This window comes from Pimephales promelas, chromosome 8 (assembly GCF_988280905.1).
Source record: "Pimephales promelas chromosome 8, fPimPro1.hap1.1, whole genome shotgun sequence".
In the NCBI taxonomy this organism is placed as follows: Eukaryota; Metazoa; Chordata; class Actinopteri; order Cypriniformes; family Leuciscidae; genus Pimephales; species Pimephales promelas.
In genome coordinates this window covers 23960731-24082626 of record NC_142776.1, presented here as the reverse complement: position 1 = coordinate 24082626, position 121896 = coordinate 23960731, and the positions used below count along the sequence as shown (strand labels likewise).

The 121896-nt window shown below is 38.5% G+C and overlaps 2 protein-coding genes across 3 annotated transcripts in view; both read left to right on the top strand.

Moving 5' to 3' along the window:
• Window positions 1-559: 559 nt before the first annotated feature.
• On the top strand, window positions 560-78641 carry cachd1 (cache domain containing 1). Of its 2 annotated transcripts, XM_089134204.1 has the most exons (28): window positions 560-1024; window positions 32317-32379; window positions 40346-40494; window positions 48647-48753; window positions 52142-52268; window positions 53876-54020; window positions 54111-54327; window positions 56882-57031; window positions 57952-58185; window positions 58250-58306; window positions 58950-59099; window positions 60156-60279; window positions 60368-60485; window positions 60910-61078; window positions 61983-62125; window positions 62353-62534; window positions 62779-62889; window positions 63844-63966; window positions 65876-65975; window positions 66619-66735; window positions 67030-67190; window positions 68722-68808; window positions 69468-69584; window positions 70005-70156; window positions 70431-70592; window positions 72072-72149; window positions 74419-74520; window positions 77211-78641. In XM_089134204.1, the coding sequence occupies exons 1-28, from the start codon at window positions 674-676 to the stop codon at window positions 77456-77458; spliced, it is 4044 nt and encodes a 1347-aa protein (XP_088990330.1). In that variant the 5' UTR covers window positions 560-673; the 3' UTR covers window positions 77459-78641. The 2 variants fall into 2 exon arrangements, with proteins under 2 accessions (XP_088990330.1, XP_039547582.1); XM_039691648.2 differs by lacking the exon at window positions 58250-58306.
• Window positions 78642-86940: 8299 nt separating this feature from the next.
• The window catches only part of raver2 (ribonucleoprotein, PTB-binding 2), a 124838-nt gene continuing 89882 nt past the window's right edge, over window positions 86941-121896 (top strand). The window contains exons 1-2 of the mRNA XM_039691672.2: window positions 86941-87277; window positions 93848-93914. Of these exons, the coding sequence (XP_039547606.2) occupies window positions 87026-87277; window positions 93848-93914 (319 nt within the window). The 5' untranslated portion in view covers window positions 86941-87025. The remainder of the gene's footprint in view (window positions 87278-93847; window positions 93915-121896) is intronic.

Genomic DNA, 121896 nt, shown 5'->3' with positions numbered 1-121896 from the left:
AATATTATTTACAGCTACTTTTGTGTTCAATGATTTAAATTGAGAATGTATTTCAATTAGGCTAAATAATACAGAATTACTTAAGGCCTAAATAGATTGTGCTTTTCAGGAAAAAAAAAGTTTCTATTAATGCCCCTGAACAAAAAAAAAAAAAAAAAACCTAAAATAGGCTAATAAAATAATAAAACTAATAATAAACTAAACAAATACAAATATTATTACTTTTCTACATTCTTATTTTATGGCGTATCATAAAAATCCCCTTTCAAAGCGAATGTCTAGGCTACTTTGTGATAAAACAGGGTTAAAGTCTCAGATCTGTGCAATTAATTTTAACTTGGTGTAAGACAGGATTTGTAAAAGTTTGAAGGCTAAATGGGAGGTTTTGAATGCTGTAAATAGCCTACCACAATCTAACAAAACAGGAGCCCCTGGGACCCCAATCTCAATTTTACAGGATTAAATCCAAATCCAGCTGCTCTGCAGAATCCATGACGGTGTTTGGATGGCGCGCCTCCTGCTTTTCACTCCTATTGTGATGCTCCGGCTCACACACACACGCACGCACACACACTCACTCTCGGCTCTCACACTCTCTTTACCCAGTACGAACAACCAAAGAAACTAATGCTGCCCGCTTTACCAGCGTTTGAGTTTTTGAAACTATGCCTTGATGCAACTTAGTAACCCTTCTGGAGTTCGGAAAGTGGGAGAAGTGAAAAGGGAAAGTTGGGAAGTAATCGGTGAAGTTTTTCGCTATTCCCGTGCAGGAGCGCATCGAGGCATAATGGCGAGTCGTGCGCGGACAGGATCTCGATGCTCTCTCGCGGCGTGGAGCACACAACCCCGATCATACTGGAATAACCTGGAGCTTTCAAAGTGGAGCCTAGTCGCCCTGTGTGTGTTTGTTTGTGGTGGATTTTGTGGTGCGGATAGTGAGTTTTCGATCCTGGAAGAGGCTCAAGTTTTGGCAGTGCAGATGAAGAAGCTGTCTACTCAGGAGCTGGGTGTTCTCACCATGCAGGTAATAAACAGCCTTTTAAAACTTCAGCTTGTGTCTTTTAATGCACGTTTGTAACGTTACATGTATTTGTTATATTCAAACTGAGATTATGGCTTGGTCTAATTATCTTGAATTACTTTGAAAGTGAGATAAAGTGCACGTAATTTAGGATAGAATCCTGTACTGTCATAGCTTTACTATTGTGCATTTCTAAATAACTACATTGTTTGAATTGTTAATAAGATGTAAAGACGGTTCTTTTCAGAGTTATTTACATTTTAAAACACGCAGACAGTCCTCACAATCACATGGTTATTAATTGAATTTTCAGTCATGCTTGTGTGCATTCATTCATTTAAAGGCTTTATATGATATGAATGCAAAAACTAGATTTGAAAGATTCATTGTTTATTTTCTTCGAGTACATTTGTCCTCATTAGAAACATCTGCAGTTGCCCATTCTTACATTCAATGTATGACCATTATTTGCATTTTATAAATGACAATGTGTACATTTATTTCACTAGTCGTGTTGTTAGGTTTGAAAATCTTTTAAAAACTGGAGTGTAGTTTCCTTATAACTATTTTTTTTAAAATATGAATGTAGGGTGTTGTGTGTTTAGGTCATTTTATAAGCAAATATCCTTTATTTAAAAATAGATAAACGTCTGATTTTTGTAAAGACAGCTCAATATGCACTACTATTATTTGGCGACACCAAAACCAGGCAGATTACGTGTAGGCCTACATCGTAGTGTGCAAAATTCTTGCAAATTTCACGCCAATTATGCTCTAGTCTAGTCTTGTCCTCTAAAGTTTCAAACTCGACTTACAGATATTATAAAGCATAAACATATTCCTTTAGCAATTAATTACGAAAACAATTTAAAGTGTGTTTTCGCAACAAATGGCAAATTTGTTGTGGCGCAGTGTGTGATGTGTTGATGTAAACGCGCGCACTTCAGAGGGAGCGCGCACAGAGGTGGGCAGTAGGGGGTCAGAACCAAATGGCCTCTTTCATCTGTGGCATACTATACTGCTGTCCTAGCTCCTCCTTTTTCCTTTGTCACACTCAGATGTTTATAATCTCTCTTTCTCTCTCTGGACTGGTTGTAAATCAAATTAATGAATTTATACGTAGTCACATTTGTATTTAGTCATCTAGTATGTATTTAGTTATCTAGCCTATCTGCTTCCAAAATGTTCATTAAAAATGGATTTTTGTCTGTAGGCCTATTTATCTTACATGCTTCACAATTAATGACCACTGTTTCATGAAAATATTTTAGGTGTTAGGTGTTAAATAATCTTTTTTGTGTTTTCTGTAATAATTTTCTCATTGCTGCAAACATTCCTGTCGTTTCCTTATGTAAGATGGGTTGCTTACATAAATACTTGATACCACCTGTTAAGTGTACTACTGAGTGTTGTAAATTACATTTCAGCTTGTGTATATTTGCTTTTTTATTTGCACTATTTTCCGTCAGGCTTGTCTGAGCTCTCTGTCCTTTAGACTGGTTCCTGTGGTTTAAGTTGAGGCTATTTGAATTGAGGCCTCCTAATTGAATAATGATGGTAATGCTGAATCCGTGTGTGTAAAAAGTAATAGAGACGGCCAGACGGGTTCTCCGTCCTGTCTTCCTACATCAATGAACATCATCGGTACAAAAAACTAATAGCTTGATTGTCATTGAGAAAAGATTGTATAGTGAAAATTGTGCTGTGGTCATTGGAAAATCGAAAACATTTTGGTGCACCAGGAATTTAAAGAGATATTTCAACCCAAAATGTACTTTTAGTCATTTGCTCACCCATTCCAAACATGTATGACTTTCTTTCCTCTGTGGAACACACAAATAACATTTTGACATTTTTGTTCAAAAGTCAGTGTGATCCAAAACAATATTGGATCCCATTGATTTTCATTGTACGTACATTTTAATTTTTCCACAGGAGAAAGTCGATCAAATATGTTTGGAACAACATGAAAATTGCCATCGTTTCATCACCCTTGATTTAATGGATAAATAAGGACTGGCTAATTCATTCCTTGCATCTTCATACCACACAGTGATGTTTAGATCTCGATTTTTCCTCCACCGCCTGCATGGTCTAGGAAGTAATCAGTCTTTGTGCTGGATTCATCAATGGAAAACAGTCCTGGTTTGAAGGACATTTCATAGTCTCTGGGTGGGATGATCTCTGATGAAATAGCCCATTGAGACAGAGCCATTGCAAATGACCCATCCAGTTAACGACCATCCATCAGCTCACGGCCACCGGGGCCCCTTCAAAGAAGTCCAATCTCATGGGGGCAACCCCCTCCTCACTGCTGATTGCTGAACTGGTCACGCATCTACAAGTTCTTTAGCTAATGCAGTTACAGTGGACGAGTGTGTAACAGTAGGTTGTTCGTGAGGCGAAGGCTTTTTTTCGGTCATGCTTAATTAGCTCTGGGTTATTTTGTTGTGCTGACTGTCCACTACTCTGTGACTGACCTTTGGAACTGCTCTCTGCTTAAGTGAACACACTCGTCTGGGGGGAACAGCCACTGGTCTTGATCAGATTGTGTAGAATTACCTAGTTTTCTTTGACTTTGGTTGAGGATTTATTATGACGACTCAGTGTTGACCCTTGCAAAAAAGTACTGTGGCTTTACCATGGTACAGTGGATTCTCAGAAGGTATTACTCGGGTAATTTGACATGTCTTCAAACTAATACTAATATACTATGGTATTTTTTAGGGTACTTTAAAGAATACCATGGAATTATTGCATTATATGTCTGTTTTTAGTGATCACTTCCAAAAACAAATAGAAGAAAAAAAACACATGGCACTTTTTTGGTCATTTAGTTACAATGTTTCCTTATTGCTGACCATATGTGGACTTTGGGGTCATGGACAAATTTTGGGATCAACTGACGAAATAAACAACAAAAACAATTACCTGCTATGAAATTAGTCGAATGCTACCATTCAAAAGTTTGGGGTCGGTAAGACTTTCATGTTTTTGAAATAAGTCTCTTATGATCATCAATGCTGTGTTAAATTTATTCCAGAAAGACAGTAAAACATTAATTTTGTGAAATTTCATATACACGCGCTAGGGGTTTCATCAACTAGTCGACTAGTCAACTGTCACAACCACTAGTTGGCGCTGTTGGCCTTAATCGACTAGTCGGAAACAAAATGATGACATATATATATATATATATATATATATATATATATGAAGAGTTCAGATGCAAAAGCCTCTAAGTGCCATTTGAAATTTTCTTCTAAAATGATCATTTTTATCAAGCTTGTATATTTAAAGGAGCTAAATGCAAGTCTCTGAGTTTTTGCAGAACTACGCCCCCTCTGGCGACAAGCGAAACTGCAACCAGAGCTGTGCGCGTTCATGGAGGAACACACACACACATACGCACGTTTGCACGAGCTGTTCATAACTAAGGAGCATCAGCCGCACACTGTGCGGCACACATCTTTTGTTACAGTCATAATGAGGTAATACAGTAATAAATCTGCAAGTCATTTAAAATATATGAAAGGAAATGCATTCGAGTAAATTACACACTTGTGTAAGAGGGGGAAACGGGGGTAGTAGAAAACTTCGGTTTTTGTTTCCATCTATCTCCCTGTGCTTACTGTATCCACTTATGATTGAATTATTATGGAAACACGTTCAGTTATCACTTTGTATAGGCTATGACCCGTTTGAGCCCTAGAGACGACCGGAGATCTCTCCGTTTGTTGAAAGCTTCCCGATGTTGACTCTCGTCTTATTCCGACGCCTGGCACTGGACAGACAGAAGTTTTATTTTCTGTCTCACGTGGAGTTTGCGTTGGGGTTTGTAATGAGCTTCAAGCCGGTCTCTTTCCGCGCCATATACAGATTTAATGAAGTGCACGTCACCGAAAGCAACAGATATGAGCTGGATTTTATTAATCATCGGCTAATTTCAAAATCAGCAAAGACAGCAATAAGAGAGATCGGCAACAGAACTGGTAAGATCATTTCATTTCTTTACTTTTAATGAAGATGGTAGTGTTAAGCGTCTGCGACTTACTTTCACTTTGATTTGCGATAGATTGCGGCGCTTGATGAAGGGGCTCAGCTCAGCTGCTCAGGTGATGCGCGTCGTCATATATGACTAAAATATCATGACATATAGCTTGGTTTCAACAACCAGATGCATTTACACTTGTCCAGTTTCGTCTGGAATACGGCACAGACCACGTCCTCAAGTGGTTTGAGCGATCGAATTCAAATCCGTCTCGAATGCGTTTCGGAGGGCATTTACACCCTGGTCTTTTCACGATCGAATAGCTATCCGATCACAGAAGACACATGAAGTGACCAGGTGTAAACAGCCCCTTTGAATCCATCGTCTACTTTTGTGGAAAGCTGACTAGAGTTGTGTCGCTCGAGTTGTCTTCTCTGATACGGAGAACGGCGGCGAATAGCTACACGAACCTGCCAGACATAGCCAGGCGAGCGTGAACGCGCATGACGTCACGCCCAGTCTCAGATTCGAGCCCGAATCCCTCTTATATATTTCACTGTACAGGGTTATAGAGGCGATCGCAGTGATCAAAGAAGGGCTCATTCAGCCCATCAGGCGATTGTTTAAGCATGTATGGGTTAGAAAACGGCTATTTTTAACATGAAAAGTTGCGCAATGCACCTTTAAGTTCAGTAATTTCACTTAAATGGCAACTAAGATTACCTATTAATTGTCATTTAAGTGAAATTACTGAACTTAAATATACAATCTGGGTAAAAATGGTCATTTTAGAAGAAAATTTCAAATGGCATTTAGAGGCTTTTGCATCTGAACTCTTCATATATATATATATTTGTGAATTATCCCTTTAAGTACAAGCTGCAGTAATATTTACCGCATTTTCCGCACTATCGCACTACTTCCGCACTAAGGCGCACCTTCAATGAATGACCTATTTTAGAACATTTTTCATATAGGGCGCACCGGATTATAAGGTGCATAAAATACTGCTGTCAAACGTTTGACTGGGTTTGCGTTATGCATCCACTAGATGTGCTAAAGGGAATGTAGCGAGTGCGCGGCGCCGGAGGTGAGGCCTTTATTTAGTAAGCGTGAGCGCGCTGGGGCGTGCATGTAACTTACATTCGCAGCCTGACTCATGTGAGTATTCAATGTGCGGCGGCTCGCTGACAGCAACAGCTGGCTGTTTTGAATGAGGCGACCCGGTTACAGTGAATGGGGAGCGCTTTATGAACATTCTGTGACGCGCGTCTGTTAAGAGTGAGCGCTCGTAAGCGGGCACATAATTTACACACGTAACCTGATTTATACGAGGTTGAACTGGCCGTGTGACAAAGCGGGCATAAGATGGACCCGAGCGTGAGCAATTGATCCATATATAAGGCGCTCCGGATTATAAGGCGCACTGTCGTTTTTTGAGAAAATGAAAGGCTTTTAAGTGTGCCTTATAGTGCGGAAAATACGGGTACTACTGTCGCTTTTAGACCAGCACGCGACGTGTTTCATATAGACGCATATTACACCATATTTTCTCTCAAATGTTTGCTTTCACTTTAGACATAGCCAATTCTGTTTATGTAAACATTGTGTGTATTTAACAGTATTAGCATAATAAGACTCGAAAGATAACTTTAGTTCGGTATTCAGGCGCTGTTTGACAGGCTTCTAGTGCCTGTGACCGGCGGGGGTAGAACAGCGCGTGAATTAAATGTTTAACCGGCAAGGCTTATGCAAATAATGAACTTTTGTGAATTGCAGTGTCCCGTACCTATTCATTCACGTGTGATGTGTAGGCTACGTCGCGTTGTACAGTTGAGACAGAGGCGCCAGAACTGAACTGATAGAATGCACTGTAACACGATACTACGATATTTCTTCAAAAGCAGATCGTGGAGACATATACTATTTGTGATACCGCACACCCCTAGAATAAACCATTTAACGACTAGTCGACTAGCAAAAATCAGTTGTAAAACCCCTAACACGCGCACACACATAGATACATGCATATTTTTGTATTTTCATATATTTTAAAAATAAATTAAAATTTCAGCTGAATAGGTGCTCAAAAACATTTTTACACTATCAATGTTGAAAAAGTTGTGCAGCTTAATATTTTTGTGTAAATTGTGATATGGTTTTGAATAGAAAGTTCAAAAGAACAGCATTTATTTCAAATGTTAATCTTTTCTAACATTCATATCTTCTGTCACCTTCTGAATGTAATTCAATTTTGCTGAATAAAAGTATTGCTAAAAATATCTTGCTGACTAGGGCTGTGAAACGATTAATCGCATCCAAAATAAAAGTTTGTGTTTACATAATATATATGTGTGTGTGTAGTGTGTATAATCATTTTGGATATATAAATACATACACACATGCATGTATATACTTTAAATATATTTATACAAAATTAATATTATACATAAATATAAATATTTTATATATTAATAACACATTTTTCTTAAATATATACATGCGTATGTGTGTATTTATATATACAAAATAATTATACACACTACACACACATATATTATGTAAACACAAACTTTTATTGTGGATGCGATTAATCACGATTAATCGTTTCACAGCCCTATATTGGTGACCCCAACATTTTCAACGGTAGTGTATATAAATGACAGTCAGAATGAAAGGAAAATAAAAATAAAAAAAACTTTTTGCATTCATATTCATGTGATGTAAAAATAAATGTTTTATAAAATGTTCTACTGCTTTAATACATGCAAATGTACACATCAATTATTAATCATAAAATCTCATAAATATTCATAAATGTCATTCATTAAACTTCAGTCGCACCACATGACATTTTACAATCTTCTTTGATATCAGGACAGTGTATTGCTTGTGTGTTTAGGTCTTTGAGTTCACTGCTCACTCTCACACACAAAAATTCACAAGTCTAATGCCACTGTCTCCTGAGTCCTGAAGTGTTTTGCGTTTCTGTAGCACTAGCAGTCATTGAGTTAAAAGCGATTCCTGCCTTCCTCCTCCAGCTGTTTGATTCCAATTAATGCCGACTGCAGCAGCAGAAGAGTCGCTCTTTCGGTTTCTCTGTACACGTTGCCCTGTCCTCCCCCCCATATCTTTTCTGCTTTATATTTCACTCTATTGTCCCTGTCCTTTTGTCCCCTCACCGATTTTTCAGTATCCTGTTGAAACCACTCCCAGACTCAAGTTAACAATTTAAAGGGAGCATTCCTCGCAGTCCATCGCAGCAAAACTTTTGTATGCTTTAGTTGGGCTTTCGTGAGGGGGGGAAAAGGGCCACCCCAGCAGTGCTTTCGCCGGGTATCACCATGGTAAAGTAAACCTCGGTGAAGCCATTGTGCCGTATTTTTCATTCACTCGAAACTTCACCAAGAGGGCTTCTCGTTGCATGGTTAGGATGCGCTTGTTATTGAACGACCTAGTTAGAAAGTCTGCTGTGTGGAAGCTTTTGAGAGGAGGTCTTTCATTCACAATCTCCCAGAGGCACCCCCCCCCCCCCCCCTTTTTTTTTTCTCTTGGAGAAGAGCCCGCCTTCTGTAGTGCCTTTATTTACCAGGAGCTGTAATTAACCGGCCTTATTTAATCAGTTTGGGTTCTTTCTCTCACACACACGTAGCGAAGAATAGAAGCTTCATGGGAACTGGCCTTTGTGCAGCGCTCAAAAGGTTCTTTCAGCAAGTTCCTACAGGGTCGACCTGGGATGGGACATCGGGCCTTATCACAGAGTCTTCAATAGGGAGGTCTTCACACACCCTACCCTATCCCAAGGGGGATGGGGTTGGGAGACCATGGGCCCCACTGTGCTCTCAGAAGTGTGTCTGTGTTGGTGTTTGTTGGATGTCTATGCGGGGTGGATTGGTGCTTGTTCTCTGCAACCTTTGTTTTTTGGAACTGTGATCTCCTTCCCCCTCTCCTATGATACGGCCTCACATTCTCAGAGAGATGTGAAGGGCCCTTACTGCATTCACACCAGACTGGTTTTCATTTCTGCTTCTTTTCTTTTCAAACTGACGGCCCCCTCTCTCCAGGGTCCAGACTGTTCTGATGACCCTCTTGTTGTTGTTTGTCTTGAGCAAACGGAGTAAAAGAAACTTATAGGATTGAAGAGTTGGTTGTCAATCAGATCTGTAGTGATATTTAACATTTGATTATTCACTTACCCGAATGCTATATTGAAAGAACTAGATGAATTTTTTTTTTCATCTTTTGTATTTGTTTGTGCTATGCTTGTAATTTGCTTTGGTTCTTATTTGATTATTGAGTGTTCACTTTTATTTAATAATGTTTGAACTTTATATTAGGTTTGTATTTTTTACTATGGTATTAGAATTGGAGTCAAGAATTGTGAAATTTCACTGATATTTAAAAATTTTGTGTCATCAAAAATGCATTTATTACAATTAGGGTTGCAAAGGGGCTTAACATTTCCGGTAAATTTTCTAGAAACTTTTCCAAAAGTTTCAAAAAATTTCCCAAAAATTCTGAAATGTTTCTGTTACAATGGTCATCAACAAAAACAAGATGTTTTTGTGGGTGTGTGTGTGTGTGTGTGGCAGGGTGAATATATTTTGGGGGGGAATTAAGATATTTAATTTTATTGATATATTCTTTTATTGTGTATTTCATATTTGTATTTCCCATTCAGACATGAGCAAATCCAATTTTTTACTGGATTTCACAAAACAAAAAACAAAAAAACAAACAAACACAACAACAATATTTTGCTGTCCAAATTTCAACTTCAATTAAACCAATTTGAATCTGGCACAAAAAATTAGTTTCTTTGCCAGTCTGAACAAAGCCTGTTTTAGAGATGGGACAGTTTCGTCGTGAACCCATCAGGGTTGTAACCCCACTTGTTTAGTTTTCCCTACAGCTTTTATCTTCACTTTAAAAGCCGTTGATGTAATCTTGGAGTAGTTCTCTCTGGTCATTATTGATTGTTTACTAGGAATGTGCATATGGTTGTTTTTTCAGTGTTTCCAGAGACTCATGAATTATGTATTTAAGGAGCTATTTTGATAGGGTATTGAAGTGTCTGAGGCAGAATTGTTTCAGCGTGGGAGGAGTAGACGCGGTCTGAACAGCCCTGAAATGACAGGGTGAGGACACTCACTAACAAGCCAAACCTATTCACTGTGACTGAATGAACTCCACTTCAACAATCCTCAACACTTTGATCCCATTCAGACCTGCTGTTAGCATCCATCTCCATCTTTTTTCTCTAAGCTGTTCACAATATTAAAGTGCTCACCTAACAAACACTCTGGGCATCGATTATTTTACTTAAAATGCTTGCGTGAAGCGGCCCCATGCCAGAGCCTGTTTTATTAGTTCCAAAGAGCAACTATGAAAATGTTCTAGGCTATTTTGAGAAAATATGGCAAAACTTGTATTCTCCAACAGAGAGGAAGGAGCTCAGATAGAAGATGGATGTGTTTATAGATTAGGGGAGGGAGGATGAGAGCACCTACTGTGTTTGATCAGGGGTCACTCCCTGATTTAGAGATTAAAGTGGATCCATAAATACAGAGGTCAGTAGTTTGCATCCCATCCAGACCCCCTCATGATAACCTTTGAGATAAGAGGGTAGATGGGAATTCCTCTTTGTGGCACTTGGGCCACATTTCCTTTTTTCGTTCATGAGAGACATAAGACAGTTAGACCTGTGTCTCCATTAGTATTGTATGCTTTTGTAAAACTTGTGCTAATACTTAAAGGGATACTCCACTTTTTTGGAAATAGGCTCATTTTACCACTTAAACAGTGTTAAGTTTTACTGTTTTCGAATCCATTCAGCCGATTTTCTGATATAGATGAATATTAGTAACCAGACAGTTTCTGGTCTCATTGACTTCCATAGTAGGAAAAATATATACTATGGAAGTCAATGAGACCAGAAACTGTCTGGTTACAGAGATAAATATCAGAAAATTGGCCTAATGGATTCGAAAACGGTAAAGCTCAACTGTTTAACTCTGGGGGAATGCAGGTAAAATGAGCCTATTTCCAAAAAAAAAAAAAAATGGAGTATCCCTTTAAATATCACGCTAAGACACATGTTTTGTTTTATAAACATGTATTTTTATTTAATTATTTAATTATAATGATTGTTTTTGGTGTGTTTTTGTGCGTTCGACAAACTTTGCTGTCTGCTTGCACTCTTTTAAAGTTTATTTGAATATTTTAATTTAAATATGTTTCATATTTAAAATTTTCTCCCTAAATTCACTTAAAATGGGTTTTACATTTTTTTTCTATTTTAATATTTCATTATTTTAATTTCAATATTTACCATTTTTTTGGCCATAACGCTAAATTTAAATAATTATCAGAGCTTATCACAACTTTGTGCCTTTATTTTTTTACAATATTAAAATTCTAGTTGCTACAAATAAACTGATAAGTTCTGTATTCATCATCCAGCCATCAAAAAAGTTGAATAAAATCTAGATAAAATAGCAGACCTTACTAACCAGTCACTGATTGACTAGGAGTTGGTTGTCCTTTTTGGTACTTTTATTGTTAGTGTACAGGTAATTCTTCTCTCATTTATTTCATTTTGAAGATTGGCATCCTCTCTTGCCACCCAAGAGGAAGCAGGAAATGACCTAAGATAGTGTCTGAACTTTGAATCTCTCTCTTGCAGTGTGTACTTTGAAAGATAAAAAGAACCTTGACTCTGAGGCCACTAATTGGCCGACATAAAGGAGCGTTCTTACTTTGAATGTGCGATAGGAAAAGGAGGAAAGCTGCTAGAGCAACAAGCAGCAGCTGTGTTTTGCGATGACTGTCTCGAGCTGGGCTGCTGCTTGCCAAGGACAGATATTTTATCTACCCCAGACCGACTGGTAACGCAACACCTGCGTTAGCCCAGCAGATGAACTTGGGTGTTAGGCACAAGAGTACATTTCCCCTCAATGATATGTAAACATAAAAAGGAATCAAAAATAATTTTTATTGGCCACGATATCCAAGTTGCTGCTTAACATTTGTCTGTGTGTGGACTTTTTAAGAGTGTGCTTGCCTTGGACTATTTACGAGCATTTCAAAATAGCTAATTCTCTTCTGTTTATTGATTCGTGTTCCCTAGAGACTTCATAGAGATGTTGCAGTGTTGTCTCAGATAAACTGCCTTTGTCTTGTGATTGCTTTAACAGTGGGGACCAATTTACTGCTTGTTTTACTACCTGTGCCTGAGAGAAAGAAGAGGGCCAGCTTGTGGGAGAGAAAGAGAATATGTTTGTGCTCGATGTTTGCATGTGCACTTCTCAAATCGTGCCCGGTAGCGGTCCGCTTGGCACTCGTGATGGTGTGTGTGCGAACTGGTCCAGTGCCAGCGTCTCTTTTACAGGAGTCTTGGGGACAGCTCTTTGGGTCTCTGGTGTCTGCTGAAAGGAAGACTTGTGTAATGAACAGTTCGGAGCAAAGCATGGTGGGAATGCAGGTGTCTGATGGAGGCACTTATAGTAATGTGCAGTGGGCTCTACTTGCACGTTGACTCCGTTGAAAGGTTTTATATGGGGTTATTTAGAGTTTGTTATTTTCTGTTTGTAATACTGTGGTATGGTTGTAGTAGTGCAAGTGGTTGTCCACACATACACTCACTATAATTCGATGGATTGGGGTCAGTAATCTTTTTTTAAACTGGGTAAATAAATTAGAAATCAAGACTTTTAGACTTTCAAATAAATGATATTCTTTAAAACTGAGTTCTTCAAGAAATGTATTACATTTATAGCAAAAATATTAAGCAGCCCTTAAGAAACTGTTTTGATAACATTAATTGTAATGCGAATTAGATTTTTTTCTGAAGGATCATTGTGACATTGAAGACTGGAGTAAATACTGCTAAAAATTCAGCTTTACCATCACAGGAATAAATTACATTTTATTTAAAACAGAAACAGTATGTCAATTTATATTTAATATTTAATTTATCACTATCATCTGATATTAGATTTTTGTATTGTTTTTGCCTGTAATATTTAATTAATATTTATCGGTATAGCAATGGATAATGGTAGTAAGTTTAAAATGCACTTTTCATTCTTTACCAGTGTTAATATACTGAGAAATACTTTTTTTTTTACTTAATAATCATATGAAATGGGAATATAAAATAATATTAAGCCTGAGCAAAAGGAATTGTGAGGCCGTAACTTTGACGCTTCAAAAAGTTCATAAAGTCATTTTAAAGAAATTTGTCTTTATAATTCCTTGTGAAGCATCATAGTTTTGGTGGAATAGCGTTTCAATGGAGGAACAGAAATCTCTCAGTTTCATTAAACATATCTTCGTTTGGTGTTCCGAAGATGAATGGACGTCTTGGTACAACATGAGGGTGAGTAAATAATGACAGAAAATTAAGTTTTGGGTGGACGGTTCCTTTAAATTCATAACTGACTTTGAAGACCAGCCAAGCGGGTTCTTGAGTGTTAGGTCTGTTGGTTTTATTTGTAACTTGCTTTGCTAGTGCTGTGTTGTTTTGAGTTGAGTAACTAACTACTGTTGACATCTAGACCCAGATTGAAAATAGATGATTGGGTTTTGATTGGGTGATGATGTTATAGATGAATGATATCCTTGCTTTATAGCTGAAAGAGCCAAAGAAAATGGAAAAATGAGATACTTGTGTTAATCGCCTTTTTGACGTGATCGCATAGGCTTCATAAATCTGCAAACAGCATTTGATTCAGCGTGATATCTCCTATTCACTTTTGCTGCAAGACTGTAGATTTCAACCTGATAATGTCTCTATGGCTAAAATCTATTAATTTCAGTGTTATGTCTTGATATACTTCAATGAGTAAGTTTACTTTACCGCAAACCGGAATCAGACCTTCAACTGTTTTTGAGTAGGATTTGGCAAATCTTTCATCTGATTTTCAACTCTGTTTGGGTTCCTCAAAGAGGATTAGTTGAGTTTGTTTGTTTGCAATGTCTTCACTTCATAAACCATTATGGATGGTGCCAAAACCAAGCGCCGTATTCCTGTGTTTAGCTGGATTTGGGAAAAGGAGGTAAGGTTGATTTTTTTTTTTTTTTTTTTTTTTTTACTATTTGAATTAAACCTGGCACTGGCAGCTTTCTCGGTGGAAATGTCATCATTTAGAGAGCAGTTGCAAAGGAATGTAAGCAATGATTTGACAGCAAATATATCTTTAGTTGCCTTGGGTGTTTACCATCTTCACTGCAAGACTTTGTGGATCATGTTTTTCTATAGTTTAGTGTGAGTTTACCAGCTTGTGCACAAATGCATATTTGCGCATGGAAATATTTGTCCAAGAGTAACCAGAGCTTTGATCAGCCAAACTTTAGCCTTGCAATGGTGTCACGCTGTATAGTCTGACAGAAACCGCATCGATGACATTTCCAGACTGCTGATTCAAATGCATTTCTGTCTCGTTCTTAATGCTTGTTATTTTTCCTCTCCCATTTCCCATGAACATGTGCATGTAAAGTAAACCCGACTGAAACTAAGGTATTATACAAATAATTGACAGCAAATGAGGTACAGTTTTTCCTTCAAGTTGTTTTTCTAGTTATTATGTTTGTAGCCAAATGTTTCGCCATGTGGAGCTTAAAGTGTTTTCTATGGAAGCTTGTTTCTGCCACTGAATATAAAAATAAAATAAATAATTGTGACTTTGATTTTGAGAAATAAAGTCAGAATTGCGAGATAAAAAGTCAGAATTGCTTGATATAAAGTCGCAATTGCGTGTTATAAAGTTAGAATTGTGAGATACAAAGTCAGAAATGCATGATATAAAGTCAGAATTGCGTGATATAAAGTCAGAATTGCGTGATATAAAGTCAGAATTGGGTGATATAAAGTCAAAATTGGGTAATATAAAGTCAGAATTGCGTGATATAAAGTCAGAATTGCGTGATATAAAGTCGCAATTCTGAGAAAAAAAAGACCGAAGTGTGACTTTTTATCTAACAATTGTGACTTTTTTTCTTACAATTGCGAGTTTACATCTCGCAATTCTGACTTTATAACACATAATTGTGAGACCCATTATAGTTTATATGTCGAAATTCTGCCATCTTTTCTCAGAATTGTGATATAAACTCGCAAGAATAGTTTAAATCTCACAATTCTGACTTTATATCTCACAATTCTGACTTTATATCATGCAATTCTGACTTTATAACACGCAATTGCGACTTTAAAGAAGATAGTGAGGAGAACGGTCAGGAGGAAAGTGTTGACGACAGTTTGTAGGATAAGTGTACCGCGTAAAGTGTGAGTACCAAGCACATTTTTTTTTTAAATTTGTATATTTTTTTAATTTGCTCGCTGTTTTCTTATATTGTTGTGTAATTATTTTGATATTGAGAGGAAAGCGCAAAGTACATATTCATCTAAACGCTGCTCTCAACAGTGTGGTTGGTGGTAGCATGTTTGGTAACAGTATACCACTTCACACGTATTTCAAACTTCTTTTTACTTAAACGGTAGAACAAAAAAAAAAAAAAAAACAATTCCACAGCCAACATATCAGGGCCTTTGTATAGACAGGCCCGTTGGGTATCCAAGGCCCCTCTCCCTCACTGATGCTGTCTGTAACCAAGCCCCTGTGTCCATCTGAGCGTGTTCACCACGCACCATGAGTTCACATCCGGCAGACAGCCAACAGAGCCTTTGTCCACTGGACTGAAGCGAGCAGCAGGATCCTGCTCTGTCTTACTGATCCGAGAATAACCAGAGATAAGCAGTGATCCCAGACTGGAATGATTCTCCCTGATCGTTGGAATGTGCTTCCTCTTGTAGACCTTGTCTTGTGGTTTCTTTTAGGAGTTTTCTGGGTTCGGAATTAAAGATTTGTATGTTTTTTTTGTGTGCAAGGTCGTCTGTATGCTTGTGTAGTAGCTGTCACAATTACTGTTTAACAAATATACAGATTTAAGTTTTCTTTCAGGAAAACAGACCAAAACACTCACTCATGTTTTTTTTTCGACCTCAGTGATGAAGTACACAGCTGTATATCCATGTAATAGAGAGGTCCCCAGGGTTCTTTAGGACTTAGTTTACAACACAGACCACATGTGTACAATTCTAGGTAGTTTTGATCAGTGTTCCTGGGAAAGGTGCATTCTTAAGTGATAGCCTCTCAAAAGTCCCTCTTTGAGCCACTGCCGCCCTGTCTACTGGCCTTGTCACCACCATATGACAAGTGACTCTAGGTCATCAGGATAGAGGAAAGACAAATGTTTATTGTCAAACAGTATATGCCAGGGAAAAAGATCACAGTATAGCATTACGGAAATAGAATCTGTTTTTGAGTAAGTAAACTGAGAAAGAATAAGTTCCACAAACCTGGTGAACTTTGACAACCATAGTAACCATTGGACATAATTTTGTTTCCCAACAGACTGATTCAAATCCATGCACCCTGACTCTTTGACCATGGGTTGTAGTAGACCATCTAATTTGACTGCGATTTTCAGGAGTTCTTTCCAGTTTTGTGTGCAACTTAAATTTGGTCACTGAACAGGCTGGTGAATATGTTGACTGAGACTATAGCTGTTTTGATTTTTGTTTGTCATATCTTATGTATGTGCGTTGATGATATTAAAAGCCTATTCATCATAATAAGTGTTTGTGTCTTTTCAGAAGACTTGGATTAAACCGCTTGATTCATATGAAATCCCTTTACATTCTCTTTATAAACTTTATGAAGCTTTAATTTTTTGGTGGAATAAACTTTCAGTGGAGGGACCGAAATCTCTCATGTTTCACTGTAATAATTTGTATTAAGGTAAACTGGTTTGGAACAACATAAACATACTATTTTGTTACTGATGTTTAAAGGGGAGGACAAAATCCCAGCCAAAGTTAATTTACTATGTATAGGTTCACTATACTTATATACTGTATATATCTGTTTCTTGTATTATGACTAGCTTTGCTTCTTCCATGTCTTTCCACCGAAACTACTGTGCTTCAGGTGTTAAAGAAGGTGAATCAGAGAGGGAATTAAAAATGCTTTTCCAAGTATTTTAACACTAATGTCCTAAAACTAATATTTGTATGTATCCAACTTGAAAGTCTTCAAAGTCATTTTTGTCCAGAGGAACAAGCTCGAGAGCATGCAGTATGTAGATGTAGACATGACCTCACATTTTAATATAATGTAAAACCAGAGAGTGAGAGGACCACCCTTGATCTGCTGTGCATGTTCTCGTTCTGTTTGGCTCTCCCGAGTGATGTGGTTGAATTAATGCAATCAAAGCAATGAGAATTACGTTTTCTGAATAAAAAGCAGATCGCTGGTTTATAAGGAGAGGTCTGTTTGCATAAGCTTGACGGTGCTGAAATGTTGGCTTTCACAAGCCTGCAGACACCATTTGATTGCCTTGTTCCCGTAAACTCAAACTGACTCTATGGGATGTTTGATCTGGATTTTGTATTTTATGTGGAAAAAGAGATTTGTCCTTCAGTCCAGGCAGAAATCCTGTCTTCTACCATGCTGTTTGTCTAGTCAGTGTTTGCTCTCCAGTCCTCGAGGTTTTCTCACCTCACTTGCTTCATATTTAGCCGTTCATAGTTCAAAAGCTTCAGATGAAGAACATTACAAGGGTGTAATTATGACTACAGGTGCCAGATCTGTTGGTGTGTGGCTGACTGTGTTGGCAGTGTTAAATGAGAATGGGCACAGAGGGCAGCTAAGCCCGACGTTGCCCAGACCGTCTGTGGGTGTTGTGGGTTGTGGTGGTTGGAAAGTTAGAAAGTTACACCACCGTGAGTGCCAGGGTAGCCAGCACACGGTCCAGGACTTGCAACATAAGCCGCATGTTGCGTGATAATTGAAAACACTGCACAAAATTCCTTGTAGTTGCAATTTGATCGCACCTGAGTGTGATTTTCTTTTTTTTTTTTTTTTTAAGAAAACCGCTTGAGCCCAAGATGAAGAATGTGTATGGATTTGTATTAGGTGTGTATTCATTCGTGGATAAAATCTTCTGAAAGATTTCTTATAGGAGGTTTTGTTTTTTGGTTCAGGTTTGCTACCAAGAAACTCTCAACTAATCGTTTTGTACTTTGATGTATTACTTTGATCCACCAATAAAGCAGTTTTATAAGTTGTCGAATGGTATTTCTATTTAACAAGGCCCAGGTTTGAAGCCCATTGAAGTTTGAAATGTTGCATTGCACAAGCCAAATGTTTGGGCATACCATTTAAGGATTTTAGACGGGGAAAACAACGCTATTGCTGTTTATTATTAGCCTATATAATAATTAATCTGTTTTATGGTATGTGAATGATAGTGATGCATGTCTCAACTTTTACATGGTCTCGGTCTTGTCACAGCCTTGACGGTCTTTGGTCTTGTCTTGGTCTCGAACCTCTCAGTCTTGTCTAGGTCTTGCTGTCTCAGACTGACATAGTGGTCGGGGGATTTAGCGATACAATACTACAAAGTCCGAACAGCGCGGTGTGTGCGAGCCACACAAGCAAATACCATATCCATGCCACTGATCGCAGCGGCAACGAGCACTTGATTTAAAAAAACACATATCATGTACAGTTTTTGATGTATTAATATTTAGTAAAACACATATCAGTGACATGATGGGTTTTAACTTCATTCAGGAGATTTTGGGTAACTGCACAACTGGCAGATGACTGAGCACACCGCCAACGTGTTTGTGTAACCATAGCAACAAAACGACCAACTTTCGGATCCTGCTCTTAAGCTTATTTAGTTTTTAAGAATATAATTATGTATTTAAAAGTTGTAGAATGGATTCATTTAGAGACTTTGAAATCGTCAGAGATAGGCAGGCAATGCAAAACAAAATCTTACAAGTTATTGCTTAGCTTCAACAACACTCTTGGTCTTGATACTCTCTGGTATTGGTAGTGTCTTGACTACAAGTCTAGTAATGATGAACAGTCTGTAACGCTCAATCCTAAATATTATGTCTGGTTGGTAGATTTTAAACAATATCATGGTATTACTTCATGTGATAAATGAGAAAGTATTATTGATTAATTGTTTGCCTTTCTGTTACTTATAATATAAAAGCAAACAATTCACTTTTTTGCATACCCTTCACTTGCTGTCTTATAATAACTTATTCGATATGACTATTAAACAGAGTCCGTATGAAGACGGAGAATTTGAGCACTGTGTGATCAGGTGCTGGCGTTCTGAGCACCGCCTGTCAAATGTCTGGCATGCTGTCATAATAAAAGTCCCATTTCTAACAAATCGGCCAATCAGAAAAACTGATCGGCCCATGCCAATATATCAGCCTTGGCGATATTCAGTCAACCACTAGTATGTCGTTATGTTATGATGAATTTATTTATACTTTTTAAAGGGTTAGTTCCCCCAAAAATAAAAATTCTGTCATTAATTACTCACTCTCATGTCGTTCCAAACCCCTAATACTTTTGTTCATGTTTGGGACAAAAAGATCTTTTTGATGAACTTTCAAGCCCCAGGAAGGTAGTAAAGATATCATAAAAGTAATCCATGTGACTGCATTGGTTTGACTTTATTTTCAAAAGAGTGCTTTGTACACACACACACACACACACACAACAATTTACCACTTTATTTACGATTACAAATAAAGTAGCCTGTCAGTAGAGGGACATAAGTCTCTCTGATTTCATTTAAAAAAATCTTCATTTGTGTTCTGAAGATAAACGAAAGTCATGCGGGTTTATAAGGACACGAGGGTGAGTAATTAATGACAGAATTTAAATTTTTGGGTGAACTAACACTTCAATGGATTTGGAATGGAAACTCCATCTGATGAGAATGTGACTGATCTGGTTCTAGGTAGTGAGCAAGTGTAGCAGGAAATGAAGCGGCGTCTCCATCGTCCCTCATAGATGGATGAGCTCCAGGAATGTCAGACAGGGATGTGGACTCCAAGACCTCTTTCCCCCCCCAATCTTTTCTCCCTCTTCCTCCCCTTTTATGTTTTTTTCAGTGAGTTGTGAATTATGCTCAGCTTTTGAAGCTCAGTGAAGTCACTGACAAACAGACATCGCTCATCTCCTAAAATTTAACACCCCACTAGAGAAAAGATTACAGACTCTGAGTCTCTCTCATGTTTACCTTCACAGCTTTTAAAGGAAAAGGAAAATCTGCTGCCCTATTTTTTAGTTAGTCTTAAAATATTCCTCTTCTCTCTGCATGTTGCCATGGTGCTAATAAGATCATTAACTACATTTAAAACCTCAAAGTGATTAAAGAGACTTTCATATTTCTTTTCTACATGTGGCAAAGTCGATGAAATTTGTTGCTTCTTGAATAACTACTGAATGTTGCCCAACGCATAGTTCATTTGTTTTGATGTTTTTTAAACCAATTAAGACCTCAGTTAGTTTGATATGGCCTAAACTTAAAACCTACTTTTCATTAAAAATACTAAACATTAAGCATTTTTATGCTGTATTTTAAATGTATACTTTGCCTGCCAATATTTCAACTGATCCCATCACATAGTTTTCGATTTTTCATTAAATATTTTGTAAATCTTTCAATTTATAGGTTTTTAATAGGCAATAATAGCTGGATTTATACAGCTCTAATAATGGCTATAAATTCACAAATACATGATGAAAAAACATCTTCTTGTTCCCTCTTCTCTCTCTAGGGGAAAACGTCTTTTCCACGAAATATTGAAGCCAAAAATTATCCTTAATTTTGAATAGGGGATTATCACGCTTCCGGGTTTCATGGGCGGGATTTGTCAACTTTGGGCATGTCCACTTCCGACGCAGTTCAACAATGGCTGAGACGAAGGCCATATATGTCACTGCTCTGTTCCACTTTGTAAATCTAACCAACAACGCCAACCCTATGTAAGTTTTCATGGATTCCCCACTGAATTGAGTATAAAGGAAGAACTGGATTAAAACTTTAAAATAAAACAAGGTAGCACGTTTGTTTGCAGCCGGCACTTTAGTGAATCAGACTAATTTACCAGGGATGCCGTATAAATAAACCTAGTGTAGTCCGTCATCAGTTCGCCAGCGAGATCGGTGATTCAACGGAAGTGGCAGTGCACAAAGATCACTGAATCCGGAAGTCCTACGTATCAGCGACATAATTCCCTATTAGTGTAAAACGTGTTGAAGCAGCATGCAGACACAGGCAAGGCAGCTCACGTGCTTATTGGCTAACCTGCGGCAACTGCAGCAGCCTATCGAGAGGCCCTTAGTGACGTCAGATCCAATGGGGGCGGTTCACGTCCACTACGTCACTTCCCGCCAAAGCAGGCGTGGCCTGGGCCTATAAATATAGCTTGATGGGCTTATATAATAGGTTTTCTAATCACATCAGCAGTGTTCCACGCAGTCAGGGTGAAATTGTTCAGCCTGAACTGTGTAACGGTATGGTCTTACTTTTCCCCATGGAGTAATTTTGTCGATCAGCGAGCGGTGCTCAAGCTGTTGTAGTATTGTGAGCCGAGGCAACAGGGCAGACAATACTGATTTTATACCGAAAGTAGTTTAGCCTTTAAGGCTATAAAACCTTATAAATGTAGACGGGGAGGCCCAGCCTGCCACCATACAGATATCCTGCAAGGTAATCCTGCTAGACCAAGCCCACGACAAGGCCATGCCCCTTGAAGCAACTATACAGAACTAGAAGCAAGAGCCATAAGAAACACTGTCTTGAATGACAGATGTTTTATGTCTGACAAATAGATTGGCTCGAACAGGGCACCATTCATGGCTTACAAAACCGTAGAAAGGTCCCACATTGGGGATTGAAGAGGGTCTGGGAGGATTCAGCCTCTTAGCTCCTTTAAGGAAGCGGATGACCAGATCGTTTTCCCCAGCGACTGGCCACTCGTGGGTTTTGTAAAAGCTGTTATGGCCTCCACACAAACTTTGAGCGTGGATGGGGTTTTGCCCTTATCCTGTAGCTCTTGAAGGAAGGCGAGAACTTCCGTAACCCTGCAGTCTAGGGGTGAAAAGCCTTGGGCTTTGCACCAGGCAGAAAACACAGACCATTTTGAGGAATAGAGTCGTCTAGTAGACGGCGCTCTAGCCTGCGTGATCGTGTTTAACACTCAATCGGTATTGGCCATGGGCAGTGCTTGACAGCTGCATCAGAACTACCTGCGCTCTCCCCAATGTCTCCCACAGCAGTAGGACCGTCTGCGGGTGCAGAGACCATTCCCCTGCTAGAACATTGTTTCTGGACAGTCTGTCTGATCCAAAATTCAGGTGACCAGTCATGTGCTGCTCTCAATGAGTGCAGATTGATTGCTGAGCCTAGACCAGGAGGTGTTCCGTCAGCCTGTAAAGGTTTCAGGACCTGACGCCACCCTGGCAATTTATGTAGGCCACTACTGACATGTTGTCCGAGCGGACCAAGACGTGGTGACCTTTTATTCGGGGACAAAAGCGCCTCAGCGTGTTGTCGACTGCCATCATTTCTAGATAGTTTATGTGTAGCTTCTCCCTTTCTGACCACTGGCCAAAGAACAGTCTGCCCTTGAGCAGCGCTCCCCATCCCAAGGTGGAGGCATCCGTGGACACCACTTTCAGACTCAAGGAGGTCCCCAGGTTTACACCTGACTGGTACCAGTCGATTGCTCTCCAAGGTTTCAGAGCTGTGACGCATTTCTGATCGACCTTTAGGCGAAACAGACCAGAGGCTGGTACTTTCGCTTTTAGCCATAGCTGCAGCGGGCGCATGTGAAGCAGACCCAACTGGAGTACTGATGATGCCATGAGACCCACCATTTTCTGAAACCTTTTGAGCGGGACTATAGTGCCGCAGCGGAAGTATTTCGTGATGCGTTGAATGTTCAGTCTGCACTCTGGCGACAGTCGCGGTGTCATAGATAGCAAGTCCAGTTCTGTGCCCAGAAAACATATTATCTGACAGGGAGACAGTGAGCCTTTTCTGATCTAGCTAGAATCAGCCAATCGTCCAAGTAATGCCCCGAAGTTTTTAGTAGGATTGAATGGTAGGACTGTGTGTTGATATGCCTGGCCTTCGAAGTCAAATCTCAAGAATTGCCTGAGACGTGGGGCTATTTGTATTTGGAAATACGCGTCCTTCAGATCTAATGACATAAACCAGTCCCCTTGACAAATCTGTGCGAGGATTTTCCTGGTTTTGAGCATTCTGAACTCGCGTTTCACAAGCACTTTGTTCCGCTGTCTTAGGTCTAAGTCTTTTTTCGGTACCAGAAAATATCTGCTGTATTTTTACTGATGCTTCTTAGACTAATTATGTCACTTGCAATTTCCACAAAATCTCATCTGTTGGCCAGCTAAATTACCTAAGTTACTTTTCATTATATTTGACAACAGCAAATGTTTAGGTTTTGAAAGTCAGTAATGTTGTCAACAAATGTAAGACGTAGTGGCGACACAGCATTTTTTCTTCTTTTCTGTAATTTATGACTTAAAAATTTTATACTAAGCATACCTTATTTTGCTGTGCATATTGGCTCTTGTGAGCTTGCGGCAATGGCTGTATGCAGAAAGTCAAGGTAATAAAACACTCGGCCTCTCAACTGTTGTCATTGTTATTTGGGCCCCCTTCACATGTGGAAACCATTATATCCTGTCTGCTGGACTAAAAAAAAAAAAAACACAGGGTTGCCGCGAGTTGGAGATCTGCGAGAGAATCCGCTCCGTGACCTGGTCTCTCAACGGGCCCCTCAGTGTTTGCACAAAGAGGTTTTGTTATTGTAGGACCCCAGGCTCTGTTGGCCCCTCAACCAACACTCAGTCTCTCTCTCTTTGGAACACAAGTTCAACCCATAGCGGATCAAGAATATACAGGCGTAAGGGTGTGTTATCTCTGTAGGTGATTTATCTACACATTGTAAGTTGAGTGAAGCTTGTGTTGTATATGTATATTGAGGCTGTATGTGTTAAGCGTTTGTGTTGTATTAACACCACACTTTTTTCCCCTCAAGAAAGACATTGTCCTAGACAGTCATCAGACTTACTCAGCCTAGACTGCACTTGGGCCAAGACCTTGAAACTGTATCAGTGAAATGTTTTGTCTGTGCTAGTAATGTGTAACTCTGGAAACCAAAGTCATTTTTGCTCCAACCTTTGAGTTTCATTACTTCATTTTTGATGGTTAGATAAGTTTGAGATGTTTTGGTATTACAAACCCATTAAAACAACTTATGCTCCATTAACCTGATAACTATGTGAGATTATAAATGTAGTCCAGCCCTTATATGCTCACATGTGGAACTCATTTTACACTTCACGTCCACCCAACCCCCTCACAAACACACACACTTCAGTATATTCACTGCTAATGTGAAACATGTCAGCCGCACTTCAGTATCTGCAAGATTAGACTGAAAAAAATGTGTGCAAAAAAAAAAAAAAACACTAGAAATTACATTTTTGACATAATATTGTTCCTTTAAGATAGACTTGCTTTTTGTCCGTTTGTTATCCGAACTATATGTTGCTAATATACTGAAATGGAATTTGTTTTGGTCTTTCTTGCTCTAATGCATAATTTGAATAGGGATTGCAAAATAAGGGCACCTACATGTATATAGTGTGACGGAAAACACTGTGAAGCCATAGACCTCTGAAGCTCTGAGAGTGGTATTTCAGCTGATTGATCAGCTGATGCAAAAGTGACAAATATGTCCCTGCGAAAACTCCAGCAAAAAACAAACAAAAAAAACAGATTTTTAAATTGTGTTGTATTTTTTATTCTTTTTTATTAGAATATTGTATGACCTATGAATTTTTTTATTTTTTTCCCCCTCTCTTTTCAATTTTTATGGAATTATTTTAAAAGTTAAATGAAATTTTAGTTTCAGATTTTTTTCAAAAATCTTGGAGTTTAATATTCACAGACAAATTGCAATTTAATTAAGTCCTGTATGTTTGATTCATTCATCTAAAATCTGCCAGATTCGTTATACTGTAAATTGAATTTTATGATAAAAAAAATTCTCAATTATTTATTTGGTGAAAATCCAACAACAACAAGGGTTTGGCTGAAACTACATATTTCCTTTTATTGAAAATCTACATAACTAATACATAGCAACTACATAAATATTAGTAGAAATATCGAATATCTTTTGAATGTAATCTTGATATCTTTTAATAATGCACAAACCTAGATGTTACTAAATGATATACTTGATATACTAACCATGGTATTCTACAATAATACCATGGTACTTGTTCGTTAGTAATGAATAATATCTGAAATACTATACAGGTTTAATTTTTTCATTTGTTATTCAATGTCACTGGTTGTTCACCTCAGATTTGAATATACATATTTCATTTGAAGAAGACATGATGAAAAATTTGCCCATCCATGCAGAAACCGTGCTCCGTGTTATTACAAATTTTGATACAGCCATATTTTCCATGTGTCATCTCCAGCTCTGACTGCATCATTTGGAAAATGCAAACAACACTTTTGTTTACAGAGCAATCATACACGTATGTGTCTGAAGGACAACAATGTAAAGCTGAACTGGTAGAGGTGAACGAACATCCCTTAAATAGTATATTCTGATGATTAATAATGTGAGAAGAGCTCCCAAACTGATGGCGTAGACACTTTCCAGCCACGCATTACCTTAAAATAATGCATACCTTGCATTTCAAGACGTTGACTTAACTTTGCCTTTAAAACTTGAAGAACAAAATGGAAAAACAAAAAAAAAAAAAACATTTTCCTCTTACTAATATACATTATGGGTGCTGCTGTTGTTTTCATTGATCTTCAACCTGTATATCTGTTAACAATGTGTTTTAGGGATTCATCATGACCCTTCAATGTTATGTTCAGATTGCTTTAGGTTCATGCCAGCCTGTATACTAACTAAGCATTTCTGCATATTCTGGTGCAGGTGCAGAATGCTGTCTTGTCTCTGGCTCATCCTTAGAAACTGGGAGCGAGTGAGAGGTAGATAGAGAAAAATCACATCAGAGGGCAGGGATGGATGCCTCATTCTAGAGCAGAAGCCTTTGTAGTGCAATGAGCACATTGCTTCTGAGAGTTTGAGTCGGGGGAGGGGGGAGGTGGGGTGAGTGGGGTACCTGCGGCAGGAAATCGCAATAGCATCCCAGACTGGCTTCTGTTGTCTGGCCTTTCATCTTCTCTGTTTGTACCCTGGTTCCCTTGCCGCTGCCACAGCAACTAGATGGTGTCAGCTGCAGTAAGGAAATATGGGATTTCAAATCAGATTGTCAGGTACTCACAGAAAACACATTCACACATTTGAAAGCAGTTTTCAGTACCCAGCATAAATTTAAAACTGTCAAAGCGAATAATTGAAAATAAAATTACACGAGAGAAAAAAAGTTCGTAATGAATTGATTTGGACATTTGAGAATGGATTTGGAATTGGTTTGGTTTACCTGTTAAAAGCACCAGAGCTTCAAAGTGTATTCGTCATATGAGGTAAAACTGGATGGTTTGCTGTTGGATTGCTAATGACATTTAATCTTAGTGTCTAGCTGTTTTTTAGTGTGAACTTGTGTGCGTGGATTTGAATGTGCTTCATGTGACATTTATTTTTGATGGCAGGTAGCAGCAAGAGATATCTAAAAGTGATGGTTAACCCAAAGATGACAATTTTTATAATTTTCTCACCCTCAATGTTGTTCCAAACCATATACTACTATCCTTATTTTGTGGAAAACTTGAGATGTCAAATGTTTTTGTCTATACAATGAAAGTCAATGGGGTCTTTCTTTCTTTCGTTTTTTTTAACTAACTTTCATTAGACAAAAAATTATAATAATCACTGATGAAATCACCTTTTATCATCCAATAAGTTGAAGAAAAATCCTGGCCTATATTTTTGTCATTCATTATCTCTCTTATGGAAACAAAATGAGCTGCAAATGGCAATTCACATTGAGTTATGGTAAATAGAGCAAAAACATAAGCTAAACGCATAGCTGCTCTTTAACCTACATATTTACTGAAGTTGTGGAAGTGTTAAGGGAGGGTCAGTCCAATGATATAGACCTTGTAGACCTAAAGAGAGGATTAGGGCACCTTTTCTGCTCACTGCGTTGTGTGAGCACACCCTTTCACTCCCTTGTACAATCCCAAATTAATGAGGATTAGCTGGATGGGCTCTGGCCTTTGAAGATGGCTGAATTGCTAATAGGTTTATCCCCCTCCATCGCACCATTTTAATGGAAATGCTTGCGAGCATCAAGTCCGCGGCTCCAGTGTTATTCTGCTCCCACGCCGCATCAGCTGTTTCCCCAACCAATGTCTGGAAGCTTTATGGAAGAGCACGTGCAGTTAAAATCCAATAAGCTCATCTGTGCCCATTAGCTTTTCACAACTACTACGAGGTATGCTGAGAATGACGGAGCACTTTTCTGTTTGCGTATTGAAATATGGAAGTGACTTATGGGTTTTGCATTGTTTTGGTGGAGGCAGTAATTCTTAAGTGGCTGCTATTAGGGCAGAGGGAGATGACAATCTTGATATAATAAACCACCCTGCGGAGAGCTTGGTTTTAGTCAATTTCTCTTGCCCGTGCCTCTGTTAAAGGGAGTGCCGGAGCCTTGACAAGCCTGGATCAAAGACAGCATGAGGTTCAGTCATTCCAGACATCTATTCAACTGCAGTCAAGATTAACCCTGGGGTTGACAAGATTAATAACCGCCCTGGACACCAAATTCTGAGCCAAAGCAGCTGCACATAGGCTTCTTTGTCCCCACTCAGTTGAACGACAGTATGTTATTGCTTACAATACTATAGCTTGTCATTAATTTTAATGTCAACTTGTCTCCAAGGATTAGATGGTGTATAGTCTAAACTTGGAGAGGGCTTTAAGAGTCCTGTTGATTTGCAAAGTTCAAGCACTCTTTATTGCTGATAACATAGCTTCTTTCTGTTGTTGCAAGGCTAGAACGAGATTAAAATGGTCGCAGATGTGACGCGATGAACAATTGCAATAATTTAAGTGGCAACACTTTACAATAAGGTTTCATTTGTTAACATAGTTAACTACATTATTTAACATCAACTAACAACGATTAATAAGTGGTTTAGAAATATTTTTCATAGTTCATGGTAATTGAAACCTGTACTACATTATTAAAATGAAATGTTGTATTTAATGGATCTGAGCTTACAGGAACAAACAATGAACAGTTGTATTCTTATTTACTAGCATTGACAAAGATTAATAAGATGAATAAATATCGTAGCAAATGAATTACTTGTGCATTACTCATGTATTACTCATTCTTAGTTTTAACTACTATTAAACGGCTCTGTGGAATACTTGATTCTGATTGGTCAATTGTGCATCCAGCCAGTTGTTATCTCAGAATAAACCCCGACAGGGTGATGAGGACTCCGACTTCAGTAACCCGGATGAGCTTGTAATATCTGTTTTCCGCTGTTGTTATCTGGGAATGGGATTAACTACTGTTAACCATTTAAATTCTGCTCTGCTGTGCCATCTCACAGTCGTGTCGCGTCTAGTGTGGACAGACACACTTGCTGTCACTGGAATTTTATCGCGTCGCGTGTAGTTAGGACACGGTGTTAGAGATTTATGTGTACACAATGGCGTTTCACACCGCATGCGTGAGCGGCACATATTTTTTTCCGGCGTTTTAATCAAAGAGTGCATTCACACCGGGAGCAGAAGCATCGCGTGAGCAACAGTGAAGCGGGGGTTTCGGTGTCGAATCTGTTTCGCTGCACTGCTCACGCACAATTAAAGTGAAAGCACACTTTTGATGGACAAAATTAAATATAATTTCACACAAAAAGTGCCCAAAATGCACAGAATAAGCATGTCTAGTGAGTTTTAACAAGAACTCGAGTAGGCAAATAAAAGAAAATAAAGACTCAAGCGTATCCAGATCGTACCTGTTCACATGCCCTTGTTTGAGCTTGAAGATGCAAAACTCGACGCAGGTCCTCTTGTCAAAGAAGTGCTCCTTGCCCTGCACTTCGGCCACCCCGTCCTCGGCCTCTACTTCCGCTGACCCTAGTTGCACGGCCTCTTGGACGATTGCACCCCGATCTGTCCTCGAGCTGACGATACGGTAACATGACATCATGACTTTTGCGTAAACATACACGCCACTTTCAAGTCAAGTGGCGTGTTATCTATACGCATTTCGAGCTAACCGCGTATATGTGTGTGTGTACGCTGTTAAATGTCCGAGTGATTCCGCGTGTATGTACACGCCGTTAAATGTCCGAGCGAAACGAAGCAAAATGTAGATCTACATTTGTATTTTTTTTTCCTAGGATGGTAGGGGAAGACTCATAAATGCTTTTAACCCTACTGTCCTCATCAGAGTCAACAATGCTTTCATCATGGAAACTCTTACATGCCGAACACCATATATGTTATGAATCTTACACGAAATTCATCTTCATCACTGTGTAAATGATGGCAATGGAAAAACGTGTATCATGCAACCTGTTTTCAGCTTTGCCTTATAGATAACTAGCTCGTTAGCGAATCAATACATATATATTTTAAACTTTACCAATAGCTTGATAGTGAGTACTAAAATACATCTTATTTGTTTATCTTCATAATGATAAAGTTAGATTTTTTTTTATTACATGTGATTCTGACATGATGTCACCACATGCACTGCGCTCCTTCCTCTCCGCTGGTCTCAGGTAAATAATGCGTCTTCAGCTCAGAGGTCGGAGTCACACGTTCATGTGTTTTGGGGGCGTGGCTTTGGAAGGAGCCCAGAAGGGAGGGGGTGAAGTGAATGGAAATAATGAGCTGTCTCTAAAGCTGAGCTGTCTCTATGGGCAATTTATTTATAAATATATGTTTTTCTAATTATGTCAAGCTCTAAAATATTGTATTAGGTAGTGCTTGAGAGTAAAAATTATATATATTTAAAATCCACAAACAAGAAGGCTTTCACTGTTGTTGGGGACAATAGGGGCCTTGAACATAAAAAGGTTTGGAATGTTGTTGAATTTGCTTGTGAGGTAGCCATTTGGACGTCTTTATTGAATTTCATTAAACCGCAAATTAGATTTATTCAGGTATGTCAGATTCCAAATGAACTGGGAGCCGTTACTGTGATGTATACTTCCTTTTATTAGACTTATATTAGTGTGTTATTGACTGCTTGTGCTGTTGTGGCTGTGTAATTTACGTAAGATACATTTACAAAATATAGTCATTGTTTGGTTTGAATTGACTGCAAGGGATCTTTGTTTAGGTAAAATATTGAAACCATAATAATAGCCATGTGTTTTTTTTTTTTTTATCAGTTTTCTTACCTCAAAGACCTTCCGCTCAAGAGTTTCACGTTTGTTGAGAGGGTTCTCAAGTTACAAGCTGCGAAATTCCTCTTTGGCCTGGCCAAAGCTGTGAAAGCCATCGGGGCGGTTCGAAAAACAAACCCACCACACTGGGGAAAGACCTGTGCTGGTGCCCGGTGTGCTATTTGTGTTTGTGCCTGTGTTTATTTTACAAGAAGGGTCTGAAATGACAAGTTTCTTCTTTCACTTAGTTTTCCACAGCTTCTGTGTCTGGAGCTTTATTCACACAGGTGGGGCTCATCCATACATCACCCAAAGTTTGTTTTGCTTTTTATAAACATGCGCTCGTGATGAAATTCCAAGCTTTAGGTGAGTGCGGACATGTGCCGTTTCATCATCTTTAATGTGGGTGACCACCCTGACCTCAGACTACTCCTCAGACACATCACACAGTGACTAAAAGAGTTTCTTCTCTTCTTAAGTGTTAAACATCATCAGTCCTCCAGATGACAAGTGATTTTTTTGGATTGAGTGAGAATCAATCACGTTGTTATGACACATTCCGCAGCGGTATTCCGTGTCAGGATTACCATGGTAATGAGGCGCACAGAGCAAATATAGTCATTGTGAGGAACTTTTGAGCTTGTAGGCTATTTTTGATGGTTTACAAGGGTATTTAATCTTCCATGTCTCATTTAGCTGAATTACACAAGGTTTACACAAAACATCTGCGGTCCTATTTAAGAAATGTTTTCTGGGCTTTTGTGCAGTCTGTAATGTAATTGTTGGCTAAAGATGCTTATCTAATGTTTGTGCCCACGATCATCATCTTGGCAAAACATTCAATGCAACTGTACTTTAGGTCAAAGGTACTAACTTAAACTTGAAAAGCTATTACAAATCCATTATAAACTTGTGAGTTCTGTGAATCTCATTCTCTAGGAATTTTGACACCAAAGGAATGACCTGGTGTAATCTCAATTTTGAAAGAAAGACATAATTGGTATAATTTACTTTGAGCATAATGTGAGGGAGTTGACCAGAGTTTGGGCCTCCACCATAGACTGTAAAAAAATATGGACAAAGGGTCTGTGACGTCACCCATAGACTTTCTGAAGAACGGGTTTGAGGCTGTTTATGGGGGGTATGGGTGGCACTGGCGCCATACTGGAAAATCTTGGGAAATACAAAATACAAATGTTCAGAAAGGATACAGAGGTGGTATGATGTGTTGTCAGATCATGGCCGAGACGTCAAATTCCACTCGGCGCAGCCCGTTATCAGCTGTCAATCAAATTTAACCGCCCTAATTTGTCAAACATTTTATATCTAAATACGATCTAAACTAACGAGTTAGAAAAAAATTCACCCCCCTCACAGTTGTCAGGCACGCAGAACATTTTGAAGATTACAATAAAAGTCCATGGGACCAACCTGTAAAAACATAAATTTTTGCTGTGAAAACAGAGATTTTAACATGGGGTATATGGACATTTGCTCCCTTTTGGGACTGGCCTCTAGCGGATTTTCGATGTATTGCAGTTGTTGGCACTTCCGGGTAGGCTTCATGTTTCAGATTAGAATGTTGCCACTTGGCCTCCTCCCCACTATGCAGTTCCCTGAACGAATCAGTGAATTGTGTTTAATGATTCATTTAAATAAACTGATTCATTAGAACAAAACAGACCTTTTAAAGGGAATGTTTAAGTTCCGCTTACTTTGCTGTAAAGTTATGTTTGCTCTATAGGCTACTAAAACTGTTTTGTTGCGTGTTGGGAAAAAGTACTGAACTTGTTTATACGTAAAATATTTTGAAAATGTCTGAGCTACTGTCACAATGCTGAAAAATTGCAGTAGCATCACTATTCTGAGTTAGTTATTTACTCCTTAACATTGTTATGCATTACTTGGATAAAAACAGACTTTGGGTAAAATATTGATAAAGTGTATTTTTAAAGAATATTATGTTTCAGTCTATGTGCTCCTGACTTATTTGTCACCTTTCAGCAACTGTTCTCTCTTCTTATCCACACAGAGAATCTTCAACTCCTTTGTGTACACGGAGAAAACTTCAAATGGTGAAACAGAGGTGCAGCAGGTGAGTTAAACAACATCCATTGATATTGAGTGTGTGTGTGTGTGTTTGGTCTAGAGGGGCAAAGGACACCCATTAAAATTCTACAGTTGCTGTCTGGCTGTCTTTGAAGCCATCTTTGTGCTTTCGATTGCTGCAAAACTAATTCCAACCTCTATTGACTGCAGCGTGTCCCTCCCTAACAAGCTCTTGGAGACATGAGATGGTTGCTCATCCTTTAGCTCTTCCTAACATCAATGCATTTGGCTCATGATCAAAACTCTCAGATTAGAAACCATTTTTAAACTCGGCTGCAAAATGAAAGGGTTACATTTACAAAAATGTATCTGTCAATTTGGATAATATGGAACAGAAAAAAAACTATAAATATAGGGATGGGACAGTATGAAAATTGCATATCACGATTATAGTGTCCAAAATAATCGTGATTATCAATATTATCACGGTTTTGTTAAAAATTTATGAAAGTGCTCAAAAAGAACTGATGCTCACACTGAAAACATTTCAACAAGTTTTATAATTGAAAATCAACAAAAAACAAATAAAACAAGCCTCTCTATTCAGTATTTTAGGCAAGATTCTATTCTATGGCATTTGCTTCTTTATAATGCCCGTCGTCAATAGCAACACATTATTACACAGCGCGCATCCATAACATTCACAACGGACGCGCCCTCTTGTTTCATTCAAATACAACTTGGCGTCTTGCGTCTCCGGTTTTTGATTGTATTGCAAAAATGAAATCAGAGTTGATTTATTGTTTACAGAGTTTGATAATATTGGTGTGATATATCTTGTCTGGACGATTGTTTTACGAAATGAATTCATAAACAGGTAAGATTTAAAACATTAGCTTTCAATCAATTCAATGTCCCCGTAATTATGTGGTAAAAATAAAATCGGTTTAATACGTGATGCATCTATACTTTACTATCCCTTAAAATATCACTCTTAATAATGGTCTTGTTTGAAGTTGTTAGTCTTTGGCTCAAAGCCACTTGCTACGAACTTTTCTTCGCGGAAGCTTCACGTCTATTTCAAGTGAGTGACATAAAATGTTTCAACTCAAAACAACATTTCGTGCTCAATTGTTTCCCAGACGTAGTTTTGGTATTGAGGTCAAAGTTAACTTGCCTTGCGTTCGGGTGATGATCACACAAGACAAAACTCGGCAGATTTGAAGTGTTTCTATTGCAGTGACTTTTTGTTCGGCAGACAGGGTGACCATCCTCGATCAAGTTTCCCTCAGGACTTTTGTAAAACCCAAAATATGAACACACCTCAGATTTGGTCCTCTTAAAAGGTTGAAAAATCTCCTGAGCACGGTCACTGCCTTCCGCCATTCCTTCTCGAATAGTAATTTAAAAAAATATTGCGTGCTGCGCGCCTGCGTCAGACTGGCCGACAGGATTCAGTGAGTTATTAAAATCGCGATAATCAAACACGGTTTTAATGATAATTAAATTTTAAACGATAATACTAACCGTCAGTACATTTTATCACGGTTTATAGTGAAACCGGTTATCGTCCCATCCCTATATAAATATGTATTTGTCATGTAGTAATGTTGCCAAACATATAACATGCCAGAAATATAATCATCACTGCAATAATGATCCATTTCATAGACTCTTAAGCATTTGCATTTAATTTCAAAGAGTGCTTTTTTTAGACCGGGCAATGTATATTAATGAACAAAATGGTGGTTTATATTGGTTTATTATTTACAAAAGTTGGCTCGTTTTAAGATTTTTAGATTTGAATAATTGTGCGAGCTATCTTCGACCTTTGGATGTCCTTCAGAGATAATACCAGGGCTGCATTCAAATTAAGATCTAGAAACCTCACAAATAATTTATAGTTAATTTTTCCAAAAAACCCTGTTGGATCTGCTCTAAAAATGAAAGCATTTTGTTATGCAAGTTTACATGCCCCTTGCATAACCTCCAATGATCATTTTTAACAGGACAAAACAATAATATAATTTACATAATTTATCCTGTTCAAAAGTGTACATATCCTTGGACTTTATATGTTTCCTCCTTGAGCATCAATAACTTTTTAATTGTCAATTTATCCAGATATATTTAAAACCAGATATATAAGTGGAATGCACTTATAAATCTGGTTTTCAAACTATAAGCACTATTTGTATGTTGTCTTTTACTTCTTTTCTTCTTTTTTTCAAATTAAATAGTTTAAAATGTATAATTTGGTGAAGTATATGCACATTTATGAGCACAAGTGTGTGTGCAGCACATGTATCTTAATAACCTAAAAAAATAAATAAATAATTTAATTTGGGCCACAATAACTTTTCAGTCTTAAACTATGGGAATGCATTACTTTCCTCCGTCAGTTTTTAGACAGTTGGCCTGTCATGCACGAGTGTGATTTATTCTTGCCATGGGCTTCTCCCTCATGACTCCAGCTTCTGTTTTTGCTGTAAGGCATAAAGAGCTTTCAATGTTAATACCCTGTTCTGACCAGCCTCAAAACAAATCAGCATGAGTGGCAGCAACTGTGCGCACACCCTCCAAATGTGTTTCTCAGCGACACACACACACACGCCGTGAGCAAGAACGGACAGGTTGTTACTCTTCACTTGGGTTTCCGTGCCAAGAGAATCCCTTTTGTGAGAATTATTCCTGCACACTGTCTCTCTTTCTCTCACCTGCAGCTATTTACCGGCTGCTGGTGAGAGATTAAGCCGATCGCTGGCAGGTTTTTCTAGTGACACCTCGACAGCTAATTGCCAAACAGGGTTTTTGGGGGTAGACGCTGATAAACCGTTGTGCCTGCTGAGGCAATCGAGACCTGAAAGTGTTTGATTATGAAGTGACTCAGGCTTTGTCATGCTATAACGCTGTTTTCTTGTTTCTCATTAATTGGCACTGGGTGTACTCCTATAAAAAGAGAAGGAGATGTAGACGAAGAATTAAATTGATTACTCACTCGTTTCACTATTTTGGACTTTGTTAGGTGTTTCCGACTAAGACTAGGCTGAGTTGTTTCAGAAGTGTTATATGGCTTTAAGTACTATGTAATTACATTGAAGTTAATAATTTGATACAATGGACTTATTGTGTACATACATGTTTTTACATTGTACTTACATTTTAAAATTCCAGCATGTAATTACAGCTATAATTAATTTATGTAATTACATTTGTAATTACACAGTTGGCCCTCCCCTCACACCTTAACCTACCCTTAAACCGACCCATACCACCACACCTGTCCCTAACCTTACCCGTATCACACCTCAATAGCAGCAAAAGTGTTTTACAATACAACAGGAACACAATAATACATTGTACTTATTGTTCAATGTAAGTACATAGTACTTAAAGCCACTTAATATAAAGTGGGACCAACTACTCTAACTAATACTAGAGTTAGGTGACGTAGTTGCAAAGTTACTTATAGTTAGAATGTCTAAACCGGACCAAATCTTGAAAGTACATTTGCCAAAGAGAGACATACACGTTAATTCAAGCTTCGCCTTTCGCGTTTACATTTGAGTTAACACGCATGGACGAAGTCGAACTGGAAGCCATGTTAATCTTGGACTACATTGGCCACCGTAGGAGTTAAAAACGAAATCGGAATTGAGAGGAACAGAAACTAATATTCACTGGATGGTCATATACCTTTTCACCGCTAGATGGGGGTAAAAATCACACAGTGTAGCTTTAATAAAGCTCTTCGTTTGCTGTTCAGAATTAGTATTTTCGGGACTTGCGAATAATGAAGAATAATTGTTGTTGATTTTATTTCTGGAACACATATAACAGTCATACTTCAACCGTTTCAACCGTTGTGTGCTTACAATGGTTATCCACTTCAAGTGATTTTTAACCACATACCTTATTTTTACCCATAAATTTAAAAAACCTTCTTAACCCATAACAAATAGCTAACCCCATTGTTTCTTTTGTACTGCTTTGTATATTGTATTTTGCTCTATTTTTTTTTTATTTGAGATTCTAGTTCTAGTTTTATTATGCATTGTGAAGGTGATAAAATAACACCCTTTAGATCTGTAACTACAAATCTCGTTATTCTATTCGAGTTTTTCTATAAAATTTGACTTTCATCAGTTGCTCGTTTGGCAATCCTGTCAACATCTGCCAGTCTCTTGCACACGCAGTAATGAATGCCTGGCACTGCCGTTCTTGAAAAGTTGAAAAGGCACCCCAGAGGAAAACGGCACCAATTAGGATCATGTCCATGTCTTGTAGAAACACAAAGACAAAGCACGCCTGTCTTCTCTTAATGTCACCATTTTAATGAGATCGCACACAGACCTCGTCAAATATTCCAGACTAATTTTCACACGGCTTGTTGTGAAAGATATTTTTTGAATTAGGTAATTTTAGGCCTGCTCGATTTAGCAAAAATCATAATTACGATTATTTTAGAATAATATTCAAATTTTTCAGGAAGAAAAATAATGCTAAATGTTTTTGAATCAAAAAAAGCTTGTTGAATTGCACTACTTGAAAAAATATGCATTGCATTAACCCTGCCTGGATTTTAATGCATTCTATTTTTGGGGCTTGCATTTTTATAGGCTGAAAAACATGGTCGTATATTTAAGCTGTGAATATTTCGATTCAAAATTTCACACACGTTGCGATTATTAAAAAAACAATAATCCATATTCACAATACAGATTTCACTTCCAAAATATTAATTCTGTTTAAAAATACAACCTATTATATTTGACAGGCAATTTTCGGCCAATTTTATTTCGCTTTACAAATTCGCTTCCACAAATTCAGTGGTTCAAATTCGACAGAAAATTCAACATTGGACATCCGGGAACAACAGGAATATCCGTAGATTGCCAATTGATAATCTCCATAACAGTTTGTTGACCTCACCAGCAGGTGCAAGCGAGTGTTGATAAAGAAAACTATACAGTGACGGATGAGTCATTCATTCATAAAAAAGTATTTATAGAAATGGAGCAAGTGATAAGTATTTGTGATGAGGATCAGAGCCAGTATGTATATATATATATATATATATATATGGAAAAGCTGATAAAGACACAAAAGCTGTGTTTACATTGAAGTCTTACAGTTAGTTTTGCACATAAAAGCAGCTTTCTCTACCGAGAACGAGATTATAATGTTATTCCCCTATTGCTGATGTACAGATAAAACGTTAAATCTGAGGTTGTGGACATATTTATTCCCGGTTGTTTAGTTGTGGCACTGTGCTGCAGAACTGGGGATTCCTTCAATCCCTCAATACGTCATTTTCCAGGATTCTCCTGCGGTCAGGACACTTAACGCTTAATGGACTAATACAGCGATATAAAAGACCAAACTCCCACCTTATTAGGGATGTAGGCTATACTAGATATAGGAACAGACAAGTGGACTCAGAATATGAATGTAATGCGAGTTTGACGCTAAGCGATTCCCAGTAAAATACTGGCATAAAGTTGGCTTGACACTGACTGGATATTGGATATTCGCACATTTAGGGACTGTCTCTATTACATACGACCTTGGTACACGTCAACTTCAATAGCATTTGAAGAGAATTGTATCTTTATTTTATCGATTATCTTATTTTCATAATCGTTGGAAGCCAAAATCGATATCGAAAATCAATTACTATTAATCGCGAAGCCCTAGGTCATTTCTTTGATATTAACTGTAGCTTGTATGTTTCGTTTTTGTTTTTAAAAACAAACGTAGCTGATCTTTTACCAAAATTCAGTGTCTCCAGGAATGTGAGTGGAAAAAACTTAAATTATTTTCTAGCTCATTCAACACTTGAAAGCTTTTAGATATTAGATTCTATTAGAAGCTATTAGATTCTCTGAAATTATAAGTACAGCTGTTCTGGATAATGTTGTTATCGGTATAGAACCGGTTAATTTCCCTTGGATCATGAACTTAAATGAAAAACATTCAAGTTTAGCAGTAATGGCTGAAACAGGCATCTGATTGGTTGTTTGCGGCCAATGGGTCATAGTACATTACTTCGATCCAGGACTTGGAGGAGGAGATTTATCTTTCTTTCTTTTTTTTTCCAACATCTCATGAAAATTGTTGTTAATGCAAGAATGTTGTGTTGTGTTGGTTTACTAAAACATCTGGTGAGAAGAAAGCAGTTGAAAGAAGTCCTCTGTGGGGGAAACTCTAGGTGAGCTGTTGCTCTACTTAATAACTTTCTCCAGGGACCTCCAGGATGTATTGAGTAAACCAGAATTCACAGAAACATGGTTAATCAGCCGTAACTCCTTCACTCGAGTGCAGTATTAAAGTTAAAACAACATCCCAGTTTTCTGAAACCCCTTCTAGTTTATGAACTTAGTTTTCCAAAATGCACCAAACCATTTTCCCAATGCCTGTGGCACTGCAGCAGCTGACAATGCATGTCTAATGGTGATCGATTACTAGTCCCAAGGTTAGTTCAAGCTCTCTTTGATGTAGAGTGCAGGCCTAGATTTGGAAAGTGAATTAATCTCTACTTATTTCACAGGGCTAATGGAAAGAGACTTCTCGAACGAGAAGTGTGTGTATCAAAGTGATATTTGATCTTTAGGCTGTATTTATACAAAATGACAGTTTTACAATCCAGTGGTTAACTAAAGGAAAATTCCAAACATTTTAGTCTAGACTTCTGTTTATTGAATTTTATTTTATAAAAAGGTATAATAATGTATTTAAAACGTTAATGCCTGTTTTCTTTTTCTGCAAAGTAGTAAGTACAGCATATTACATTTTTTTGAAACAAAAATCTTCGGGTGGCAAAAATTTGAATCCCTAAATAGAAATATCAATTGAACAATTACGGTCAGCTTTAACCTACTGATCAGGAAGACATTATAGAAGTTTTACACGTAGAGCCCGACCGATAAAGGATTTTGAAAGCCGATACCGATACAAATATTTGTTGGTTTTAAAATCCGATATTCCGATATATCGGCCGATATTATTATTATTATTATTTTTTTTTTCAGAAACGCGCAACAAAATATTAACAGATTTCCCAAACATTAGTTATTTGTAGTTAATTATGAGTTTTAACTAAAATAATATGATAATGCATAACTGGTTTTCTCTGCCCGACTCAGCAGGTTACAGGATGTGTGGCACGTTATACGAGTGTTGCCAACAGGGTAGAGTGCCATCTGGTGAACAAACTATACAACTCCAACACACATGACATGGTTGAAGCGTGACTCGTCCGTTTTTATTTTATTTTTGAAATATTCATTTATCGGCCATTATAACTGCCGATACCGATATTTTAGAAAATGCCGAATATCGGCCGATAATATCGGCCTGCTGATATATCGGTCTGGCTCTATTTATATGCATAGTTATGAGTACAGGGAGCACCTGGAGATGCTGCTTGGTTCTACAAACTGTCGTCATCACTTTCCTCCTGAGTGCTCTCCTCACTATCTTCTTTTATCACAATGATGATGATTTTTTTTTATTATATTAACATTGACACCGAAAACAGCAGGTATATTCACCGCTGTCACATATCCGGTTTCTTTCTCCTCTGACATAACCAAGAGAATAATTGCAGAGACGTGCATTTTGTCATCTTTCCCGATTTTCGCCTCTTCTTCCACATTTATAATTGTTTGAATGTGTAAATTGGAAAGACAAAAGACGTCCGAATGATAAACTTTCACTCTATGGTGGTAAAGGTTAGCTGTTAATCCGCGAATCACATGCGTGCCGAACCTCGGGGCCTGGTCCGTACGGATTGCGGATCAACTGCGATCCATTCACCCCTTATAATCAGTGAACACGCTTATCATCATGATTGCTATCTTACCATGAGAGATGGAGAAAAATCCCACTCCAGTAAATAAACACGTCCCTCTCCCCAAAAATGCCCAAAATGTTGGTACTCGAAAGTGCTTGGTACTCGAAATCAGTTATGAGAGCACCCTTGTTAATATGTCTGTCTGTATTGTTTTCAGCTTGCGAAAAAGATCCGTGAGAAGTTTAACCGGTACCTGGATGTGGTGAACAGGAACAAGCAGGTGGTCGAAGCGTCTTACACGGCCCACCTCACGTCCCCTCTCACAGCCATCCAGGACTGCTGCACCATCCCTCCCTCCATGATGGAGTGAGTACTTGTTAATTACACCTTTAATTTCACTAATCTAAAAAAAATTCTCCACAGCACTTTCAAAGACAGGACATTTTAATTTGTGCACCTTTCAGTGCATTTAAAGCATGTTGAATCTCTGTGAGTGTGTTGCGTCGTCGTAGTCCGTATGTGTAACTGATGTGACTAAGCTCATGTCAGTGTGGGTGAGGAATGCATTTTAAGGCCACGGATATTGTTTATATCAGTGAAAGGCAATGATGAGTTGTCAGACTGCACTTTTTAACCTAATCTCTCGGTCCCAGTGTATTTGCAGAGTTGTTGCTGTGTCTTTTGTCTGGTTTGTGTCTTGACTGTCCCTCCCTGACTCTGTCTCACTCACACATCCAGTCTCATATCTTTTGGCTCTACTTTTCTGAATTTTCATCTTCTCTGCAAGCCTTTATCTCTGTTTGAAGGATTCTTCTCAGTCATCCATTGACCTTCTCAGCTATGTCTCTTTCATTCTATATCGTTACATATTTTTTCCTGTCTGAATTTCCTCACTATCATCTGACATTTTAAAGGTTATGCTGGTTATTTGGAGTAAATTAAGTCTGTTTCCTCTGTTTCTTCCATCCCCTCACACTCTTTGTTCAGTATTCCTCAGCTCTGCCAGAGATGTAATGCAATGTTTCCACATGCTTTGGTTCAAATTGAATTCAATAATAGATTAGATTAGAAAAGTGCTCGGGCAGTCTTGAAAAATGTGGATATATATATATATAAAAAAATGATTTTAGCCGGGTTTCCATTAGCCTGGTAATTTCTAACTCTGCTACTTTTCTTAGCTTTATAGACGAAATTTGCGCAATTTGAAGAGTAATGGAAACGTAGCTATTTTCAGACCTGACCTTTTTATTTAATTTTATTGAGCAAGGATGCATTAAATTGAGCGAAAGTTACCGTAAAGGCATGTATAGTGTTGCAAAAATGTCTTTTTCAAATAAATTAACTTTCTATTTTCAACATTGTTAATAAGAAAATGTATTTTAAAGTGTAATAAATTAGAAAACCGCTATGCAGTTAAAATAATATTTCACGGTATTACTGTTTTTAATCTATTTTGATGTTAAATGCAGCCTTGGTGAGCAATAAAGACTTTCAAAAACATAAAAATGCGTATTCATAATACAGTAAATCAGCTAGAAATTGCCTTAACTCTATCCCTCAAAAATAAGTTTGCTTTGTCAAAATGTGCGGTTCTCAAAAGACTGTTTTGGAAAATGCCTCTGTCCCCGAGGCAAAGAAACATCTTTTACGATGTGTTGTAAGGAAGAAAAATTATAGTAGGCATTTAGATGAGCAATGTGTTTTTCATTCAAGACTACAAATAGAAGCTCTTGGGGCTTACATCTTCACACACCTGCCCAATCTGCTCTTCGATCTATATCTAAACCTCCTCTTTAAGTTTTCTTAACAATGGAACGTGTTATACACCATCTTGAAATTATCATGTTACATCCTGTTTGTGGGTTTTTGAAAACCCTTCGGGAAACAATATGGTGTGCATTTTTAAAAACTGTAGAATTGAACAGTACTTTTTACAGATTATGTTTAAAATGGTGTACACTTACATAAGAATCCAGTCATATCAGTGATCTCTAAAAGAAGTTATTTTATTTTGGATAAGGGTGGTCTACCCTCATGGTGGCCACCCACAATGAGATCATGTGACCTGCCGTGTACTTTAAGGCACTTCAGTTCATGGCCATCTTGGTAATGCTATTCCAATGCAGATAGGAGACATACTAGCACAGCTCCTGTACTTGTTTGGGGAAAGACTGACATCACTAAAAATCTTTTGTGTGTGAAGATTTTATATATATTTTTAAATCAATCTGAGAACATTGGTTTCATAAACTTGCTTCTTTAGCTTAAATCACAGTATAAGTTTGTATTTTTTTGGCCAAGATCACTATTGTTTTGGACAGTGAAAGAAAAACAGAGTTCTAAATGAAAGGTGACATCACACTTTTGACCTCACAAAGGGTCACAAACAAAATGCCTGTGCTAAGATTAATGGAAAAATAGATTGAATAGATTTCATGTTCAGACAAGATTCATAGAGATTTAAAGCTTCCATATGACATCTGCTCTGGCATTGTGTCCTCTATGAGACCTCAGTTCAGCTGCGCTCATGAAGCCCAGTCATGGCCGTAAGATCAAATGTTTCACACCATATCGATGTCACATCCCCATCATATATCTCAGTGGTGTCTGTTCTCCCACGAGCGCTGACCTCTGGCACAGGAGAATGCTTTAATCAACACTCACCCTCACTGCCTCTTAACCAGCGATGAAACCATCTAGAAATAGCTCCTTACTAGAGATGCATGTGATCTCTCTCTCTCTCTGCTTAGGGGGATTTAAGTGTCGGTGGAGTGTTAAGCTACATTTATGCATTGCCCAAAGGATGGACTTGAAAGTAATGATGTTGAAGTGTGATGTGGAGTTTGCAGTCTTCACATGCACAATTGATAAGGCTACAGTCGTTATCAATAAAGGGATGAATTTCTTTCGACATGTACCATGGTTATACCATGGCATTCTTTGAAATTCTTTGGAGAACCATCTAAATATCATGTTTATCGATGTTTAGATGTATATACGATTCTGTATATAGGTTTTTTATGCTTTAAAAATACTTAATGATGGATACATTAAATTAAAAAGTGACAGTAAAGACTTTTTACACTATAATTTACAAATTCGTTTGGTTTTAAATAAATGCTGTTATTTTCCTTTGCCATAACTGGAAACTAGACTAATTTCCTGCAAAGTGAGAAATTTCAAGCCTTTATTTGTTATATTTTGATGATTATGGGTTGCAGCTATGAAAACCCCAAATTCAATTTTAGAATATTGTGAAAAGGTTTTCATAGTAAGCCATAATCATCAAAATTATAACCAAATAAAGGCTTGAAATATCTCACTTTGCATGTGATGAGTCTATATAATAAATATTAGTTTCACATTTTAATTTGAATTACTGAAATAAATGAACTTTTGCACGATATTCTAACTTATCTGTAATTTTGATTAAATAAATGCAGCCTTTTTGTTCTCCAAAGTACGGTAGTATATAGATGTTTACTTTATGTATCGTTTATCATCTATGTATGTGTGTGTGTGTGTGTGTGTGTGTTTTTTATATATATATATATATATATATATATATATATATACAGGGCTGTGAAATGATTAATCGCGATTAATCGCATCCAAATCAAAAGTTTGTGTTTACATCATATATGTGTGTAGTAGTGTGTATAATTATTTTGTATATATAAATACACATATGCATGTATATATTTAAGAAATATTTGCATGTATATACTTTATATATATTTATACAAAATCAATATTATACATAAAGATATGTTATTTACACATTTTTCTTAAATATATACATGCATATGTGTGTATTTATATATATACAAAATAATTATACACACTACACACACACATATATATGATGTAAACACAAACTTTTGTTTAGGATGCGATTAATCGCGATTAATCGTTTCACAGCCCTAATACACACATACACAGACAAAATACAGTACATGAAAAATTGTGATGTTTACTATTTTTCTTAAATTTTAACAGGCTTTTATATTATGAGAAAATCCTGATGTTTGTCAGGATTTTCTCATAAACAGTTTGGCAATTCCTTCAAATTTTCTTCTATGCGGTGGGAGAAAAACATTTCAGAAAAGTATTTTTTTTCATTATGGCAATGTATTCAGACTAGCATGTGTAAGTGCATAAATTGCATCACATTCCTTTTTTATTTTTTCACTTGGATCTTAGTTTTTCCAATGCTTGCATTTCTTCTTTTTTTAGGAATTCTACCCCCTCAAACAAACTCTCATTCTCTTGATCTCCTTTTCCTCCCTCATTCACTCTTTTTCTCATTCCCTGTTCACTGTTAATCCGGTCTGTATTTCCCAATCCTTTTGGAGCCAGACCGTTTGGACAGGCTCTGAGCCTGAGCTAATAAAGACAGCTTTACTGAAGAGAGAGCGAGAGAAAGAGAGAGAGGGATGCAGAAATGGAGCAAGAAGAGGGGCTTAAGTCACCATAAAGGGGTCTTAAACGCTGCTCTGCCGGACTGCATGCTTTCCTGAGTCCATGCAGGGTGAAATAGGGAAACCTTTTTACCCATAATCCCCCTTGAGCCTCCCTCTTAACTCACAGAGACTGCTGCGCTAATGAAGCCCTGCTCTGATAGACACAGTGAGTGTGTGTGTGTGTGTGTGTGTGTGTGTGTGTGTGACTGACAGAACTGTGATACCGCAGTGGTACATGCATCTTATCTCCGCCGCGTGGCGAGACGTCACCTATCAGCCAGCACTCTATTAGCCGTGGAATAGAATCACAGCGACTTGTTCTTGTCACTCTCAAAGTGAAGTGCCACTAAATGAGGAGGAGTTCATCTTAGTAGTACATAATGACGGCTATTAAGAGGCTAAAAACATTCACTCCACATAAACTATATTCATATAAAGATATTAGATATTAAACCTTTAAGTAGAATTACTTTGTTTAAATTCCTGATCCTACATTTAATTGTCATCTTTCTGACAGTATGCATTATAGATTACCCATTTTACTATCAGCACAAAATGCTATTTTGGATGTTTAAGAATAAAGGATTTATCTTTCTTCAATTGATAGATCAATATATTGCATAGTTGGATTAATTGACCAAAATTAATTGCCCATTTAATATACCTGCATGCTTGGGTCGATTAGCAGAAGTGTTCAACCCCCATTGTGTCAGTCATGAAATCTAATGGCAGCCTTCTCAAAGAAAAAGAAAAACTGTCTTTGACAGTCCTTTTTTTGTGTGTGATTTTAGTTTGATTTGAACTAGATGATATAAAATAGTTTTGTTGTATATTTTGACTGGTAATACACTTTTTTAAATAAGAATTTAAATGCATATTCTGAATGTAACTTAAATAATTATAATAATAACATTATTATCAACAAAATCAAATGAATTTGAATTGTCAGTGATCAGCAGTTAGCTTTAATTTTAATAACAATTTATAATGTGATTGAAATTGTATACTTCGAGATTGAAATATGCAATGAGAAGTGAACAGCAGATGTGGTTAAAAGTCGTAGTTATTTTAGGTCAGGTGCTGTTTTTCCCCAGCATGCAAAACTGAACACTACCCGAGGGCTTGTTTTTCCCATTTATTCCTATTTTCTTCCTGAATGTTTTTGCAGAGACCCTAATTTGCATTTTGAACCGAAATCAAAGATAGAGGAGGAATAAGTCTCAAGCTTTTATTCAATATATATTTACTCGCGCTCTTTATTTCCCCCCTTCCGTCTTTTTTCTGATGTAAAATTCAAAGCAGCTTGCAAATTTATTTTTATCTAGCACATTTGCTTTGCCACCACATGTAAAGTGTGTTGAAGGAGAATTCTAATGACTAAGGGCTGATGGGAATTAAATATCTGAAGTTCAAAGCGCTTTGCACATCACAGCAGCTGTCAATCAAACAGCAGCTCCAGCTCTGCGAGATGACGATAATAGGGGGAGAGAAATGAACTTGACAGTGAGAAAGAAACTAGTTAGTAATGGATGATGGACAAGAACATATGTAGTTCATGTGGCAAGGACGAATAGGGTGCATGTAGATAAGCGCAGTGCATTGTGGGTATTGTTTGAAGAATAGAAAGATGTATGCAGTATCTGCCATCAGAACACTGTCGGTTGGCAGATCATGAGAACGTGATGGCCCGAGCTGTAACAGAGATAGAGTGTGTGTGTGTGTGTGTGTGTGTGTGTGTGTGTGTGTGTGGCAGTGTGTATATAGAGGCAAAAGGGAGATGAAAGAGTGTGTGGCAGTGCAAGATCTCTGGAGACATTGCTTAGATTAGTGCAGGCAGAGACCTGAAACAGCAGCATAATGGGACGCCTACGAAATGTCATTCTATTGTGGCACATTCTGTGTAGATAAGAGTCGTGGTTGTTGATTACAAATTTAGTTGTGTTGTTCCTACACTTACTGCACTTGATCTATGCAGTCAACATCCACTAGCCATAAAAACAGAAGAGGATGCTTCCCATATCTTTTGTTGTTAATGTCACAAGCCATTCGCCCAATTAAACTCTGTTTTCTTTTTCCCTAGTGTAAATTCATCTGTATCTTGGTAAAAACAGCCAAATTAGACAGATGCCAAAATGGACTGGTAGAATGACATATCCTTATCCTTATAAAATGCATGAACAAAATTTTGCAAGATAATGGAAGCCAGACTGAATTATATACGCTTTTATTTGCAGTCAGGATAAACCACCATTATATTAACTAATTAATAATACATTTCAGTGTTTGTCAAGTCTTCTGTTTGACAATTTGATTAAAATGTATAGTCTTACCTACCTTTAATCTTGCCTTTAACCTATACCCTGAAGATTTGGAATATTAAGACATGCATATTTCTATTCTTAATTGTCAATTTTCTAAATCTTTTCTACTTTTATGTTATTTTATTTTTATATGTACACTGCCGTTTAGTTGTTTTTTTTTTTTATAAATGTTTTTGAATGTCCTTTGTGCTCACCAAGGTATTTATTTTTATCAAAAATACAGTAAAAATATGAATGCTGTGAAATATTATTATATTTAAAGGGGTGGTAAAGCATGATTTCACTTTTTAAACGTTAGTTAGTGTGTGAGCATAAACAGCATTATCAAAGTTACAACGCTCAAAGTTCAAAGCAAAGGAAGATATTTCCTTTTAAAGTAAAGGACTACAACCAACGGCTGGGACTATATGACATTCCTCCAGGGTTAGTGACATCACCAACCCTAAAATGCACATAAACCCGCCCTCGGGAACACACAGTCCATGTTGATAAGAGGAAGAGTGGTTGTAAGAGTACATTTGTGAGTCTAACATTCATCTTTTTACATGCAATAGAAAGTCACTCTGTCTGCATCTCACAACAGTTCCTATATGAACGATTTATAGAGTTACATTATAGAATATCCTAATTGAAGATAGTTAACTCCACATTAGCAACATAAATTCTAACCATTCAGAGACGTCCTGTTGTATTCTACATGTTGTCACTTCTTCTTGAGTCTCTCCATCTATGACTGACTCCATTTTAACATTAAAAGGAGAACAGTTTCAGTCATTTTAATGTCTAGGTAAGGAAATCACAGCTGCTAACACACACACACACACACACACAGAGCTCTTGAAACCCCGCCCTCTGCAGCAGCTCGTTTGTATTTAAAGGGCCAGGCACAAAACGGTGCGTTTTTGCAAACCCTCAAAAAGTGACAACTTTAACATGCTATATACAAATATATAAAATATAATATATTTTGTGCTAAAATATTTTGTGCTAAAACACACACACACACACACTGGGGAGCATCAGAGATTTAATTTGCATCTTGTGAAAATAGCATTTTATCACCCCTTTAAAATAACCATTTAAAATATATTAAATATTATGTTGAAAAGAGCCGTGCTGCTTAAAATTTCCGTGAACACCTTGATAAAAAAAATCAGGATTCTTTGATGAATAGATAGTTATAGTGAATCTTTTATAACATTATAACTGTCTTTACTGTTAATTTTGATCAATTGTAATGCATTCTTGCTGAATAAAAGTATTAATATATTGAAAAAAATAATAGTACGTTCCCCAAATGTATTAGCTGTATTTTTTGTGATTTCTGTTTATGTGATATTTATATTTTGTTTATAAATTTGTCTCTTCATGCCCTCATGCTCTTCTTGTCTAAAGTGTTGAATGAAGTGAATAAAATCTAAGGATTCTCCCATTTTCTCTCTTCCTCACCATTCTCTCCCCTCCGAATGAATCACTCCATTTTTCTCTTTCATCTTCAGCAGAAGAGCCGTGCAGCTTGTAGAAATAGATATTGATGCAGTCTTCCTCTGGGGGTTTTACCACAAAACTGTATAAGCTGTTATTAAAGCATGAGGAGCACTGCAGTTTCATTTTTCTTCATGACTGAGGTGTTGAACAAACACTCACTGATCAAGTGCTGAACTGTTTCCTTCAGTGTCACTTTCTAATTATCAAATGGCGTGTATTGATGTTTTGTCTTCTCTCTAATTTCAGATTTGACGGTAATTTTAACACCAATGTCTCCAAGACCATCAGCTGTGATCGCCTCTCTCCTACTGTCAATAGCAGAGCTTTCAACCCAGGACGAGACCTCAACTCTGGTGTGTAACACACACACACAGTGTCTAAGCTTCAAAAACCCAAAGCCAATTTTCACTTATCCAGCTGCTGCCATGGCAACCATTTGCAAAGAACAATATTGCTTTTGACGTCAAATCTTCAAAGATTTGTTGGCCTTTTGAGTGCGACGAAAATGAACAATGCTGTCGAATACGTGACCTTGCTCATTTGTGTGTGGAAATACTTTTTTTCACTCCTTTCATCTCTCTGTTTTATTCCCCCCTTTTTTACTGACCACAGCTTTGTACCTCTGTGCTCTTTTCCCCTTTATATCTGCTCTCTCACCAATCAGGAAGTGCATGTTTTTATCACTTTGTACACTGAGCCAGTGTCAATACTTCCTCTTTAACAGATAAAAATCAGTGTTTTTGCAATGGGTAAGCCCCCCAAACTTCTTATATTTGATTTAAAATACATGGATAAGAATACAATTTTTACTAATTAAAATGCTATTTATTACAACAGAATGTTTAAGACAACACACTGCACTGTCATGAAGATAGTCAATAAGTGAGTCAGTTCACTGTTATGGATTCAGCAAGTAGTGTGATTTCAACCAATAACTTGATTCCTTTTGATCAATTCTTTAAAAGAACTAGATCATAAGAGTGATTTGTTCATATATTTAATTAGGAAATATTAGGACTGCATCAAATTAAGTTTTTTTTTTTAAACTGTCCAAACAAACTAGGCCTAATTCTCTAAAAATGAGAGAAAGAGCAAACAGACTGAACTACTCGGACTACTAATTCAGTGATTGATTTAGCAAGAATTCCAACAGTTTATCAGATATTTATATCAGATATGGACTCCACTGAATTAGTGAATCATTGATTTTCAACTATCCTGATTCTCTAAATTTGAGAAAAAGGGCATTGTAGAATACAATAACAGTACAGCTCATGCTCAGGTTTAGCACTAAACATGGTCATTTTTTTCTTCTTCTTTCAGCCACCTCTACCTCTTTTTGGCCTCAAACACTCGCTCTTATACTCCAGAACAGATTATCCCAATTCATCTTTATACTGATGCTTGTTTTTGTAAGGCAGTCATCAGGAGTTCATGTTACTACCCTCCCTCCATTTGTCATTGAATACTGACCCCGCTAACCATGCAGGCAGTCATCAGTCACATCTGATCCCTGTTAGTCTAAACATTGATGAAAAGAGAAGGAGGGGGTAGAGAGAGGAAAGAGAAGAAACAATTAAGAGGGAAGAAAAACCTAGAGAATAGAGTGATAAAGCCGAGAGAGAGAGAGGAAGGTTGTGTTAGTGTGATGTGAAGTCTTTGATTTCGTTTTTAGGGTTGGTTCTTGCTTCCCAACATTCCCCATGTCAATGTCCTTTGGAAAATAAAAAGATGGAGATTTGAAGAGGAGGAAAAGGGGATACAGTTCTTTAAGAGTTCTCTTGAATGTTTCGAGGCTGTGTCATAACTGACATACTGTATTATTTAAGCATTGGTGCTAGAAAAGTACATTCTATTCGGGTCATATATATTTCTAAAGGAAATAATATGTTTTTATTCAGCAAAGATGCAATTAATTCATAAAAAATGGCAGTAAAGTTTTTTTTTTTCCATTACAAGTTTTTTTTCCATTCTATTTCAAATAAATCCTGTTCTTTTTTTTGTTAATCAAGAAGTCCTAAACAAATGTGTCATGGTTTCCATAAACATATTAAGCTGCACAACTGTTTTGAACATTTATAATGATAAAAAATGGCTTCGAATCAGCATAAGAATGATTAGTAATAGCTGCTGAAAATTCAGCTTCACCATCACAGGAACATTTTTTAATTACCATATTTTTTATCAAATAAATGAAGTGGAGGTGAGCATAAGACACTTCTTTGAATGTTAGTGTAGTCAGTATGCCAGTATTAGGATATGCTACCAGAAAATGTATTCGTTTTTTTTCCCAGTTAGCCTTCATTTGCCAAGCTAATCAGCTTAGCCTGTTAGCTTAGCATAGCGCTAACTGGTTAAGGTTTGCTAGAATGAGATATCGTTATTGATAACACTACTTTTTTGATCAGGCATTGAGGCTAAAAGTTTATGGGGGATAAGATTTTGCAGTGTACTATTGGGACACAAATTCTTGCATACTTTTATGCACCCAGACTGCTAGATACACCACAAGGTTAATCAGTGTTGCTGATGAGATACTCTTTTAGTAAAAATATGCAAATGCAAAGGTTTTTTTTTTTTTTTTATAAATAAACCAGGAAAGTGACAGCACTGTAGAGGGAGAAGAAATATAACCGTCGGTGGAGATTTAGGGGAATGAAGGGATAGAGGAAATGAAGGGGTGTCACATCATGACTGCTTCTCATCTACTCTAAACACTGGATGGGGGATTAAGCACTCTGGGGCGGCACATGTGTATGATTTTTAATGCTGTCAACATGCTGCAAAGTTCCTGTTTATACATTGGGTGCAGATTGATGGTTAATTTGTGGTTCGTGCTTTGCATCCATTTTTCTTACTCTGCAGGTTTCTACTGGAATTTAATTAACTGTTTATTTTGATCTGAATTGGGAAAGGCTGTTCCGTGTCTCTGTGGGACCTAATGCTATAGCATAGCATGTACTCTAATAAATATTCAATTCTGTTATATATGTACCATGCATTCTTTGACATGTTGAATCACTCAAACCACTTACAGATGTTTCTGCATGTTTAAGTGGAATTGATGAATCACAGTTCATTTTTTTTGACATGAGTAACCTGTCTTAGCACACATTCATCTTTATACGACTCAAATCTTTTTTTCTTTTTTTTTAACTTTGAGTTTAAAAGATCCAAGGAATCTTGCTTAAGGACATTCTGGAATACACATAAACAGATATATCTTGAACGCTTCCACTGCTTGTATTCCTTCTTTTCCTGCTTTTTCTTGTTCTTTCCCCCACTTTCCTTCACATCCCGGCTCCTGTTAAGTAAATAAACGCATGAATTGATGGCTGCAGAGTGGTGATCGCTGTGCTTCTCTAGTGTTTGGAAAGGATCAACTTGTCTGGGCTCCGGCCGTCACACAGCTGGGGTCTGTTCAACTGACACGAACTCTACAGCTGGCTCCTTAAAGTGCATACAGCATTCATGTAGATCCAAGTTGCATGGCGTATTAAATTAGTTATGGATGATTGTCTTCAGCAGTTTGTGATATGTAGCTACTAACATGTGGTAGAATGCTAATTTACACAATGATACATGACTTGACATGTAGTGTTTGAGATATTTAGTCAACAGGTTCTTATCCAAAATATTAACCCAGTATTTTTTTTTGTTTATATTACTTTTATTTTATTTCATTTCATTGTAAAACAGGCCAAAGACTGATAATTTTTCTTGTTTTCTCATTGACCGTAGTGCTTGCAGACAATCTCAAGTCCAATCCAGGGATCAAGTGGCAGTATTTCAGCTCAGAGGAGGGCATTTTCACTGTGTTTCCTGCTCATAAGTTCCACTGCAAGGGCACATATGAGCACAGGAGCAGGTACAAAGAGCTTTCTCTCTCTCTCTCTGTCTGTCTCACACAGACACACACACTCTCACACTCACACACACACACACACACAATCCTTTGATTTTCCACTCCAAACACTGATATACCCTACTACAGCAATGTATTGAAAACCTCTGTGCACTATGGTTATTTAGGGCATACTTGGAAATGTTTTTTTTTTTTTTAAATAAAATAGAAACACATTCATAAACTTCACACTTTTTGTCAGTTTTTGTTTTTGATGAGAAGTTTTTGTCAGCACAGGCTATTTAAAAAAAAAAAATTATCAAATATTTCTGTATAAATCTGCATTTTGTGTTAATAGGATTTAGTTGAATATGATATGTACAACTTTTTCCTGTCATATGTTAGTTCACTTAAGAAGCCTCTGCCAAAAATTCATAAAGGGATAGTTCGTCTTCATTTACTCACCCTCCTGTCGTTCCAAACACGTCATACTTCAAAAAGTGTGTAAAGAGATCGTAAAACTAATGCTTATGAATTGCGACATTTAGTCCAAATGTTCTGAAGAGACTTGACCCCTTTACATGATGAACAGATTTAATTTAGGTTTTTATTCACATTTAAACATTGTTCAGGGAACATAAACAGAAGCTCAACCGAACCGATCTTTGATGCGCAAGAGCGAACCTCATTGGTTTTTGCAGAAGCTCAAACATGCTGACTAACACGAGAATGAACCTCATTGGTTCTCGCGAACATGCTTGAGCTTCCGTTTACCACAACTGATGTGTGAGTTGATAAATGTTTATATGTGTACCCAAAAAGTGTAAATTCAGTCTGTTCATCATTTAGAGCGATTGTGTCTCCATAAAATTTTAACTAACCCCCTCCATTTATATGGGTCAGGTTTAAGATCTCTTAATGAACTTTTAAAGCGTCAAAGTATCAGTTGCGCAGCTGTCTATCTATTTTCAAAATTTGGGTGAACTAACCCTTTAAGTCCTCTTTTGAAAGAAAAGAAAAAGTAATTTTCTCCTTGAGAAATCCAGTCAAAAGTTTTTGTTCTTTATATTAATTTTTATATAAATATGATCAAAATAAGGATTTGTTTCTCTCCCCAACTCACGGTGTCATGGTCACCTCAGAATTTGCAGTCTTGTGTGGCAGGGGGTAAATTACATTCTAGGGAGGCCTTTTACATCTGTTTAACTTGGTTACAATAGCTCCCAGGCCCTTGACTGGAATGCAGGGTCGCCCCTAATAAACCCCACTGGAATCTGCCACCCAGTATTGTGGGCACTGTGTGCCTGTGCTGAAAGATGGGCTCATTTCTGCTGCCGTTCCCACAGCTTCTCTCATAATGCTGGAGATACGCAAGAAAATCTGCTTCTCACAGGTTTTCAACCACTTATAGGATGTATATGAGATTTAGGCAATATAGCTTTCATTGTAAATGCTGTACTTGAATTCTGACAGTTAGTGTTGTACAACACAATAGAGTGCAGGATCTCTTGCACAAACACTGTAGTGAAGAGAGCGGGAATAACGCCAGGACTTCACTTGGCTTCCTGCCGGGAAAAGTCGTTCTGCAGCGTTCTTGGTGACTGTAAATCTTTGTCTCTGTGTGTTGGCAGGCCTGTGTATGTTTCTGCCGTAAGGCCACAGTCGAAACATATTGTAGTGATCATAGACCATGGTGCCTCTGTCACTGAGACCCAACTCCAGATCGCCCGTGACGCTGCGCTAATCATCCTCAACTCCATCGATGAACATGATAAAGTAAGGAAGTGACATCATTGTCATCATCATTCACGTTCCACTGATTACATTTGTTCTTTTAGCACTCAACCTCCATTTTTCCCCCCTCAGATCTCAGTGTTGACGATAGCAGATACTGTTCGCTCCTGCTCTCTTGATCAGTGCTACAAAAGCTTCCTCTCACCTGCTACCAGTGAGACTAAGAGGAAGATGAGCACCTTCATCAGCAACATTAAAGCTTCTGAAAGCCCTACCCAGCATGCACAGGGCTTCCAGAAAGCCTTTCAGTTGTTGAGAAACACAAGCAATGTCTCCAGACAGCTGACTAGTAAGAGACCAAGTTTTTGTACAGGATCTTTTTATGCATTTTTTTAGTGTTATGTTTACCTTGCTTGCACATTCATTGAATAAATAGGAGGAAACGGGGCCAAATGGCTAAATATTTAGTAGTCTTTTAATGGTCTTAACCATTTTTATCAGAAATCACTGGCCAGGACATTTGCAATGATTGCACAAATACTAGATAAAGTAACTTAGTGTTTGCAATTTTGGCAGGAGCTTTGTCTTGTTGAAAAATAACATCTGATCATTCCTCTTTACACAACAAGGTTTCATTCGTGCAAAGCTAGCTATTCTGAAATATTCTCCTGTACTCCAAAGAATAAATGTACTTTTCACAGTGAAGTAGCTCACTAAAACCAGCAGCTAAAAAGACTCCCCTCACAATGGCAGCTCTTCCTCTATGCTTCTCTTTGGTAGAGATGCATTTATTATTATTATTTCTCACCAGATTTCTAAGACCCCGATCTGGAGCATTACCATGCAACTCGGGTTTCGTTTTGATTCATCACTCCACAAACGGCTTCCAATGTTCTGCCAAAAATTTTATTCTGTCTTTGATGTTTTTCTGAGACGGCAATTGCTTTTTAAGTAGTCCATTTGCTTAAATTGCGCTAATTTCCTGACCAAAAATGTTGTAGTTAAGACAATTAAAAGATTTTTCCATTTATAAATACTATATAATTAAGGGACATTTTAACAGAAAATATATAACTTATCACAAGCAAGTTGTCACATTGATTTTATTGGGGGGAATGTTTTAAATATTAAAAAAATTATAAAAATGTATCCAGTTTGTGATTGATTTAGATATTTTAATATTTACTGCCCAAGTCACATTTATCTAAAAGAAATAATAATAATAATAATAAACACTCACCTAAAGGATTATTAGGAACACCTGTTCAATTTTTCATTAATGCAATTATCTAATCAACCAATCACATGGCAGTTGCTTCAATGCATTTAGGGGTGTGGTCCTGGTCAAGACAATCTCCTGAACTCCAAACTGAATGTCAGAATGGGAAAGAAAGGTGATTTAAGCAATTTTGAGCGTGGCATTGTTGTTGGTGCCAGACGGGCTGGTCTGAGTATTTCACAATCTGCTCAGTTACTGGGATTTTCATGAACATACCATTTCTTGGGTTTACAAAGAATGGTATGAAAAGGGAAAAACATCCAGTATTCACCAGTCCTGTGGGATAAAATGCCTTGTGGATGCTAGAGGTCAGAGGAGAATGGGCCGACTGATTCAAGCTGATAGAAGAGCAACTTTGACTAAAATAACCACTTGTTACAACCGAAGTATGGAGCAAAGCATTTGTGAAGCCAAAACACACACAACCTTGAGGGGGATTTGCTATGACAGCAGAAGACCCCACTGGATACCACTCATCTTCACTACAAATAGGAAAAAGAGGATACAATTTGCAAGAGCTCACCAAAATTGGACAGTTGAAGACTGGAAAAATGTTTCCTGGTCTGATGAGTCTCGATTTCTGTTGAGACATTCAGATGGTAGAGTCAGAATTTGGTGTAAACAGAATGAGAATATGGATCCATCATGCCTTGTTACCACTGTGTAGGCTGGTGGTGGTGGTGTAATGGTGTGGGGGATGTTTTCTTGGCACACTTTAGGCCCCTTAGTGCCAATTGGGCATCGTTTAAATGCCACGGTCTACCTGAGCATTGTTTCTGACCATGTCCTTCCCGTTATGGCCACCATGTACCCATCCTATGATGACTTCTTCCAGCAGGATAATGCACCATGTCCCAAAGCTCGAATCATTTCAAATTGGTTTCTTGAACATGACAATAAGTTCACTGTACTAAAATGGCCCCCACAGTCACCAGATCTCAACCTAATAGAGCATCTTTGGGATGTGGTGGAACAGGAGCTTCGTGCCCTGGATATGCATCCCAGAAATCTCCATCAACTGCAAGATGCTATCCTATCAACATGAGCCAACATTTCTAAAGAATCCTTTCAATATCTTGTTGAATCAATGCCACGTAGAATTAAGGCAGTTCCGATGGCGAAAGAGGGTCAAACACAGTATTATTATGGTGTTCCTATTCATCCTTTAGGTGAGTGAGTGAGTGTGTGTGTGTATATATGAAGAGTTCATATGCCAAAGCCTCTAAATGCCATTTGAAATTTTCTTCTTTAATGATGATTTTTATCAAACTTGTATATTTAAGTTCAGTAATTTCACTTAAATAACAATTAATAGGTAATTATCATTGCCATTTAAGTGAAATCACTGAACTTAAATATACAAGCTTGATAAAAATGATCATTCTAGAAGAAAATTTCAAATGGCACTTAGAGGCTTTTGCATCTGAACTCTTCATATATATATATATATATACACAGTATATGATGTGCCTCAGAATTGATTCTGAGAACCGAGATATATTTACCGGATTAAAACATGTTATCCCAGGTCTCCTTTATTTAGGTGTGGTTGGTCTGAAGTTCTGCTTTGATGGCAGTTATTAAATTCAATATGATTGATTATTGATTTTCTTCCCCCTCACAGACACCGATATGGTGATAATCTACCTGTCATCAGGCATCACTTCCCGAGACAAATCTGAGGAAGAAAAGAGAGAAACCTTGAGTATGGTAAAAGATGAGAACCGCCACCTCAACAACTCTGTCATGATCCTCACCTACGCTCTCATTAACGGTGAGATATCGCCAAGGAGTGTGGCTTTTTTATTGGCTCTTTGTCTCGTAGCCAGCGTGGGGCTCATAGCGAACACCTGTGAGCATGTTTGTGCATTTTCAAAACATGCTCAGCTGTTTTTACCCCTTCATCTTTCTTCTGCTCTTTGTGTGTGCATTTGTGTCCACCGTAAGAAACCTCTCTCCATTATATTGCTCTCCTCAGCTGTTCCTCTCCCCGCATGTATTAGCCTTCCATTAGCATACATTACTTTGGCATCATGAAAATTAAAATCGAGATCATCGAAAAGAAGAAAGAGAAATGTGACAATACATCAAAGGGCCACTCAGTGACATGAAAGAGTGAGAAAGGCTTTTTTCATGCATTAGATGACTCAGACATATGATTCAGATTGATTAGCTTGGCAGTGCAGAAGAGGTTTATGCTACTTTGACTAGGTTTTTGTGAGGCTCTGAAGGACACACACACTGGGAATTACTTATATTTCCTTGTTTATTTGAAGTCTGGTTCGTTTATGACAAGTTTTATTATATTCACATATTAAAACCTGTCACAGTGTCAGATTAATAGACTACAGTGTTGAAATTCACGTCCAGTCCAATAACAGTTCAACAGAATTGAATGTTACTCCAAAAGTAAAGGACTGACTTCCATTTCTTCTGTTAGAGCTCCAAACCCACCATTTTGTGAATTTTTTTAGCTCTGTGGTTAAGTAATCCATGTGGGATATGAATGGCTTTCTATTCAGTCCAAATGGGCCGGAGAAGCAAAACCTATACATTATCTGTGATATCTGGACAAATTTGAATAGCAAGAGGTTGATATTAGCTTTGTTACAAAACCCAATGAGTACACAAGAGACACTTTCATTTTGAGTAAAATTTCTATTTTAATTGGAACTATTCTATCACCGTCCTCAGATGGGGTAACGGGACTCAAGGAGCTGGCCTTTTTACGAGACCTGGCCGAACAGAACTCCATGAAGTACGGCTTTCCAGATCGTTCCGCCCTGCCCGTCGTGAAGGGCAGTATGATGGTTCTGAATCAGCTCAGTAACCTGGAGACCACAGTGGGCCGCTTCTACATCAATCTCCCCAATCGAATGATCGACGTGGCCTCCTTCAGCTTGCCTTATGCAGACCAGATGGGAGACGGTAAGTTAAGATCGCGAACTTGGCATAAAGCTCATGTCTGGCACACTAACATTCCTTCTGACAGACCAAATGCACTCAGAAGACCTCCGCAGAAATGGCTCTGCAACACAAAGTTTCCATGGTAATATATACTCTAAGCTCAAACTATAAGTAAAGCCAAAAATCACAAATGCAGAATATGCTCTTATGGGACTGATAGACAGGAATGCAGTCTGATGAAATTATAGCTTGATTGGAAATGATGCATAATAAAGGTTTGCTCACTCAAAAGTGATATTTGCCTTGATTTTAGATTTAATTTTCTGCATTTTGATCAAACTTTATTAGGCTGTGATGGAAATGCACCACATAAGGAACAGTCCTAATTTTATTTTACATGTTAAAAGTAATGTTTTTATCAAAAATAGTTTGGATTTAAGACATTTTAAAATTGGTAAAATAAATGTTGTTGTCCTGGAACGTGTTAAAATGACCTTCATATAAAAAAGAAAGTAAAAAGAAAAAAAAGCTGAAATTTGTTTGTCTTTTTTTTATTTGTTTTGAAAATCAGCCTGTGACAATGTGCCCAAAGTTAAAAAATACACACCCGTATCTGCTTAAAACTTTGTTAGTTGTTACTTTTAAGTATCATTGATGTTTTGGCAATGGGGTGTACATCAGTTAATACTATTTCTTCATGAATTACTGTTTATATAGTTTGACTTCTCAGCATGTGGATAGACTGAAAGGAACTTTCTTTGTTGTTGTTTTTTTCCCATTCGTAGGTTTCATAATGACCGTCAGCCGGCCATGCTACTTTGCAAACTTGTTGTTGGGTGTAGTTGGAGTGGACGTGAATCTGGCATACATACTGGAGGATGTCACCTACTACCAGGACTCCTTGGCCTCATATACATTCCTCATAGACAATAAAGGTAGGGAGATGAAAGTGGTGATAATTGTTTTAAGTGGAGATCCATGTGGTTCCATGAGCCAAAATGCACCAATTACTGCTAATCTGTTTGCTTCGCTTCAGCTTGACTTTCTTACTTCATCCTGAATTGTGAGGTCTTCTTCTGTGACTCAAAAACACTGGACTCAAGGCTATTAACCTTTTAACAGTCCATTAGGTGAATCAGCTGTCCCATGTTAGGCGGTTCTGAGCCAACATGGCTGACATCACGCCAGATTTTTGGAGTAGGAACAGCAAAACTCTGTGGATTTGACCTTTCCATTGAGAACAGACTTGATGATGATCATTGATCATTATTTATTTTTTTTCTACCTGTTAATCCTTCCTACCAAAAATGAAATTACATATTGTTGGCTTTCATTTACTCATCATCCAGCTCTAAACAACGTCTTTTAGTTTTTCCATGACTTCACCCGGGAGGGATAAGTGTTTTTGAATTCACAAAGCTGTTAACCTCCATTTAATATATATTAAAACAATTAGGTAAGCCCACCAGAAATTGCTACTTTGCGCTAAAAGGGTGTGTTGTGTTACATAATGTAATAAAATCATGGTTATTATCTGTTCCTGAGAGTATACAGTCTGTCCTAATGACTGGGATAATGAAGTGGCACCTGCTGTCTCCAGCTGTTCAGTAAAGAGATGTGTTAGCACTGCCTCTAAGTGCTTTTTAAAATGTGAGCTTCATGCAATTTCGAGGGTATATGTAACCTAGTTGTTGATAATCTTGACTTTTATCTAAAAAGGTTGCAGATTCAATCCTCACAATGTTAGCACATTGTTCTTAACACCTACCACAATTAAAAAAAACATAGTATAGTCATAACAGATAGCATAGTAATAGCTTGCAAGTAAAAGTTATTCATTACATTTGCAACTTCAAAAGAAAGTTTATTTCTAATTTAATGTAATTATGCAATTGTATAATATACTGTAAATTCTAAGGGTCATAAAATGTTGTTTCTGTTGTTGTTTTTTGATGCACACCAATATTGAAATTTTTGGACTTATCTTCCAGGCTACACCCTCATGCACCCGTCACTCACCCGTCCATACCTGATGACTGAAGCTCCACTCCATACGGACATCATCCACTATGAGAACATCCCAGGGTTTGCTGCTGTACGTCAAAATATCCTCAGGTGAGTGTTCATGGGATTTCCAGTTATTGCTACAGTTTGCTGTGTTATTCGCATGATTGCTAAGCTCATGCTATTTGCTTCTTATTAGTCTTCCCCTGGGGAGCCAGGTCATTGCTGTGCCGGTCAACTCTTCTCTGTCTTGGCACATGAACCGCCTCCGTGATCCCAGTCGAGATGCCTACAATGTCAGCTACGCCTGGAAATTGGTACGCTATTCCTTTATAGGGCCACAAATGTTGGCTTACAACAGCCTGAGGGAGAACTAGACTGTAGAATTACTATACTACTATTGGTCAGTGTTAATTTGTCATTTTATTTATTCTTCTATGTTTTGTTTTTGTTGTTGTTTATTAGAGAAGAATCTTTAGGTCCAATTCTCAGTGTGAACCAATTTTGCCTCAATAAACTCATAGTTACTGCTCATTAATAGTTAGTACAGTAAGTTTAGGAATTGGTTGGATTAAGGGATGTACAATATAGTCATGCAGAATAAGGCATAATACTAATACTTAGGCATACTAAGGCATACTAATAAACAGTGAATAGTGAGAATTGGACCCTAAACGAAATTGTTACAGAATTCTTTTGTACACATCTTTCATTTCTCTTATCTTGATCTCTAATTTGCAGGTTCAGGACACTTCGTTTATTTTGTGCATAGTTTATGTTCAGCCAGAGATCCCGGTGAAGCAACTGAAAAATCTGAACACGGCACCCAGCAGCAAACTCCTGTACCACCGTCTGGATCTGCTGGGGCAACCCAGCTCCTGCCTCCACTTTAAACAGCTCGCTACAGTTGGTAAGCTCAGACTAAACATCAACTTAAGCTTTACATATTGTGTAAAAAAATCTTGGTATTTCTCTTAGCAGTCATGGCTAGAGTCAGACTGGTAACCCGGAGGTTGCAGGCTCGTTTCTCAATACAGAAAATGACTAAGGTGCCCTTGAGCAAGGCACCTAACCCCCAATTGCTCCCAGGGCACCACAGCAAAAATGACTGCCCACTGCTCTGGGTGTGTGTCCACGGTTTGCAGTGTGTTCTATGTTTGTGCACTAACTTGGATGGGTTAAATGCAGAGTACAAATTTCGAGTGTGGGTTATCATACTAGGCCTTCACTTTCTTAATTTACGGAAGAAAAAAAAACTAGTGTATGGTATTCTCATAGTTGTTTGGACATGTGCCATGCAGAGCTTGCATTTCTCATGTCTTATTTAAAGATAATTTATTTATAAATCATATCCAGATTGGACATTTTTTTGCACGCTTGCAACAAGTTAATTTTGTAACACTTTATTTTGATTCATCATTGTTACACATTACATGTAGTTACTGTAGTAATAAATACAAGTTATGCATAATTACACACAACTAATCCCAAACCAAACCCTATTCCTAACCATTAGCCTACAGGAAGTACATTTAGTTCATTAATTTTTAATTTAGTAATTTTTATTTCTTTTTACTCTAAGGCTGTTTTTTTTTTATTACAATGCATTTTTCTCTGTAACAATGTAAAAGCCTTTTATCTCTTGCTGATTAAAAGTGATCATTTCTTCCCCCCTCCATAAACTATAGTGTACTTTTTTTCCTTTACTTTAGTGACTATTATTAATAGGATATGTCCTGATTAATAATGGTTTGGTTAGGGGCTAATATAATTAAACTGCAGAACTGATTCATCACCTTTTTTTTTTTTCTCAGAGAGTCCCACGGTGATGTTGTCTGCTGGTAGTTTCTCCTCTCCATATGAGCACTTGAGTCAGCCGGAGACCAAGCGCATGGTGGAGCACTACACTGCTTACCTGAGTGACAACACCCGGCTCATAGCCAACCCGGGCCTTAAGGTACACACAAACACTCACTTACTGCCCATCTCAGCAATACATGTTTCGTAGCCAACCAGGGAATTACTCAATCATGGTTAGTTTCTCAGTCCTTATTGGCAGCTGTTAGTTGGCAGTGTTCCTCTCCTCTTTAATTCTGCTTTTCCATTATGGAAATGCAGTGCACCACCCTATGTGATTCTCAGAAAAGTAGAATTATTTAACACCCCCCTCTTTTGGTCTTCCAGTCTTCTGTGAGGAATGAGGTGATGGCCACCAGTCACGTGACAGATGAATGGATGAGTCTTATGGAGATGAGCAGCCTCAACTGCTACATTGTGAGGCGTTACATAGCAACGCCCAATGGGGTGCTGCGGATTTACCCCGGTTCGCTCATGGACAAAGCCTTCGATCCCACCAGGAGGCGATGGTAAGATTTGAGCCTCAGGATAGAGGTCTTCAAACTCCTAGTGGGACACTGGTGAACAGTTCTCAGTCTGTTGACTAAAGCTTAGCAAACTGTCAATGAGTTATTTTGAGTTCATGTGCTGCCGTCCACACACCTCAAATGATGGTATATTTTTCAGACCAAAGATTGTATGATCCTAAAATTTGATAAATTCGTAAATTTCTGTTTAAAATGTGGTTTAACCATTGACCTTGTTGGCTTTTAGGTACCTACATGCTGTAGCCAATCCTGGTCTCATCACTTTTACTGGACCCTACCTGGATGTTGGTGGGGCGGGTTATGTGGTCACCATTAGCCACACCATCCATGCCTCAAGGTCTGTTGTTTAAGGGTTAAATTTCATGTTTAGATCTAGTGGTTCTCAACTCTATGGGGGTGTGGGAACATGTGTTGAAGAGCCACTGGGTTAAACACATGATTTTATGTATTAAACTAGCAATTATTTATTGAATGAATGGACATTCATTTCTTTTTGCTCATTCAGACATTAGTATGTAATCAAACTTTATACCCGATAATACAAACATAGAGATTTAAATATGTAAATAGTTCAACCATAAAATTTAAATGTTATCGTCCTTTAATCATTCTCAAGATGTATGCTTTTCCCTACAGTGAAATGGCTGATGCTTTACACTGTCAAACTCTTAAAATGACTAAAATAGAGCACTATACTATCATAAAAGTAGTCCATGTCTTGTGCGCTTTGTAACAAGTCCTCTGAAGTCATACAATAACTTTATGTGAACACAGTCTTTTTTGTATTCCATATCAAATCTCATTTTACACACATTCAGACCTCACACGCCATGAGAGATGCAAAATGTTTTACATCTAAACTAGCATTCTTTGTCATAATATGATAATAAACTATAAGCAAATTAATTGTGCAATAAATTTTGTCACTTTTTCTTAAATATCACATTTTTTTACTGCCTAGTTGAAGATTGCATAGCATATATAGTACGTAAGAGTACCTGTTGCTATTGAAAAACAACTGTCAGCTTTTTGCTTGGTACAGTGTGTGTGTGTATAGTCATGTGTGTTTAGAGATATGATGAAGCTGTTTGAAACTGGCAGTGTTCCAGAATGTCTGGTGTAGATAAAGTTGGTTTTCCCTCCATGTTTCTCAATCAGTTCTCTCTTAAGAGGAGGAAATGTGACTATGGAGTGTGTGATCTGATATAAAGCTCCATTGCGGTGACCCATGATATTGTAGATCTCTTCATCCTTCGTATTGTTCAACACACTTATCTGCCTCCTTTTCCAGTTCCCAAATGGCCTCTGGTTACACTGTAGCGGTTATGGGCATTGACTTCACTCTGCGCTACTTCTACAAAGTTCTGCTTGATCTTCTGCCCATCTGCAACCAAGACAAGGGCAACAAAATCCGGTAAGGGCTTCCCACCGCCAACCCCCATCTCATTTCTGTTGGGTTCTTCTCAAACTCTCTAGTGCCTGCCAAGACCCCAGTGGTGTCCAGCGTAGTGCCTGAAGCTATCAATGCCCCACAGAGGCTCTTTAAAGCTCTTTCAAATGAAACTAATCAGATTTGCTTCTGTTGGAAAAGAGGCATTCACTTAGTCTTCTCTGCATGATTCTAAGCTCTCTCTTTTATGATAGAAGGGGATGGAATGAGAAAGATCTGAGATAGGGATCAAGAAACAGTGAGGGAAGGGTGAACATAGAGAGAGGGGAGATATAAGAAGGGAAAAATATAAAGACTGGAACAATGATACTTATTTTTTATTTATCTAATAGTATTGAGTGGTGCTTGCCCATGCAAACGTCGCAGCAACAATACTAAGATGTTGTGGTTGTTGTCATGGTGACGTTATTGCTAGGTGGTTGCTTATCATATCCTAGTTGCAGAAGAAATTAGTGCAAAGTTAAAAGGGATGCACTACTAAATATTTAAAAACAAATATATATATGAAAGCATCTGACCAGGAATAATAGCCGGGGAAAAATGGCAGACTGATTACATCAGTGAGCTCATCTCTTGTGCGACAGACCTTTATACTGTATTATGATGTTAACGGTTACACTACTTTACATTTTAAGAGAGAGAGAGAGAATGTTGTATGAATAGTGTTAATTAAAATATAAAATAAAAAATGTAACATTTCCAATATATTTTATTTATTGCCTGTCTAATTTTAGATGCAGTTTTTGAATATTTAATATTTGCATATTTAAATATATTATTTAGATCAGTGGTTCTCAACCCGGGGAACAAAGTTTAAGATGACTTTAATGTTTTTTTCTAAAAAAAACAAAAACAAAAAAAAAACCCAAACATCAAGATACTTCTAAATTAAATTCACCTGAATTTCTACAATTCTATAATTGAATTATTTTTTATGATTTTTTTAACTATAATGCAGTTTCTTATTTTAATCTATAGACGCTCCCTATTTTTGTCAATTAAAAAAGGGGGAGGGGGCTTTGAATATATCTCTATTATTGCTTTTAACTATAATTGATTTCATGAGTATATCATATTCAAAATGGAAATCTGATGTATGTATTCACTAAACCTCTACTGTGAACTTTGTCCAAGTTTCCAATGGCTGGTTCTACCATATATATATATGCCTTATAATGCAAGTCTAAGGGATTTTTTGCATGTTTTTTATTTTCCATGTCCAATCTCTTAAAAAAAAGGCACACCTCCTCAATAAGCCATACAATTTGCGGTAGCATTTATGTCTGCAGCACAATGTTTTAGCCTTAAGAATTATCAATAGTAATGCTTGCCTCTGCAAGCACGGACGATAAACCATACTGATGCAATATAAACATGCCATGGAAGAAACGGAGTACGATTTTCAGGACTGACTGAAAGACACAAAGGGAGATAAGCTGATTACGGGCTGCATTCCAGACACATCCTGTTATGTTAGGTGCCAGTGCCCCCTTCTTTTCTCTCTCTTTTACCCTTCCCTCTCATTCCTCTCTTCCCTCCCTTTTTCTTTCTTCTTAACTCCATTTCTACCAGTTCGTCTCTCTCTTTGTCCCTCTTCACGCTCTCTCTGTCTCTTTATCTGTCTGTGCCGTGGAGGCCTCAGTGTGCTATGGTCATTAAACCGGATTAGTGAAGTGGAATGCCTCAGTGTGCCACACAATAATGTTCTGAACTGCAGATGGTACTCTATGAACATACAGGAAGCCATCTACTGTTTCCTTCCACCTTTCCCCTCTAAATGTCATCTTGGATGTTTGTACAGGCTCTGGTTGCTTGATCCTGTTTGTCTTGGTCATATACTGTATATATATATGATTTGTGTGTATATGTGTAGGTGTTTTATCATGGAGGACCGAGGATATCTGGTGGCCCATCCAACCCTAATCGATCCGAAGGGCCACGCTCCTGCAGAACAGCAACATATTACTCATAAGGTTGGGAACTGTTGATCTCAATGGGATTAATATCCTGCCATGATTCAAATCTGAAAATTAAGTTCTGAAAGGTTGAAACTAAGTTTTTGTTTTGCAAGATCGAAAAATAAGATTAGCAAGCTTGCAAAATGTAAAAAATTAAATTAATTAAAAATAAAAAGATTTCCTTCTTCAGAACTGCAACTTTTTCAGAGTTTCGAATTTGTCACTGTTCTCCCAGTGTATAGTTTGTTTTCCAGATTTAAAACATTAAATGGTGATCTGAAAACTAGTGTGAAAAAGTTTTGAAAATTTTTGAAAACTGAGGTTCAAAAGGGCGAAACTTATTACAGTACTTATTATTGTATGGCTAGTTTCAACCTTTCAGAACTTTATTTTCAGTTTTGAATCATGGCAGGATATTAATCCCATAGATCCTAGAAAATAGAAAATAGGCCCAACTTTACCTCTCTTTAACAAGAAAATAGGCTTTTTGGAGGCTTTTTTTTTTTAGATTTTTTTTTTTTTTTTTTTTTGCCCTGAGAAAAGTAGTTTTTTTTTATTTATTTTTTTAGCCATATTATATTCAATAATTGGTAATGGAACTGAATAATAAAGCAAGCTTCTTGAGTTCATCTGCTTTTCCTGTTTTGCTTGACTTTAGGAGCCTCTAGTGGCCAATGACATTCTTAACCACCCCAACTTTGTGAAGAAGAACCTGTGTAACAGTTTCAGTGATCGTACCGTGCAGCGTTTCTACAAGTTCAACACCAGCATTGTGGTGAGTGGAGTTACATATAAATAATGTCATATAAAGCTGCTGTAAATCCTGTTTTAAGGGACAATCACGTCCTGTTTACAATACGTTTGTCTGTTTCTTATTTTAATGATGTTTGGCTGCCACCTAGTGGAGGTTATTTTAATAGCAGCTATAACAAATAAGCTTTATAGTATATTAATTAATTTCAAATGAACAAAGTTGTGCTATTTTATTCAGAAAAGGTATGCTTAGAGTGAGCAACTTATGAAATCAAATAATTCGTTGATGTTTTTCTGTGTGTTTGTGATTTTTAAGGGTGATCTGACAAACCTAGTGCATGGCAGTCATTGCTCAAAGTACCGGCTCACCCGTATCCCAGGAACCAATGCGTTTGCTGGCATTGTGAATGAGACCTGTGATTCACTGGCCTTCTGTGCTTGCAGTACTGTGGATCGGCTCTGTCTTAACTGCCACAGGTAATGTTTAACTTCTGCAGAACTCTTATTCATTTATGTAAATGTTAAGGCATAGCTTCATTTATTCATTTATACTACCGTTCAAAAGTTTGGGATCAGTAAGATTTTTTTAAATGTTGTTAAACGTCTGCATCAAGGCTGCATTTATTTGATAAAAAAAGGTAATATTGTGAAATAACGGTTAACTTTATTTGAATGCTTTGTAAAATATAATGTATCTGTGATGGAAATGCTACATTTTTAGCAGTCATTACTCCAGTCTTCAGTGTCACATGATCCTTCAGAAATCATTTTAATATGCTGATTTGGTGCTCAAGAAACATTATTATTATCAAGGTTAAAAAAAACAGTTGTTCTGCTTAATTTTTTGTGGAAATCCTGATGCAATTTTTTTTTTTCATTTCAGAGGAATTTATTTGAAATAGAAAACTTTTGCAACAACATAAAAAAAAGTTTAATCAATTAATTACATTGTTGCTAAAAAATAATAATTAAAAAAAAAAAGTACTGACCCAAAATATTTGAATGGTATTTATTTATTGTGTGTGTGTTATATAATGAAAATACAAGAAGTTTGTAATAGAAATGTTATAGCCAATTAAATTAAATACAAAAATATTTCATTACATCATTGTACCTGTCTATACTTATATTCCCCCATTCTCATATTTAAGGACCCACTGAAATGGTTTGAGTTTTCCATCCTGTGTTAGTGTATTTCCTAGAAACTGGAAGTTAAGGTTGGACACATTGAAAGGTTAATACGTTTTGGCAATTGCCAATAGGCTTTAGCTACAGTCAAGTGTGCTACTCAAGTCCTGCAAAGTGAAGTCAAAGCATTTTGATCGCCGCCTGGTGGCTGGCTGCAGTATAGGTCATAAACCCCGCCATGTAATCGAATGGGACCTGAGCCGAACTAAAAATATCCAATGTTTAGGAAATATGACATTTCAAAAAAAAAAAAAAAAAAAAAAAATTCTGTCTGTTCTGATTGTTTCTGTCATTTAAGGTAGTTCTTAACATGCAGATGTATGTTCAAGTGTTAATTTTGCCAATAAGTTTGGTTTTAGTTTGTTTTATGCTATAAAAACAGGGTGTTACATCATGATTGACAGCTGTGCTTGCTATTGAGTCTGGATGGGACCTTGATACCACCAGACTCGGGCTCCGAACAAAGTAATCGGCAACAACCATTACTGGGATTTTTTTGGCTTCATTTTTCTACAGTGAAAGAAAGCGGAAACGTGAGGTCCATCTGTTTTTTACAGTCTATGGTTACCGTCATGAACCATGAACATTTGATTGCACTTTTTTTGTTGTCAGACAGGTTATTGTCAGAAATACTGCTAAAAACATTTCCATCAACTTTTTAGGAGGTTGCTTCAAAGGTGATAGACTTAGACTAAAAGCCACACTACTCAAAAAATAAGCTTTTATGAGTTCTTTGTCGCCATAAATAATAGTCAAGTTGATAGTTCCAGGTTAAAAGGCCTTCAAACAGACTTCCTCAGTATATTCCTATCTTCCACAGAATGGAGCAAAATGAATGTGAGTGCCCCTGTGAATGCCCTCTAGAGGTGAACGAATGTACTGGCAACCTCACCAACGCTGAGAACAGGTAAACAACTGCTGCTCTTCAGGACACTCTTGCATTCTTTCTAGAAAGACATTAAGCCTGTTTTAAACCGTGTTACATGTACGCAATGTGTTTGGATGTAAAGGTTGCCCCTTAAGTGCTTAGAGAATAGACTGCATAGACATATGATCCATAAATTAATCACTGACTGGACCACATGAGATTCTCATCAGCATGCACTGGAATGAATCGCACTTAGTCACACACACACACACGCACGCACTTCTGCCTGTCAATTCACCAAGTTCTTGTTTGTCACGATGAATAGATATCCAGCCACCTGTGTCCTGAATTAGCCGTTCAGCTCAGAATTGTTCCTCAATAGACATTTAGACACGTTCAGGTTTGTCGCATTATTCCCAGCTGAGAGATCTCAAAGCATTTACCTTTCTATCACTGTGCCATCTGTTCATTTAGTGAAAATATGTTCAATTGAATACTAATAAATCTGTACTTTACCGAAGAAAGCTGGGTATTATTGTGCAACAATAAATATTGTTGTCTGTTGCAAGTCATTTATCTACAGAACAACATTGTTGCCAGACTGTTAGTAATTACAAATAGCTTTGAGTTTAATGAGTTCCACGTTGTATTTAGATCCTAACTGACTCAGCTTGCCTTACTACTCTGTGTGTGTGCAGAAACCCAAGCTGCGACGTGCACCAGGAGCCTTTGTCTTTGACTGTAATTGAGCCCAGTCTACAGGATACTCTGCCTCAGTGCATCAACACCAGATGCAGTCAGCGCTTCACCAGCAGGTACGCTATATACTGTATCAGTTAGGATCAGCCTGACCAGAAACATAGTAATACTGATTCTCATTTCACTTATTCGCAACCTTTGCTGACCAGAACAAAAAGCATGTGTTGCTCAAGATCAGTCAACATCTGCTAATATTAAAGATTGATGATGAGTTATGCGTTTTAATGATTTGCTTGCTTTGTTCATTGTAGACTCAAAAAAACAAAACTGTGTTTTGTGTGACTAGATGTTAAATATGCATATTCACAACTTATTGAAATAAAAAAAAATAGATGCATGTAATCTTAAAGGGTTAGTTCACCCAAAAATGAATACATACAAAATATATACATACATACATACATAAATAAATATATAATATAAATAAATTATAAATATATATATATTTATTTATTTGTCTATGTTCTGGGTTTCAGTGACTGTTTTGGGGTTCTGGACTGTGAGTGGTGTATGGTGGACAGCGATGGAAAGACCCACCTGGATAAGCCTTACTGTGCACTGCAGAAGGAATGTTTTGGAGGGATAGTGGGTGCCAAGAGTCCTTATGTGGATGGACTGGGCATTATAGGTAAGCTCCTACTGCTGAAGTCACACTTATTGGATTTTATTAATATATATTTTATGCTTATAATAGCATTTGTTGGTAAATAGCAGAGGGAACTAGTTCATTTCTTTCTTTTTATTATAGTTTTGCTTTTTTAGACAAATATGCACAGACGTTTGACGTACACTGACTTTATGAGTCACACATTGTACCTTGAGGATTTTTGCTGGCGTGTATGCTGTATTTGATTATTTCATTTCATTATATAATTATTTTTGTACTACTTGACTCTGTGCAGACGAGGAGTTGGCTTCGCTGAACATGATCAAGAGTGCGCCCGTGGGGCCAGTAGCAGGAGGGATTATGGGATGCATTATGGTGCTGGTGTTGGCTGTGTATGCCTACAGGCACCAGATCCACCGTCGCAGCCATCAGCACATGTCCCCGCTGGCCGCACAGGGTGAGTCTGGACACTTTAAGTTTTATTTTACTTCAATAGTTTGCACTGTAAAATCCAAGGAGTAGTTCACTTTTGAAAAAACTTTTGCTGACAATTTACAAAATTAACGTATCTTTTTCGTTTCGTTCGTTGAATGAACCAAATGACTCGGAAAAAGATGCGTTCATTTTGATTAACGAGTTCGAACAGGAGAGTCACAAACGTGCATCACAGAACAGAGCAAGGTGAGCATTTGAGCTTATAAAACTTAAACTTTGTTATTTATTTTTTAAATGAGCGATCGTTTCGCTTGATAAGACCCTTATTCATCGTCTGGAATCGTTTAAAGCCCTTTGAACAGTTTGCAGTTTGTACTGAAAGTGTCTTTTGGACCTTGAACCGTTTGGTTCCCACTGAAGTGCATTATACAGAGAAAAATGCTGGAATGTTTTCATCAAAACCCTTAATTTCTTTTCGACTGAAGAAAGAATGACATGGACATCTTGGATGACATGGGGGTGACTAAATTATCAGCAAAAGCTTTTTGATAAGTGAACTACTCCTTTAAGGTAATTCAAACCATTTTGGAAAACGATTGCTTATGCTTATTGCTTATTGCAATGTTTATGAGTCCACTTATTCCATTTGATTCCACATAATGTTAAATTAAACTATAATTCCACTTAAATACTTGTGTAGTTGAAACAATTACAATTAAGTTTAAGTAATATTTTAGTAAAATTCACTTTTTTTTCATTTAGCAAATTTGATTGTTAGGTTTTACAATAGCATTGGATAAGAAAAGAATGTTAATGATGACTTTGAATCAAAGTCAACATGACACAGCCCTTACAACCAATGTTACTTCCAAAATGCAACATATTCAGAGTGAAACAGGATATTCAGGGTTTAAAAATGTAGGCTTTTAAGTCGAGAATTGATTAGAAGGTGACAAGTGATCTCTTGACAAAGAGTCTAGTGATGTCAGTCTGAAAAGAAAAGTCGTTTTAGAGGCAGAGCAAGTAAAACTCACTTTAATGAGGGACAATCATTGAGTGCACTTACTTTTAATGTGTGCTACTCCCTGTGCAAATGAGATACTAAAGCTGACTGCTAAAAGGACCTTAGAAGGATATAAAAGTAATTTAAATAGTTTAATTCCCTCTTCCTTTGCAGTTTCTCCCTTATGCTCCCGATTCCACCTCTATATGTGCACGACTACTGTAGGATTCATAACTTTTGGTGTGATGCAATTTAAACCGGGTTTTTATTTGCAGTTACATGAACTGTCTGAGAGAGTCTACTTTATTGTAATTGAATAGACGAGAATGTTATATTCCCTTGAATTTGTTTCCTTGGCAAATTATTATTTAAAAAAAAAAAAAAACTGTGGACCAAAAGAGAAGACAAAGATATATTACATCAAATGTGTTCAAGATTGCTTCATCTGTCTTATTCTTCTTCTCTACCTGTCTGGTCTCCCTCTCTCTATTTCATCAGAGATGTCTGTGCGGATGTCCAACCTGGACAACGAGCGGGATGACCGTGATGAAGACAGTCACGAAGACAGAGGAATAAGTAAGATACCCGCCTGCCTGTGTGGCACAAACGCACACAAATGAGCACAGGCGACACATTCATGCCCATTTTTGCATTAATAATTACACTGAGGGTTTTTATGTACATCAAATCTGCAGTATTATACTTAGTACCATTAATGCTGTTTTTCACTGATTCAGTGCATCAGACACCAAATGAATGATAATCCTTGAATTCTTTGTGTATGGTGTGCTGATTTAGTCTCCTAGAGTAAAAAGCGAGCATTCATGCTCACAATGGTACTGTGTCATTGTTGTTTGATAATTGCCTCAAACAGCCATGTGGGTTAGTCTGATGTCGTAATTGGTCTCATCTTTAGTGACAATACGATAATGTGTTCGTGATCGTCTTTCTTGTTCTGTTGCACATTCTGTAATCAGAATCTTTTTCAATACCATCTGATTTACATCACAGAGTCGTTTTAATTCGATTTTGTGCTCTGCATGCGTAACTGTAAGAAACGTATATTATGAAATATTATGCATAACTGTAAGAAATCTAAATGAATGAGTAACTATTAGTATGGATATAATCCTGATTATCAGTGTAAATGAGGAAAAAATTGTACTAATGCTCATACTATCGACTCAGTTTGTGAAAACAGACAAAACATACACAGAAAGTTACTTCCGATGGAAGTCTATAGGACAACTAGTGTACGTGCATAATTGTTTGTGCATTTATTTTATTGGAGGTTTTTTTTTTTTTTTTACAAAGTGAGGTTTAGTTTGCTACCCATAAAATTATTATACACTTCAGTTAATGGTCCAATTGTCACTATTAAATTACTATTAACTATGGCTTTTGGCTCCACAAACTTCTATTTACTCCTTAGTAGCTGTTAGTAAGATAGTAGGTATTGTAAAATATGTAGAATATGGTCATGTAGAATAAGGCATTATTATGTGCTTTATAAGTACTAATAAACAGCCAATATCCTAGTAATATGCATCCTAATAAGCAACTAGTTAATAGTGAGAATTGGACCCTAAACTAAAGTGTTACCAAATTATGAATCAACATTATGCCAAAGAGGGTGTAGATTGAGTTTAACTTCGGGAATTAAATCCAAAATATTCCCTTAAAATCAAGGAAAGACCTAAAATTGTTTGGCAACAGTTTTCAGTTTTCTGAAAAAACTTTTGCTGATAATTTAGTCACCCCCATGTCATCCAAGTTGTTCATGTCATTCTTTCTTCTGTCGAAAAGAAATTAAGGTTAAGGAAACATGCCTGGATTTTTTTTCCATATAATGCACTTCAGTGGGAACCAAACGGTTCAAGGTCCAAAAGACGGTGCAAACTGTTCAAAGGGCTTTAAACGACACCAGACGATGAATAATGGTCTTATCAAGTGAAACAATCGCTCATTTAAAAAAAAAAAAAAAGCAAAGTTAGATTCGTTCAAAGATTCGTTCATTTTGATAAACGAGTTCGAACAGGAGAGTCACGAACGCACATCACAGAGCTTATAAAGCTTAAAATTTGTGGTTGTTGTTTTTTTAAGACCCTTATTCATCGTCTGGTGTCGTATAAAGCCCTTTGAACAGTTCGCACCGTCTTTTGGACCTTGAACCGTTTGGTTACCAATAAAGTGCATTACATGGAGAAAAATCATATTCTCAATATACTCAATTTCTTTTCGACTGAAGAAAGAAAGACATGGATATCTTGAAAGACATGGGGGTGAGTAAATTATCAGCAAAAGTTTTTTTTTTTTAAGTGAACTATTCCTTTAATAACCTTGAGCAGGTCATTTTAAAATATACCGTTGTTCACTGATCAATTATGTTTGTTTATTATACATTAATATTAATTAATAGAGCTTGAAATGTAATAGATTAATATGCAAAAATTGTTGGTTTTTTAGTGTTACCCAAACTATTTATAATGAAAACATTTTGTATTAAATACCAACCTGACCTGAATTAAAAATCCATGATGCATGAACCTCAACCAAAACCAGGCAGTTTGATTGGTACTTTAACACACTGTACTGTTTATGTAATGGAATTAACATACAGTGCACAAAATATGCACACAGTGGTGTGATATGGTGCTTTGAAAGTCTGAGTTAGACATATTTTTGGTTTTTCCTCATTGTTTACCTCAGTATAACCTTTTATATGAGAAATATCTTCAAGTGTGTTATTGCCTTTTAAATTTCCTGTACTCTTGCTGGTCAGCCTCAGACCCAAGTGTTTTATTCTTATATGACCGTTTGGCTCTTTCTCTCTCTCTCTCTCCAGTTAGTAACACTCGATTTATTGCTGCTGTTATTGAGAGGCACACGCACAGTCCAGAACGGCGGCGGAGATACTGGGGCCGGTCAGGGACAGAAAGTGACCACGGTAAGCGCACATGCTCGTGTGTGTGTCTGTGCACTCTTCCCTTAAACTCTAAAGGAAAAAGGGATATTAATAGGTTTGAAAAGATCCTTTTGAAACAAGGGTCATAGGAAAAATTCAAAAGCATCACCATCACATTTCTCACCTGAAAATATATTGTGAGTTTTATTATGATTGAAATAAAGCAAAGCCTACCCCAGGAGCTCAGCGTATATGCTTGTGTTCAGCATGCATTTCATTGGCGGCTCCAGGCTTGGGTTACACAGAGTCTACAGTGCAGGCTAAATCTGCCGCTCCTCAGGGATGAGGCTTTCTGGAGATCATTGTGTTACCAGCAAGAGGAGAAAGGGCAGCCCTATTCCACAAGGAGAAGTGCAGTGAGAAAACCGGAGGAAGAAAGACAGCAAAGTAGGTAGATTGAGAGATGCGAGAACAGTTAGAGGTGGCAAAGACCAAGTACAGAAGATTCTTCCCTGTATTTTTATTTGGCAGGGTTAAAGATCGCCTCCCACCGCCTGCTCAGTCATCCAGCTTAAGGGGTCGTTTTAAAGCAATATCGATTTGGCTTTTGAGTGTGTGTATGCGGGAAGCTTTTTCCTGTGCGCTCTGACTCATTACCGCTCCACCAACACAGAGTTTTCGCCAGGAGCAACGTAGATGTACGAGTTCTCGCTGAATTTCTCTAAACAGAGATGCGTTTACTGCCAGGAAGATGCTATTTAGTACTTGTTTGAGTGCTTGGCTTTTTGATATGTTTTGGGAAATATCCTGATCCAGAATCAGTCTCCCAGCTGTTTCATTCTCACTGCAGAGTTTTCGAAACTGATTCCAGATCCGCTCTGAGGCGGCTCATGCAAACATTGATCAAAGTGTCAGGATCATAAGGTTTTTGACCTTTCTATTCACCTCCGATCCTATTTCAAATGTCAAATGTGGCTGGACGTTTGGCCACTTGACAGCAGGACAAGTTTTTTTTGTGCTCTTTGTAGTACTATACCATCATTTCATTAATTACAAAAGTTTTAGTAGGCATTGCCAGATTCTTTCCCACCATACATTTAATCTCCAGAAAATGTCTAATCTGTTATTTGCTTCAGCATTTTATGTTCTTCATTGTATCGTTTGCATTGTTGTCTAAACAACATTTCATTTATGTAGTTGACAAATAACATTCAACATCATTATTTTAAGTTGATATTTCTCTCCATCAAGTTTTTAATCACATTTTATTTATTTTTGTAGAAATATTTTTTTAGATATTTAAAACTGCTTGTATAATAATAGGTGTAGTAGGAAGTAGGCATCAGGATATTGTTCCTCAATGCAAAACTGCCTCTTTGGACTACTGCCATTACTCTGCACAACAACTTCATAAATGTTATAATCGTTTCTGCTACTGTATCAATGCATTTATATCAGATAGGTTTTTTTTTATAAATATTATATTGTATTGCACTAGTTAAAACAATATTTGTATCCCCGATCCAATATATTTATTTTTCATAGTGTTTGTGTAGTTACTGTTATATACAATTAGTAGCCAAAACTAATGTCCAGAGGAGGAATGTGTCTTTAATGACCCTGCAAGTTTGATTAAACCATCAAAATATAAGGAAAATATTTTATATTTTTTAAATATGAGGGAAGAGCATTTATTTATCTGACAAATTTGTTTGTAAACTACAGCTAGAGGTTTTATTTTACTATGCATAAACAATGCATAGAAAAACAAAAGGCTCACAGGAAAAATCATACATTGACAAGAACATAATCAGTTATTATTTTGTTTGACTCACCTACCAAGCTCAACTATGAAATATGCTTACAAAATCTGTAATATCACAAAATATAACAAATGTCATCACTTTTGGCCACTACTATGTATGTATATATGTATGTGTATGTGTGTGTGTGTATATATATATATATATATATATATATATATGTGTGTGTGTGTGTGTATATGTGTATATATATATATATATATATATATATATATGTGTGTGTGTATATATATATATATGTATATATATATATATATATATATACTGTATATATATATATATATATATATATAGTTATGGGTCAGTAAGATAAAAAAAAAACCACATGAATGCTTTATTGGACAAGGATGCCAAAGATAAAACAAATTATTGATTGATAAAAAATTGTGTTCTTTTGAAATTCTTTTCAGCTTTATAAGATATTAATAAGAAATGTTTCTTGAGCTGCAAATCAGCGTAACAGAATGATTTCTGAAGGATCATGTGATACTGAAGACTGGGGTAATGATGCTGAAAATTCACCATTACCATCACAGAAATAAATTACATTTCAAAATGTGTTATTAAAAACAGTAACTGTAAATTGTAGTAATATTATACAACATTGCTGTTTTTAAAATATTACTCTGTCATGAGTCAGATTTTAATTACAGGTTTTTGTATAATTCTTATGGGAAAAAGAGATTATGTCGATTATGTTGGTTTTTCCATGCAAAGAGTATGAGATTAGAATGGATTATGATTCATTAAGATGATTAGTTTAACGAGGGACTTAAGTGCTCATGATTTCGATCAGGAGTTTCTACAAGAAGCTGTTTGCTATACTAGTAGAACATTTTAGATTCAAAGTTAATTTATACTGTAGCTTCAGAAAATATTGATTGTGATTCCATATGGATTTCTATGTAGGTTACAGCACCATGAGCCCTCAGGAGGACAGCGAGAACCCGCCAGGCAACAACGATCCTCTGTCAGCGGGCGTTGACGTGGGTAATCACGACGAGGACCTCGACCTAGACACTCCTCCACAGACAGCCGCTCTTCTCAGCCATAAGTTCCATCCCTATCGGCACCCCCACACACACCACCCCCTGCACTTGCACACGCACCATCTCCAGGCGGCAGTCACCGTGCACAGTGTAGACGCCGAGTGCTGATCCGGCCCACCCTTGACCCCAAACGACCCGCCTACCCTGCCTTAATGCCACTGATATCTTCATCCACCACCCCCAACATCAGCCAGCCCTCCAGTCAGGCTCTGTATCCTCCAAAACTAGGAGAGAACCTGAACTCCTAGCTCTCCCTGGGCATGGTGGATGGTGTGCTTAGTGACCATGTGGGTGAACGTTTGACCCTCCCTCATTAGGGAGTGGATTTGGCAGGTGCATACAATACAAAGCTCCTTGTTTTTGTTTTTTTTTTTCTTTTGTTTTTTCTTTCTATTTTTCCAAGAAACAATGAAGATGAAAGGATTATTTTTCTACTATTTATTTAACAGGAGTGGAGATGGAGATAAATGAATGGGGAGAAAAGAGAAATTGACTGACTGAATTTGTCAGCTTTCTACTTGGCCTGTGGAGCCCATTTTTGAACCCGGCTCTGGTTTTTCTGTCCTCGTTTTGACTGCGTAGCAGCCTTGAAGGATTCGATTCATGGCACATTTGAGTCTCACACATGCCATGAGAATTTCTTGTGGAGAGAGTAAACAAAGCATTTCAAGGAACAATAGACACGAATGCCTGTGCTGCACATCAAGGAGACGTGAAAAAGTGTTGTGTTCTGATGAGCTGTCACTCTCTGGTTTGTTTGTTTTTCTGACGGTATGACATGATGGTGAATTCCAAGACACTGTGCAATGTGACCAAGGTGTTCTGGGCCACAAACCCAGTGCAGGATATTTGCATTTTTTTAAAAGATGACTGGGAGAGAGATTATGCTCAGTCCTGCTACTTTGTGTGTGTGTGAGAAATTTCGTCGTGTTTCTGTCTGCCTGATTATTTTACATTTGGTGTACAAGAGAGAAAGAAACTGAGTGTGCATGTGTTGGTGCTTGTGTACGTTATTGTTTGTGAATGCGATGGATGTGTGATCGTCTCCATTAATGTTGTCGATTTTTTTAAAAAGTCATTAGTCAGTATTGATGGAATGCCATGTTATTTTTCAGATCCTTCTAGACCCATGTGCACTTTTACTCAACTGCCTGTCTACGGATATAGACATTGTGCTCCTATGGTTTTAGAGGGATTGTGTCTATTGTTTTCAGAATGAAATGATATACCATGTATATACATCTAAAATTTAACAAAGTAGCTATAAATGTGTCATACACTACAAATCTTTTATCCTCGTCAGAAGTGTTTTATTTTGTTCGGTGTTTATTGAGTTGGTTTCATGGGAGCTGTGGATTTTTTTCCTGCATATGATCTTACAGTAAATCGCATTGAGATTTGGGTGGGGGAAATGGATAATGAATCGTTTATGATTTTAATTTATCTGTGACGAGATAGCTTGGCCAAAATCATGAGTCAAGTGATCTTAAATGATCAAACCTCAACTTTTCTCACATGATGCAGAAGTCTGGTATTAGTTCTGTTCAGCCATGTCCCTGTGAAATTTCAAACTCAATCTGTTACAGTGACAGTTTTAAGCAAGTATACCTTAGAGACTGCTGAATCATATTAATGAATGTGCTTAAAGTTCAGTCCATGTGCAGCTATCATTTTTATTTGGTCATAAAACACTTTCAAAGATGATATTCAGATATATTGTAGGGTTAATGTGATAAACTGTTTTATTTTGAATATGGCTGCGATCAATCTGGTCATTATATGGTATACTGTGATTTCAAAATAAGTGATTACAGTGATGTTAATAAGTTTGGACACCCATGCTAAAGTTGCCTAAAAAGAGGAACAAAAAAAAATCATCTTTTGGATATTGATCTTAATGCCTTAATTAGAAAAATGAGGAAAACTCCAACCATAGGTCAGGACACCCCTCTGTTAAATTCCCATAGAGCCAGGCAGATTTTTATTTTTATTTTTAAAGCCAGTTATTTCATGAATCCAGGATAATATGCATCCTGATAAAGTTCCCTTGGCAATCTCTAGGCATGGTGAATGGTGTGTGATGATGTGGGGATATTTTAATTCCAAAGGCCAAGGGAACTTTATCAGGATGCATATTATCCTGGATCCATGAAATAACTGGCTTTTAAAAATGAAAATCTGCCTGACTCTATGGGAATTTAACATAGGGGTGTCCTGACTTATGCACCCTGTATTTTAAGGGGAAAAAAATATTTATTTATGATACATTATTCATTCACAAAGAAAATTTGTGTCCTTAAAGGTTGGAGTTTTCCTAATTTTTCTAATTAAGGCATTAAGATCAATATCCAAAAGATGATTTTTTATTCCTCTTTTTAGGCAACTTTAGCATGGGTTTCCAAACTTATTCACATCACTGTATAATGCAGAATTTGGCATTTGTGTTTATATCCAGTTCTGCATTTAGCGTCATATGAAAATATCCCATATTAGCTTTATTAAAATGTATTAGCAAGTAACTTCAATACTTGGTGGATGAAGATTTCAGTCAGCTCATAATTCAACCACCCTAGGAGGATTGTGGGCTAGTTGTCACTTTTTAATCTAGTGAATTGGGTGGGGTTACTGAATAAATCAATTTCTGTATAGGCACATGTCTTAAAGTCTTGGCTACAAACAAAACCTTTTAAATGTTATTTCCAAGAAAAAAAAGATTCAGTTGATTAAACACAATGATTTTTGCACTTTATATGGTGAAATCTTTTCTGATACGTTAAAATGAATGTTTTGAGCTAGTCTCAAACCAAATTTGTGTAACTGGACTTTTGACCTAGTTACTGGAAGTATCCCAAATGTTAGCTGCCCTGTTTGACATCTAGCCCCAAGTGTCCTCTAAATATTATTACTCCATTATCAACGTTACATTATGGAAAAACATTTACATTCAAGTGTATTTCTTTTCAGTATATCCATTATAACCCACAAACATAGTAAAAAAAAAGATTTTATATGAAAAGACATGACTGCATAGAGTGAATTGTCTGCTCCATTATTACGTCATCAGCCCATTTCTGACCTACATTTACAGTTTTGGGTGCACATGCACATTACGGGTAAATAAGGTCATGTGAAGTGCAGGGCATTCCCCGCGCGCTGCCGCTGCCTGGGATTTGCATACAAGGTCATAAAAGACACAGTGTTACAGCACTGTTGATACTTGGTGGATAATTTTAACCCAAACCTCAGTTGTGAGCACACAGTGAGGTTGGCATAAAAGTGGAGCACTTCTGTTAAATTGGGTCCAAGAGGGGGACAGCATCATGATGTTGAATCGGTTATTTGGAACAATGTGTTTCAAAGCACTTTCAAAGAAAACTATTCATAGCCTGAACATATCCTGGCATCTTTTGTTTTACTTGCGGATGCAAAGTCATCGTGTGGCTCTCGGCATGGTATATTTTTCTGCGTTCACGCCATGTTGTGATCTTTGGATTTTATAGCAAATGAATCCGTAGCGGTCGTGTTCAAGTCAGAGTTATCGGAGAATTTCAAGTTGTAATTGAGTTATACGAGGATGCGAGCGTTTTTTATAAGCTGTAATCTCATAATTATGAAAATTCCGACTAGTTTTGGGTGGTATGCATCACTAAGCATTTAATTACTGTAATTTAATTACTTTTCCCTTGAATAAGTAACGGATTACACTTAATTTTTCTGTAATTTAATTACAGTAACTTCTAATTTCATTATTGTATCAACCATTGTATAATATATAAAACAATAGTGGAGTTAAGATCAAAATTGAACATCTACTGATAAAATGTATGTTTTTTTAATGTAACCATATACTTTGGTCAGTTCAAGAATATTTTATGCAATTTTATATTATTTATTTGAAAGAATTAAAAGAGCAGTTTCATGTCTGTCCTTGTATTGTTCAACTGGTCGAGGTTGATATGGGATTTATAAAGTAATTAATAACAAGTAATGCAATAGCTTTTAGAGAGAGTATTTAGTAGGCTACAGTGTGCTAATCTTAAAGGGTTAGTTCACCCAAAAATGAAAATTCTATCAGTATTTACTCACCCTCATGTTGTTCCAACCCTGTAAGACCTTTGTTCATCTTCGGAACACAAATTAAGATATTTTTGATTACATCTGAGAGCTGGATCACTCCTGCATACTAGTCCATATAGGCGTCTTGAGGGACTGTTGCTGGCCTCGAAAAGTTTTTAAAGACATAGTTAAAATAGTCCAAGTGACTACAGTGGCTCAATCTTATGTTTATCAAACGACGAGAACACTTTTTGTGCACAAAAAAGCAACAAAAATAACTACTTTATTTCAACTATTCATTTACTTCTCTCTCTGCCGAGAGTCAGGTTACTAGTTTAACAGCGTATGATCTGTTGTTGTACGTCACACGCATCACACACATGACCAGTGTCGGCCAATAACATAGCTCTACTCTATCACACTACGTTAACTGACTAGAGGCCCATAGAGAAGGAAGTGAATAGTTGAAATAAAGTCGTTATTTTTGTTTGTTTTTGAGCACAAAAAGTGTTCTCATCGCTTGATAAAGTTAAGATTGAGCCACTTAAGTCACTAAGACTATTTTAACGATGTCTTTAATAACTTTTCGTGGCCAGCAAGTTTCAATTCCTCAAGAAGCCTATATGGAGTATACAGGAGTGATCCAGCTCTCAGATTTAATCAAAAATATGTTCCGAAGATGAACGAAGGTCTTACGGGGTTAGAACAACATGAGGGTGAGTAAATACTGACAGAATTTTCATTTTTGGGTGAACTAACCCTTTAATACACTGTTGATAATGTAATTAATAGATTATTACTCTTTTAGAGTAAGTTACCCAACATTGATTATGACATGGTGTGTGAATGTACCTTTGCATACCCACAAAATATGCCATATGTAAAAAAAAAAATTCCATTAGTTAATTTTATTTATTTATACTGCTTAAAAACAAACAAAAAGTATCTCGAGTAGCCTAATTTGCATAACTATTTACATAATTAGCCTACATTACGATGAACAGGTTTTACATGTTAAATACATAATGCTATTTAGCGTATTAAAACCAACCCCAAATCAAATCCTCAGTATAGGCCTCAATGTTTTACCATCATTCAGTCATAAAAAATAGTTGTTGGCTCATTGCGGATTCACTCGGACCGATTCGGTGCGATTCGTGAACTAAATGCTAGACCCAAGACTGCAAAATGTTTAAACCATAGACTGTAAAAGGTTTAGACCCATTTAATGAACCGTTTAAACTTGGGTTAAACCAAACCAAAGTCCTTTTAGGTCTTCGGTTAAACTGATTCATTGAAAAGAATCCATTCGAAGGATTCGAGTTAGTTCGAAGCTGCTCCAGCATCAAATGCTTCTCATTCTGTCATTACCGCGAGGCAAACATATCCTGTGAGATGTGCAAACTGTTCACTTTTATTACTTTTTGTTCTCAAATTGTATGCATCAGTTGTGAAATCAGACAGTCGCGCATAATGAATAAATCGCCCGTGGATTCGCGATGCTTGAGTCCCCACACGCACACACACACACACGCGGTTTCGGAGACCGCCGCCCACGCACACTAGCCTACGCAATAAACACAGCTCGCGGTGAGGAGTTGAAGGTTCCCATCACCCCTTTTCATAAACACACGCGCGTCCCAGATGCGCGATCTGCCCGCTCCAACACTCGCTCGAGTGCCCACGCACTACTTTTCTGAGCCATTGAAATATTCTGGTCTTCTCTCTCACTCCCACTCAGAGACGCGCTGAATCACTGCTTCAATTCATGCTCAGGTAATTCAGATGAACTCGTATTTGTTAGGGTCTTTCTGAAACTTCCCAGCCTTAGTGATGGTGGAAAATCATCCGTGTGCACTGTGCAATGATGGAATCTTTAATCCGCGTACTGTATTGATAATAATTGTAGGCCAATTTATCAAGCATTGCAGTGGTGGTTTATTTTGGAATAGGCTAGACTATATTTTACATTTCCGTGTGCTTAAACCCCAACGTCCTAAATTGCACAGGTTATTTCACAATAAAAAATAAAATGAACATTTTTTAATTTGTATTTTGAATAGCTCTCGTGTTGGAAAAAAAAACCCACCCAGGATTAGAGCAATGTGATAGCCTATCCTAATTCTTAAAGAGTCAAACACATGGGTCTGTAAATATTGTTGATGTGTAGATGCTGAAACTGAAAGCGTTCATTCTGGGACATTATAAGGAATCCTGTGATGGTGTCTGCCAGGAGATGGCATTTAGCACACCCACGAGAGATAGCACAAGTCATTCATTCCACACCAGACCCAGTGTATAACGAGTCAAAAGATCTGTCAGGCATGCATGATTTTCTGCAGGCTTGCCTTCAAATGTTTTTGCCATACATAAGCTCTCCGCTCATACAGACTAAATAATTTTTGAGCTATAAATGTCATCTTGTTCGGGTTATTTATTCTGTCATGCAACGGTTCAATAAACATAATAATGAATAACTTAATTTTTTAGAAATATTATTGGCAGTTACAGCCATCAGTGAAAAATAGTTCCAAATGAAAACGCATCTCTGAGAAACACAGCAGTGGTGTTTTATTCCTGAGTTATTCTGTATTTTTGAACAAACTTGGTTGACTGAATAATTGTGGATGATGATGCCACTTCTGGACAGAATTTTGGAAACATGGAAACAGTGAAGTGATACAAACACAAGTGAAAAGTTGACAGGCACTTTAGAAATGCAAAATGAAATGTTCTGCCAAAATAAGTTAGCATACTATATTATACTGAATAATATCAATAAAAGTGTGTTCACACATTGTTTGGCGAAATCCAGTTGTTTCAGTATGAACCCACACAATCAGGAGTCTCGCGTATGGGCAAAAAAGTTCCCCATGCAGATGTTATTCATTTTCAAGTTTTTCACATGGATTTGAAACACTGGCCGACAAAGCTTCTTGATTTGAGTGACTTGGTGTGAGCTTAACTTTAATCCAGCAAACAATAGCCATTTCACCGTCTAGGACTAGGTTAACAATAGTCTGGCTATGAGTAACCCACTTCTAGCCAAAAACCTTGAATTTGGTGACTTTTTTAGCAAAATAATTTGCGAGATGTATAATAAACCATCACGCAAACAAAGGCAGTTCCATTTCTTATGTTCATGCGTAGCTTGTCCGTCTATTCTTGGGCTATAGTTAGGCGTCTATTAACTTTTTACTGACAGCCCAAATTTTGCCTGGTTTTAGCCAACTGTAGACATCAGGGCCTTATTTGGATGGCTATTAGACGCAAAATTGCTTGCTGGGAATGTATAGTCACATTATTTTTTTTAGACAAGTCAATTGTCTATTTTCAATTGTGTATCGTTGTATGAAGCATAGCTCAAACCAAACAGCTTTCTGTTGGTCAATGCAACACTTTTTTTGTGACTTGAACCCGTTGAGATATCTGTTACCCCTTTTCCACCAAAAAAGAACTGGTTCGGAACTGGTGCTGGTTCAAAGTTGGTACGGAGTTGGTTCAACTTCCGAACCTTTTCAGAACCTGTTTGTTTTTCCACTGACTAGAGCGCCCAGGGAACTACGTCATTACGTCAGTGTGTACGTCGCCATACGTCTTAGCTAGAAACGCTTGCAAGTACAACATTACTTTGGGATTATCTCTAACTTCTCTAACTTTGGGATTATCTCTAACTCGAACCGGCTCTCAAAATGCTTTGGTGGAAAAGGGGCTTGTGTGGGGAAATCCTTAGCACTTATAGGCCTTAGATGGGAGCACAGGCTTAGATCGCCATCTCGCGGAGGGCGGGCAAAGGTGTGCTGCAACCGAGTCCTCGACGGGGGGGATGGATGAATAGCCTTTCTAGGCGGCTCCATGAGACCGGGTCCTGGCCGAAAGCGGCGCGTTCCACGACTTCGAGAGTTCAGTGCGGAGTTCCGGCAGGAAGGGTGCGGCCCAGTTAGTAGCGGGTGCTGCGCTCCGACGGTTCTGGAGAAAACAGCAATCGAGTCGATTGGGGGCCTGCTCAGGGGGCGGTGACCACTCGAGCCCAAGGCGGTCGACGGCCTGTGAGAGGAGGCGCATTAGTTCCTTTTCGACTCCGGCGCAGGTCCTGCTGGATTCCATGGCCGAGGAGGAGGCGTAAGAACCTAACCACTCCTCGCTGTCTGAAGCCAAAAGGAAAGAAACTTCCTTCTCATCCGCTTCGTCATCAGAGGCGGCAGCTGCATGTCCGGGGGGGCGGAGAGGGAGAAGGCGAGGCTCGAGGGAGAGGCTCCGGCGAGACAGCTGCTTCCATAGAAGGTTCCGGCGGCCTTTGGGAGAGGTGTTTCTTCTTACACGGCGAAGTGAAAGTTGGCGCGGCAGCTTCAGTCTTGAAAACTTTGCGTCGAGCCTGTAGAGGTCGACAACGAAAGCTCCTCACAGAGGTCGCATCCGCCTTCGGCGAGAGTGAACTCTGCGTGCTCCGGTCCCAGGCAGAAAGCGCATAAGGTGCCGGTCTCCGTCGCTGAGAGGGGTGTGGCAAGAACCACAGGTGTTGCGAGGCATCTTTAAAAAGACGCTCGCTCCTCTGTTTGTGAACTTCACCAAAAGAAGTAGTGCTCCAAAAGGATACGTCACCGGATGGCGTAGCCAGCTTACACAATACGAGAGAACCTCTCGTGAGAGAATGGACATTTTAACATGGGGTCTATGGATATTTCCCTTTTGGCACCTCCCTCTAGCGGTTTTCGATGTATTGCAGTTTTTCGCACTTCCGGGTAGGCTTCATTTTTCAGATTAGAATGTTGCCACTTGTGAAAAACACCTCATGAGAATGTCCTTGCAAGTAGTAGCCCAGATAGCAAACTGACATTGAATCAACGTGGAAACGACGTCTCTCATGACATTGAAACAACGTTGATTTGCTCATCGAATTAACGTTGAACCAACGTCAGACGCGGCATTCTTCAAAGCTAAATGAAATCGAAAATTGGTTTGCTTTCATAACGTTGAAACAACGCGTTGATTTCAAGTTGATTTTCCGTTAGTTTTGAAAGAATGACGCATCTGACGTTGGTTCAACGTTAATTCGATGAGCAAAACAATGTCATATCAACGTTGTTTCGATGTCATATTTCCACGTTGATTCAAAGTCAGTCTGCTATCTGGGAGAGGAAGGGGGCACATAGATTTTTGAAATAATGATTTACAAGGATAAATAATTTATAATAAATATTGCATTCCATAAAAAAAGAGTTAAAACTGCATGCTTTAAAAATGATTTACATAAATAAATAAATACTAGGTTTATTTAAATATTGATAATGTTTTTAATATTTGTTATGTGTATCTGCACAGTAGAACTAGCCTATATGACTTTACATCATTATTATCATAAACTGTTATTTTTACTTGTCGTATGACATTGCTCTTTTTAGAATAATAGTATAATATTTTTTTTTTTAAATACTGTCCTGGTAATGAGAGAAAAAGGACTGACAGTTAGAATGTGTTTAGTTTTTCATCGGTGGAGGTCGCCAGCTGTACTGTGTCGGGGCTCATCCTCACTTACTTTCTATCTAGAGTGGTTTGACTCAAAGCATAGACGCCCACCTATCCGCTCTCTCCGACTCACTTTCCACCGAGCGCTTCAAAATGGCGGCAGCTTCATCCATCCAGCCGCCGAGCGTGCACGGGATACAGCGGGAAAACTCACCTCATCCGGAGTCCGACAGCCCCGCGAGCCGACAGGAAGAGGACGCAGCATCCGAGGGGATCACCATCCTCAGAGATCTACCAGAACTTGATCCCGAGGAGATCGAGAAACGGCTGGAGAAAACTCGCAGAGAGCTGAGCAACAGGAGGAAGATCCTTATTAAGAACCTGCCACAGGATACAACTAACCAGGTAGAGAGATTTACATAGGCTACATCAGCCTGACAGGTGAAAGTTTCACTACTCACTAACGTTCATGAGAAAAAGAAACGCATTTCCATGGGCTCTTAGCGTGAAGTATGTTTGTCAAGATACATGTAACAGCTTTTATTATTTCATGTGATTACGTTAACTTAAGTTACATCTAACGTAAACAGTCAGTTTAGCACAGCACTATGGTGTAGCCTATATATTTTCAACCAAAATAAATAAAATGGCAAACACAATTGAAAGTTCAATTAAAACAATTGTTTGTTTGAAATACGGATATTTGGTATCAAAGTAACGGCTGAGTAAACGCAAAATTCCGTTTAAAAGTGACCTTGAAAGATGAATGAATAGAAAAGTGCTGAAACTTTACGTTATCATTGGAAAAGCTGTTAGTATAACTGTGAGCGCAACTCAAAACGTTATTTGTTTTAAAAATAACAAAATGTTTATTGTGAATCACCACTGAAGTGAAACGAAAACACAAAATCGTAAAATATGCAGTAAAATAACAGCCCGTCTCCGCTGTTAACGAGCTGCACACCGTCTCTGTCTGGTTCCGTTTTAAATAAATCTTTTTGTCTTATCATGTAGCCTACCCCTACAACGTACACATAAACACCCATTAACATTGAACTAATTCCGTGTAACTGTTAATACAGCCTAGGCTACTGTATTTCTTTCGAAATAAATTAAAGGTGAACACTCGGAGTTTCATTTTAATGAGCCATAATGTTTGGTTTTCTTTTGTTTGGTCAAATTAATCCGAATGATTTGCTGATATAGCTACTGATGTCGTTCCTTTTAAAACTGTTATGATATTTAAAATGACTTGTTTACTTATTAATGAAGGAAGCATGCATCAGCTTTTATTAATTTGCCTGGTTGTAGTTAGACGTTGTCTTGAGGCTTGTTTGCTCATGGAGACAGACAGACTGACTGAGATCCGGCTGAGGGCGTTCAGGCAGGGAGAAGAACAGTACAGCGGTGAGCTGAACTCCTGAGTGGGAGATTTTCATATTCAACGAGCTGAGGTAGCTGAGGTCGCTGCTGCCGATGGCATTTCCTACAGAGTTTTCCCCACATTATTAATGTCAGTAAACATGCCGGATACCTGGCTCCTTGAGGGAGGTGTAATATTTCCCCAGCTTCAGGGGGAGATGAATGCAGTTAATATCCAATCTCCTGAACATAAACCATCGCACTGTACATCTGCTCTTCAACAGTGATCAAAACATGCACTTTCCTATTAGGTTCAGGTTGTCATGAATATCTCATGCAAAAAGCTGGGGGGGAGTTTATAGGTGATTTCAGGATGATTTGGGACACTTTTTCCAAGTCATCTCAATGGCAAAAAGTGTCCCAATCATCCTGAGTTCACCCTATGATTGTTTTGATATTGTATATAATTTCACATACCACATACTGCATGTGGTACAAGCACCTTTAACTTGAGACAGCACGACAGTGAGTAACAGTTTGGAGAAGAGTGTCAGGTGCACACCACCACTGTGAGCGGGTCACAGAGTAGCTGCTTATCACTATAAGAACACATGTCAGGCAAAGCAGCTCTCTCTTTCGGTCTGTGTCCCTCATTCATACACAATCACTCCACTCCTTACACTGAATAATTTAGGAGCTGGTCGGTCACAGGTTGGGGCAGGATAAATGTCAGAAATCATGTTGATTGGCTCTTTGTCAGGTGACATCTAGGTGATCTCACCCCCTCCCCACAGATGAGCTCTGTCCACTTTTCCACAGGTTTGTTGTTGTGAATTAGTTTTTATATTTTCCTTTTTTTAATTTAGTTTTTAAAAAGATTACGTCTATATTTTTATTCAGTTACTGTAATTTAGTGCATCAAGTTAAACTAAATGAAAAACGAGAAGTGTTGCCTTTTTTCCAGTTAACATTTTTTAATGTAATTTTAATGTTTTTTTAATGATTTTAGTTAACTAAAGCCTATATTATATGTGAAACAAATTAATAATAATTTAGATAATAATTTACTGCCCCTAAGCTGTCTTCTGTCAGTTTTTTAACGTAATCCTTGAAACCAGTAGGCTTTTATCATCTACCCCTAAATAAAAAAAAAATCAAATCTGCCAAAATTTGAGGAAATATGTATTCTTATATGTTTAGAATTGCTAAGGGATCAGATTCAGCAGGGTTTTAACATAAAAACCTCAAAACATGGAAAAGACATACAGGTACCTGTTTTTTGTAGTTATAAGCCAAGTATGCCACTTGAAATCACGTGAAATTGACAGTCAACAGAGAGCTTACATATCACTTATTTAAAGCTTGATCGGTATCGGCAGATTGTGATGACAAGTATCGGCTGCAAAAATCCTGATCGAAGCATTCCTACTTTTTACCTAGTGATGCTCGCTGGAATAAATTGTTTCCTTTCCCCTTCCCTCTGAAGATTAGTTTTTGACTGCATGGTTTCAATTTCTCTCTGTTCTGTCCTGACCTCTCATCACCTTGGCTGTTGAATCGGGTCACCATAAGACAAAGCAAGCTCTGCACCTGATAAGAGTTTTCATGTCTCACCCCACTATCTGGCTTTCCTGTGTGCAAAAACCCTTACATTTCATCATGTATGTAGTAGGAGACCGCAGCCTGACCAAACTCAGACTAAAATACAAGTTGTTAATCTCATCTAAAATGCAATGAAACAGTGAAACAATAAAAATCACAGACAATTAAATCCAGTTGTTCTGTTATGAACAGTTTTTTTTAAAAAAACATTCAATTAAATAGAATAAATTAATTAAGGTCATAGACATAGTAGATAAAACAACTAAGAAATGTACAGTACCATAATGAGTATGTTGTAGAAAATGTTAAATGCTCCATGAAATGTATGACTAAATATAATTACTAGGAGACAGAATAAATCTACATGGAAACTAGATGTTTTTCATAATTAATTCCTGAGGTATTGCACACAATCCTGTTAGTTTTTTTCATCTATGTTTGACATTGCCAGGAACCGGGCTAATATAAAAGTGAAAGATTATCTAATTTAGTGAAAATAACAAATTTGTTCTGCACATTGTTGCATGAAAATGAACAACTAGCATATTTAAAAGTGTGTGTGTCGGATAGTTGGATAGCAGCTTTGATCAATGTCACAGACATACAGCACATTTAGAAAAAAATAAATAAAAAATAACCATCTCATCGTGGCCATGTCTTCTCGTTCAGTACAAAAATTATACAGAAGTGATCATATTTAAACTCTCACTGATAAATTCCTCTCTCTTTTAGTTTTAACTTCCCCTTTTTAGTTTTAAATCCTCTTGTTAATGCAGACCATCTTTCAGCATGAACTGTGCTTCATTGGTGAATTTGCGGAGAGGCATTAATCAAGGGCAGTAACCTCCATTCGTTCTGTTAGCTTTCAACCGTCTCAAATGTTTAGTTGAATCATAGCGTCCCGATGCTGGTCCTCCTGATCCATATCTAATGGTATCCGGATGCTTACTCAGGCTTTCTGGCCATTTATGGGCCATTACAAATGCATGTGTTAAGAGAAAGCCATAACTGAGGCAGACTTCATTGTGTAGAAAGTGCCTTGTTGACTCTGTGTAGAGGGAGAGGGAGGGAATGCCTTGCTATTTGAAATGGCAAAGAAAGTGAATTAAACTAAATGTTCTTCCGTTTACCTTACAGAATTTGAAGCTGAAAAAAAAAATGTAGTTTATACGTACTGTATAGTAGATTAAATGCAAGTCTGTGCTGTCTGCTCAATTTCAATTGGGTTTCAGACATCAAAAAAATAATTTTTACAAAAAATGTTTATAGAATGCTGCTGGGTGCTCCCTGCACTTTTTAAGTTATTATTATTAAATAATGTTAGTATTAACAGTTCTGGTTAGGTAGGTAGGTTTAAAATCATTTAAAGAAAGTATTAGTCAAAACCCTTTATTATTCTTAATTTTGACATTAACTTACATTTTTACACCAGACATAGACTGTATGTCGGTTCAAAATATCGGTGGTTTACTTGATCTGTAATAATCGGTATCGGCATCGGTCCTTAAAAAAATCCATATCGGTCGACCCCTAGTGTGTGTGTGTGTGTGGTAAATTCGATTTGATTTGTACTGACCTGCTTTTTATGAATTCAACAAAAAGTTGACAAATTCCGTGACATTCGTAGCCTGATTTCGTCATACTCATATTCTAGTCAGAATGTGAGTCTCATACTGCTCCATTATGAGGCGGATCGTAACCGAAGCAGGAAAAACAACAACTCTGAACTTATTTGGAAAGACCTACAACCAATCAGAGCAATGCAAAGTAAGTGACATATGTTGAGCTACGCATGGACGTCAACAGAACTCAACTGCACGCACACTGGAAGAAGTAGTAAAATGATGAGTGTTGCTTCTTTTACTTGGCCCTCCATGAGTGCGACCAAAGGAGAAACCACAACGACTACAGGGTTTTCATTGCATCCCATCTTCTTAGCGACCATCGGAGCCAGCTGTAAATTAAACTTTTGCCGAATCCCGTAGGAAGGATGGCAAACACATCTTTCCGATCGACAAATGCCTTGATTGCAGTTCTCTGTTCGTCTTTTAAAATGAATGCGCTGTCAATTTCTTTTACAACAGACGCATTTGTGGAATCTTACATCCCTTCTCCAGCTGCAGTCGTCTTTGAGGGAAACCAGTTCAACGTTGAACTTCAACCCAAGCACTCTTTGATAAAGTGATGATTATGTAACTGTTTAATGGCCCAACGATTAATTACTCCTCAATGGATCAAGTCTAGACCGAACTTCCTGACCAAAAAATGTTGTTTGCGGGGTTAGGGCTGGCATTCAGGCTATGACATTCCGACAGAGCAAAATATAGTTCATTTTAAAATCAAATTATTTTATCTGCAAATCGGTTTTGAAAATGGCCGATACCGATAACCATAAAAATGCTTTATATCAGCGACGATAATCGTCGGTCGACCCCTAAAAAGGAGATCCGATCATCTGCGGAACACAAATGAAGATATTTTTGGACTTAAATTCTGACCCCCCTATAGATGCCAATGTTATTTCCACTCTCAAGGCTTAGAAAAGTAGTAAATATATCATTTCATTCATTTGTGTTCGAAAGATGAACAAAGGTCTTACAGGGTTTGGAATGACATGAGGGTGTGTAATCAATGACTTAATTTTTTATTTTTGGCTAAACTAACACTTTAACTATTATATTCATTGTCAAGTTGCTTGACAAAATCATGAAACTGGTCTAATGACATACTTTTCAGGAATCTTAAGATCAACATGAAATTCACAATTTTAGCTCCTCAGTAAAATCATTGTGAAAGTCCGATAGACCGGCAGGTTTACATGAAAGTACATGTCGCAGTGAGTGAACAGTAACATAGCACACATTAACAGCCCCACACTGTTTCTGTATGCCATGTCCCCTGCCGGATTCTAGAAGCCCTTTGTCATAATTCAAGTGTGTCCTTCTGGATGTTCCTTATGACCTGCTAGAGAAAACACAAAGCCAGTGTGGGCACCTCTGCTTTATCTCTCTTTACACATGTTCGAGATGTGACAGCAGGGCCTGCTGTGTGCATAAAAGGGAAGAGGAAGAGATTTATGAGACAGCGTTTGTGTGTGTTTATCTGATGGATAACACTGTTTCTTTGTGTGGCTGCTTTTGGGAACACTATTTTCATGGCCACACCTTGAAAATTGTATCGATTTTCATAATGATAAACGGACATTTGTTTGTATGGTTCCCTATATATTTGGATGATCACTCACTGGATTTATTATTACTGAATCTCTTGAGTTTTTTTCTCTGATGATGTGTTTCACCAGAAAAAAAAGTTTATGCACTTTATTTGATTTTGGAAAATGAAGAAACCCTTCTGAAAGAGATATTTTATGTCTCAGATACTCTTTAAGTGATGGCTTGAGGCCAAATGCGACATTATTCGCACAATGTGCCTACATTATTTCCTGAATCCTCACACAAATGAAATCATCAGCCCTATACAATATATATGCATGCAAGATAAATTATTGCCCTATAACGTTAACACCTTGTTGAACCAGTTATGCTTCTTTTCAAATCTTTCGGTTTAAGCATAGGCATATTTATTTTCTTTAAATTTCGACTACAATAGTGTTCCAACTTTTTACTTTTTAGACTGATTTCTCACTACAGACAGACTATAGTGCATTATTGTAGTGTATTTTGGTGACGTAATTGTGTTTTTTAAAATGCGCATTGTATAGAGTGTAATAATGGTCTATCCCTGACACAATTTATTTTATTTTATGCTCTTGTTTTAGTATATAGCTTATTCACGACTTGAGCTCTTGCTCTACTCCGGGTTTTCCATTTACTCACCAGTAAAATGAAAAAGGAACAAAGCTCAGCCAATTAAATGTGAAAGTAATTAAACTGTTTTATAATGTTATTTAATTTGTATAACGAAAAACAATCACAGTTTTATTCTCTCTTTATTTATACGTAATCTACATACAGTGTAGAATTAATTTTCTCTCTTTTTCATTCCCCCCAGGAGGTCCATGAAATTCTGAGAGAGTACGAACTCAAATACTGTTTTGTGGACCGGAACAAAGGAACAGGTAATTGGCCTCCTTCAGTCATCCTATTGCTCTCATGTTTCTAATGGTTCTTTTCCATCTCAGCCATCAGAATCCAGACCTCCACCACACATTTGCCTACTTAGAGCACCTGAGATGTTAATTTCCTGTGGTGGTGAATAAGCACTTACAGAGAATTGTCTTGATGGAGAGTCTCGGCTCTCTAACTGCAGAAATGTTGCCTGTTCCTTTGAAGTAAAGTGAAGCTTTGAGGTTATTTGAGTTTGTACATTCTGTCACAGTACTGATTTGTCCATTTCTATTTCTGTTCCATTTTAAATATTGAATCTAATGAGCAGGTGCATTTTAGATCTCACATATAATTTTAACTTCATAATAATATAAATGAGTCAAATGTAATATTTTAACTATCACTTACAATGATGATCTTCTAATACATCACAAAGAGCTGCTATTTCAACTGTGTTTCAGGCAATTGGAAAGCTCAGGTTTACTTCCAAAATAAACCAAGCTTGTCATTTTCAACCATGCAGAAAAATAATTTTAAGTCTAACATATGGTAAAAAGACAAATAAAGGATGATAAACAAACATGTTTTGAAGTCAAGCATAACCTGTATTTCATTGTTTCAGTTTAAGTAATTAGAGGAAACAGCTTAAAAAGAGGAAAGGCTTGTTCACTTAAAACTGCTACTGATAGTTCATAGGTTCGAAGTGAACGACAGGAATAATCAGGGTCTTTAATTCAAATATACTCAAGAAAACGTCTCGGGTTATGACTATAACCCTTGTTCCCTGAGAAGGGAACGAGACACTGCGTCGATAAAATCGACTCTTTGGGGACGCTCCCTAAGCGTGCGCCTCTGAAGTATGAATGAAACTAATCCAATCCTGATTGGTGTTGCGTCGTGACGTAACATGTGACGGCATACCCGGAAGTATAAAAGTGACGCTGTCACAACACACACTAGCCTCGCGATGAAGCAAGACGCTCAAGGGTCTGAAAAGGGGGCGTGGCAACACGACGCAGTGTCTCGTTCCCTTCTCAGGGAACAAGGGTTATAGTCATAACCAGAGACGTTCCCTATCGAGGGAACTCAACACTGCGTCGATAAAATCGACTCTTTGGGGAACGAGTACCCACTAGGCCACGCACCGAACAGACCCGCCCCAGAGTGAAACTGATTAGGCACTCAGCAAGGGCCGAGTACGTGTGCACCGGGCGTACTGGGAAGGCTGAGACTGTAAAACCTGATGAAAGTATGCGGGGTAGCCCAGCCGGCTGCCTCACAAATCTCCTGCAGAGGTACTCCCGACAGAAGGGCCCTAGAGGAAGCCATGCCTCTAGTCGAGTGAGCCCTTAAGGCCAAAGGTGAAGGAACCCCACGCACCTTGTAAGCCTCAGTAATAGCCTGGACAATCCAGTTACTTATAGTTTGTTTGGTCGCCGGGAGCCCCCTCTTAGGTGACCCAAAGCATACTAACAACTGGTCAGATCTTCTCCAAGAAGCAGACTTTTCCAAGTATACACTCAAAGCTCTGACGGGGCAGAGCAAGTGAAGCCTCTCTTCTCCCGCCGACACATGAGGTGGAGGATGGAATGCCTGAAGGACTACAGAGCGAGCCGTACTCGAAGGAACTTTAGGCACGTAGCCCGGACTCGGGTGCAAAAAGGCCTTTACTTTGCCAGGGGCAAACTCCAAGCAAGCTGGCGTTACCGCCAGGGCCTGGAGATCTCCCACCCTCTTAAGAGAGGTAATCGCTAAGAGAAAGACCATTTTCAACGTTAAGTCCTTAGGCGAAGCCGACTCTAAAGGTTCGAAGGGAGCGAGGGACAACCCTTCCAGAACTATTGCCAGATCCCAGGCAGGCACCCTGGACCTGATCGCCGGCCTCATCCTCCAAGCACCACGGAGAAACCTAATGACCAACTGGTGCCTCCCCAGAGGTCCACCATCTACTGGCGCGTGGAAAGCCGAAACGGCAGCCACGTACACCTTAAGAGTGGACGGGGAGAGACCCGCAGAGAAACGATCCTGAAGGAATTCCAGAACTGAAGCCACTGGGCAGTTTACTGGATCCAACCTTCGTTCTCCACACCAAGTGTGAAACACCTTCCACTTGAGGCCATATAATCTCCTGGTAGATGGGGCCCTAGAGCTAAGTATGGTTTCAACCACCTCAGCTGATAAGCCAGCATTTAGGTACTGAACCCCCTCAGAGGCCAGACCCACAGCTTCCACAACTCTGGGCGAGGGTGGAAGATTGTGCCCTCCGCCTGAGACAATAGATCCCTCCTCAGAGGAATCGGCCATGGCGGAGCTATGAGGAGTGATATTATATCCGAGAACCATACTCGTGTCGGCCATCTCGGGGCAACCAGAAGTAGACTGATGCCCTCTTGACGGACCCTCTCCAGGACCCCTGGGAGCAGAGCGATCGGGGGGAAAGCATACAGGCGAAGCCTCGGCCAAGCCTGTACCATGGCATCCAACCCCAGTGGGGCTGGATGTGAGAGGGAGAACCAAAGTGGACAGTGGGACGTCTCTCGAGACGCAAACAGATCCACTTCCATCGGTCCGAACCTCTCCCATATCGACTTCACCACATCCGGATGAAGTCTCCATTCCCCGGGCCTCAGCCCCTGCCTCGACAGGATGTCTGCTCCCCGATTCTGAACCCCTGGGATATACATTGCCCTTATTGACAATATCTTTCCCTGGGACCAAAGGATAATCTGATGCGCCAGTTTGCACAGAGGGCGCGATCTGAGTCCCCCCTGTCGGTTCAGATAGGCCACCACTGACGTATTGTCTGTCCGTATAAGGACGTGGCGACCCTCGATGTCTGGGAGGAAGCTCCTCAAAGCCTTGAATACCGCCATCATCTCCAGGCAATTTATATGCCAAGTGCGATGATGGTCCTGCCACAGACCCCTGGTAAAGCGGCCGTCCATGACCGCGCCCCAGCCCGTAAGGGAGGCGTCTGTCGAAACGGTTTCCCGGCGACATGACACCCCCAACACTGGCCCTTGGGATAGGAACCAAGGCTTCTTCCATATTTGCAGAGACTGAAGGCACTTGCGCGTTACTCTGATCATACGGAACGGATTTCCTTTGGGTGAGAACCCCTTGGTCTTCAACCACCACTGGAGGGGCCTCATGTGAAGGAGGCCCAGAGGAATAATGTTGGATGCCGCTGCCATGAGGCCCAGCATCCTTTGAAAGTGTTTCACAGTGACGGCCTGACCTAGCCTCACCCTGGACACCATCGCCAGAATTGACTCGATACGTGCGGGAGACATACGTGCCTGCATTGTAATCGAGTTCCACACGACTCCCAAAAAGGTCGTGCCCTGGGACGGTTCTAGCACACTCTTCTTCAAATTGAGTCTTAACCCCAATTTTTGAATATGGCCAAGAACGACATCTCGATGCCGAACTGCCATCTCCCGAGACTGGGCCAAAATAAGCCAGTCGTCGAGATAATTCAATACGCGAATCCCCTGAAGTCTCAGTGGAGCAAGGGCCACGTCCATACACTTGGTAAATGTGCGGGGAGAGAGTGCTAGGCCGAACGGAAGAACCCGATATTGGTATGCTTCGCCCCCGAAAGCGAACCTCAGGTACCTCCTGTGACAAGGAAGGATGGAGATGTGAAAATAGGCGTCTTTCAGATCTATCGTGACAAACCAGTCCTCGGATCTGATTTGACTCACGATTGTTGGAATGGTCAACATTCTGAATTTGAACCTTCTCAGAGACCGGTTCAACACCCTGAGATCCAAAATTGGCCTTAACCCCCCATCCTTCTTTGGAACTATAAAGTACCGGCTGTAAAACCCGGACTCCCTGTCTACCGGAAGAACACGTTCTATGGCTCCTTTCGACAGCAGAGTCTGTACTTCTTGTTCCAACACCTGAGCCTGCTCTGGGACCACCGCAGTGAGCACCACCCCAGAGAACTTGGGGGGGCGGTGCGCGAACTGCAGTCTGTACCCAACTCGTATTATCTGCAGGACCCATGGAGATATGTTGGGAAGATGATACCATCCCTCTACAAAATCTGCTAAGGGTACCAGCCTCTCGAGGCTGGCCTCTGGTGTCTTTTCGCTGGAAATTGATGCGGCCCGAAGCGCTGTTAACGGCGGACCTGCATCTTTTCCTAGAGGGCCCCGTTGTGAGAACAACCTCGGTTGTCTCACTGCGGAGGGGGCAGCCCTCTGAAGTCCTGCCTTGGCTAGGACCTCTTTTCCGAAGTCCTCTTAGCCTGAATGACGTCCCTCAGGTCGCCCCTCTGGCTGGAGGACTTCGGTTTTTGGGAGCGTTTCCTCTGTTGCCAAGACCCCGGAGGGGGGGCTCTAGAGGAAACGCTCTCCTTCTGCTCTGCCCTGTGGGAGGAGCTGGCTGATGGCTGGGGCTGATTGCTTTGCCCCCCCCTACTAGATTTGGCCTTCGCTTTCCGGGGGAGGTACTGCTGGAACGCCGCAGATTGTTTTCTCGACTCCTGAAACCTGTCGACAACCGAATTAACGGCGTCGCCGAACAGGCCAGAAGCCGAAAGCGGCGCATCCAGCAGGAAGGACCTATCCTTTTCTTTAATACCGGATAAGTTCAGCCACAGATGCCTCTCCGTGGCCACCATGGCCGCCATAGAGCGGCCAATAGCGCTGGCCGCTTCCCTAGTGGCCCGGAGAGACAAATCTGCGGCCTTCCTCAACTCCGCGACATCTTCAGGAGTAGGCCCCTCCCCCTCATCCAAATCTTTCAGGAGGTCGGCCTGGTATGCCTGCAAAATCGCCATTGAGTGCAGACACGAACCAGCCCGACCCGCCGCCATGTAAGCCCTGCCCACCAATGCAGATGTCTCTCTGCAGGGCTTACTAGGCAACACCGGGGTCTTTAGGGAAGACGCCGATTCGGGAGAGAGATAGCTCGCTAAAGCCTCCTCCACCTTCGGCATCTTCCCATATCCCATATCTCGAGCCCCCATAACATTGCTGTAATCTATTACATTGGGACTCGAAATACGGGACGAATGCGGTCTTTCCCACGTTCTCGAGATCTCTTTATGGAGATCAGGGAAAAACGGCAGACCCCGGCGGTGAGGCTGTGACCTGCGCTGCAGGTAACGCTCGTCCATTTTACTGGTGACTTGCGTTTCCTGCTCATGTTGTGGCCAGCTGATGTTTAGTCTGGCCACAGCGCGTGTCACAACCTCCACCAGCTCCTCATAACCCAGGCCGCGTGATGGCGTGCTGAGATCACGGTCGTCCGCATCGATGCTGAGCACGTCCCCTTCCTCAGAAGTAGACAGCTCAAGCACCGGGACCTGATCGCGGGTAGGAGAAACCGCAGCGCGGGCTCCCACACCACTCTCAGAGGCTGCGGGACCAGCCGATGGCGAGCGAGAAAATGCCTCAGCATTCTCACTCTCCTCCGCCAGATCCCGCTGCGAACCCCAGGATCTCAGTCGCCGCATCGCCTCGACATATGCGGGACCGGAACCCTGGGGAACGCGAGCCTGACCGTGCTCGTCAAAGCACGCCAGCCGGGAGCGCAGCACTCTAATAGGCAAAGCCTCACACATTTCACAAGCAGCCCCCTCGAGAGCTGCCCGTGCGTGCTGCACTCCCAAACAATACACACATAGAGAGTGTGCGTCCCCACCCGTGATGAAACGAGGGCAGGGATGCACACACCTCTTGAATTGTTCACTGGCCATACTTTCTTTCAATAATAAGACAAACAACACCAAATAAGACAGACAGTTTCAACATAAAGCGCTTGCTGAAGAGCGAAAGCTAGTGTGTGTTGTGACAGCGTCACTTTTATACTTCCGGGTATGCCGTCACATGTTACGTCACGACGCAACACCAATCAGGATTGGATTAGTTTCATTCATACTTCAGAGGCGCACGCTTAGGGAGCGTCCCCAAAGAGTCGATTTTATCGACGCAGTGTTGAGTTCCCTCGATAGGGAACTCAGGGAAACTGATTCACAACACCTCAACATTGACGAGACAGGACAAGGACTGCAAGAACACAGGGAGTATAACTACTAGAACAAATGAGGGAACATATAAACTAATTAATTGGATGACAGGTGTAATGAATCAAACAGACACTAGACTAGGGGCCTATACCGTGAAGCCGGTTTAAGTGGATAGCTGGGTATGTTTCAGTTTAGTTTAAAGGGGTCATATGATTGTTCTAAAAAGAACATTATTTTGTATATTTGGTTTAATGTAATGTGTTTATATGGTTTTAGGATAAAAAAGTCATTATTTTACACATACTCCACATTATTGTTGCTCAACTATTCCCCGCCTTTCTGAAACTCAATGGTTTTTAAAGAGTAACTAAACACTAAACCAACTTTTTTTAGTTAATGATCTGTAAGAATTGATCTTTATTAATACCAGTCATTGATTCGAGTAACTTTTTTGACATTTGTTTATAAAGTGTTCTATTTCTACAATATATGGTGTAAAAACGTCTTAGTGCTGCCCTCTTCAGGTTGAACGGTGGCTACTGCAGTTGAATTTTCCTATTGGATGTTCCGCACTTCGTGACGTACGCAGGTTTCAGCTCACCACGCGAGCTACGCCCTTGGCAGTATAAAAACCATCTTGTGTCGTCAAAACCACTGTAGCAAGTCAGGAATTGGAATTGTGAGTATTGAAAACGATCAGGATAGAGTGTTTAACATCTATTTCGCCCCCTCTATCTCCGCTGGGGTCAGCCCACTTTTTCAGCATTTTTCAAATATTGCCAGTGGGTGGAGTCAGGCTCTGACCAGGGGTTTAGTTACCCTTCAAATATTTTTCTGAAAAGCGCGTTGTCCTCTAATTGGCTAGCGATCCAGTGCATTGTGATTGGCCCAAAAACCTTAAGCGTGTGTTGGAAACGTCATGCCTCTTACCGTATTTGGAACATCAGCTCCCAAAGCGATAATGTCGGTACTACCTAATCAATTCGAGTCTGAATCTGAACCGGAAAATGCAGATGGCCAAGTTGATGGATCAACTTTGCCAGCGCGACTGGGGCAGAACGTAGCAAATTGTTAATGTTTTATTTCATTGGGGACATAATTACTGAATATAATTACTTACTGTCTTTTTGTGTGTCGCGCTACAGGTGTGAGAACACTATGTAACTATAAAACTATGTCTGCATTTGTGATCATAGAAACAACAAGCAAGTGCTTCTCTAAACTGCTCAAAACTCGTGTTTGAATAGTCAGAAGCAAATTCTTGGAAACATACTATCAAAACAAGGCTGTGTCTTCAAGTCAGAAGCGCCAGAATTTACCTGCAAGAATCAGACTTTGTGCACAACACCAGACTTGTTCGGGAAACAGTCCTCCAAAGAATGTGCAACACACAGTCGAAACTTTTAGTTGTACTGTTCTGGAACAGTGTTGTAAGCCAACCCTGGGCTTTAGGCACCATGAAAGTGGCTCGGCTTTTGGCGGTTTACTTGAAACTAATCTTGTAACCCTGAATTTGTTCAACTACCATCATGGTAAACACCCTAGGAAAACTAGGGCAACTGACAGGACAGAACCAAAATGCGACAACATTCACACTCCTCCAGACCTTAAAAATGTAAGCAAATGGCACGTGCGCATGCCTTTTACAGACTGCTTAAATTTGGCATAACCTTTACCGTGTCAGTTCTGGAAACAGGGTGTAGTATATGTTTAGTCCTGTTCATGGAGTGCGAACAATGTACCTTTACTTTGGGCATAGATTGAATCGGAAAGCATGTCAAATAACACATGTAAAATCGTTTTAAATCTTTCACTGAAATTATGAAAATACCTCCTCTAAATGCAACAATTGTTTCTGAATGCTGTTGTGATGGGAACAATAAACCTTTTATCCAAATTCAGTGCAGGATTGTAGACGCAAACCTGGGCAAATTTTCAATGTCTCACAGTTAGAACTGCTATGATATCTGTAGAGCTAACCGCATCTTGCAGAGTGCTACAAGCAACTTGCTTTGAAATGTTGTTGAAAAATGAGCTCTAATGTCTTATTTATTAAATATGGAGGAAGAATTAAAATTTTCTAGTATCATTTGGCTTATCTTCATGTCAGTTTGAAAAACCATGGATGATCAAAGCTCAAATGCTTCAGTGTAATGGGGTTCATAGGAGTTGAAATCTATTCTGAGTTGCACGAAGGGATGTAGCCAAGAAAGATGTTTTCCTGGATCAATGTTCTTTGTTGGTCCGGGAAAAGTATTTCTGTGATTGGTCATCCCTTCCTTTGAAATTCGAGATGCATTTTTGGTTGATAAGAACTTTGTTCATGCCTCTAACACAATCGAATGACTTAGTCAATAGGAACGTTTTAAAACAAACTAAAAACAAGCAATACATCTGTTACAGTATTTATTATCATTCGTTAATGGTGGTTAATAAAAATAAACCTATTGTCTGGTTCCTGTTAGCTCAGGTCAATTAAATAATATTAACAGATACAACTTTTGATTTTAATAATGCATTAGTATGTTGAAATTAGATTAATAAATGATTATGATTTTGAAGAATTTTAAATTGTTAGTTCATGTTAAAGGGTTAGTTCACCCAAAAATGAAAATTCTGTCATTATTTACTCACCCTCATGTTGCTCCAACCCCGTAAGACCTACTTTCATCTTCGGAACACAAATTAAGATATTTAAGATATTAAGATCGCTCCTGCATATTAGTCCATAGGCTTCTTGAGGGAATGACTTGCTGGCCTCGAAAAGTCATTAAAGGACATCGTTAAAATAGTCCAAGTGACTACAGTGGCTCAATCTTAAGTTTATCAAACGACGAGAACACTTTTGCCCTCACCCTCTGCCTCGAGTCAGGTTACTAGTTTAATAGCGTAAGCTTCTGTTATTGTATGTCACACGCATCACACACATGACCAGCGTTTTGTTTTTGCGCACAAAAAGTATTCTCGTCGTTTGATAAAGTTAAAATTGAGACTATTTTAACGATGTCTTTGATGACTTTTCGATGCCAGCAAGTGTCATTCCCTCAAGAAGCCTATGGACTGTATGCAGGAGCGATCTTAATATCCTAAATATCTTAATTTGTGTTCCGAAGATGAACGAAGGTCTTACGGGGTTTTGGAACAACATGAGGGTGAGTAAATACTGACAGAATTTTCATTTTTGGGTGAACTAACCCTTTAACTAATGTAGTTAACTAATTGTAAAGTGTTACCAATGAATCAATATGAATAAAATCATTCAAATAATTTTTTGTGTGTGTATATATATATATATATATATATATATATATATATCAACATATCTCTCAGCCGTAGCCAATCCACGTGTGCCCACTTTCAGAATGAACCTCAGCTGCAACCTCATTTTGCACAGTCCAGTGCTAAACCTAAGGCTGATTATCAACCTGCACCTTCATGTAATCAGGGGATTCTGGCCTGCTAAATGTCGTCAGTGCCTAAAACCCCTGGCAGCATGGCAAACATTCCCACATGCTCTAATTAGCAGTATCTAGGGATAAAGGTGAAACACCATGATGATCTCATCCTCCAGCCGCTCAGGGCTTGTCACCTCCTGCCAGCACCACAGCAGAGGCTCTGATGTCAAGGATCATCAGAGTCCAGCGTGCCTGCAGGTGCTGGAATGCTACTTTTGCACTTCCCTGAAACTACGTAGTTGAGCAATTTAAAAATGACTGATTCACATCATGTGACCTTGAGTTTATGTTGAAGAGAGTAAAAGAAATAAAGAAAGGCGAGGAAGTATTGATAAAGACAGCAAGGAACGAAAGTAATCAGAGATGTGAGAACGAATGACAGCTTGTATGATGTGGAAGATGAGGAAAAGAAAAAAAAGAAATCCTACAGAAAATAATTTTTTGTCTCATCTGGCGTACAGCCCGGAATTGAAATATGCTCTGATATTCCCAATGCTGGAGGCTTACAGTAAGGGAATTACACACCTCCCCCTTCTTGCTCATGTTATAGTTGCATCGTACTGCATTATGAATGTTCCTAGGCTAAATGATCTGAACATATGCTTTTAAGGCCTGCCAGGGAAGAGCAGCCTTCCAAAACAAAAATAGTGACAATGGTGGGAAGCTCTCATTTCAAACAACCCGTTCTTAGAAGCACAAGTCTGCATTGTTACTGATGTCAAAGATGTCACGTCCGACATGGCTAAATCTTTGTAAGGTCTTTTCAGTCTACCGTCAATGAGTAATATAAAGTTAAGTAACTGTAAAGTGTGTTTTGGAAAGAATATTGGAGCAGTGTTATTTTAGGATCATTAAAATGAAAATTCTGTTATCATTTACTCACCGTCATGTCGTTCCAATCCAAACCCGTAAAGCTTTCATTCATCTTTGAAGATATTTTAATGAAATCTAACAGTTTTTGTCCCTCCATTGACAGCCCACACAACTACCATTTTGTAGCCTCTAAAATTCATAAATAGATCGTAAAAGATCATTCATTTTTTGAATCGTTTATTTCATGTGTATTCTCTATTTCCAAAATCTTTTTTATGGTTTAGTTTTTAGTTAATTATAATAACTCTGATATGGAGGTCCTCTATTCTCAGACTCATGTTATTAACCTACCAAAGACGTATAACATCACCCTGACAAGCTAAGTTTAATAAAATCAGCTCAGATTTGCTTTCACACTCTGTACTTTTATTCCTGAAGCCTCTTTAGGGAGGTTATAAACCACTCATGCTTTCAAATGCCAAACAAGGCTGGTGGACAGCTTTCTCCTTTAGCAGCTGCAGGCCCTCCAGCTTTATAAATGTTTGGATTCTCTGGAAAGGGAAGCAGCTCTTCATCAGAGTGGTGTTTTTCATTCTGTGGAATGCTGATGGTATAAATTAGTAACTTTTTCCCTTGATATAGATGATGATACGCATCTTATAAAGATCTTGCGGGTGTGTTGTGTTCCAGGGCTTTTTCAAAGGCTATAAGTTGTATGAAGTACAGATGACAACATGTTGCGTAGTTCAAGAGTTGCATACGTCAGCCGAGTAACTGCCATGCAGGAGAATGGATGATAGCTATCTCCGGGTATATAAGACATCTTTGGGTGTCTCAAACAAACAGAGCAATGTTTTGATAGCGTCACAGAGCCAGTGTATTTACACTCTTTGATTAAATCAACACACGAATCACTGGTGGCAGGCCCATTTCCCCAGGGGGAGGGGGCGTGGCCCATGAATGATATTCCCATTGGCCATGCCCCCTTGCCCCAGGTGTTTAAATCTCCCCTAAATATTATAATATGAAATGCTCCAATTAGACCAGCAAAGCGATTTTGCGCGATTATGCTCAGAATCATGGACTTGAAGCAACGCAAAGTCATAGTGTCCAGCTCTTCGAATTCAAAAATTCAAAGCACAAAGTGAAGAGATTATATCTATCTATGCTTAGTGTATTCTATCTATGCAACAGTTTTTTGAGCCTTTTCTTTTAACAGTTTAAATTTCAGTTACAGTGCGCATGAAGAACAATAGCGCTCTCTAAGCCAGTGCTGTAATCTAACAGACACCCGGGAGAAAGGAGTATGATTTAGAAAGTCCTGTAAACTCTAGCAACATAGTCATTTTATGCAAACCATAGACCTTTATCTACAAATAAAGTATAATAATGGGAACATTGCTCTTGAAGAGAGTGTCGTCGTGTTACTGTCGTAACTGAACGCAACATGCTGTTTGAATGCTGAATGGAGAATGACTGAGGAGAGATGAGTTTCCATCAACTTTAACTTAACGACTTAAATATTAATTTTTACCTCACATTATGCTATTGAATGACTTAGAATTATAGTGCGAAAATTTTATCTCGCCAACTTCTGTCGCCGTACCTGCTATGCTTTCAATCTTAACCATTCGATTTCATCAGAAACAATCTTAATACAGAACTTTAAGTGAACTAACTAACCCTTAAGATATTACGCAGTACGAGAGAACCTCTCGTAAGAGAACGTACTCGGTTACTAACGTAACCTCGGTTCTCTCTAGAAGAGGGAACGAGTACTGCGGATCTTTGCCGTGCCTGCAACACGCTCTGGTTCGCTTCAGAAATGAAAAACCAGATTATATCAGCCCATCAAGCTGTATAGGCCTCGACAATGCTTGATCCATTGGATCTGACGTCACCAAGGGCCTCTCTCGATAGGCTGCTGCAGTTGCCGCAGGACAGCCAATAGGTACGCGAGCAGTCTTGCCTATGTCTGCATGCTGCCGCAACGCGATTTTTATTAATTCAAAATTAAGGATAATTTATGGCCCCTATATCTTGTGGAAAAGAGGTTTTCCCCTAGTGTAAGATATTACCCAGTACTTGTTTCCTCGAGAGAACCGAGGTTACGTTAGTAATCAAGTATGTTTTGTTGTGACCACGACATATTAAAGGGTTAGTTCACCCAAAAATGAAAATTAAGTCATTAATTACTCACCCCCATGCTGTTCCAACCCCGTAAGACCTTCGTTCATCTTCGGAACACAAATAAAGATATTTTTGATTGAATCTGAGAGCTGGATCAGTCCTACATAGACTGCCTAAGGGACTGGCTCTTGACGGCCCATAAAGTCATTAAAGAAATGGTTTAAATATTCCATGTGCCTACAGCGGCTCAATTATAAGTTTATCAAGCGACGAGACTACTTTTTGTGCGAAAAAAACATAAATAACGACTTTATTCCACTATTCCATTACTTCCTTATGGGCGCATGCGCGAGAACTGAGACGAGGACGTTCTCATTCGTCTACTTCTTGTTACCGGCTGCTCACCGCTTAGGAGTTTTACCGCCACCTACCGTATAAAATGATGATCCATATATAAGGCACTCCGGATTATAAGGAACACTGTCGTTTTTTGAGAAGATTAAAGGCTTTTAAGTGCAACTTATAGTGCAGAAAATACGCAAATTGAAAAGCGTATGCACAGCGTGCATCTTCCTCTGCTTGTTAACAGAAAGTTTTGCGCTTCCAGCTATATCAGCACATCATCTTATACGGTAGGGGGCGGTAAAACTCCTAAGCGGTGAGCAGTCGGTAACAAGAAGTAGACGAATGAGAACGTCCTCGTCTCAGTTCTCGCGCATGCGCCCATAAGGAAGTAATGGAATAGTGGAATAAAGTCGTTATTTATGTTTTTTTTCACAAAAAGTATTCTCGTCGCTTGATAAACTTATAATTGAGCCGCTGTAGGCACATGGAATATTTAAACATTTTCTTTAATGACTTTATGGGCCGTCAAGAGCCCATATAGGACTGATCCAGCTCTCAGATTTAATTAAAAATATCTTTATTTGTGTTCCGAAGATGAACGAAGGTCTTACGGGGTTGGTACAGCATGGGGGTGAGTAATTAATGACTTAATTTTCATATTTGGGTAAACTAACCCTTTAACTTGTGGGAAAGTGATAATATGTTGTGGCCACAAGATAATTTTGTCGAGGTAACGATATCCGTATGTAGTGGCCACACAATGTGAGAGATCCCATGAGGGAATAAGCTGTTGCATTGGAGGATTCATCCTCATGGTGCCTCTGAGGGTCCTGATGATCAGGTGATGTTTCCCTAAAGACACTCTGGAGGCCACATACATTTTCAGGGTGGAAGGGGACAGTCGATCTTCCAACCTGTCTTTTGTTTGATCCTGGATTGTACCCTGTCCCTTATTGTTTTATTCCTTTTAGTCATGTTGGTTGTTTGCATTATTGATAAAGGATATATGTGTGCAGCACTTTGTTGAATACTTGTTGTTTTTAAAAAAATGCTATATAAATAAACTTTGACTTGACTTGATTTTGACTGTCCTGCAGGAAGGATAGCACTGACTTGACTGCCCATATCTGTGCGTCTTCCTTTCGGGAAGCACACCAGTTAGCGAACAGAGTCCAATTGAAAGCATTGGCCTCCCTCATGGAGGGGGCTCTAGCCTGAGTGATAGTATCTACAGTATCACTGCTGGCTAACTCAAGTCTACCGCGTCCCGTCCAGAGGCCAGACTTGGAGGTTACAGTGGTCTGCCAGATTGTACCCTGTTCCTTATTCCACCGTAGTGGAAATAAGTTGTAGGAGCAGTAGGAGCATGAGCTCCAAGAACCAAGTCCGGTTACACCAAAACACCAACAGGACCGGTTCTTCATCCTCCCTGACTTTGTACAACGTCTGTGCAAAACCAGTTATTTTACCCTTGCACTGCAAACAAGCAGAGATGTCCCCAAAATGTGTGCAGCACTTCGTTTCACGATTTATGAGCTACTGTAAGAGGTTTTGCCGACAGTTTGAGGATCGCTTGAAAGTACATTGTTTAGTCACAAGCTTTAGTATAAAGCTATTTAGTATAAAGTTCTAATCAAGCTCTGTTTTTCAAAGGAAATGCATGATTCATCATCTTTTTTATCAGTAATAATCCTGCATAGGTTTATTGTTTTAGTTTTTGTATTTCTGAGAGCTGCTGTCTTTATTGCACTCAGGAGTGATGTGGAAGAATAGACTTACAGCAGTTGGAGAAAAGTGCAGAAAAAAAAGTAATACAAGAAAACCTACACACTAGTGCATTTAATTGAATTGTCAGTGTCTGGAAAGACCATTAGGGATTCCTCTGTCTCTCTCTCTCTCCCTCCCATTTATATGACTGCATACCTTTTCTAGTAAAATAATGCTTGTTAATTCTACTTTGTGTTCTTATTTTTGCTTCTAATAGAGGTGGTAAGAGTGGCTTGTAAAGATGTTTTTCCCTGTAATTACAAAACAACCGACAGTGTGTGTGCGAAGGTGCATGCTCTCGAAGAGGGATTTGCTCCAGGCTGTTGCTTCATCGTTTTAGGTAATGAGGAATATTTATCTTCCATCTCCTATTCAATGTTTATTCAAGATCCGCATCACCAAGCTCAACAAATTGTCTCTGCGGTTTGAAAGCATTTGTTAATGGCTGCGCATTACGAAACAAAGCCTGTTAATTTAACACTTAGAACCCACCGTCAGCCAAACTGGATTTTCCCATCCGCTATAGTTATACATTAGAACTAAAAAAGCTCACTTGTTTCAATAGGGGCATCCATTACGTGATGGAATTCTGAAGGAATGTGTGGTGTCCCGGACAGGCAGCAGAATGACAATGGTTGCGGTGGGTATGGGGAAAAGTTAAACAATGGGACTTTTGTTTAAACTGCAATGTCCTATAATGAAGACACATACGGATCAAAAGAGCTTACGCTGATTCGGCTCGAACCTCACCGGCTCAATAGGCCTAGTTAACATTGATGCAAAACTACATAAATAATTGCTATGTTTTGGACTTTGCATGTAACGTATCATTTGAATAATTTGACCTTCTCCGAACAAATAAAAACAAAACACATAGCAATGTTTTGATAGTGCCAAAGAGCCACAGTGTTTATATTTTTCAGGGAATTATCCCAAGATAGGCTTACTTATAGTTGTCTCTGCGAGTTAAGCGTGGAGATGAAAAACATCTAAAAAATTAGACACATTTCATTTGACATCAGTCATTTGCATTAAATGCATTTTGGAGAACTGAGAATTTAAAATGCTTACTGTTAATCAAGCACAAATCTCTCTCAGGACATTTGATATGATGTAATCATTAAAGAAATCATTCTGATTTTTTAAAAAGGGCAGCATAATTGAATTGGATAAATCAGTAATCTACTTTTGAATATTTTATTCTTCTAATACATCATTACTTTAGATTTCAGAGATATTTATGTGTACTATCAGGCTTTTTTCCAGAACATTTTGCATAACAATAGGTGGCTTGATGTGTTCTGAAGAAAGTGTTTGTTATAAGCTGTTTTTTTTGTAATCATTTATTAATAGCATCAATAGTTCAGTTTCAGTTCTAGTGGTCTTCATATCACACCTATTAACTGTCAGTTGACACTTTTCTTTTGGATTAATGCAGTTGAAATGTCTGTAGAGTGCTTTCAAGCTGCCTTAATGACCACGATATTGGGCGTCTTCTTTGATAAAAGTCTCTTTGTCTGCGTACATTTCTATCCTCATTCAGCCTCATAATATATGAGGGCTAACATACAGCCCTGCTGATTTTGCCCAATTATTTTTGATAGGCCATCAATGTTCTGGCCTTTCATGGCCTATTTCACTCGGTGTGATCGAGAGGGGCTCATATGGGCTCTTTTGTGAAGCTTTGTGTGTGTGTGGGTCCTTGCACATTTTTAAAAGTAGCAATTAGGGATGGATATGTCAAGGTGTCTAATTAACTGATTAGACCCTTTTGATTTTTGTTTTAACATTGCCTTTTTGTTTGTTTACAAGAAAAGCTGGTCATATGAGGTCGTAGAAAGAGATTTAGATTTAGAAAGAGGAGATGTTCTTTTTAACGGCAAGCTGCTTAGAAAATAGCGGTGAAGCACAGAATATTATATTATATTATATTATTATATTATATTTTACAACGGCTTGATCCTTTAATTAAAGGGTTAGTTCACCCAAAAATGAAAATTGAGTCATTAATTACTCACCCCCATGCTGTTCCAACCCCGTAAGACCTTCGTTCATCTTCGGAACACAAATAAAGATATTTTTGATTGAATCTGAGAGCTGGATCAGTCCTAGATAGACTGCCTAAGGGACTGGCTCTTGACGGCCCGTAAAGTCATTAAAGAAAAGGTTTAAATATTCCATGTGCCTACAGCGGCTCAATTATAAGTTTATCAAGCGACGAGACTACTTTTTGTGCGAAAAAAACATAAATAACGACTTTATTCCACTATTCCATTACTTCCTTATGGGCGCATGCGCGAGAACTGAGACGAGGACGTTCTCATTCGTCTACTTCTTGTTACCGGCTGCTCACCGCTTAGGAGTTTTACCGCCCCCTACCGTATAAGCGGAAATCGCGGGGGGGTCGGGGGGGGGTCAGGACCCCCCCTATATGAAGGTTTTCCCCCCAAAAAAAAACATTAAAATATGTGTATTGTAAATAATGTAATGATATATTCTTAAAATAATTAAGAAATAAAATAACACAAATGCAAACGGGGCAATTACGAAAAAAGCGTTCTAAACATTTTGAGACCCCCCTCTCTTGCTTCACAGTGCGTTGGTCCACCGCCTCCGTCCCTTTTACCTCAGACACACACATTCCGGTAGCGAGAGAGAAAAACATAGTTTTTGAATAGTTGTGGAACTCCAGTAAAGGAGGTCGCACACCGGACGAGAAGCGTAGCGGCGCGTCGCGCAGCGCCACGTCTTTAAAATTTGAACACATTATTTATTCTCTATGAGTGTACACACACCGGCGGCGCCCAGCGACGGCTCAGGACCGTGTTCAAAACCCTGCTGCGCCAAAGAGCGCCATTTACATAGTTTTATATACAATTTAAATTATTTTTGTCTCAAATCGGTGCTGATGGATCCTGACTTCGCCCTATGCTGCAATATACATTTAGTTTTGCATTCATTTACAGAAATCAGCTGCTTGAATGACAATTGCTGATGTTATTGGATTTTTCAGGTGAGATTCTCAATTCATTCAATGAACGGATGATCTGAGGTAAAGTTTTCAGACCGCAGACTCAGCAACGATTGTATTTAATTGTACATAACAATAATAACAGACACTATCTTCATGTCATTAAACATTACAATATGCTGGCATACACTGATGAGAAAGTCCGGGTGCGCTGTGCATTTAGATTCTAACGCTTTCACTGTGATTTAGTTGGTTTATATCATTTAATATAGTTAAAGAATTAGTCAATGAATGAAATGAAATCGCTGCGCTGCGTGAGGAGAGTATGTAAACAGATTCGCTGCTGGCTTAAACCAGAAAGAAATTTTAAGAAGTATAATGAAATGGTCTCCATGCTACACTAATAATAGTAGTAAGGCTTTCCTCTGTATTTTTTTGCCTGTATTATTGATGTCCCCTTCAAAATTTGCTTTTGAGAATTGTTATGTTTATTGTCCCCCCCAACATTTTGATGAAATTTTCACCCCTGCGTATAAGATGATGTGCTGATATAGCTGGAAGCGCAAAACTTTCTGTTTACAAGCAGAGGAAGATGCGCGCTGTACATACGCTTTTCAATTAGCGTATTTTCCGCACTATAAGGTGCACTTAAAAGCCTTTAATCTTCTAAAAAAACGACAGTGTTCCTTATAATCCGGAGCGCCTTATATATGGATCATCATTTTATAGGTGGCGGTAATACTCCTAAGCGGAGCAGCCGGTAACAAAAAGTAGTCGAAGGAGAAGAACGTCCTCGTCTCAGTTCTCGCGCATGCGCCCATAAGGAAGTAATAGAATAGTCGAATTAAGTCGTTATTTATGTTTTTTTCGCACAAAAAGTAGTCTCGTCGCTTGATAAACTTATAATTGAGCCGCTGTAGGCACATGGAATATTTAAACCTTTTCTTTAATGACTTTATGGGCCGTCAAGAGCCAGTCCCTAAGGCATCCTATGTAGGACTGATCCAGCTCTCAGATTCAATCAAAAATATCTTTATTTGTGTTCCGAAGATGAACGAAGGTCTTACGGGGTTGGTACAGCATGGGGGTGAGTAATTAATGACTTAATTTTCATTTTTGGGTGAACTAACCCTTTAAGCTTTCTGCCAGTTTGAAGCAAGCAAAATGCTCACCCTGGAAACTTCTTACAAGACACAATGAGTGACTACAAATTTATACTCCTTTGAACAGTTGTTCTTCACTTCAGATGATATTTTGTCAGTCCTGGATGTAGTAAGATATTTAGAATACAATGTCTCCCACAAAACACAGATCCTTTAAATATGGACGTTTGTGCAGATAATAGCATAAAACCGCTCAGCCATCAGTTCAGAATCTCAGGATTCTTCTCATGCCTGTGACAGCACTTCACTGATCTCTCTCAGCAGTCACAAAGAGAGACAGGACAGATAACAGCTGAATTCAAGTCCCAAAGGGAGGCAAAGTACACCATTAGAAGCCCACATACTGTCATTTCACGCCTCAATTCTTATGTTCGCTGTTGTTTGCTGTGCCCAATTTCTAAATGACTGATTTACAGCCCTGAAATTAATTGCCGTGTGAGCGTTTGCATTCACTCCCAACGGACAGTTCATCAGCATGTACAATGACAAATCATAGGCGTTAAAAACTGCTGCTATCTGACATGCGTGATCTATGAGGGAAACACACCGGAAATGGCTGCCCACTCTCTTGGCTCATGTCATGTATTTGTCCTTCGAGAATCACAAATTGGGAGATGAGCATTGTTTTTTTGTCCTGCTGAAACTGGAACATATAATTGTGGTTAAGAATTTGGGTAAATCTCATGAAAACATTTTAAAGAACGCTTAAAAAAATGAAACCTTTTAACAACTATTTATGATTTACAGGGTTCTCAAGTTTTATCAAAAGCTTGGAGTGAGATCACACGCAGTTAGGGAAGGAGCCCAACCCCCCAATTTTACCCATTGTTCATAATTAACCAACCAGCACCAATTGAAATTATAACAATTGGTAAATCTGATAAATGACAGAGCAATTCATCACATGAAATATACTCTTTAATGTTATATTTCAAAATTACAAATAAACAAAAATATAACACATTGTTCCAAACAGTTTGGAAAAACAACATTTTTGCATTTTGAATGTGTCTAGTCGAATAATGATTTATTCTGTGGTGGGACATTGTGAACAAATGGACATATTAGAGTATCAAGGTGTGTGTGTGTACACAAGAGTACACACTCCAGCTTTATGAAATGTGTTTTGTGTTGTCATCTGCTTTAATACATGTAGTCTTAATGTAACTAGAAAGACTAATATAGTATAAAATGTAATTTAAAATAAAATGATGAAATACATCTTCATTCTTTCCCATATCCATTAACATTTCCCTTAGTTTCAGATAACGTAAGCTAGCCAAACTGAGCCAAAGCTTCTGGCCTGGTTGCAAAGGAGTTGTAGAGTTTTTGACTGCATCAATAATAATGTACACCAAGGTAATTATAGTTTTGCATTTTGTATTAGTTTTTATTTTTATTTAGTTTTCTGTTTAGTTTTAATTAGTTAAAACGTGGGTTTGCTAGTTTAATTTTTATATTTTGAAAATGCTTAGTTTTAGTTTAGTTTTTATTAGTTTTAGTCTTTTTTTTTGTAATTTGGGTTATTTGCCAGGGGCAAGATTCAAAAAGGCCTGAAAAAAGTATTGTGTAATAATAACTCAACAAAAACATACAATTTTAGAAAATGCATTCAATAATAACACCAGTAGCTACATAAAATGTACATATGGGCACAAATATGTCGACACAAGACTCCGCAGTAAGTGCAAAATGTGTAAGTGACGTGTGCCAGAAAAAGAAAAAAAAAACTAAATAGCCAACAGACTAAAGAAGACACATGAACAGCAACACATTTTTGAGCCACACAAGACATTGCTGTCAGAGTGTCAGGAGCTCATTCTCTTTACCTCTTACAAAATCCATACATCTTCTATACAAAATTCACATCCTATACAAATTCCACAGCTGTACAATTTCCACACCCTATAATACTAAATATACTCATCTGGATCAATATTCAATACTCATCTATTCAATACTCCCATTCAGAAAATAACTTCTGTGGTGTCTTCATGACAGCGCTTGACAAAACAACATCCCTCAGGGCTTTTAGCTCAACAATGTGCAGATTTGGAGAAATATTGATCGATTCTCAAATGTTTACATCATATTTCTATAGACAAAAATAATATTTAATGAATTTATACCCAAATGCGTCAATGTAATCTTTATGAGCGCTGGTGAATACTCTGATATACTGTGTTTTCAGTCCATACCAGCAGCCTGATGGCGCCCAATGCACAGTATAGTCCATATGGTACACACGTAGAAGAGCAATAACCATGTGACATTCCAGTCACTGCATGACATAAATAAAGCTAACGGAGATTGCTCTAACATGCAGATAAAGATGTTTTGCAGACAATAAACATGATTGCAATGGTATTTGATTTACCTGTGTTCTTTGAGCCCTGTCAGGTATTTTCAATAGCTATATTCATAATGTAATGCTAATCGATATAGACTTTATCATTGTGCTGAATACTATAAAATAATGTATTTTATGTATTGTGTTTTTATCTGAAGCTAAATCAGATCACAAAAGTTTATTTAAAACACTCGACTTGCGTTATAAAATAAGTTTGGAGCACAAACATGGTTTTAATCTCATAAATTGTCGTGTATTGATGGTGTGCTAAGCTAACATGCTAGCTAGCTCTAGGTGCAGCTGCCACCCATCTGTTATTGTTTATGATTTTTTTCTAAATATAAATTCTTACTGACATGTTTCTTTTTTTCAAAAAGGGCAGTTGATATAGTTTAATAGTGTAGTGAGAACTTTGATAAAAGAAATGACAAATTGAAACAGTAAATAGCCAGTCATTATAATGCAGACAAAAGAAAAGCATATTTAGAGCCATAACCAGGCTGGAGAGGTGTGAATGTGTGCAGAGGAGACTGACCACTGAATGGGGTTCGTTGGCACCACAAAACAATAGAGTCAATAGACTGAATAGATGCTAGCTAGACAATGACAACAAACACCAGTTTGCATTTTAGAGTCTAAGAAAAATCAAGTCATGAAGATGTTTCATAAAAATACATTTCTAATAACTTAAAATTGAAGCCATTTATAATTATGTTTTTTATTAACTATGACTAATTAATTCTACATTTACAATAAACTGCCAGGTGTTAGCTTTCAAATGAGATTATACTTGTGTGCTTTTAGTACAAAGGGTTCATGAACTGTTTCTGTTTCAGTTTGGGTATGCCATTTCTTTGGATTTTTTCAAAATTGGGGTTGCTGCTTATAAGGTTAACTCTTTTATCTCTCATTTTCTTTCATTGTTTTGTCGCTTTAATCTGTGAATATAAATGTATTCCGTGGAACTTTAGTTCACCTGTATAAGTAGTTCGGTTCAGTTGGACATTGCACAACTGATTCAGATCACTTGGACGTCACTGTGATTACACGAGGTAAAAACGATATAAATACTGTTCGTTTTCTCACAAAAACCGCTCGTTTCGTGTCTTAGCCAAATAAATGTGTACTTACATTTACGAGTCATTAAATAATGTTTAATTTTGACTTCTCTGTGCATGCTTTTTGGTACACCCCCTTAGCCTCCAGTGTATGACTGATAGACAATAACGGTTTGACTGAAAAATGTCAAAATTGAAAATACTGTGGAAACAAAGACACCTACATCTTGGATGCCCTTGAGGTAAGCTAAAACATATCAAAAATTAATTTCAAAGTGAACTATCCCTTTACGCTAAAAGGATTTCTGTTTTCCTTAGTGGTATTTTTGAAGTGAAACATGATTTGAGCTTCACAAGTTTCATAAGATTTAGACCCATTTATTCAGATGTATATATAGACACAGTATATCAGAGTATCCAGCGCTCATAAAGATTATGCATGTATTTAGGTGACAGACGTGATTCAGACAGCATGAGCACTCCATCAGAACAATCACCCAGCATGCATCTCAATCTCACAGATGATGAAGATCGAGAGAGGGGGCCGCAAATGGATCCAATAGTGGCGTGGGGGTCTCGTTGTCCACTTGAAGCTTTAGAGGGGCTTTTTACAGGAGTGTGTGGGAGTTACTGCTCAGCCTGACAACCACTTCAGCCAGATGACTGATGCTGGGAAAGCAGAAGGAGATCATCATTAATTGATGCAGTGGCAAATGTAGGCGGCTTTGGAGAAGGAGCACACACATTCTCACACTAAAACATGAACATACAGGAGGACAAAGGCCAAAGTCGTGGCTGCTGAAGAGCAGAACGCATTTGAATATTGAGGCTGGATAATGCTAGATTTTAACCGCTCCATTATTTGGGATCTTTGCTGCGTGGTTGGAAATGAAAATAGCTCTGTCATTTACTTTATGCTTCTGTGTTTTGACTTGTATGCAAGGGTTTTTTTCAGATCTGTTTTGGGTCTGTTGTGTTGTATGTGTGAGGAGATTTTTATTTAAGGACACTCCATGATAATGATGGCGGATCCTTCAACGAAGGCTCTTTGGAAACTATGTGCCTCTAGTACCTACATTCTTGCAAAACTCCAAAAACAGACCTATATCGACAATTCACTGCAGTTTCCAGCTAAAACACCATATGCAGTTAAACACCAACAACTTGTATTCCTTCGATTCCTAAACTATGATTAAGGGGGCAGATTAGATTAGTTAATTAGATTGACTGACTTATTTTCATATGGTTCCTTGCCCAATACTGTTTTGACCTCAAAACTCTTTTATCATAGCACTTGACTTGTTTTCATTACAAATTAAAATAATAATTTTACATTTTTCAGGAAGATGCACTTAAAGTGTTTCTCAGGTAAGTAATAGCATAAACAAACAATTGAATAAACAAATGTAAATTAACACTGCAGTCTTACTGTACTCATTAAATATAGATGAATCCTCCTTATTAAAGCTACTTAAGTTATTCAGTCAAGACCAGTAAATGGTTTTACTTTGTCATTTGTTGTTTGATTATCATGATTATCATTATTATGACAGACTGCAGCAGGTTTATTAGGCTGCTCTCACGTTAAAAGCTAATTTACGGATCAATATACTGTTACAAACGCTCTTTCTCTCTCAACTGTGTACGTTTCCTTAAGACATAACCCACTGTGTTCATGTGAATGCTCTCCAAAATGGCATTTTCATATTTATGTACACATTTAGTTGCGTATCCGAAGCCCATTTGTTTATCCGTGTTCGACTTCGACTTCACAGAAAGCTGCCTGGGGAACTGTCTCTTTTGCGCCTTAATGAGCTTTTAATAACTCTGTTTTATACCAAACATGTCCCACAGTTTAGTAACAGTAGACTGCATTTTACAATACTCCCTTATTTGGCTGATTTGGATGTTAAGTTTAGGCTTTTAGGGAGAAAAGAATGTGTACCGCTGTAAAGGAAAGGAATCTGCGCTGGAAGGACTGCGTCAGCAGCACAATCATTTCTTTACCTCTTGTTTTCATAATCGTTGGACTCCGAAATCGAAAAATCAATTAATCGCACAGCCCTAGTGTATATTCCATGCATTTTCACGTTATGCTGGCATCATCAGACAGCATCTCATCACTGGTTATAGTCAGTACTTGCACTTTTTTAATGAACTTAGGCCGTGTGTCCATCAAAGCGTTTTTATCCAGCTGAAAACGCTAGACGCTCTGCTGAAGACGCCGTGCTTTGGGCGCTTGAGAGCGTTTTGGCAGCGCAGCGTTTTTTCCGTTGAGACGTGTTGTTGCTATGATACAGAATATCCGCAGCAGTTGAATGTTGTGACAGTTGATCGGTGTGGTATTAGTCCCGCCCCTCCTGCACTGTGATTGGACGGCTGGGTAAAAAGTGACAGTGATGAGCGCTGCGTTTTATACAAATTTGAACATTTTTCAACTCCCAGCGACCAGTAAAAAACGCCCGACGCTTCAGCTTGAAAAAAACGCTCAGCGCCTCGGTACGGTCATGGCGTTTAAAAAACGCGGTGCTCCCATTGAAAACAATTGAAAACATACGCCAGGCACGTGGAAAAACGCTTTGGTGGACACACGGCCTAAATGACAGAATTTTGCCTCGCTGTTGCATCCGCAATGGCCTATTAAGGGAGCCAAATGTTGTGATCTATTTGGCCCTTCTATTGTTTTAAAAAAAAAATTCTGTTTTTAAACAATAGATAAATGATGTGTGTGTCTGTTTGTTGTTCTGCATGTTCATCAGAATACATACTTCAGATCTACAGTATGGCAGCTGTCAGCTTTGTTGGGTGTTTTCAGTGGTAATTGACATGCTGAGAGATATAGCAGATAGACGCCAAAGTGTGTGTGTGTCTGTGTGTGTGTGTTGTACTGTTAAATATAACGTTATTTAATGTGACCTTAGAAGTAATATAGTTGCATTTGGGAACTACAGGTATGCACATGTGTTTGTGTAGCTCTGACCTGCCAGCTGTCATGCCATAAAGCAGTAGTTGGATTACAGTGCTGTCTGCGTGTTTGTGATAGTGTGCATGTGCGTCTGCCTGACTGCTTGATAATTGACATGCTGTAAAGCAGCAGGGGTAGGCTTGTTTGCACTCTGCCGCTGAAGGCAGCTAGTGGGGGGAGGACACTCTGTCAATGCACAGCCTGAAGGACCCAAACTTGGCCTGGCGCTGATGGCCTTGGTCTGCTAAGATATTGCAGCCATCTGGTAATGACACCCAGTCTGAACAAATCCTAACTAGCCATAACGAGCACATTACCAGGGCTGAGCTGCGTCGCCTGCCCTTTGCCACAGACCTAGTTGTCGAGAACCACAGTGGTTGCATGTGTCTGTGTCACAGTGGCTGAATCATCATTCACGTTACTGTAGTGTTTAGTAGGTAGATTAGTGAAGATGCCCGTCAAAGGCGTTTCTGGGATTTCACTCATAGGGAGTTTGGCTTACTCAATGGACAATATTTGGTTGCACTTTATTTTGTTATTTGTAGACTGAAGATTTGAATATACAGCATTTTTGGATAAGAAATGCACCAAAATTCGTTTTGGTCTTAAACATCACGATTTGTTCCTTTAACTTTGGTGGCTTAAATGTGAACAATATTCCTCAATTCCGTTCAAACATTTGAAGTAAATGATATTTTTAAAAGTCCCGCTGTAGTCAATTATTTTATCTGTTAAAACTCATCTTTTATCACAAAAGTGATCTGCACAGTGTACACATGATACTTTTTTCCTTGAAAATAAAACTTTTCATGCCTTAAAATAACTTGAATGTACAAACTCTACACCCTTAGGCCCCGTCCACACTACTGCGTTTTCGTTTAAAAACGGAGAATTAAAACGAATACGATCTCCGTCCACACCAGCGTTTTGTCTGCGTATTAAAATTGATCTCCGTCCACATTAAAACGACTGAAAACGCGGATCACGTGACCATTCACCAACACTGGGCATGCGTGCGCCGGTGTAAACAGTGGTTGGCGAATCAGGGCGTCATGACTGATGACACCCAATCATAGAGCCGAGCGTGAGCCTCTGCGTCATCGTTTGTAAACTCCTCCGTTTTGTCTCGTCCACACTAAAACGCCTGGAGTTTCAAAACGCAGCTGCAGCGTTTCTAAACTTCTCCGTTTTAGGTCTTCGTTTTTCCCGTTTTAGTGTGGACGGGAGGTGCAAACGTAGCAAAAGGTCTCCGTTTTTAAACGAAAACGCAGTAGTGTGGACGGGGCCTTAGATTGGGTAATTTAGTATACAAGGTTCTATTAATATGCAAATTAGCACCAGCTCAGAGATCCACTCGTTGACATGATTACTTACAACTTACAAGGTAGTTTGTGACGTCAGAATCAGAAACACCAGCTAATTTCATACCGCATTTTTAAGGCGTTCGAAATTGCCCCTAAACCCTCATTTACTCCACTATTCCCTACATTACTCCACTAATATATAGTCCACTTGAAGGAGTGAGTGAATTCGGACTCTGAGTGCGCGGGAAGGGTTGCCGCCTTGGATAGTTTATGCCTGTTTAATAATTAATTGAAACGTAGCAAACTAGTAGCTCCAGTAGTCATGAAAAGATTTATCCTGAATTCTGCTATGGAAACTACTGCAATTAAACAATTTAATAATCAATTAAAAAGGAATATATACCTGTATGATATTACGCTGGACCGGTGCGGTTTGGAAAATGGATGGATGATTGATTCCGCTGCGGCACCATCTCCTGGTAAAACGCTGGAATTCATTCAGCATGCGACTCTCACAGTGTATTATGGGTATTCTCTAGCCATTGCACAACAGTTGTACACTCGTTATTACGGTGCATTATGGGATTGAACGAGTGTACTCGAAAACATCCACTATGGTTTTGGACGCCACTACAAATGGCTGTCCCCTCAAATAGTTCCCTATTTAAGGTATAGGGCGTGATTTCGGACACAAGCCTGTCTTTGTTTCACTGCAGTTTTAAAGGGATACTCCACTTTCTTTTGGAAATAGGCTCATTTTACCACTCCCCCAGAGTTAAACAGTTGAGTTTTGCCATTTTCAAATCCATTTAGCCGATTTTCTGATATTTAGAAGAATATCAGTAACCAGACAGTTTCTTTTAGTATATATTTTTTTTCCTACTATGGAAGTCAATGAGACCAGAAACTGTCTGGTTACAGATATTCTTCTAAATATCAGAAAATCGGCTGAATGGATTCGAAAATGGTAAAACTCAACTGTTTAAATCAGGGGGAGTGGTAAAATGAGCCTATTTCCAAAAAAAGTGGAGTATCCCTTTAAGGAGAAAATACTCAGTAATGGTGTTGACTGATGAATTTTCACATGGTTTGTTATAAGCATATTAAAAACACCACATAGACATAACATTAAAAGCTTGCTTTTCGCCACAGGGGAACTTTTGAAAAACAACCTTTCGCATCGCCAAAGTCGCAAAAATCTGCAAATTGAGATTTATCCATGTTAGATGGAATGATTATTTATGATGGTCATTAGCCTGGACAGAAGCTACTGCATCAATCATCTAAACCTGTGTGCTGACAGATACAAGCCCATGCTTGTTTTAAATGCTGTGATCTTTCCCACCCTGGCTTAATGAATCTCAATGAGCTCTCACGGTGTGAGTAGAGCTCATGTCATACACTACACTAACTGAGTGAGTGTTACTCCTCCCCAGCATATTATCATCTCAGAGCTAACGAAAAGCCTAATGAGTGTAATAAGAATGGGGAAACGGAGCACAGACAATGCTCATGGGATGAAGAGGCTCAACGCTGTGATTTTAACTTTATAATTGCTGTAATTGTTGTGCCTTTGTCTCATGATGTTTGCAGAACCCAATGATAAACTCTTCGAACTGGACTCATACTGACCACAACGGACCTAAAGAAGCCACAAAAGATCTGCAATAGACAGTAATGTCATCTTCT

Coding starts and splice junctions, on each gene's coding strand:
- cachd1 (XM_089134204.1), top strand. CDS start 674: ATGCAACTTAGTAACCCTTCTGGAGTTCGGAAAGTGGGAGAAGTGAAA. Junction 60,486..60,909: donor TCAGCTACGCCTGGAAATTG/GTACGCTATTCC, acceptor TCTAATTTGCAG/GTTCAGGACACTTCGTTTAT. Junction 66,736..67,029: donor AGTTCAACACCAGCATTGTG/GTGAGTGGAGTT, acceptor GTGATTTTTAAG/GGTGATCTGACAAACCTAGT.